We start from the raw sequence: 144,179 nt of genomic DNA on the forward strand, positions 1-144,179 counted from the left end.
ACACGTTTATTTTAATTTTTTTGATTTACAAATTATAAAACAAAAATAACATTAGATAGCTTAGCAGATTTGTCGCGTGTTTATGAATAAAGGTGTTAACTATTTAAAATATAAATATCTTATAAAATAACCTACTTCTTTCGTGCCTTAATTACATTTGCTTAATTTATTAACACCGATCTATTAAAATAATCTAGCAAAATAGCTTTCTATAAATGTTAGGATACATACATTCATAAGTGTAATTTGACGTTTGATATCTCAATCAGTTGTATATTATCGTTTATTAGTCTGTAGTCTTCCCGCCATCATGTTTCCCGCCAGTTTTTCATGAGATAGCGGATGCTGCGGACGTCATCCTATATCCAAAGCGACCTGAAATTCGCGCCAAATGAAATTCTAAATTCAAAACGAGTTTTAAAAAACGAAACAATTTTACGAAATATCTGCAAAAAGAGGGTTTTTCTTAATTTACTTGTAGGGAAAATATAAAACCTTTTTTGTGAATTTTAAGTGATGTTCTGTTTGTATAATGATTGAATCGGTAAGTTTTGTTTAATTGATTTTAAATCTATTAGTATTTAGTTAGTGAATAAGCATTCTGCTTTATTTTAAAAATTAAGTCTTTACTTATATGTATAGGTAAATAATAGGCTTTATGATTTCTTAAACTTTAAAAAGTTTTTATAAACTAATATAAATTTAACTACTATGATAAAAAATAGTGCTTCTTCAATGTGTTTTAGATAATTCCTCATACAATAAAGTTCAAGGTCAAACGCGTCTTTATTCATCCTGAATGGAGGTTTAAGTATGAAAACGGAATGAAAATGAGAATAGTCATGATTTATTACATTTATTACTGTGCATACTTACGAAGACATTAACAATCTTGGTCGTTAGAGATTTAACTAAAAAACATATTCAAAATGCACATCATACCGCCGTTTAAAGGATTTTTCTAAATGTATGAAAATCTTTATTTATTCTACTTTACTAGAATTTGAAAACTTAAAGTATTTTAACGCAACTCTAACGCTTGGGTATCAATTACCAATCGTAATTGCTACTACATTTCTTATATCTATATGTTTAAAACTATATAATATAACGATAATAAATCATTGTAAAATTATAATTAATTGTGCCTTTTTTATAGGAATTATAATGGTTATTTATTTAATATGATATAATAGTAAATTTGCCATATTAGATAGATATTTTTATTATTATATAGATAGGATTAAAAAAACAATTTGTATCTTTGGTAGTTCTACAGCTTATACAAATTACAGCTTATACCCAAAAAACGCTAAAGTAATTTAGAAAAAGTCCGTTTCATGTCTCAAAAGTTCTTGGACCGATTTCAATGAATCTATATTGGATCGCAATTCATGAAACCGTGTTAGTTTTTTAATTTTAATTTTATTCTTTTGAATTATTTTTTATTAAGGTTGGTGACTCTACATTCTTTTAATAAGATTTTGTTATGCACTTCTTGCACTTTTCCTTTTTTCCTTTCTAGGGTTGTCTGGAAGAGATCGCTTGTAAGCGATAAGGCCAGCCGTTGCATCTTTTATAATTTTTATGTATAATGTTATTTGTTTTTTTCTATAAATGTAACAAAGTGTAAACAAATAAATAATGTTTGATTGTTCACTAAGTTGGATATTCCAACTAATTAATACCCCGTTTTATATTTCAAGAAATTTGTGGAGAAACAATAGAGTTTGTATAAATACGAAATTCACATATAACTTTATTTCTTTCAAGTTTAAAAATAGAATTAATTTAGACATAGACAAATAGACACAAGGCACAGATAAAATACCCTATTTCATCAAAGAATAAACATCTGCGACGTGACATACCTAAACTTATATCTTATTAAATAAATTTCAAAGCCTTTTACTACATACGCTAAACATTAAGTTTATTAATTACTCCCAAGTGAATCATGAAGCAAGCTTGCACTTTTGATGCATTAAATTGAATTTTCCTTTCCTTTTTAAACCTTATATTATGATGAATCGTAATCAAGTTATGGATTATTAATTACACAGATGAATAGTTAAATTTTTATATATTTTAATAACGTAAGTAAAGTAACTAAGCATTTGTGGTCTTCTATACCGACTGCTTTATTAACCCACAAGGCACCTGTGGGTTTTGGGCTTGATTCTCTGCAAAATAATTGTTTTGTGCATTTGGCAGTAACCAATGAACAGGTTTATACGAGTATGTCTTATCTTTTGATAACGGGATTTCAAGCGGCATAAATAATTTATTTGTAATATAATTTTTACTTCAACTGTGTTAATTGTATTTTATGAAGCTGTGGTATTATATATGACCAGGCAAGTATCTTCAATCTATAAGATTTCAATTCTGTATAATTTGTTAGACGAAGATTCAGATTTTTAGCTTCATCAGCTGTATCTATAAATAGGTCCGCTTTAGGGATGTGACATACTGCATAAACAATAGATTTTTTATTAATCGATTATTTTTTTAGCATGAAAAATCGATTAATAAATAATCGATTTTTCTTTAAAAAAATAATAGATTTTTTTATTAATCGATATTTTCCTAATTTTTGAATTAATTTCAAAATCAACACCCTAAATATTTTATTTTTCATGGTATTTTTAATTAAAAATAAACAATAGAAATTACAAACACAAATTAACGTTTAAGAATAATCAAAATCGTAATTAGCTTAATCTCGTTTTGATAGATTTTAGGTGAAATTTGATAAATGCAATGTATGCCTTTTCAGTAGCACATTGCAGTATTTTTGTTGTCTTTTTAATACATAGTATGTATAATGTAATCTTGTGCTGCTGAATAAATTTATTTTAGTTGTAAATTATAGTGTTCTATTCAAACTTGAGTTTTTGTAAAATCAACTGGTTTTATCATCATTTCGATGTTTTACAAAAAAAACATCAATGACTCGAGTATATCAATACATCTTCAAAGCATCGGATTCAATGTAACGCATTGTAAACATCAATGTATATCGAATATTATGCATCCCTAATAGTTCGAGGTCCGGGTTATAAAAGACCAGACATATTGTCGGGAGGTGGCAGATGAAAAATCGACTATGATTGATTTTCAATTATAAAAATAATTAGATTATTAATCGATTATTTTAAATATAAAAATCGCGTACAAAAATCGATTTTTTAAATAAAAGATTATTTTTTCACATCCCTAGTCCTCTTACGGCCGACTTAATTCTTTTATTGAAAGTGCATTGGAAAGCATTTTCTTTGAAAAGCTGGAATCTTGTACAGGGGCGTTTATAGCCCCAATATGGAAAATAGGGATTACTAACAATTTGATTGTAATAAATCACTGTATATAGAGGTATGAATCAAATATTAATGTAAATTTGATAAATTATTTATATGCTCGTAAATCGAAGTCCGAGATAAAGCAGGCGCAACCGAAATCCTAATACATCATTTATTATGATAAAATTATGTGCGAAGGTCGGCTTAGGATAATCCCTTGTACCAAATATTTCCTTAAATAATCTCTTCCGTACAAACCACAAAGTACAAACGTTAAAGATTTTAGAGCTTTATCATTTATGTTATAGTTATTATGAACACTTAGGTACATGGAATTGTTGTCATATGATGAATGATAATAATAAAGAATTAAATATATTTAAATTATATATAATCTTAAACTTTTTTGTTATTGAGGTTAATGTTGTCTTTTGCAAAATAGACCGAAAAAAACTGTTAAAAAGAGAATATATTTATGCTTGTATTTCTATAGGCTATAATTTTATAGTTATAGCTAGAAGATTAATTGTTCGTTAATTTTGTTTTAAATTAATTTAAATTAAATTTTAAATTTTATGTTATACCAAGAACAGCCCTCCTGTTCTACACTTATCTCGCAAGTCTTGGGTTGGATTTCTCACATCTTATTTTCGCACACGCTAAAATGGGTAGTCTGCCCAATTAAGTTATTTTAAAATATACCCAACTGAACGATTAGCACTGGTATTCTGTATCAAGCCGCCCCGCAACTATAACTGCTGCCTTCCTCCTCCTGTTACAGGAGTTGCAATAGCTTTGGTCGCGTATAATTCATCATAATTAATATTTAATTGTCTATTAGTGATCGTATAATATTTTTAAATACTTTTTTAGTGTATTTTTGTTTTATCCTTGTTTGTTATATGTATGTTCTGTTTCTCTATCGTTGTGCCTAGGGGCGGACGGGCAGCGGTTTAGAACTTACTGCCCCATCATGGGGCAATAGCTGCGCAACGAAATACTTGTATTTGTGTGTGCATATTTCGTTTGTATTTACTAACAATTTTAAATTTCATAATTGTACACCACTCCACTACACTAAGTAGTAGGTTTATAAGAAATTATAATATTTATTTCCAATACAAATATTGAACTATTAAATATTGACATAAATGTATCATGTTATTTGTATTAATAGTGGGTTTGTTTGGGTGATCTCAAATTACCGTTACATGTAGGGAAAGAGTCGAGAGCCAAGCTTAGGACGCATTTAAACTTATCTTAATAATGTTTATAAGAATTAGGGTACTAAGAATAAAACTAAGTGAACAATTTTCGCTTTCAAAGAGCGAAAGCGCTCTAGTAAAAGTAATTGAGGCGGGAAATGTCTGGCAGTATTGATTAGTAATTTATATTTTTTTACAAAATCAGCTATGAAAATTAAATTACAAATTTTACGTACCGTTGGCACCTGTTGGTCTTTTCTTCTCAGTCGTATTCTTGATTGCTGAAGGTCGCGTCACTGTAAGGTGTCTGCTGCCCTGCTAGTGATATCTCTCCACTTTGTTCGGTCTATAGCTTCCCTTGGTGCTTTTTTTTGGAGACCCGCGAGAAACGTGGTCATACCAGTGGGTTCACGATCTGCCCCGTTTTTATTTTTCCATCTTGCCGACGAATGTCCATGGGCGGAAGTATCACTTAATATCAGGCAAGCCTCCTGCCCGTTTGCCCCACTTTTTAAAAAAGGTGGTTCACGACGGGCATAAGACCAAAGTATGTTAGAACCAGGTTAATCCAGGGGATTTACAACACTCAATGGGTCTTGAATATGTTCAACTCAGTAGCTGATACGTCGTTTTTCTGTGTCAAAAAAAAAGAAAAAAAAAAAGAAGAAAAAGATATAGAAAATGCTTGTGCAAATAATAATAAATATTAGAACAACCAGGATTAAAAATCCGAGTAAAGAATTGTAAGTCTGTAGTCTGTTAATAACTCTATTCTAAATATTTATCTTATTAGATGAACCGTGAACGTCTGGCGCTAGAATTTTTAGATTTCTCTAAAATCGTAGAAATAATTTGAAATAATAGAAGTTTGTATGATATTTTGTCTTTACAAATTTAGAAACGGAATTCGTGTCCGCAAAATACATCGTCATATTTATATATCCACATGGGATTTTTGCTATTTGCTATACCTAAATAAAGATTGCATGTTATGCGTAATCAAAATATTAGTAGTCAACAACCGAGATTAAAGCTGTAATTTTCGTGTTAGAATTATGATTAAAATATGAGTCTTTCACCAGATCATAACAAAATAAAATTGAATTAATGCCAACAGAACTAATGCTTCCGAGACTAAACTAAGAAATGTGGGAAAATAAAAATCACAGGTGCACTTCAATTTAATATCTAATTTTATAACAATTTGACGTTTACAAATATATGATACTGTGGCTACGTTTACGCGCTTTTATCGCGACCTTCAGCTATTTAAAATTCTTAAAAGCTCTCTTTGGGTTGGTAACTCATCTCTTTATCGTGATCTACAGGTAGAATTAATCAAATCGCAATTTGAGTACGAATATAATTTTAAATCTCAGCTTGGAAGATTTACGTGCGGTGACACTATTTAAGTCAGTCTTGTGTAAAATAATTATTAAACAAAACATATTAATAGTTGTTTAAGATTATATTGTTGATCATAATTCTTCTTCTATTGGTGCCTCTCCATAACTGGAGGTAGGCCGACCGTCTCTTGAAGCGCGTCTTGTCCTGTGCCAGATGCAGCAACTCTTTCGTAGTCGCTATACCCGCCGTTCACTCTCTAACCTTACGAAGCCGTGATTTTCCTTCTAACAACATGCCGTTTACTCCCCATTTATGGGGCACCATGTTGCCCAGGTACGCAACTTTTAGTTGTTTAATGTTCAGCATAAGTTTTTTTTAAATTCTAATTCGATTAGGAACTTTCTCGTTAGAGACCTACTAGATCAAGCCTATACGTAGAACATAATTATAATCCTATAAATTGCATTTATCTAATATCGTATCAAAATTAAATTCGATACTATCGTTTACCGTATATAGATGGCGCTACAACCTTTTAGAGCTGGAACCTCAGATTTCTATATATATTTATGTATATTTCGAGATCATTTTTTACTATAATAGTCAAGTAGGTGATAAGTCTTCTGTGTCTGACAAACGCTGTTGACTTTTTGAGTCTAATATTGCTGTGTATCAAGGTACATTTTACAATACACAATAGTACCATATTGCATCAGTTCTCAGTTCTGACGATCATGTTCGTACATTATTTCAATCTTAATATATATAAATTACGAGTCACGTTGTTTGTCCGCTATGGACTCCTAAACTACTGAACCGATTTCAATCAAATTTGCATACCATGTGCAGTTTGATCTAACTTAAAAGATAGGACCGCTTACATCTTCATTTATACCCGCAATATTATTTTATTGCAAATTACTTGTTTCTTATTTGACAGTCACAATTCTAACAGATGGCTGTGTTGAAAGTATCAACAATTCACATAAGCTACAATTTAATGACATAATGACTGGCGTTCGACGTTTCCCTTGAATAGTTTACTACTATGTAATATAACAAAAACTTTAGCCACAGCAACGCTTGGCCGAGTCTGCTAGTAATCTATATTTCTTACACCTTTTCTACCTATAATACTTAGGCACTAAGTATTATAGGTAGAAAAGGTGAGACGAGCCCCTACTGGCCCATGAATATAAAATAGAAATATGTAGTATATGTATTTTTATGTATGGATATATATATATATATATATTAGGAAATTTCTTAATGTATGTATATGTTTGTACAAAATATATGTATAAAATAAGGTCCCGCACCACAAGAGTCGGGGATATTGGGAAATTTATATATATAAAAAAAACAGGTATATAAATTAAATAATAGTTAATTATCTATTTGGTGATTATGCAACATGCCGGTTTCTTTAAGATATTTTTCTTCACAATACGAGGAAGTGATAAACCCGTACAAAGATAGAAGGTCTTTTTGGATAGCAGGGGAACCTATCACTTCAGGGATGATAATCGTTCGCAGAATCCATTAGTCCAGCAATGCTCAAGCTTCCTATACCGTAAACGGATGTAATATTACTCAAAGAATGACTATCCAATGTTTTAGGCTTAAACTTAGTATGGTACATACATTTTAGTATCTCCATCCATGATGTATATAAATTTAAAAATATGCAGACACCCTTAGCCAAACACAGGTCGCATAATACATTCGTCCTTTGGGAATACTTGAACTAAACTTTGAAGAAACGAAGCGTAGACCCAACTTATGCAAACTAAATAAAAACAGAACAAAGTGGAATTAGGTTTATTTGAACGAATTCATCAGTTCTTTGGAACAATGGTTATGTATTTGACTACGTCTAGCTTTATTTATTTTTGCGAATAGAGAACTGCCTTGCGATTCTGTAACTCACTTTTCGAACTCTCACAGCGATTTTCGCAGCGGCGGTCACGCTCAAATCAGTCGTGATGCAGTCATTTTACGATTTGGCATTCTGATAAGGAGGGAGCTTGTAGTTTGTTTATTAGAATGCCATTGTGCTTTAGTTTAAGCTATTGATGGCTTGATATAGTTCTTAGAGTAGTGTTAGCCTAGACGCTGTTAAGCCTGGTGTAACTACGGCTGGGTACTTAATGATCTGGATTTTTAATTCTTTATATGCAAACTTTACATTGAAGGCAAACATCGTGAGGAAAGCGTTAGTCTTATTCACAAAAAAATACTTGTTATAGTTATTATTATTTATTATTGAACGCAAATATCAATAAAACATATACACAAGGAAAACCATATAATTGGTTTTTTAGAATAGGGAGTGAAACGGGCAATGCCAGCCTTGCGATTCTGTAACTCACTTTTCGAACTCTCACAGCAGTTTTCGCAGCGGCGGTCGCGCTCAAATCAGTTGTAAAGCAGTCATTTTACGATTTGGCATTCTGATAAGGAGGAAACTTGTAGTTTATTGTTTATCAGACCGCCGCTGTGAGAGTTCGAAAAGTGAGTTACAGAATCGCAAGGCAGATGGCTCGCGAGTGTGTTGTTTCATTACAATGTGTGGCAATTTTTTAAAACATCATAATATATACAAGTAACTTTAATACATCATTTAAGCTCTAAAACTAATATAAGTCAAAAATAGCTCCAACCCAACTCATTCCACGTGTAACCACTTATAAGGTTCTCACCTACCTATTCAAACTCGATGTATTTATTTAGGACTCACAAATACAAGGAATATCCTCGTGATACGAATTTATAGTGATTCTATTGAGGACAACTAACAGATTTTTATCGTATATTTCCACAGATTTACGTATAGAATAACCGGAATTCATAGATACAGAAAATAACTGTCAATTTACATTTCCTAGGAAAATAATAAATGTGTGCCCGTTTCATATATTGCTTGAAAACCCACACAGTACTCATTCCATTCCTTAAAACTAAAGACTTAGAGAAAAAATGAATCAAAAACAAAAAAGTTAATTACGGAACTTAGGTAACCCATAATATTAGTACAAATTACATATAAATATTTTAGTTACTAATTGAAAACATATACAATCATCACACTTGAACCCAATATGAGGCCTTCAGTTTTTACACTTATAAATTGTATTTTAACATTCTCGTTTCCGATAATGTCCAATAACATAAAGTCAGTTAGATTTACGAACTCTTTAATAAGTCAAGCTAGTTTTTTGTTAATCCCGCGTCGCAACCCGTAATGTTATCTTAGTTATAAGCTCATGTTTTAAACAATTAAAGCCAGTTGTTACCCAGCTCCAAAAGAGTTTTATTCAAACATCTCCATAGAACAACCGCCACCAAACTTAACTTGGATTAAGAATACAATATACATATAACATGTATCTTAAATTTTCATACCTACCTTTAAGGATACCTCTGTAATACTTTCTGTCTCTTTTTCGACCATTTTTCTTTTCAAGTACTAGATATTATGCTTTAGTGATTTATGTCTGAATTCTCCCTTGATTTTAAATGACGTCAAAACTGACTTATTTCTATTAACTATTTAATTAAGGTATCTCCCTTACATAAGGGTCTGAGCCGTCACAATCACACAATCAAATAACGTACGAAAAGTAATTAATCTTCTTTGATGCCGTGTATGTATTTAACTTTGATATTTACTGTCATAGCTTGTGATCTCGAGTATAAACTGTAAATTAATTAGAGTAACAATTAATCAAATTTCAATCTGTTTACGAAACTTAAGGGTAACGTAGGGATTTTAAAAGGTGGACAAAACATATAATAATAAGTTTGTGCTTTATAGACCAGTGTTTCCCAACCTTTTTTGTACCATGCCCCACCTTAGCCTAAAATTCTTATGCAACATGCATAATTTATATATTAAAAAAATTAACTGTCCACTTTAGAAATTTTGTTGTTAGAAATGATAGGGTTTAGAAAGAAATCACTAGAAAATTGTTAGCGAAACAATAAGTAAATTTTTAAAACTAAATTAAATGAAAAACTGAAATTCAAATTCCTTAATTAATATAGTACAGGTTTTCTTAGTTTTAAAAGTAATTAAGTGAGATCCTTTGCTTAGATTTTATATTAGGTTCCAATTTGGTTAACTTTAGTCTCCACGTTGTATTATATCCAGCTGATTTCGATTGCCCCCCTTAACTATCAAATTGCCCCCCTTTGCGTGTGCTCCACGTTGGGAAACACTGGTATACAGAGTACTGTGTGTATTGTGTTTGTTGAGAGCAGATTACCGCCCGCGTCGTCTTTTTGGGTCTAAGACATAGGATTTCCACACGATGATATCCCTTAACATGAGCAAGTGCTAATGATGCACATAAATCAAAATCCTATCTCATTTAATCCTACGAAACTCTTAGAGTCACACCTAACCCCTTAACAATGTTCGTGGTTTTCCTTATTACCGTGATATAATTAATCACTGTATTAGGGGATAGTTATATAATAATAAAAAAAAAGGGTGCGTGTACTTATGTACGCGCGTAAGAAGTTATACTTCTTTGGCATTATTAAAAATAGTTTTTGATTGCATGCAAATAATTAATTACAATTAAATAATCAAAGACTGGAAAAGGAGTCATTAAAGTCAATAAAGTTCAGTTTACATTTGAAAAATTAATTAAATAAATATTTATTATTATTCTCTTACATTAAACAAATAAAACACTATTTATCTTTAAAACATTTTTATTTCATTATACTATTTATTTTTAAGTGACTCTAATGTCTTCATCAGAATTTCGGTTTGTAATTTTAAATTAATCATTACTTGGTTGTGCATCTACGAGGCTTCTCCAAAACTACTTGCTTTCTGCAACAAATAAGAGAATATTAATTTAAGCTCTGTCCATGCAAAACTTAACATTTTTTATAATTCATATTATAAATTTTTTAACACATTTATATTAATATAATTATATAAATGTGTTAATAATATAATTTGTAGCACATGCTACAGACCTGGATAGCAACTTTCTTTTATTCTATTTAGAGATAGAGATAATTTAAATATAATACCGGTGTCTTCCTTGTAGGTTTCTTTGGAGTTGTTTGGGGATTCTTGTTGTTCAGTTCGACATGATTTTCTTTAACCTTTCTTTAATCCTACAAAATAATGAAATTGTTAAGTTATGTTGTCACTGTTGTGCACACCTTTGTTTGGCTTTTTTAGTATTCAAGTTATGTCAAAACTGATTTATTACCTTGTCATTGTTGGCTTTATTTGCTTTTGGGATATCAATTGTTTCCAAAATGATTTTATTTGTAATAACCTGAAATATATAAATAACATCTATTAATTTAAGTATCATGGTGAGTGGTTCGCACTGAGGTATTAAGGTGTATTATACCCACTGTCCATTATAAGTGGGAATGGGCTCACTTCTGGCAGGACAGAGTTTCGGTACTACAAGTGCAACATGGATGTTTTGAGGTATTACAATATCTCTAACTACCCTGTAGGGGAATAAAGTAATGTTGTAAGCATATGCCTATGCTTGAAAGGTTGAACCTTGAACATCACCATACATCATATTTATAATTAACATTCCTACCTCGACACCATCACAATCAAATTCATTGAAATCTACTTCAAACCATTGTGTCTCGAGAAGGTGATGGTGGCTTTGTTCCACCTCCAGTTTTTGATGTTTCACGGCGATAAGATGACAACTCTTTTTTTGTATTCAATTTAGTGCACTTCCACTGATTCATCAATTGTTTTTTGTCTCTTGTCCTTATATTTGCTAGATTAAATCTGATGTTTTGATTAAATAATGTGGTCATTTTTTTGAGATGCAGGTACTTATTAAAATGTTTACTTCTCTGTTACATCGCTCCAAGCCTTCATTTTCTCCTAATTAGTATTCGTGCTTAAATCTTTGTTCTCAATTATTGATATATAGGGTCGTAGAATATTTCTAAAAAGTTGCTGTAACAAACGCAATAAACAAAAGCAATGAATAATGGTTCATGTTTCAGTTTTAATCAACAATAATACTCGATAATACATACGGATAGTTAACCTCAATTGTATTGAAGCACTCAGGAAGGTTAGCACAGTTTTTTCACAAATATTTTATATTATTTCACAAATATTTTGTATAATGAAAATAACTAGGTATATAATTATTAATTTTAAACAATAACTAAAACTCCTATATTTGTTTAAAAGGTAAATGTCATTGTCAGATGTCAATTGTCATGGTCATTCAAAATTCTTGTTAAGCTGCTAAGCTAGAATATGCGTGAAGTTAGCTTCACGCATATTCTATTTCTTTTTACTTGTAGTTTGTCTTATTCCCATCTCGCTCGCGCACGCTATATCACACTGCCAATTTTGTGTCATAGGTGCGCGCGCAATCGTAAAATTTCACTCTCATCAATTTTTCATAACGCGCCTAAAGAAGTACAACTTCAAAAATCTCAACTTACTAATTATTTAAAATTAGCCAGTATTATTTTTTATGCCGTAAGTATATAATAATAAAAAATCACTTTTGCTCTGAATGGAGTACCAGTGCTTAATAAAACTCTCTAGTACTTATATAATAAAGTTTCTCTCAAATAAAAGTTAATTTCCTAAAAACTTAAGATTTGTTCTAACGAAAATTAATTAAGAGACGTTCTCCACTAATTAAATGGAGAATAATACAATTATAACAGTGGAAACAGTTCATTAGCTGCGTAAATAAATTATTCTTTTACGTCTACAGTTTAAAGAAAATTTTAAGGACGAATAACGATCAAATCGACTAAAATATCGTATGCTTTTAAACAGGTAATAACAGTTTTGAGCAACTCCTATACAATTATCGATGGTGTATTGAATATTGTTAGTTATTGTAACTATAAAACAATGAAGTAATAAAAAAAACAATAAATAATATAACTAATCGTATAACTCGAGACAGAGAGAGTTAAGGTTTAATAAATAGAATAGATATTTAGCTTAGGTTTTAAATACCTTTTAAACGTTACGTTTAAATTTTTTTTACCTATTTAACCTCCACTTAATTACATTATTTAAGTATTTTATATATGTATACATCCACAAATTTTAACTGAAGTGTAGGTAGAGACAACTTTTCTCCACTTGCTACGGTCCTGATACCTTTCTCGTTGCATCCACTTTCATTACATTTACCATGCATGCTCGTCGGTTATGGGTACTTTCGATCTGTTCCTTCTGTTCTGTTCCTCCGAGATTTGGTCCAGGTATGTATGACAAGTCCTATCCGACCTCACCTTGTCATCAAGGATACCTTCTATATCCTACTAAAAAGCAGCATTTCATCCATTTGACATGCCAAAACCACTACTACTATTTAAATGAGGGTTGGTTAGCTGCCAACTGAGATTGTGCATATTAGAATATCCGTATTTTATGCACAATCGTCGCTCAACAGAACTTTGTCGGATTTCGGGATCATTGTACAATTTTCTTGCCATGTTTTCGCTTTGCAGCAAACATTCTACACGCTCTTAAAAATCTATGCATTGCTCTAGCCTACATGTATGAGTTGTGCTATAGTACGCGCAGATATGGTCGGATCACCTGCGAATTCATCAAGAACATTATTTTCATTGTGTACTCGTGGCCTTTCAAAGTTCGTTCCGCAGAATCCAGTTCCAGGTATTTGGCGTTCCATGCACGCGATCTAACACCCGATAATCGGGATGGCGAGCATTTGGAAATCATTCCCGATACAGTGCTGCAATTCGAATGCCGTTATCTCACTCGATTAAATGGATTAGGAAAGTCAGAACTTGTGGATATCTGAAGCATAATCTAAGATCACAAAACGAAGATTTCGTAATGTCAATTAAAAAGGCACGTCAAAAATCATAATTTACATTCGATCACGCCAAAAATACTAGGCAAAAACAGATTAAGAAAATTCCTTCAATTGGAGTCTAGGCACCAAAAACAGTGGCAAAAGTGTATTTCTTTTAATTTTCGGAAATTTCGAATATTTCAAAAACCAAAAGCCTTTTACAAAACATAAAACATAGTCTTCCGAACCACCACAAAACCTCTACCATTTTATCTAATCATTACGTCACACCCTGTTTATAGAGATATCCGTTTAAGAATAAAATATAAAGCTTAGCACAAACCAGAGACAACATTAAATATATAGGTAGCTTTCATAAATCACTGTTAAGCCAAATTCAACATGAACTTTTCATTTATTCAAGCTTAGACCACTGGAAACTTCAATAAAAGCTTCATTTATGGAATCCCAAAGTGAAAAGCTTCGGTAAACAAATATTTGAAGGCATTCAATGTTTTAAAGTACTTGTGTTTTATGAAGAATATATTTCTATATATGAATAAGATATTTGATAAAATAACCCTCTAAATAATAATGAAGTGTAATTTAAAAGTACTTACGGTAGTTGAATTTATTTAAAATTATTTCTTACATAATGCTTAGCTCCACTTAGAGTCAAAAATTATGAAATGACGGCACCTTAATTCAAAATAATTGAAAGTAAAAAATGTATTTTTATTCATCAAGTGTTATTACTAAACGAGACATTAAAAAAAAATGGGCAGGTCTGAAGTACATTAGGTCCGATTATAAAAATAATTACAAATACTCTTAGTAAAAATCCCCAAATATCAGTTTTGATTAGGGGTTTGAGTATGTACCTGGCTTTAGGTATACATATAAAATATATAAAATAAAAATGCTACGCGACAGGTACGATTTTTAAAAAACCAAAATTATTTCTAAAAACCTTTGATTAAAATATCACTACCTTTTCCTTAAGCTCAAATAGGTTTTGTAAGCTGAATTATTTCTTACAAAATCTCCAACGAAATAGTGGCGTAGCTTATTTGCAAATGTAAAGGATTTTATTAAATTTAAAACCATCAGGTATATTCTATTCACCTGCAATGCAGAAGTTGCGTCACAGTCAAAATGATGCCAGACTTGAAGCACCATAATGAAGTTCTTATAAGCCTGTTATGAAAATTCACAATTTCAATTGTCGTTGCGATGTTTTCAGGGCATTTCAGTTTCAAGGTAAAAATAATTAGGCGAATTGACAGAGATACGTTATTCACTGAAATTTACGTGGTTTTTTGCTACAATTGTCTATTCAATTTGAATAAAATACGACAAAATCTAAGAGCTACCTATTATATGAGTATACACACCTTAAGTATAATTTTATGCAGTACAATTTTTAAAAGGCCGGCAACACTTTCGCGAGCCCTCTGGCATCGAAAGTGTGTCCATGGGCGCCAGTATCACTTAATGTCAGATGAGCCTACTGCCCGTTTATTGTCACAATACAGCTTGGGAACCTACGATGTGCTAACATCTAGTATATAGAGGAATGGAGAATACAGACTAAAACTACAATAGGAGAACCTTCAAAATATAGGACAGAGCAAAAGGGATCAAAATTTGGACTTTGGACTTTTCCAGGTCTGACCGCGCCTAAGGCTATAGTGCGCTAATGAAGATACAATTTTATCACACAAACAAGGATATTTTATAAAAAAAATAGACAAAAAAGCGATAGCAATTCTTAAAAACCCCTATTGGCGAAATCGAGAAATATTTTATTTCTATTCGAGTTTATTGTCTTAATGTAGGTAAGTAGGTGATCGGACTGACTTCTAAATAAACAATTATTCTATGGTACTATAAACTATCTCAACTATGTATCAATTGCCTTGTTAAATCTACCTTTTGTCAGTTATCCAAACGTAAATCCTTTCGTTGTTTGAGTTTATCACGTTTGGACAGACGGATCTAATTTTTTAGTGACGAAGGGAACGCTTGAAAAATATCGCTTTGGATCGGGAAAAACATGAAGTTTCTACGCAAACATTTCACAGCACATGACAAATCTGATTTTTAAGCTATATTCAAGTTCTCATAATCATTTATACCGTTTTTTTTATGGCTCTGGCACGATTTGTGCATTAGCCAGCGTCAAGTATAGGATTTTTTATAATTCATGCTTGTCTTTAGAAATGCGACCGTGTCCTCCATGTACGGTTTGAGGCACTCGCCCGGTACCGCACAACCCTCCCAAAGACCGAGAACAAATTTAAATTAATTTAAAACTTGCCCTCGAACCGGGAATCGAACCCGGTACCCCTCACCTAGCTGCCACTTAATAAGACCGCTAGGCTATGAGGCCCCCATTTATACCGTTAATTTTGACAGTTGACGACATCACAGATTATTAAAGCCCGGAGTAGCTATTAGTAAACACCGCAAATTTGCATCTGTTTTGCATTCCTGATTATTAGTGTAAAATCTTAGGTTACTAACGTTAATTAATGCCAATTCAATTAAGCTTTTGAAAATTCTACTATATAGACCCATATTTTACGAATGTATTGAAGTTTTTGCTTTTTAACTAAATTTAACACATTTTTATTTACATAATATGAAAGAAGCAAATTTCCTTTTCAAAACCGCACAAGAGAATTCCGAATAGGAAAAAATACCACGTAGTAAACTCACCTCGTGACTTAATTAGAAAAAAACTAATTATAAGAAAACTAGGTCTTCATTTTCTGAAATGCTAGTTCATGAAAGTACTAGTTCTTTTACACCAAAGAAACGTACTCTTACCTGCAGTTTATTGATTCAATGTTAAATTGTACGCTTTAGTAAAAACCGTTTAGTATGAAAGCATACAAATTGTTACATATTTGTATAAAATATATAACTAAAAACGAGATTTCATAGCAGACTAACATAAAATTTAATAAAACCAAACATTTTGGACCGATAAAAAAAATCGTTGAAGTAGTTTATAATTCGATGCACGTATTTTAAGATTTTTTTTTTTTGTGTTGTTCGGAAAGTAGCGCTGTGTTCGCAGAAGGTCGTTCTAGTCTTGTAATTCCATAAACATTCCCTCAAAGCACATGGTATGGTTAAATTCATAATTATTTCTTCATACATGGGGCGATCGACTTCACTTATACTATAGGAGAACGATATGAGTGAAATGAGATCCTGTCATATAACATTACTAGCCGTTTCGCGCCCGCTTTGCTGGACGAATTAAAATAAATTTTATGTTTCATTATTTTATTTTTTTCATATTTTTATTATTCTTCTTTTTAACTTCCCGCTAAGAAAATTGAAATATTTCGAAAATCGGGTTTTTAACAGATGTTGACGTTTTGCGGTTCTAGGAAGCCTCTTTTGTTTTTATTAGCGGGAAAAATTTTCATAAAAGTAAAACAGAAATAAAAAAATGAAGGAACGTTGGAATAAATAGCCATAAACCATCTAGGAAAAATTTTGCATCGAATGGTGGTAGTTTCATGTCGATACGATCAGTGGTTTAAGCGTGAAAGAGCCTCAAACGAACACCATTTTCTTTTTATATATATATAGAATACTACATAGTTCGTAACTCACTGTTTACAAACATGCAACACAAGCAAAGTCACAAACTTGAATGAACGATGCATGATTCATTGTTTATCTAACGAAACACAATTTGAAATCGTCAATTCTGTATGTTTGATATTTTAGATCATCTAAACTTCACTATATATTATAATATGAAAGGAAGTTTACACATTTCTAGTTTACGATATTAAAGTGTTTGGATATCTGCTCATTTTCAGGTAATTATTTAAAAGCTTAGAGGCTAAACGCGGAGGTGGTTTATATTCAATTTCAAAATTAATATTTGTATTGACTTGCTGGATTTGTTAATGCATATACTTGTTATCTGTAAGAGATATTACATGCTCATTTATATTGAAATTGTGTAAAAATTTAATGGGATTTATACACTAGCTGTTTACCGCTTAAACATATGATCATCGTAAATACTGGGTGTCGACTGTGAGTGAGGTTCAGTTCAGCAGTCATCTGGAAGGGATACTATCTGGGGCACGACAATACTTTCTCTCCGGGCCATCGTTTACAAATCTGAAAGCAAATTCGGCCCCATATGGAGTATTTATCCCACCTCTGGGCAGGGCCTCCCCATTACCAGCTCCTTCCTTTTGACCGCATCTATCCGCAGTTCAAATCGTCGACGAACTTGTTCTTTCTGACTTGCCTGCTCATTTGTCTCTTGTCTGCTTAAAACTTGAGCTTGGCGCTTGACCATTACTTTGTTGTGGTAGTTTAATTTGGTGATATATTTTAGCAAAACAAACCTTGTCAATAGCTTATAAGGTTGTATAAGGATTAATAACATGCTTATAAACCTTTGTAAATAATTAATAGACCAAACTGTATTACCGGAAAAATGCTATATTGAATCAACCTTTTATGTCAAACGTATTGATATTGTGCTGTCGACATTTTTCAAGGGAAACTTTGCCATATATAATGCGTAACTTTAACTATTAAGTCACTACACTCAGCGGAAGTTTATAATATTGCTGTTACTTCAATTGATAGAAACGTGATGACTGATGACACTTTCCAACCCACAAAAGAGCTGTAGTGAGCGTGTTCAATCAAACAAACTCACCAGCATAATATAGAAAGAATATGAATATTGCGGCACGCATTTTCTTCGAATGAAGCTTCGTAATACAAGCACGTATGTTTCGATTCCAATATCAGAGATTAGTTTCCGGTTTTTCCTGATTAGTCAACTTTATATGGCTTTCTTGACTTCATTTGGGACCAAGGACCAAATTAAATTTGACCAGTAGGTTCTCTATAAGGTATTTCTATATAGAAATATTCCTATCCCTATTCGCTTAACTCCTTCTCTATCTTCCGTTCAATCTCTATTGTACAAACATTACCTGTCCATATCGTATCCCTAACTTTCGTACTAAGACTGAGTCTGACGTGAGACTGATCTAGAATTGTCGTGATTCATGTGCACTTATTATTTTTCATGTGCCCTTTTTTAGTTCAGTTTTTTTTGTTCCTATATTAGTTTTGTGTAAATAACTATATGTATTATGTATTTTGCACTTTTTGCTTACCTTATCTAATTTAATAATGTTTAATATATTTTGTTTTTTTTCAACAGTGGTTGCCTGAAAGAGATCGCTTGAAAGGCCGCAAGTTGCCCTCCTTTTAATTTAATTTTGTCAATTTTATTATGTTAGTGTAACGAAGTATTAATAAATAAATAAATGAAAATTTACTTGATGAAATAGTATAGCTCAATAACAAATTCGTCGGTAAATACGACCACGACATCGATAAATACAATTCGGCTGTCACTGCATTGATATTCAAAAGTTCGGTTAACCTTTGACAATGCTCACACTCGAAATGTTAAGATCATTCTTATACAGTGAAATTCTTATAAATATATAGATGCCACATAATTTTCATAGTAGCATTATTAAATAAAGTAGCGCCAAACTTAGAGTTTTCATAAAAAGATTTAATAAATAAAAACCTGCTCTACGGAATTTATAGCAAAAATTAATTAAAAATCCCTTACTCATTGACAGTGACGTATGCCGTCAATGCGGTTTTCACTTCCGCATCCTGTGGTATGGTCCGACCATTATTCACTAGAATTTCACTTCACCCACAACCTATTTAAACCTCTCGAATAAAATATATTTCATTAAAATTATTCCCTGTTTTTTCGCTTTCACAGAGTTTTATAGCGAACTTCCACAATACTTGTTTTTTTTACATATTAAAACGTTTTCAATTAGACTATTCAGTCGGCGGTTTTCTTTTCAATTTTAATTTCATATGGATAACTTTTTATGAGAATTAAAGATTTTTTTAAAATGATTTTTAACAGACTTCAAATAGCGTCCATTAGAGCAATGTCGTGATTTGAACATACGACCTTAGAGACACGCGGAGCCATTACTAGTCCAAGACTGCTCGTCATCAATAGGAAATTTATCTTCTTTTAAAGGAAATTAATTTTGGGTTCAAATCTGTATCATAAAAAAATATACTAATCTTCTTTCCATGCCTCCGATCAGTTTTAACATAGCAGGGGCTTGAGAAAAAGTTACTTTTCGACAGATGGGACTGTCTAACGCCAAACGAGTTAGTATGAAAATTGTAAATAATAAATAAAATAAAAATGTGTTTATTCGTTTGACAACAATTCATTATAAGGAGTAAGATTTGGGAACCCTTTTAAGTAAAAAGAAATACCTGTGTCAGGGTTTCCAGCTCTTCCATATCATTTTTTTATTTATATTTTTTAAACTGTTTTCAATGTGTGTGGCATGTGAGTGATTGCGTAAGTGTGTGGGTGCATGTAAGTGAGTGAATGAGTGAGTGAGGTCTCAGGAGCATTTCCAACTTTGCCTAACGTGTGTTCATAATCCACTCCTTTAATCGTATTTTTAAATTGTGGACAGTGAACGGGTAGATATTAATATCTATAATTATATATAGATAGTATAATATCTAATTGCACATGCAACCAGATAGTGCAATCTGAGGTTCAAAATCGGGTTAAACAAAATATTCAAAAGCAGCATGAAGTATACATATATCTATGCGCATTAACGAGATAATAATTTATTCTCTAATTGAAAACTATGTTTATTTGTCGAAGACACTACAGTAGTTACAACCTGTGCCATAAATTCTTCATATTTGCAAATATTGAAGGTATAAAGTGTGTACATTAATATGTTTATATTTAACTTCGCAAAGCGTATTGACTAAGATTTGTAATTAACTCTGAACTAATATTATAAGTGATATATACGAGTATAATTAAAATCTAAAACTTGTGCTCATGAAACTTTAATATATCCGTCGAAACAATACTGAATTCAAGTCACGTCAAATCATTTATTTCAATTAGAAAGTCACCTTTGAAAGTCAAAATTACAAGATAAAAACATTAAAAAATAAATAACTACGAGTAGTTGCCTCTTCGAAAGGTTCCATATGGAGAAGAGTAGGCAAGTAACTCCATACGTATCTTTTAAAATAGTTTTTTTTTAAATATTTTGTATACATTGATTTGATAATTATATAAGAAGACCGTTTAACCGTTTTTGGTACTGATAAATGATTTATAATTCCAGCCTTGCGATTCTGTAACTCACTTTTCGAACTGGCCCAGCGGTTTTCGCAGCGGCGGTCGCGCTCAAATCAGTCGTGAAGCAGTTATTTAAACTACAATCTCCCTCCTTATCAGAATGCCAAATCGTAAAATAACTGCTTCACGACTGATTTGAGGGTGAGCGCCGCTGCAAAAACCGCAGTGCGATCCGAAAAGTGAGTTACAGAATCGCAAGGCTGGACACTAAACTTGATCACCGAAACAGAGTCATACAGACGCCATTAAAATTTTGTGTTTGGTCATGGTTTAAGCTCTGATGTCAAATAAGAAGCTAAATTTAAGGTTTTAAAATGCTTATTTTCCCACATTAAATTTTTGATTTTGCTTCGTATCTGTAATGTACAGAAACATTTCAATATACTCGTGAAATATAAATGAACAGGGATCTGAAAGAGGCCCAAATGTCAATTCCGCTTAAGTTAAATCCCAACTCGGAAATCCGATCCACGTTACGCTCTATTAAAACGCACTCAGTGCACTCAAACCGGTCGGAAATGCGCAGAATTAATTTATATACCTATTCTTATATACAGTGACATGTCCAAATAAAGGTTACGGTTTATGATATTTATTTCTCATTAAGAACATTACCACACTTAAATCAAAAAATATACTAATACTCTTATTAATTAATTGTATATTATAAAAGTAAACAACAGCAGGAAAGAACCATAAGATTTATTACATAAAAATATTTAACATAATACTTCTTTCAAATACGAATAATATGAATTATAAAATAAATCAGTGGCGCTACAACCTCTTTAGGTCTTGGCCTCAGATTTCTGAATCTGTTTCATGATCATTTTTAAATCTAATAGGCAAGTAGGTGATCAGTTTCTAGTGCCTGACACACGCCGTTGACTTTTTGGGTCTAAGACATGTCGGTTTCCTCACGATGTTTTTCTTCACCGTAATAGCAAATGTTAAAAGAAAGTCCATTGTCTGGGGATCGAATCTACGACCTCAGATATGAGAGTCGCAAGCTGAAGCCGCTAGGCCAACACTGCTCTGAATTATAAAACCCAGCCCGAAAACCAAAACAGTTTTACAATGAAGGTAGCGACATCTAGAATTCATACCCTGAATCGCGCTTACAAAGTGTTTTCGATTGTATAGTGCATATATACTACTACTCGACTACTGGGGTTTCCGGGCCAGTCAGTGGTTAAACTGCTAGTGGATCCTTCCTTTAGGTTGGATTACACTTTCACTTTTTCCACAGTAGGATTCTCTTGTCTGTTTTTTTTTTAAAGAAAGAAAGAGAAAACTTTAGTACACAATGAAAAAGAGAAAGTGCAGTAGCCTCCACATTAGGATTCTCTCTGTCGAGGACAGCTTCTTCTTCTATTTCATATGTGTACAAAACATTAGGTACTTACATGACGTAACAATTTCTACATTTCAAAATTATAATGTTCAATTTTATAATTAAACTACTGTTCTTCTTCTTCTTATAGTGCAATCTCCTTGTGAAGGTTGGCGATCATCATGGCTAGTTTAATTTTGGATGCCGCGCTTCTAAACAATGACTTCGTTGATCAAACCTACTGTTGTACAAGATCCTAGCATAAGTCAGGTTAAGAAGATCTTTGTTAGTCAATGTATAAAGTTTTAAATCGTTAGAATTTTTTTTAAAGAAAGTGGTTAAAGATGAAACGGCCTCTGAAAGAGAAATATTATGGTATGAAGGTGGATTATTATAATACTTGTTTACAAGATTATATACGTATATGAATGAGTTACACAGTGAAACTTGTAATCTCCGCTCTCGTAAACAAGGCTTAGTTACTAAGGCATTCGATAGTCGTTAAATCAAGACGGATCCCAGTCTGCTGGCTTGGAAAATTAGACAAGATTCTTCTGTTTTCATAAATTTCTTTTAAATAACGTATAGTATCTTCTAATAAATAATTACATAAAACACTTGAACGGCGCAGTGATTTGTTGGAAATAAAATAGTAATTACTCGTAAAAAATCTAAACTTTAAATTTATTAGTCAATGTAGCGCAAATATAACATTATTTTAGTATGTACACTATTAAGTCGTATTCTTTAATGGGTCATAAGTATTCCTTATCTTTACTTCTATTTCATAGATAATTTTTCTCTTAGTGAGAAGATGTGTCTTTCGGTCTCACATTCGGTAACAGCAAGTGAAGCGCATATAGAATGAAAAATCCATTGGTAAATAGCCAGGGATTAAACACAGATCAATATTTTATCACCAATGCACCAATATATGGCTAAATAAGTAAAAATTAAAAAAAATCTTGGCTAATAGTATCTATGTAATATATTTTTTCCTGACGTATTTCATCACACGCTCACTCTATGGCCCAAAATATATCTTGGAACGAGTAATTTTCACCGCAACCTGCCTTGCGATTCTGTAACTCACTTTTCGAACTCACACAGCGGTTTTCGCAGCGGCGGTCGCGCTCAAATCCGTCGTGAAGCAGTCATTTTACGATTTGGCATTATGATAAACAATAAACTACTAGGAGGTACCTTATCAGAATGCCAAATCATAAAATGACTGCTTCACGACGGATTTGAGCGCGACCGCCGCTGCGAAAACCGCTGTGTGAGTTCGAAAAGTGAGTTACATAATCGCAAGGCTGTGCTTTTCCACTTCAGTTGCTAGCTTTCAGCTGCAGTCTACCACCTCCATTCTGTCGGTCCAGCGGTTGTGGTCGTATCACTGCAGGACAATAATAAATCCAGCAGAAGATTATTTTATATAACACGTTAAAGAAAACCACAGATGCAACAAAACTTGTTCGTATTGCTGTGTTCTAGTAAATTTAAAACCTAGTATTGCAAGCGTATGACACTGATGAATGTGCTGAAACAGCGATACATCGAAGTTTGTTGATGGATTTATCGTCTGTAGCTAATATGAAATTTTTCAAATCGAATTGCAGTGAAAAATTCACACTTCTTAATCAGTTAATTTAAGTGTGTGGCATGAACTGTTTGGGCCCTTTCAAGAGCGAGGTCTAAAATTAATTTTGGATTATCTATACTAATATTATAAAGACGAAATGTTTGTGTTTGTTATGTATGTTTGTAATGTTTTCACACAAAAACTACAAGACCGATTTTAAAATTTATTTCGTCATTAGAAAGCTGCATCTTCACTGACTGACATAGGCTATATTACATTTTAGGGATCGCTAATAAAAATGCAATATTATAACCCAGATGGTAAAAAAAAATATCCATAAAGAATCTGTCATCGCGTGTATGTAATATATCTATAGTCCGACTTAGTAGACTTTCCACTACCACGAGATCGGTATCTACGCGAGTGAAACCGCGGGGCATTGTATAGGATATGTTGCACACTGTATGCTGTTGCACGTGAGACTGATATATTTAGTTTCACACTGGCTGAGTTCATAAGGATTGCATTATTCATAATTTGTTGTAAGAAGGTTAAGGTTTTATGTTTTCTTGTTTTGTTTATTTGTAATATTATGTTCTTTATTTAAATTTTGTATTGTATTTGTAATAAGTTACTGTTAGAAATAAGGAATTAAATAAATATTTAAATGATAAATCTAGTGTGTACCATGCACTAGCTTTAAAATATTTACTATACATTTCTGTTACTATAGGCAAATCATACACCGATTCCACTTATATGTCCGTAATAGATAAGGTATAGAAAGTATAAAAAGGGAAGCAAAGAACATTAGAGAAAAAAGCAATTATATTGGAAAATCAACAAAATGATTGTGAATCAACAAAATCAACAAGTAATGATTAACCTTAATTTTAAAAGCATACAAAATTATTTGAATATATCTTCTCTCGTTAAAGAGTTTATTAGATTTCATAGATATAAACATGAAGGATTTGTAATGAATTATCTCGAAACCTACTGGACCGAATTCCAAAATTATTTCACCATTTGAATTCTACATTATATCTAAATTAAAAAAATATCTAGCTCAAATATCAAATAGTATTACTTATACAATGAAAACAAAGGTGCTTTCTAAGCACTATTGCGTAAACTTAAGTAGATATGACTACGGTTTGGCGTTCCCAAAAATAACAAGCCTGCTGTCAAGGAAAACAGATAAATCTTAAAACAAGGGCGTGGCTACGGAGATTCATTATGTATTGTATGTAGCCACCACATAGTATATACATTTTTTTTATTTATTTAAGCAAACAATGATATGTCCACATGGTTATTATTTTTAGTTACAATATTATATTAGTAGGTTAGCTGTGACGTATAACGGCAGCGTTTTGAGAAGTGTTAGCCTAGTGGCTTCAGTATGCTACTTTCATCCCTGAGGTCGTAGGTTCGATCCCCAGCGGTGCACCAATGGACTTTCTTTCTATGTGCGCATTTAAAATTCGCTCACACGGTGAAGGTAAACATCGTGAGAAAACCGACTTGTATTAGACCCAAAAAGTTGACGGCGTGCGTCAGGCACAGAAGGCTGATCACCTACTTGCCTAAAACTTGATAATTCAAAAGCGTGGCGGACAGTTTATTACCAGTTCTTCTCTTCCGTTCTACGCCCTTAATTTGAGGACTGGCAGTAAATGTAAATTTAGAAGCTTTTCAGATATATTTTTTTGACGTTCATAAGTGTACATTGTGTGACCTATATGGATAAATGATTTTGAATTAAATTGAATTAGATTAACAAATTATCATGAAACAGATACAGAAATCTGAGGTCCAGACCTAAAAAGATTGTAGTGCCATTGATTTTTTTTATTTTAGCTTTAACGTAAATTTTATCATGAAATTAAAAATGGAACATGCGGTCCATTACAGTGACTCATATAAGGGCAATTCATCCTTCTCGCTATTACTAAGCAAGCCAAGAATATAATTTTACATATAATATATGTATTATCTCTCCACTTTAGCTTATTAAGCTGCTCGTGTGTTTATCTACCTAATAATAACAAGCGATATCAAATCAGGCCAGTTCGCATTGAACCTTTGATCCAATAATCATTTCTATTACAACTTAATTAACATAGTAGACTTTAATTACTAGATATATCTATTAATAGGAAATTATGTTAGTAGATATAATCTATATATAAATTGTATTATAACAGTTAATTGGTAAATACATGTCCATTAAGCTATCATATTATTGACAATAGGACTTATGATTGACAACTAATCATTATGGATCGTAATACTTTTCGGACTAATCCTTAAATATGTATTATCTTTTGACGAAGAAACTGAGGTATAGACTAGTTTTTTATTTAATTTAAAGATACTTAAATTAACGTCCGTGACTACTATAAAAAAAACAAAAGCTACTAAGTAATAACTACGAGAAAAGGAGGATCTTAATAATGCGAAAATAAATGTTGAAACTGGCATAAAGTTAAAAGTAATGCCATAATATTAAAAAACAATACAGCTGTTGTCTTAATTTCAGAACCCAATTATTTTTGAATTAAGAACACGTTTTAAAGTAATATAGGCGTACATACATTTTTTAATTAAAGTTCTTAAACCAGAGAAGGTAAAAAGATCTTTAAAGCAAACATCAAGGGTAAAGTTAGATAAACGTAGTCTAGTCCCTGAAGTTTTGAGATTGTTTACCGAAGTAATCTGTTTGTTTTCTAACAATACCAATATTGAAGTTGGCACAACTCTTCATTTCTTCATTAAATACATATTTGTGGTCAAAGTATTTGAAAAGACGAAGTACCCTTTGAGGAATTCTTGCTTAGGTTGAGCTGTTTTGAATTGATATGGAGTTTCGAAGCGTTGTAATGAAGCTGAATTACCCCGATTTTTTTAAAATTAATGTAATTAAAACTTTTTATGTTTAGTGTATAGATAAGAGAAATGAGCCGTACAATTTTCAATTAATTACTGATTAATTATAATGAATTGATACTTCTTACTATTTTAAGTTTATCATGTTTAAAGTCTTGTAATTAATATCCCGATTAGGTCTCGCTATGTGTGTTAACTGTAAAATTAAAGAAAAACATGTTTACCCTGAAGCAATTATGTTTTACCGAAAATTGAATCCAGGAACTAGATACGTTAATCACGGACATTAAGCAGTTATCTATTGGCCGAAGCAATTATTATCGTTTCCTGGTTATGAGAGACCTGACGTTTGGACACAATTCCACCTGATGTAGTGAGATGTGGCCTATAGGAGGGTACGCTTTTCCAGGAGATGCCTATTAAACCCCCGCCTAAATGAACCCATATTGAACTATCTAGGGAACATGGAAATGGGCTTCCAATCCTTTGCTGTTTTTATAAGAAACGACGAATTAAACTGGCAGCTGGGAATGTCAAAAACGAAGGAGAGAGAAACTCTAGCGTGTTCCTGGATTTGCGTTGTTTGGGATAGGGGATTTTGAATACCATATGTTAAATAACAAGGGACAGACGAACTGCTCCAATAATTTTGTGGATATCAATATAAGTTTTCGTTCATAAACTCCCGCTAATTTATTGCTACAACTGACATTGTAACTTCCGTAATTTGCTTGAAGGAAACTTTACGACTTCCTTTGCGGTACCTTTCCGTCCTATTCAATGGAATTCCTCTATACAGCTTTGTCCTTTTCATTAATTATGCAAGGACAGTTTCATAAAATTCTAACTAAATTGTTTGACTTTGCTAATGAAAGAATTCGCAACTTTTGTGAATAATTTGATAAAAAGTCCAGGAACTTTAAAAAAAAGATATTTTTTTAATTAAAATATCCAGACGCAGTATCTTTAATATTTTAATGACAACGACATCTTAATGGACTCCATCTTTTTTTGCGCATAAAAAAAAAATAAATGAGTGGCGCTACAACCTCTTTAGGTCTTGGCCTCAGATTTCTGAATCTGTTTCATAATCATTTTTAAATCTAATAGGCAAGTTGGTGATCAGCCTCCAGTGCCTGACACACGCCGTCGACTTTTTGGGTCTAAGACATGTTGGTTTCCTCACGATGTTTTCCTTCACCGTTCGAGCAAATGTTAAATGCGCACATAGAAAGAAAGTCCATTGATGCACAGCCGGGGATCGGACCTACGACCTCAGGTATGAGAGTCGCACGCTGATGCCACTAGGCCAACACTGCCCTTTTTTGGTGCATACTTAGGGCTAAATTTCGACTGTAACTGAATCTCAGCCTAAGTATCGTATCTAAGCTAAGCTAAATACTTTTGTCTAGTACTTAAAGTATTGCCATATATGAAGACGTAAATAAATTAATGTGCACTAAACTATTTATATCGGAGGCCATTTTGGGTCGTAAAGCCAGTGGAGTGGATGAGTGAGCAATTAGTAAAATCATAAATTGTATCTTTTAATTGATTTTTTCTTTGAATTTTACAACACAAGGACCAAACATGTTATAGATATTTAAGTTCCAGAATTACAGAAGTAAATTAATTTATCCAATCGTAGGAATACCTCAGTAATTAAAATTGGGATATATTTTCTTGTTTTCTTGTCTTCGTAGACATAATAGTATATATAAATAGTAAATTATTACTAAAGTAAAAGCCTTAATAGATGGTCATGTTCCAGTAGGTATATGATCACTCCATGTATTTGTATATCTATTTACACTATTTACACACTATATACGTGCTAATGATAATATAAATAATTAAAAATCTGCGTGAACTGCACAAGACGTTATAGAATTGCCATCTAAAGTTCTAATATGTAACTACTAAAAGAATACATCAACCAATATGCATGTATTTTTTCTCGATCTCCCTTTCTCACTCTCTCTCAATCGGTCTCAATCACTCTCTTCCTTTTCTTCGACAAAAACGCTACACATCTTCGTGACGTTTCCTTAAAAAATCATAAACTTTTTATCCTCATTCGCCTAAAGAAGTTTCACTTCAAAAAAATAAGTCTAGTTTGGTCTAATACGTAGACGTAAATTGAGCTAACGATGCAAAAAATATGCACTCTTTTCATACTTCCTAACAATTTTGTTCTAAAACTGTGAATAGCACTCGGAACTATGGGGTTTCCTCTTTGAGCTGTTTTTATATCTCATACATCGCTTCTGAAAAAAGGAAAATGTTTTAGAATTATGTTTCATATAGCGTAAATTTTCATTATTCATTATGTAAATACTATAGCGATTTAGCAAGTTATTTCATAGATTATCGTAATTGTAATTGTAGATAATGCTTTGTAAAACATTATGAACTATTTATATAAATAAAAATAAATTGCAAAATATATTGTTAAGCCCAAAACTCGAAGACGGCTGGACCAATTCGAGTATTTTTTTAATTGAATCCTAGAACTCTGAGGAAGGTTCATTTGGAGAGAAACATTGGGAAAAAAATTGAATTAGTTTTATTTAAGTAATTATTTTTCATTCCGTCAAATCAAACAGTTTCAGGTTAGTATAGCAAAATATTGGTATGTAGCTATTAAAAAGGTAGGCGAATAGTATTGTCTTTGATTAACATAACTCATAACATTAAAAGAAAAACGCTTTTTACCGGATTAAAGTTATGTATTATTATAATAATACATAACTTTAATCCGGTAAAAAGCGTTTTTCTTTTAAGGTAGGCGAAGTCAAATCAAATCAAACTAAGGTGTTCGCGGGAGCAGATAGTAAATAATACTCGTATGTTTGAGTTGAAAAAATATTGAATAAATACACCTGTACAATCTTAAAATAAATCAGCAGTTTTATACGTCTTTATAAGATACCCGGAATTTTATTGTTATTCGACCCTCAGCGTCGACAGCAGCTTTAGACCCTCAACCCCGAGTTCCTGAGATTCCTGGCTCTTCACCAATTAATCCTTCGTTAGTGCCTAATTTATACTTAGACAGTGAAGGAAAATAACTTATGAAACCGATGATGTATGTCACGAACAGAAGGCTAATTATCTAAGTATAGAGAAATATGAAGGCAAGACCAATGTAATGCTCTGATTGGTTTCAGTAGATACCAACATTGTCTTTTTTATAATATAGAAGGAAAAAGGAGCCTTCGGGCCGGCCGTAAAGGTAACTACCGCAGCCCATAGGCACTTATTCAATTGACGCCTAGCTGGCCTTTGATGGTCTCTTTTTTCTGAATGACAGAATGTTGAACCTGATAAACAATAAACTATAAGCTCCCACCTTTTCAGAATGCCAAATCGTAAAATGACTGCTTCACGACTGATTTGTGAGTTCGAAAAGTGAGTTACAGAATCGCAGGGCTGTTCGCTTATCAAGATTCTCTAACTTTCTGTGCTTTTTTTTAGTATAGCCAGTTAAAGAACTGCCCCAGTCAAAAGTCGAAAGGAGATGCATTTAAAAACTGTATTTGAATGTCTTATTAGGTTTCTTTAAAGTAAAGATTTCGTTAACTTAAACTGTATCGTTAAAACTTTTAACTGCGGCTTAGTAATTGACCCAAATATTTCGAATTTAAAGAGTTTAATTACTTAACCAAAACTCTGTATAACTAAATTTAGCTAATAATGGTTTGAGCTTGCAATTTCCACTTCTGTGGGTTCGGTCCCGGCGATGCCCAAATAGATCTTTCTTGCTTTGTGCGCTAGTTTGCGCTTGCGCGTTTTTAATAGCCATTCCAATAATGGAAATGAAATTGGCAGTATTAAATTTCGCCCATCGCGGAATGTTTTAGAATAATAATAACGGGTAACACTGTGTCATGTTACTGTCGTTCATTTAAAAAACAACTTGAAAACTAAACAATGATCGGCATCGGGGTCTTTCAAAACATTGAAGTGTCGTATATACCTCTCGTTCAAGATAAAAAATTAGTCGTATAAAACAATTAACACTTGAATATGGAGGCTGTAAAATATAATTGTGAGAGGCGTTTTGTGGAACAGCAGAAATTTTTGGAATACTTAAAAAAGATTTTCAGTGTAATTGGTGTAGTTAACGAATCGCGACATAAATGCCTTTTGAAGTACTCGCCTCTTTGTGTTTTAATGTTGCTACTGAAAAGTTTAATGTGCGAAAATGTTTCATATAAAGAATTTTTAAATGGGTTATAATAATATATACTTAAACTATAGAACGTTTAAATATCGAACATTGGTTTTCGTGTGTTTTTCTCTTCTCACACAAAATATCACAAAACAAGAATAGGCTTTAACACGCGGAATAACTAGTTAATTTTAGTTAAAATTAAAATAAAATTCAAATCCTGCCTATAAAAAACGCAAACTTACAAATAATTGTAAAATCATAAATGCCATGAAAAATCCTACCAGACTTATGCCGGCCATACACACAACGGTCTACCGGAGACGTCCACCTGTGCAGGTATGCCTGCGCAGGTAGACCGGAATATGTGTGGGAATAGACCTGTGCTGGTTTTTGAACCTGCGCAGGCGACCGGCGCAAGATCGAAAATCGATTCTTTCGAGTGAAACCGTACGGTGTACCTTTGCGTGTGTGCGTGTACTGCGGTCGCCTGCGCAGGTTGTTAAGATAGTAATCGGTTAAATAGTAATAATAATAGTTCAAATCTCAATTCATTTAATAAATTAACATGACTATATTATGTTTTCCTTTTCAATAACCAATGCTTACACCACTTTCTTCGCTTGTTTTTCGTATAATTTTTCTTCAAAATTAAGGCAAGACCTAGCAACGCCAGGGTGTCATCGTCCACATTCGATGCCATCGCAAAGAGAACTGAAGACCGCTCCGATAAACCGGAATGTTTCCATATACACGCTACCATTGTTCGGTTGACCTGCGCAGGCATACCTGCACAGATTACCTCTCCGTAGTGTGTATGGCCGGCTTTAGTTTATATACACGTTGACATCTTTAACATAATTGTATTTTAGATAATACTAGCGAACTTAGTTTCTCCTTAATATGATTTTACTTAGCCTACCTTTTTAGTACATACCAATATGGCACATTTTGCTATAATACCCCAATGTTAAATTTTCCGGAATGAATTTTTTTTTAGGTTTTTCTGTGATTTTTTCTCTATATTGACCTCGGAGTTCAAGTCATAAGTTTTAATTAACAAATAAAAAAATAGGGGTTGATCGTAGAGTGAAACATTAAGGGTATTTTTAATGCCACAAAATAAAAAATATTTTTTTTTGTGGTGGACAGCCCTTACCTATCACTTACGGGTTTGAAAGATAGATAAAAGCCGATTCTTATACTTACTGAATATGCATAAAAAATTTCATAAGAATCAGTCGAGCCGTTTCGGAGGAGTATGGGAACGAACATTGTGACACGAGAATTTTATAATAGAACATTATAATTATTTGATTAACGTTTTTAATTTTTTATAATTTATGTAGAATATTGTACCGAATAGTCTTGACAAGTAATGGTAGGTAATGGTAGGAAGGAGTGATCGCAGGAGAAGTCGGGGTCTTTGGGTCTGACCAAATTAATATAATTATGGGTGTCAAAATTCCTAATGCCCAGAGACAAGCTGAGTATGGAGTGGTGTGTAGGCAGTATCGGTTAGGGCTTCAAGACAGGCACGACCTTCAGTAATATCGACTACCAAAAAAAAAAAAAAAACATATTTTTCTTATTAGACTAAAGTGTCGTACCATATTATTGCAGGAATTAATAGGCAATATAAAGAGGTCGTAACTTTTGTAGCCATAGACCAAACGCTTAGGACATGCCCCGCATACCGAGAGCAATTATTTTTATTTCTTTATTTTCTGCTTGTTTGGACGACGGATAGTTTGCACGTACGACTATTTGTTAGTGTTTTACTTTTATGACCTGCTTTTGTCATTAATTAAACCTAGAAATATATGGCGTCTTTTTTTATGTTCACTAGAAACTTAGCTTAGGTCATCGAGATTCTTTAAAGAAAGACCATTTATTTCCAACACACAAATGCACAAAAAAGTAGAACAATAAAAGCAATAGCTAACCTTAAAATATAATAACTAAAATATATTATTAAAAAGAGTCCCCTTAGGGAAGGATCTGAAGATACTGGCAGCTTTCTCCCTATGAATCGCTAGACTAATTCTTTCTCCTGTGTCGTCGACTAACCTTTTTGCTATTTCCTTAAACAGCCTTATAGTGCTAGGACCCCACGGATCAAGGGTCTCGACACTCTATTCTTTAAACAATGTAACATGTTATGATCACTAGTAAAATTTAATGCTAAATGAAATGCTTATTAAGCGAGTCCCTGCGTCTTGCTGTACTCTCGGGGCGTAAATACAACGATTTAGGTAACGCTAAGAAAAATGTACAGGCTTTCGCTTCTGCCAGCTCAATTCAGGCGTTGTTCAATAATGCACTAAATAAATATAAAATTTATATTGAACACGAAGAAATATGTGAAATAGCGCAAAATCGGAAAAGTTTTTAAAATACGTGTTCCAAATTCAAAATAATTAAAAAGTTGAAAAAAAGAAAAGTTTTTATGTAACAGTATTTATGGTCAGACTAGTTACAAAAATATAATTTTTTTTATATTTTTGTAACTAGTCTGGCCATAAATTAAAAATATAAAATTATTTATATTTTTGTAACTAGTTTGGCCATAAATTAAATTAATAATGCAAATATGAACGCTACTTCGCTAACTTAAATGTAATTTGTAATAGACGTATGATTGAATACCTTGTTCAAGCTTTCTCCATAACGGCACAGTGTAACATGAAGGGCTTTGTGAAAAAAAGTCACAAGCCCCAGAACTACGTGCCTGTAAAGAAAGTATGGGCCCTATTAAGACTGAGGTATGATATCGTTATACTATTAAAAAAATACACAGAGCTTCAAACAAAAGGCTTTCTCTGACGAAGGTCACATCTAATCTTGAAATGCGTTTTATTTTTTACAATTGTGAGCGCTTTTGAATTTGAAGGTCATTCTTGAGTTTTTGTAACAACGTCTTAGCTTTAATGGTGTATTTAAAATAATTACTACTATTTTGTATATTTAAATTCTAGCTTTAAGTTGATGCTTTGGTTAAAAAGTTTAACTTGATAGAACCCAGATTTGGCGCCATTTGAGCGACTACGGTACAGTGTGGGTTTTAGATAAGATCAGAAAGCAATAACTGTGAAAACTGTTCGTGGATATAAACCAAGCCTCCATTGGGCGTCACCAACCATATTTTACTTTGAAAAATATCGTGAGTCCACACGGACTTACTTACGGAATTACTTACTCTGCACACTACATGCGACTGTTTCAAAAGTACACGTAACTTCTGTTCATTACATAATAGTTAGCTTAGCTTGAGTTGATTAATGTATTTTATAATCGTTCAATAAATGTTCTATCTTTTTACTAAACTTTTTTTTAAATATATTTGTGTACCTAGAGGGTATCTACCCCAGGAATGACATCATCCTATTTGTCCCTCCCTTCAGACGGACGCGTTTTGGCCAAAACTTTATATCCAGATTGAACATTCTGATAATCGAGCTAGGTCTGGATATCCATAGTTGCTCCCCTCACACTTTGACATCGACGTTCCTTTAGTTTATATAGTTTTTTTTTCTGTTCGTGTTTGATATGTAAGTGATTGTCACATTAAATATTGTATTTCATTTTTCTTAGACCAATGTATCAGTGTGCCGAGCGTTGGCCAGCTTTATATATATATATATATATATATATATATATATATTTTAATTTATTTATTTTACATAATAATATAATCATCATGGTATGTTTAATAATATATATACATGATAATCATTACAAAACCTCTGTGGTTGGTATAAATGTAACCATAGCAGTCTTGTTTAGGAGCGCAACAAATGCATATAAAAGTAGTTTTTTAATATACTTTTTACGTTAGGCTATCTAATAACTGTGTAGTTGAACATTTATTAGCCGCGGTAGGAAATAGCTCAACGTTCTCTCGCCATATGCGTTATTTGCACTCAACGTACAGAGCTGAACTTGTGTTACCACTCGGGCCTGTACGTCATACTCAACACGTATTTTTGTGTCATCTCGAAAAAAATGGCCGACTAGAAGACATTTATTTACTTTTTCTGACATATTTTGCAGTGTTTAAAAATGTATTTTTTTCATTTTTGTATGAGTCGTGAACATTTCTCAAGACAACGTGTTTAAGGATTCGCATTTGGAGTTTATAAATAAATAAAGAATTTATAAAAACATCCACAAAATGCATACAATAAGGTATGAACCGCTTTACTTAGCGTGTTCCATTAAAACTAAACTAAGAAAGATTCGGGTGACGCTTCGAAGATAATGCTTCAACGAATTTTATAGTTTCCATTAAAAACAAAGTAATTCGAGTTTCATTTTCTGAAAGAAAATTTGCTAATTTATATTTCGGTCGCGTCACGTAAATTCTCAACATTTAATAAATCAGTTACTCAAGTTTCAGAATTAGCGTAAAAGCTGCAAACCTGAACTGAATGTTTGGGGAAGGTTACAGTTCTTTTGAAAAACTTCAAAACGCCTCTTGCGGCGTGGGTGTATTGAAATATTTGTGTTGAAACTTGCCGCTCATACATCTGTTAAGAGTATCTAGTTTATTTTTAGTATAACTGTAAGCTTGGTGTTTGTATATGGAAAAAATTTTAAGCTGTGCATACTGTGACTATCACAACATTTAGACTATGTATATGATACATGAAGTTTGTATATTAAGGGTCTGTTTCACAATGTACGGATAAGTTCTATATAAGTTCCAAATTAGCTATTTATTACTTATTGGTAGGATAAACACTATTGTTGCGTTTCACGACTGTCAGATAGCGCTATTCGTCACATAAAGTCCATCATAAGTTATGAGTCCGATGAATGTCAAATAGCACAATTTACCTTATTATTATCTTTAGGTACTTTAACCATACATCGTGAAACAGACCCTAAATAAAGTGATTGAACACTATTGCTTTAGTTTTGTAGTTATTAAAATAATAATTCTGCTAGTTCGGTGGGCATACCTAAAGACCTATCGTAAAACAGTTAACACGAACGAGTATTTGTAATTTTACTTTTAATATTGAACTGTATTTGTATTGTTCTAACAATAATAGAATTCTGTGGAAGGGAATGGCAAAATGTTTAATAGGAAAACGATTACGTGTACTTTTAAAGAAACGACAATGATTTAGTACCTTATCATCAATTCTCTAATCAATTTTCTAATCTCACCAATCCTAACAAAAAAAAACTACGAATCCAAACGCGGGAAACGTTCTTGACCATAGATAAAACAGTACCTAATTTTCCACAGACTATATTATTGCGCATCTCCTAGCAAAAAATTGTAATAGAATCTCCTTGGTATTGATACTTGTGGTATTGATCAGTATTATTAGGTGTATCGTAATAAATATTATATTGAACAAATCTATAAGGTATTTTCTAGATAAAATTGAGTGTACCATTGCTTGATTCATCCAAGCTATATTCTTAATGAGACTGTGAAATAAATGAACTAGAAGAATTTAACATAAATAAACTCATTTATAACACCTCCCTGAATATCTACGCTGTTAATGAATCATTTTTCCATTTCAATAAATTTAAACACATTAAAATGTGCAGTAATTAAAACCATAATTTCAAAACCACATTTTGTTTTTTAAAACAGTAAGCAATTAATTGTCAACAAATATAGGAACGAAAAAGTGCTTATTAGGTTTCTTGGTTATTTTCGAATGTTTGGGGATGGTATCGACACTCTCAATCTGTATTCCAAACGCCCATTATTGAGTAAATTAATGGTTTTACCCTGTAGCTCAACATAACCTAGACGTAGCGTAGTATACTACTTAGAATTTTTACAAGTTGTAATGGCTTTTTATTTGATTTTCTGTATGCTAACAGCTGGTTATAATTAAATATAAATACACAACACAAAATAACAAAAATCGGAACACACATTGAAACAGAATACAGTTATTATGACAAAAATTTAAAAAGAAGCTAAGACCAAAATACAGGGTTACTGAAATTCCAGCGACCACAATACGCTCGCTTCTATATTTTTACATTTGATATATTAGTAAATACTTTTTGAATTTAAAAAAAAAACAGTATTAAGAAGTGTAGAATTATTCTCACAAGTTTGTGGTAAATACAAGCATATCTTAACAATTTTAATTTAAACTTTAAGAGTGGATTATAGGTATATTGTAAAAGGCATCTCATATCCGTGAAGGCAGGATAGCTGCATATTGGAATGGAAATGACGTCACTACATCTTAATAGCTCATAAACTTGGCACGCTAACAAATGCAGGAATTTATTTTGACATTGAGCCTTACTTTTAAAAGTACTCCTATATACTTACTAGTACTATTAATCTTATAGGCTTACAGCATTTACCTATGACGATGTGGATATACTAAATTATATGGAATAAGTAAAATAAAATATTATAAATGGATATATATCATAAATTTCTTTATATTGTTTAAATTATTTTAATTAACTTTCGAAATGGCTGCGCAATACATGTAACACATGAAGTCATAGGCTACTTAAATATCGTTCTCTTAAACTCTAAATATTATATCTTTATTCATATAGGTAAACAAGTACACTTATGAACTTCAAAAAAGAAGTTAAATTAATTGTAAATTTACATATGCTACCAGTTCGCAAGTCAACGGCGTATAGCGGGCAAGAAGAACTGGCAAGAAACTTTCCGCCACTCAGTTCCGCCGTTGTTCAGATAAACATATGTTAAATGAAACACTTTGTTTGAAGCTGGGTAACAACTGGCTTCAATTGTTTAAAACATGAGCTTATAACTAAGATAAGATTAGGGGTAGTGGGGGTGCGTTTCTGGGTTAACAAAAAAAACTTGACCTATTGAAGAGTTTTTCAATAAAATGACACTTATGTTATTGGACATTATCGTAAACGATAATGTAAAATTACAATTTATGAGTGTGGTAAAAGCTAAAGGGTTTATATTGGATACAAGTGTGCAATGATTGATTACGCTTTTAATTATTAACTAAAATATATCTATACTAGCTGATCTGGCAAACGTCGTTTTGCCATGTATATCATTTATAATAAAAATAGGGGTTTATCGTATAGGGGTTAAAATTAGGGGTTGTATGTATTTTGGCATGTTATATCATAAAAAAATAAAAACAAAAAGTTTTGTCTAAAAATTAAAAAAAAAGAAAATTTGGGGTGGACTACCCTTACAATTTAGGGGGATGAAAAATAGATGTTGTCCGATTCTCAGACTTACTGAATATGCACACAACATTTCATGAGAATCTGTCGAGCCGTTTCGGGGGAGTTTAACCACAAACACCGCGACACGAGAATTTTATATATTAGATATATGTAACGTAACTATTAGGTTATACATATAACTCGGGTGAAATTTTAATTAACCTAAAGGCCTATCTGTCCCTACTAAAAAAATAAACATGTGGATGCGCCCAAGTGTTGATGTAATTAAAAACTACAGGCTTTAAAAATAAACCATGCACTCCTAACAATACCTTGCACGATTTCTCTACGACTCTCGTATTTTAATTAATTGCCCTATCAAATGATGCGTAAAACGTATAGCTGGGATACTCTTTACATAATAAATTAAAATTTTTTTTTAATCAACCTTAAAATCGAAACTACCGAAAAATATTGCTTCAGAAAACAATAAAATATATGACTTGTGTTCGAAATACATAGTTTTAATAAAATTTGATGAGGGTGATCCAAAATGTTTTTACTCGGCCGATCGTCACATCGATCATTGTGATTGTCACGGCGCTAAGCTAAGAATTGGTCGCAGAACACTTGCAAAATATGAACAGTTCCATATTGTGACATCACCAAGTAAGAGCTATTGAAGATTAAGAGGGTAAGAGTTAGACATGTTTAAGTGTGGCTCCTGTATGTAAAATCCGATACAGTTTTGACATACGGAAGGAATACTTAGCACTAAGTCGACTCTTAAATCTTACACCAAGTTCACAGTAGAAAGAATATAGTCAAGGCAGAATACGAAATTCCACCCGTATCACCTTGACATCTGTTATTCCAAAAGTAAGCGTTTTTTAAAGCCGTTTTTGCCGCGCACCACGACTATGGAACCAGCTGCCCACTAAAATATTTCCGAACCAATTTCCCTTCGAGAAAAGAGCGTACCAATTTTTTAAATGTGACTGTCCATGGGCGGCGGTATCACTTAATATAAGTTGAGCCTCCTGCCCGTTTTCCCCCTGTTCTATAAAAAAATGAACAAAAATAAATACGACTAAAGTCGTCTAAGTAGATTAGTATTTTAAGAGTAGAAATGTGTGAAACAAATGCATTAGGACTTTCCTTAGCTGTATATACGTTGTTACAATGTAACATTTTAGCTCTAAGTGCCTCTTTGGCTTCGGTGGATTAGATTCTGAGGAAATGGCTGATTATGACATCCACAGTCACTGAATCTAATTTGATGTATTGTATTTTTGTTCTGTGGTAAATAATAAATAAATCTTGGTAATTTAATTCTCCAGTATTTAAAAATGAATCATCGACTCTTATCTTACATGAGTTCTCTATGACTAATTTCTTTAATTATACAAAATCTTTAAAGTTATTAATATTTTATACATTTGAAATATTTACATTGAAAATACCTAATATTGAATAGTTCCTTCCAATTTGAAACACTATATGTTTAATAGGAAATCAAAGGAAAAAACAGAGGCGGTGTAACCTTTTAGGTGATCACTTGATTTTTTCTAATAGGCAAGTAGGTGATCAGCCTTCTACGCGTGACGCCATCGTCTTACGTCAACCGTCGTTATAAGGCACGACGATTTGCTCAGGCTATGTTCCGATGTAACGCGCGTTAACGCGCGTCAACGCGCGATCAAATTTGAAGAGCGTTCAGATGATGAGCGCTAACGCGCGTTGCGAGAGTAATCGTCAGTCTAGTTCGGTAGAACGTAGAAAATGGACGTGGAAGAGGCTATTATTTTGTGGTTATATTATAAAGAAAAAGAAAACGTACACATTGGGTTCATCCAATTTTGAAAAAAAAAATACAAATTATATTATATTTTTTATACAAACTTGCTATATTCCAACTTGCTGGCCTTTTTTCTACTTCATCGATTAGTAAGTCGATGTCAATATCTTCAATTTCACTCATTTTAAATGCGAGAACAAAATATAATTACGAAAATTAACAAAATTACATGCGATCGCGATGAAAGCGCGCGATCATATGAACAGCAAACGGACATTACATTAATATCAAAGCGCGCATCATCGCGCGATCATCTGCGTCTAGAGACTTTTGACTTTACGCGTTGACGCGCGTTAACGCGCGCTCATGTGAACAGTTGTATGAAAATACCACAATGTCTAGTCGCGCGATTTGAAAACGCGCGTCAAGTTTTTGCCATCTGAACATAGCCTCAAGGTTTTGCAGATTATGGTGCACGGTTGGGGTTTCAACCAATTTACTCAAGCCACTAGCCAAAAATGTTCGTTCCTCGGCTAAAAAATAGCCATAAAACAGGCGCAGAACTGAGTCTGCCCCATACCAGCTAAACTCAAAACGCGTTGAATTAAGCGGTTGTAAAACAAACTTAAAACAAGTATAAACCATTCCGTTGAAATGTTCATATTTGTGAATGTCAGAGGAAACCTTGCAGCTTGTCGGCTTAAACTGAGTGCGCTGATTTAATGACATTGCAGTTACCGACTAAACTGTGACAGCTATATTTTTTAAACCACATACAGTTAATTCTTTTGGTGTTTTGGTGAATTTTACGATGAAAAATACAGAATAAGTCTGTTTAGTGGTTAGTCTCAAACTGTGTTATGAGTGTCTTTTATTTATTAAAATAATACGTAATAAATCTACGGTATATGTTACAAACTCTTCATTTAAAATGTATGACAATTTAAGTAAACATAAGTGTGGTCATAGACGGACCGCATGTTGCAGTCGATACCGACTGCTCTAAGCCGCCTAAGGGTCGATTCGACCAAACAAGAGTAAATCTTAATCTTAGAATAAATCATCAGTTAATCGAGAGTAAATCAATTTAACGTTTTACCAACTACAAATTCTAAGAATAGTGGGCTTATTCGGGAATTGCTACTATACCGCCGTTTCGCACGGAATAACAGCTATTCCTAGAATAATTTAATGGCGTCAGTCAGTCCAATCAGCTGATTTCTGTCATTTCACAAATATGTATTCTGTGTTTTAATTTCAAGTCAACGCAACGCACTAAATTAATACTCTGCATTGTATAATGAAACGTTTAAACAATTTATTATTTATTTATTTGTTTTAGATTTTTTATTTTCTATAATATTAGAATAAAATTCAAAAGGGCTCAACAGAAGTTCCTTTTTAGACGAAAGCCTCAAACAAACAAGAAATAAAAACTTTTTGTTGTCGTTTGACACCTGTTAAAAGCTACTTTTTCACACTATAATACGGCAAAATCGAGTTGACATGATGTATGCTCTTACACTGTCCCGTTGTAGAACAACATTTATTTGCCGAGTTTTATTTTCGTTCACCATTCTCTTGCTATTCGCGTATTGTTATTCCTAGCACAATTATACTATCGATTACGTGGACAAACGACTATGGATTTACTCGAGATTAAAATCATGGAATAGATTATTCTTGGTATAGTTACTCGGGTATAAATTGAAGTTTGGTCGAATCGACCCTAAGTCGCCGCACGGCGATCTGCAGTTTCCATACTAAATTAATATCCGCAATACACGGACCGCTCGAGCAGTTCCTGAGCAAACCGCATATTGCAGTCGGTCTTGACAGCAACATGCGGTCCGTCTATGGCCCGCTTTAGTGTTAGAATTTTTTTTTAATTCAATTAAAATTATCAGAAAAACAGCGAATTAGGTTCGAGATAGGCACTTAACAATGCTTTCTCTAAAACCGCTCCGCAGCTCCGGATAAATAATTTTTAATCCGTTAAAATCGCGAAGAATTCTTGTCATGATAACGAAAATTTTAAAATATAGAACCTGAATGACTTGCACATAAAATCCTAATCGGTTTACGTAAATTTAGGTGGAAATATTAAACAATATTATGAGTGCAACAAATACTATTTAGATTAAATAAGGTTTTCATGTACTTGAAATATCAATTATAGTTTGTTACTGAACTGTTTATTAATTTGATTGTTAAAATTCCTCAATTATCTACGTAATCGATTTAAAATTCAATATCTTTTATTGTTACAGATATCCCAATAACACCAAGATGCAAGACATAACATAGTACGAACAAGATATACGATGACAAAATTTATCCACCCGGCGCTATGTCATAAATCTTCTTGCTATGACTAATATCACGTCGGGGCTTGAAGATTTCAAATGCAAACTCCTCACTGGGCCCAGCTGCTCCGACGACTTAATACCAGGTCTTGAATGTTCGGAGAACGTAACTTTCCTCTACAACTGCGAGCTAAATTTGGATCTTCAGAATGAAACTTCTTATACCTGCGTCAAATGTGCCATGGGTAATAATAGCGACGCTACTTCATGCGATTTTAAGCTCAATTTGATGACAGTTGTCTATGAAAATGCTCTAAAGAACGTGTGGCTGAAACTACCAGATTACCTGTGTGATTGGAACGATTTGGAATGTTTCCATGACTCGCTGCGGACGTACCGTGTTACAAATGACAGTTTGAGTGTTGTAGAAAGTTTTCAGTGTAAGTGGAATTATGGTAATGTCACGGAAGATGTAGGTGTAGGGGCGCGATATGAATGGACATTTTTGTTCGTCATTTTGTTTATAGTGGCGGGTGGGCTGGGCAATATTCTAGTTTGTTTGGCTGTGTGCCTCGATAAGAGATTGCAAAATGTTACGAACTACTTTCTATTGTCTTTGGCAATAGCGGACTTGTTGGTTAGTTTGTTTGTGATGCCAATGGGAGCGATACCAGGGTTTTTAGGTAAGTTATTAAATAAATTATTATTTCCAATAATAGTAATATTTAAATTAAATAAAAATTTGCACAGTAAGAAAGTATACAATAACAGTTTGTTTTATACTCTGTTTAACACCTAATGTTGATACATTATATGACAAATAGTTGACATTCAAAAATAATATTTAACCCTTGAAATTATAATTATTTTAGCATTTATATTTTACATGCACTTTCCAAACAATAGTTCCCGATTGCTTAGTGTAACAATTTTGCAGGTTATTGGCCGTTAGGCGTTGTCTGGTGCAACGTTTATGTGACGTGTGACGTGCTCGCCTGTTCAGCTAGTATTATGCACATGTGCTTCATCAGTATTGGCAGGTATATTTAAAATAGGATCTGATACTTAGATACAATTTTGGTTTCTTAATCTAATATAAAATTCTCGTGTCACAATGTTCGTTCCCATATTCCTCCGAAACGGCTTGACCGAGTCTTATGAAATTTTTTATGCATATTCAGTAGGTCTGAGAATCGGCTACTATTTATCTTTCAAACCTCTAAGTGATAAAGGGGTATCCACCCCAAATTTTGTTTTTATTTTTTAGATTTTTTTTTTGTTTTTTTTATAATAAAAATACATACATCCCCTAATGTTCACGCCGGGTTGATTGAAACCCCTATTTTTCCTAGAAATAATATACATGGCAAAACAAATGTTTGCCGGGTTAGCTAGTTTTAATATAAAAATGGCTACTTATAAGTAGCAAAGACGTCGCATTTTTTTACATCGATACAAAACACAACTGCTAGTGAGGGTTACAGAGGACCGCTGCTGATCGCAATTTTAACTTAAAAATAATGATTTGATTTCATAAAATGTAAAATCTATAAATTATGTTTTATTAGGCCATATGCATTGCCGGCCTTTAAACTTTACTTTTACTTACAATACGAATGTATCTATATTTTTCATATCCTTCTATATTATTAAATTTCAAATCTCCTTCGTCAACGCATTATTGAATTTTTTCCTCAAAACGATGGAGGATTGAAAATATTTCAGTCTTTCAATGAATAACGCGCAAGAGTTGTTGTTGTCAGTTAAATGCGTCGTAAAACATTATAGTCAATGCGCTATATAACGTATATATAAAATTATAAACGGCAGAATAGTATATGAGAAATGTTCTTTCTTTAAAATAGAAATTAAATTGCATTAAGAATTTATTTTTGAAACTAAATCAAATGTAAAATAGAACAAAACAAATGGAACACGATTGAAGTCCACGCCAACCGCAGTCGGTTCGATTTTCCACCCGAATTGTCACATCTCGTAGATTTTTTCAATTTTTCCAAGATATATTCCATACCTCGTAGCATCCTAATAGAATAGATTGGTTCTTTATCTTTACGACTGGGCCCGCTCACCCTAATCATTGAATGAAGATGTTACAACGACGACAGAATCCTCGCTTATATTCGCATTTTTCTCAAATATTCTAATACCACAGATAATTTGTTTTTGATTTCCCAAAAGACGCCTTTATCATGCAGATAGGATTATTCCATAGAGTATTACTGTTCATATCATGCTTGACGTATTATCTTGTAAATAACAAACACTTTTATATCGCGGAGCGTAAACTCATTATCACAGTTTTAATTTACGACTGTCACTAAAACTTGTAGCCGTCCAAATGGGAGATGAAAATACTAATTTCAGCATACATTCAGGTTACTTCAACACAGTAGTCAACTTCACTTGTCTCTTTCTGTCAAACTGTGCTTAAGCTGTGATGAAAAGAGACAGTTACTTAAGTTTATGACTATCAAATGAATTTTCTTAGATTAAAGATACTTGTTTAAGGATGACTTTTGCTTTTAGGAGAAAAATATATAACCAGCTACTTGTATAGTAACATTTTGTTTTACTAATTTCGAATACAATAGCTTATTAGGTGCTAAGGGCTTTCTCAGTTCGTTTTGGTATTATTATTCAAATAGCTTAATAACAAGAGATAACGATTATTAAGTGAATAAAGACCCGCAGAATTCATGACTTTGTACAATATCATACGTGCCATTACATTAAATGTTGTCTTAGAATGTTCCTTTTAAGCTCGAAATCACGACGCACATAAGCTAAACATATTTACAACGTATCTCAATGCAATAAGGTTCAATTTCGGATTGCATTAAATGCTATTCGCACTCGAATAGTTTGTCGGAATTCTACCCCAAATTTGGATATTACACGGCTTATATCTGTTATGTGTGAAACGGGGTTACCGGAGGTATTATCCCACGCGTTTTAATGACTTAAGTAAAGCTTCTATGCCCAAAGGGTTTGGACATTAAATAATTCTTACAAGCATTTTTGGCAGTTAATTTTTATGCGCCTGTTACGATCTGACCTCAGTGTGCAATCGGTTTTTATAGACAGTAAACAAACTGATTTAATTATCGAGAAGATTTTAATTTAATTTTAAAAGATTTAATTAAAGAGTTTGTATTATAAATTGAAGCCTATCCATCAATACCTATAATCAATCATTGTTTCGGAAAGCTATGATATTTCTCCGAAACGTGTTAGTAAAATAGCTTATTGTTACATATACGACTTGACTTCATGACGAACTCAACAGTATTGTTTTCATTGACTATTAAATATAAAATATAACATTGTTTATTGAGATAATTGGCATACGTAAAAAGTTACAATATTCCTAACCTATATAATAATAATAACTAAAAATAGAAAATCGTAATAAATTTAAAACTTTTGGTCTCTTTGGTAAAGGTACACAGGTTGACTGTCTCTTATTATTTAAACAAATCCAAATTCGAGCGTGTGATAATGGACATTTCGTATAGATAGAAAAAAATATTGGTGATTTTATTCTTTTGGAGAGAAAGAAAAGTGTGTGCCTTCAAGTCTAAACCAATTATGGTTTCTGAAATGAACATGAAAGACTTTCTCTTAGATTTTGAACTTTTTACTTGTTAAATACTTGTCGAAATTCAGTAAAGAAAGAGTATACTAAAAATATCTACATCAATAAATGAATCCTTGAAATGATAAAATAAGACGAATTCACGTTTTAATACCGACTACAATGTATTTTAATAAAAGTTACCGTACACAAGGGATGACTTTGAGTTGAACTATTTAAAAATTCGTTGAAAATACAGTACATTTCGTTGAAATCGTAAAGATAATGAACCAGACAAGTTTTATTTTAAAACGGAATGAAAACATTTACGAGCTCGTAAAAATGATATTTTAGTGGTGTTTTTGTCTTTTTTTATTCGTTGCGATAGCTTTTGCATTTGTAAAACTTCCCTCTGAGGATTGTTCTCGCTGTAAATGTCTGAATATCTATCTGAAAACAATAAACAATCAACAATAACAATGATCTAAGACAATATTTATACAAATAATAATTTGTTGCCACATTTTTTACTGCATCTTAAAGACATGCGAAAACAAGCAGTGGTAGATTACAACACAGAGGTCGCGGGTTTGATCGCTAGCAATTAAAGATAGCATTATGGTAAAGAAATACTTTTTGAAACATATAATATGCCTTAGACCGAGTAATGGATCCATTTCATCAGGATCAGATGTTAAAAATCATGCCCAACAATTGGCACGTGAGTTATGGGGCTATTGAATAATACTACCAATCATTCAAACACTTGTTACTTAGTTCATAAATCTATAGAAGAAATTACTCACTATCTATTTTGACGTCCTAACGATTATCATATGGATAATGTTAAACTATGAAACCATTCTAAATCCTAGAATCCATACTCGTTGCAGATGTTTGATTCGCTGAGACATTGAATTATTTCTCTGAATATATGAATCAAGTTTGAGAACTATGGGTGAATAGTGTTTTCACTTGCCTGCTTCGTAAAAAAATTGTCCGTGAGCTAGTTTGCCCACGTCTAAAGTAACTAACTTATCTTGTATATTTTGGTACAGCAGAAAAACGGCAAAGTATGAACATTGTTGACATATAGTATTTCTTGAGACAATAACATAATTATTAGTATTTTGTATATTTTTAATATTAGCAATATCGCCCTGTAATTAGCCAGTACAATCAACTTAAATTTTATTTAATATTAATTAACTAAATTATTTTGGTCTATTTATTTGAGCAATACCAGGTTTCAGCGTGTCAATCTCCCAGAAGTCGCAAGTTCGAACCCTGTATTTGCACTAATGCACTTTATGTCTATGTGCATCTAACACTCGTTCGTGCAGTGAAGGAAAACATCGTGAGGAAACCGGCATGTCTCAAAATCTAATAGTCGACCACATGTGTCAGACAAAAGGCTATCGTCTACTTCTCTATGAAGTAAAACGTGACAAAGAACTGTTGCGTCGTGGTCAGCAACGAAGGCGGAAGTGGCGGAAAGTTTCTTGCCAGTTCTTCTTGCCCGCTCTACGCCCTTGACTTGCGAACTGGTAGTAAATGTAAATTTACAATTAATTTAACTTCCTTTTTGACGTTCATAAGTACTTCTTTACCTATATGAATAAAGTGATTCGAGTTATGCGGGAGAGAGAGATGCTTCATATGGAGCGGACTATATGTTTTCACCGGTTTCTGTCCAGCACTTCTCTTATGACAGTGTATAGTTTTGAGGACGACGAGTCTTTCAGTCGGTCCATCTATCTGGTTGGTGAACGGCCACGTGATTATTTGCCTTCTGTGTTACCAACCACGATCAGTTTCTCCAAGTTCTCATCGCCTCTGCGCATTGTATGGCCGAAATAAGATACAATTCGGTGTTGGCATTGACAGTATGCGGAGTTGGGTCAGGATAATTATTATATATAAGTTATGGAAAAACAAGTAACATCTCGCTGCTCTGATACAAAACCCGTCGAATATCTTAAATTAGTTTCTTCGTTCACTAGTTCATTGAAATAACGATTTCCGTTATAGCTCAAAAATATACAATGAAACATAAACAGTACTAAAATAGTTTTTATGCTTGTACTGTTTATAACAACATATAGTAGACTGACAGTTTTCTACCGAATTTAATAATGACTGACAGCTAACGATTCGTCGGTGTTAACAATTTTTATTGCCATTATTTATTTTGTTTACATTTTATGTTCTGTGTATAAAGTTTCTTAGAGTGTTAGTACTGTGTTGCCGATAATTTACTTTAAAATACAGTCTGGGAGCCTCATAGCCTAGCGGTCTTATTAAGTGGCAGCTAGGTCAGGGATACCGGGTTCGATTCCGGGTTCGAGGGCAAGTTTTAATTTAATTTAAATTTGTTCTCGGCCTTTGGGAGGGTTGTGCGGTACCGGGCGAGTGCCTAAACCGTACATGGAGGACACGGTCGAATTTTTAAAGACAAGCACGAATTATAAAAACGCCTATACTTGACGCTGGCTAATGCACAAATCGTGCCAGAGCCATAAAAAAAGTACAGTCTGCTCAAATTTTAATATGTGGAACACAGCAATTCAAAACAGTAATGGAGAATTTCTTGCCAGTTCTTCTCATCTGTTCTACGAGTTTGATTTGAGAAGAGACTGTAAGAGAAGGGGCTGGAAATTTAAATTAAGAATCATTTGCTGTCAACTGTGACGAGCATATTTTATAAAATAAATTCCGTAAGATATACGAAAATCTCGAGTAATAAAATTATGAAACTCCGGGTGTCAAATTCGTTTTTGAGAAGTTTCACGGGATTCAAATTATGTAAATTTTCTTCGAAAATATTTACGGTACATTTTCTAATCATCTTATAAATTATATTAATACATTTTATTACTGCGCTTCTGTGACTAAAATATTATATTTGCTACAATTATTTAAAGATTTCATGTAATATGTCGGTAATCTTCTAAGTATTATTATTTTTGTATTATTTGTTTACAAATCATACAATTTATAATTAATTTAATAGTTATAATCTATATCTGAAGAGTATCTAATCTTGATCCCTCAAAGAAGGGAAATTAAACACTACATTAACTATTTGATTCACTATATTTCCCTTGTTACACCTTCTTCACTGATTTCACATAAAACTGTATCACTTCAAACTTAGCCAAATAATGCTCGCGCGTATGGCAGCTAGTTTTATACACACACATATAGAATATATTCTCGGCGACTCGACTATACTGTGTTAGTATTTCATCAATTTAATAAAAATTTTGTAGTATTAAATTAAATAAATATAAAAAGCAAACACAATGTTAAAAGTCATGTTGGGTATATTTCTACCGTTATTTAACCGCGAGATAATCTTGCTGCTACGTGCATTCCAATAGAGTTTGTTCGTGCTGAGAATTCAGAAGCTATCAAGAGTCTTGAATTTTTAGCGGAAAAGCCATTTGAGGCCCGATATCCGACTTGATGCTAGGCCGCATGACCTAGCTTTTAAAATTCACTTCAATGCATTGCATTTTTAAACATTCTATGTGTACAAAATGTTTATTCCTGATACAATAATGTTTTGACTAAAAGATATTTTGTATGCTCAATTATTGTTTTATCTAATATATAAAATTCTCGTGTCATAATGTTCGTTCCCACCTCCTAAACGGCTCGACCGATTCTTATGAATTTTTTATGCATATTCAGTAAGTCTGAAAATCGGCTACTTTCTTTCAAACCCCTAAGTGATAAGGGGTGTTCACCCTAAAAAAATGTTTTTTTTTATGATACAACATACAAAAATACATACAACTCTTAATTTTCACCCCTTTATGATCAACCCCTATATTTTATTTGTTAATTGTGACTTGAACTCTGAGGTTTTTATAGAGAAAAATTCACAGGACAACCTAAAAAGTTTTTTTTCCGGAAAACCGAACAGACTCTGGGGTAGCAAAGCAAAATGATCCATGTTGGTATGTAAAGAGGTAGGCTAAGTAAAATCACATTTAGGAGAAACAAAGTTCGCGGGGGCAGCTAGTTATAATATAATATTTAGTAGTGTTAGCCTATGTTTTGCCAGTTTGCGCTCAATCCTGAAGCGGTTCGAATTGTATGTATTTTCTTTTCAAGTTGCACAAACTTAAACAAAGACTGATCAAGTAAAACCAAATAAACATAAAAAAATGGATTACTTACATATTAACAAAAACGTTTATGACGTTCAAACGAATAAAAAATACTCTTTAAGTGTAGTTATTAATAATAATTAAAGGAACTCTTGAATTTCCTTTCTAACGTAAAGATAAAACTGAAAAGAAAGAGAAATCATCGCAAACAATAAAAACTTAATACATTCTATTATTCGTTCTGAGATAGCTTTTTAAAAGTTTAAGAGAAAAGTTTCAAGAATCATTAGTAAGATAATGGAATTCATTATGTCGGTTTTATGAGTTCAATGCGGATTCCACATCTTAGAACTTCGGTGATGATTAAAGAATTATGTTTCAGTTTGTTTTACGGAAACTAATTGCAAAGTTAGCTCACTCGAATTCTATTATTTTTCTTGAATAAGTTGTTCACTTAAATGCCAAAACTTCTTCATTTATTATAAATTTAAAATCATTACCTAGTCTTGTCTGCATTGCATTATTCCACGTCACATTTTTTTGGACAAATCGTAATGATCTCCACGAGGAAGGAGCTCATTTTCTGTCTCACATCTTCTAATAAATATATTGTATTTATAATGTAATGTAATATTTTTATAGTAAACTTCGCACTAATAACTTCTAATGAATTTTTCGAATGATGATATCTTCAGTTACACTAATCTTCATAATAATGTTTATACACTGATAACAGTGTAAAAAAATAAAGCATATTCCTTCAAACACATACCACATTATACTTTATTCCTATTAAGTTGTAGCCAAGGGTGCTACGTGCTACGGACAAGCTACGCGGTTAAGCAGACACGGAACGGTTGTGGCTAAGCTACATTTTACCTTGCTACGAGATTATATTCATGGCCAACAGTGGAAATGCCACAGGCCTTGACACTTTATAAAAGTAAATTAACAATTGGATAATCTTATTATATTGTCTAAAAGGAATCTTCCAGAATACAGTTACAAACTCTCGCGTTAGGAATAAAAAATAATCAATTAGCTTACATTATTATTAGTTTTTGGACCACAAACTTTAATAAAAATTTCGTGTATTTGAATTGAATATAATTTTTATTTTTATCGCATGCGTTTATATAATTCAGATTTAAAATTAAATTATTATATATTTAATAAACTTATTTATGAAACTCACCAGGTATCTAGGCATCAGGAATCCGTTGAAGAGTCGCCATCATTCAACAAAACGAGTAGTTGTCATTAAGATTGCTCTCGTCTGGCTTCTAAGTATGATTGTTTCGAGCTCCATTACTGTACTGGGTAAGACTATTTATATATTATATTATATATTATATTACTTTTAAGATAGATTAAAAATCATACTCAGAGTTGCCCATTTAAATATTTGTGTTGGTAGATTAATTAATTAGACTAATTTAACAAGACATAGAATAGTAGTAACTTTCTTAGCTTTTAAAGGTAATTGTATTTTTAGTAATTAACCTGTTAATTCCTTATTAATGACTGTGGGACACTAGATTTCATAAGCGTCCGTATGTCCTAAGAAATGGCTACATTTTCTCTCTTATAATAGGTACCTATTTATGAAAGACTACCAATTTAGACTATAAGTTTTGACAACAATTATAAATAACTGATCTTATTATTATGAAATTAAATATGACATTTGCATTTTAATATGGCAAAAATATGTCTCATCTATGGAAATAAACGATTTATTATTATTATTATTATATACGTGTAACCTTTACGCAAACTTAAATAAAATTATGCGACTTCTGAGAAAAAGTATGTTTTTCTCAGAAGTCAATCTCAGAAATCAAGTATGTTTTTGTAGTTGAAAGTTAAGCTTTCAACGTGTAGATTTTACACACACACATTTATATTATAAATTATATACCTTAACACTGTCAATTCTATTCCATAGAAACAAATCGTTTTAATGTGTTAATATTTAATGGGAATTGAGAGATCGTGAGACAAAGCATTCGTTGGAAGAAAAAGTCAACCATGCGGAAAGGTTTGAATGGCTGAGTCGCTAAATGTTTACAATAATAGCATTCAGATGTTTTAACTTTTTATTTTCTTTTACGTTTTATTTCAAAAGTAAATGTACAATACTTATTTCAAAGTCTACGTTGATAAACAAAAGCGTATAACAAATATCGTAGCTTCGTTGCTCAGCAAAATTATTTCGGTTAAGTACAGAAGCTTGCATTAAAATATATATTGATTAAAAGTAATAAAATGTATCAAAGTATACTCTATTAATTTAAGTTACATTAAGTTTCAACCTCCGATGGAGTAAATGCCTCCCCGAATTCTTCAAATCGTCTCTCATCTTCGCTGCTCTCTTCCAATATCTCTCTCTATCCTTTTTAAGATAACTGAACAATTCCAAGTAGGAACCTTTTTGACCCATGTTGTCGATCAATGACATAATACTGTGTGACTCAATAAGTTTAGTGGTGAGTCTATTTATTGAGGATATAGGGCCATCACGCTACCATCGGATACATAGCCAGAACGGGTGACACCGCAAGACACCGTTAGTGATAAATAAAACATACGCATAATTATTGTGCCCCATATTCCATTGGGGGGTTGAAATATTATCGTTAAGAGAGTCTAACAAGACACTTGGGATGCGGGAAGCAAGAACATAATTAAAATTCTAATTCTCATCATGAAACACTTTGTAGTTTCTAAGTGTACCGCAAAGTAGCTTGCATAAGCGATTTAATTGCAAGTTGCAAAGTTTTTAATATAAAACGATGTGTGTGTTTTTAACCTAAAGAAATGAAATTTTATTATGTTTGAATATTGCATTTAAATGTCGGTGTGAAAGCATAGTTTTATAAAAATATGCTTTATGTTGATGCTCACTTACTTATTTATTAGATAAAAAATAAAAATAAATTATATTCCGTGGCGTACCTCCGTGAATTCAAAGCATAAAACATGCTAACATTTCGTTAATGACTAGTCTCAGAGATGGTTCACTGTGACCAAATCGGTCTAGAGAGCATTAACAAATCCATTTATTCATTCAATCTTGAAAGGTATGGTAATATAAATTATAATTTAACAAAAATTAGTCAAACTATAAACCTTTGATCATTTTACACATCCGTTGAGTCCCGCGCCAAACAATAAAGATCGTATAATCGCTTTCGGATTATGTCAAATTGAAAACGGCCCCAAAAGGATTCTTTATAACTAGAACTCGTGCGTTTTATACGAACAAGGTTACGAAAGGCTATATAAAATCGGATTTGGTCCCATTTTATGACTGATTTTACTCCATTCATTATACTTGATTAAGGGGAGCTTTACCAAGCCCATAACTTAATAGATTATAAGCAGTCTTGTGGACTTATCTATCTCCTAACAATAGAAATGAAGAAGCCTATCTATAAGAGAGATTTGTACATAAACTGAACTACATTGAAGCAATTTTATTTGCTATGTTGGCCCTTAGTACAATAAATTTTTCTATTTATCCATTTTTTATTTTTTTATGGATAACTATGTTGGATAATATGTATCTTATATAGAATAATGATATGAATAATAGTAAAATCTGTATATTTGGGTGTTGGAAAACAATAAAGGTAAATTAGTAGAAAGCAAGGGATTAGACATATAATTTTTAAAATGAAACACAAATAGAAACACTCTCAATTCCAGAGGGCTCGCGAGTGCGTTGCCGGCCTTTAAATTGGTACACCCTTTTCTTGAAGGACCCTAAGTCGAATTGGTTCGGTAATATTTCAGTGGGTAGCTGGTTCCACCTAGTGGTGCGCAGCAAGTGCCTTGCCTCAGTTGTGGAACGAAATTGACAACAATCAATTTTAAAGCTATTTAAAATTAAATTAAATTATTTTTATTATAATTAAAATTACAGCTTTGGTCATAACAAAATCAGAACTGCACAGTAATGTAATCATCGGTCGTGTCAAAAAATATGAATCACTAAACAAAACTTCATAAAATAAAAAATGTCTTTTTCCAACACACTACTCCAACACTCACGCTCTTACTCCAATTCACTAAATGTGCTATTTCCTCAGATTTTTGCCATCAAATGAAAACGTGAAATATGAAGTACGCATTTTGCATAATACATGTAAAGGGTCCAAGTGAAATTGTTCAAAACGTAATAATAGCCTATGTTAGTTAGGGTTGTAACTTTTCGAGCGATGTTAAATTATATTTAACCGTCTTTAGATCCATTCCTATTGTAAGTTATTACTTTATTTACGTTTATTACGTTACTTACGTTATTGACTTTGTTCTGGCCTTAGCATTTTTAGAAAAAATACTTTATACTTTTTTTTAATAACCGCTTCGATACTATGACACTATATTCTAGTCCAGTCGCATTTAAACTTCAAATAACATACGTTCTCTCGATAATTTTTATTTTATGGACAAGTAAAAGAAAATTCCATAGGGGCACTGACGTGAATCCAACACACGACCTCAGGGATCAAGGTCGCAGGTAAAGAATGGCAACACTAAGGCCTTTTAAATACTCACCCATTAAAATATATCAAATTATTGTAGGTACATTGATCATTTTTGATTATAGGCCAGAAGGTAAGGAGACTTTTGTAGACGTGTGTGGTATGTGGCAACCCTATGAAGAGCAAATGATTGCGTCAAAGAGAAAATTCCGTTAATCTCGCTTTGTGGGCTAATACAGCGAGGCTGGGGCTTGTAATTTGAACTTTTTAATTTTCTGATTGGAATCTAATGCTTTCAAACGAATAACTGATGACGAACATGTAAAATTTATTTAATTTAGTTTTTAAAATTTTGTAACTTTAACCCAAATTACTTAGCTGACACTTATATTTTCTATCCGAAAAATATTGAGATTCGTACGATATACCTTTATTTTATCATATAATTGCGAATAGTTGTATCAAGTTTTCGCACGAATTGGGATTTTGGGGAAATACATAGTAATTCAGTGGTCAGCTGGTTCCACATAGTTCCTCAATTGTGGAACGACAGACGTCGAGGTGATACGGGTGGTATTTCGTATTCTGCCTTGATGTCCGATGATGAAACTCAGCTGCAGGTATTTCCAACAACTCCTCTGAACACTCAATGCGCAAACGCAATATCAAGGGTTCAAGCCGATCGGAAAGTGACTGGCCGTCGACGTTTCAAATCACTCTCCGTTGAATACGGTCTAGTTGAAACAGCTGGTACTGGAGAGCTCCCTCCCAGAGGTGAGATAAGTACTCCATGCAGGGGCAAATTTGCGCTTTATAGAGTTGCAAACGGTAGCCCGACGTACGGTCTCGCCTTGAAGACATATCGGTTTTCTGGTGATGAAAGAAATTGAACCTTATAGAATCGTACCACATCATATGTATCGAAATAATACAACAAAAATTGTCAATTTGCTTGAATCATTTGTGATGGCAATAACATGCAAGTATTACACGAGATATTCATATTCGTACGGAAATTGGATATATTTTTCAAAGCTTCATGTCTACTCAGCTATCTTTTGCTCAAGAGGATACAATTCCAGTTAGATCAGCTACTTTACTGAAATTTGTATAGTCTTATTTATTCGACTGACTAAAATTGGGGTAAAACAATCTATTTCTTTGTAAAGTGTAATAAATTCAAATTCAAAATCTTTTATTAATTTATTTAACACATTGTACACTTATGAACGTCTATAAAGAAGAAATGGCAATAAACTCTTTTTAATCGCCAAGTTTTTTATTTTACAAAATGTTTGTAAGCTGCAACCATTACACCATGTTCCACATGACAGCTTTAAGTAATTAAATATTAATAAGAATAAAAAAAAACAAAGATTTGTCCTCTATCAACAGTAGGCATGGTGAAATAAGAGCACGCACTTACATTCTCGTGAGAACAACACGTTTAAAATAATAAAATAATAAGTTTTTACCTTTGTTTTAGTTAAAGTTATAAATTCTTTTAAAACTTAACTTCATACTATATCATCATATCTGCATAGTGGCTTCAGAGTTTCACTCTCATCCCTGAGGTCGTCGAATCGATCCCCGGCTGTGCACCAATGGACTTCCTGTCTATGTGCGCAACCGGCATGCCCTAGACACCAACAGTAATAGGAGGCAAGACGCTCACCTGATGTTAAATGATACCGCTGCCCATGGACACTCCCATTGCCAGAAGACTCGCAAGTGAGTTGCCAGCCTTTGAAGAATTGGTACGCTTGAAGGACCCTAAGTCGAACTGGTTAGGAAATACTTCAGTGGGCTGATCACCTACTTGCCTATTAGAAAAAAAGGAGTGTGTTTAAAGCCTCGTAATTATTGAAGGCAGGCGTTGTCTTTATACGTTTGATTAGGGCTAAAATAAATATTCTAATTGTACCCATACCCTGAAGCTTGGTAAAAATAATATTATGGTTAATTTTATTACATACAATGTCTTACTTCCAGGACTGATCAACAAGCAGAACATAATGCCAACTCCAGAGCTATGCGTCATCAATAACCGATTCTTCTGGGTTTTTGGGTCACTGGTGGCGTTTTATATACCAATGCTGATGATGGTGGTGTCGTTTGCACTCACTGTACAACTACTAAAGAGGCAGGCAATATTGGCTGCCACTCCAGTGCCGGGTGGTACACAGAGAAGGTGAGAGTTCGCTATTTAAAGGGAAATTATTTATATATTTCGTAATCCTACAGCTAACACAAATTATATTATATTATATTATATTATATTATATTATATTATATTATATTATATTATATTATATTATATTATATTATATTATATTATATTATATTATATTATATTATATTATATTATTATATTATATTATATTATATTATATTATATTATATTATATTTATATTATATTATATTATATTATATTATATTATATTATATTATATTATATTATATTATATTATATTATATTATATTATATTATATTATATTATATTATATTATATTATATTATATTATATTATATTATATTATATTATATTATATTATATTATATTATATTATATTATATTATATTATATTATATCATATTACATTACATTATATAATGTAATGTATTATTATTATTAATAACAAACAATTTCACTAAAAATATAGCCAGAGATTGAATACATAATATTTACCTGCATAAAGGTTCAAACATTTACAAAAGGGAACGAACACTAAAAAATATTAAATACATTTAACTAAGTGATACCTAATTTAGCTGTGTTGTGTGATGGTGTAAAAGTGAAGGTAAGTACGTGAAGGTGTGTGTGTATTCTCATGATGCAGGTGATTTCGCGCTATGGATATTCATAATACACCTTTTAACCTCATTCCGCGATAGATTAAACAATTCAAAGCTTAAATATTGGTCGTTTCGTCCGGGCTGCGTGATACAAAACTTCTTTGGAATCTAATGAATATAAGATCGCATATACTGAAACGAATATTTAGAATAGTAACGATAGACTTGTGTATTTGGAACTAGACGGAAGCACCATGGGTAGTTTGTATTTCTGTAAGTAAACTTTATTTATTTATTTATAAAAGCTTGCCAACGCTTGGCACATTAATACATTGACAGAAGAAAAATAAAATACAGTTTTCAATGTGTCAAACACTTACTGGCAAACATAGCATACAAGAAGTAATAAAATTAATTAATCAAAACAATAATAAAATTTAAACAAACACTAAACGTAAATCGCTCTCAAAGTCTAAACAAATTGTATTAAAAATCGATGCATAAGCTGTCTAAAACAAACACTGTCGTAAAGGAATATTTGCCAAAAGTATCGCAGCTTATTTGTCAAATTGGTTTGGAAATACTTCAGCGCGGCGAAACTGGCATAAGAAACGCTTAGTTGTGGAACGACGGACGTCGAGGTGATACGAATGGTATTTTGTATTCTGCCTTGACCTACCTGAAACTCAGCAGCAGCCCTGCGATTCTGTAACTCACTTTTCGAACTCACACAGCGGTTTTCGCATCGGCGGTCGCTCTGAAATCAGTCGTGAAGCAGTCATTTTATGATTTGGCATTCTGAAAAGGTGGGAGCTTGTTGTGTATTGTTTATTAGAACAGGCTACAGTTGGCCAAACCATAAAATGACTGCTTCACGACTGATTTCAGAAAAATCGAAAAGTGAGTTACAGAATCGCAGGGCAGGTATTAACCTGAACAACTCTGCCTAGGCCATATATCCATCGCAGTCACAGAATTTTGACATAACACCCAACTATAATTTAAATATTGATAGCTCAAAATGGAGCAAATGTAAAATGTTCAATGCCAAAGCATTAGCATATATTCCCCATAACTCTGTGCGTAATATAATATTTATCTTTGGAGTTTTATCGTATGGAGATACAAATGCCATCGCTTGCCAATACATCGATTATGAAATATTGCGCAACTTTGTGTTAGTACATACTAAAATTTATGTAAATCTAATTGTACGTACGAGTATGTACTTGGGCACAGGGACCAAAAGTAAATTTGCAATAGTTAATATAAAGAATAATGTGTCATTAACATAAATAAGTGATATGTATGTATGGCATAGTAGCTTCAGCGTGCGATTCTCATCCCTGAGGTCATAGGTTCGATCCCCGTTGGGCACCAATAGCCTTTTGTTTCTATTTACAATACGCGCATTTACCATCCACTCGAATGTTGAAGGAAAACATCATGAGGAAAACATGCCTTAGACCCAAAAAAATAACGGCGCGTGTCAAGCACAGGAGGCCGATCAACTACTTTTCTTTTAAATCGACAAATGATCATGAAACAAATACAGAAACCTATGGCCAAGACCTAAAAAGGTGGTAGCGCCACCGATTTATTTTTCATAATATGTATGTTAAGTTAAACCATACAGACTGCACAAATGTCAGATCACAATTTAAAAGAAGAGAACAAATTAGATTTCGTTCGTTAATTCATTGTAATTTCCTCGCGGTGATCTTCACCGTATGTTTAATAATTATTTACGTGTACTAAAATATATTGTCTCTATAAAATACTAGTACCTAGAGAAAACTTATCTTTTGAGGAAAATGGCGTTCTACAATAGAGTTCTAAATACAATTTTAAGCAAGTCAGAACATTACGCTACATATTCGCGAAATTCTTGCGAAGTAATAATTTATTACAACAGCGCTTCAACTAATCATCAGGGCCATTATCTAAGCACTTTCAGTTTAGTATCTTACTTTCACTAGAGTTATTATATTTTTAATAAAAAAATGTATGCTTTTATAAATATATATGATATATTATGTGCGTTAAAAATTGCAATAAAACAAGCGAATGGCGCGCAAAGCGGGCACAGATTATTAATAAAATTGGTGTTTGATATAGACTATAGAACTAAGTTCATGGAATCGATATAAAACCTATATCATTAAAATTGTGAAAGTGAAAGAAAATTCAATCACTTGAACTACAAGCGGGAGCAAGTATTGTTCACGTTTTTGTGACTCAACGGGGTGTGCCTTTCTTTATTACATAATAGATTTCCATTCAACTTGATTAGCGTGTATTTTGGCATCGTTCCAACATCCGACGGCTAGTGAGAGAACCGACCTATCCATCAATAGTCCCTGTGTTTGATTGTAAACTTTTTATCTCGTTATGCAAGTCATTCGAAGATAACAGAGATTTCTAGTTCATTACACTAATTACGATTGATTAGGACCCTTTTTGTTTTTACTTGTTTAACAATAATACCAGTAGATCAGGGGGCACAGAATATAAAAAACGTGGAACGTTTCATTCCATTGTCATTTATCAACAGTATGTCTAGTCTTATCATAGACACATTCGTCGTGAGGTTCGACAAATCATCACAAACACGCATTTGTTTTGTCTATGCTTTTACTTTCTGATACTCCCGGTAAGTTTCGATCTCTATGGATACTTTTTTTGCGCAATTTCGAATAATAATCCGATATAACACGCATGTGATATCTCATATAAATATCATAATATTAACTGCACATTCATAAATCTGCGTATCTGTTTAACAAAAGAATGAAGTTCTTTATGAATTCTCTGTTGAAAGTATGTCGAAATATTTAAATAAAGAGTATCACTGAATGTTTTGAATAGTAAAACTCATATAACATGTGATTAAAGTGATATTGAGAGATCAAGCAAGTTTTTCTATTCAATAAACATCAAAGCGTGTTCATTTCAAGGATATAAATTACTTCTATAATTCAATTTTAAATGTTAAACAATTAAAATATTTTTATCGCTCGTAAATTAGAAAGGCGTGTTAAATTTTTTGTTTTGTTTGGTATAATAATAAATAATTATGTAAACTTTTGTAATTCCTTTTTTAAATTGTTAAATACACGCGCCAAAACTAAGCATTTTTTTAAATTAACAAATTACCTCCCGCGCAAGCTCATAATTTATTGTTCATTTGTTTCGAAACGACACCCTGTCAAGCGGATTTGTAGTGAAGATTACAATCTTAAGACGACGACACTGGTTCTTTGTTATTAGCGTGTTTATGTAAGTTTAGCAGGAGCGGAGAATGCGTGTGCGTCCTTGAGTCGCCGCCAACAGAGGGAGCGATTTCAAACGCTTGCGGTGACAAAGTACCTAATTTGAGCTGTGAATAAATTAATGTTAGAAAGGAAAAAAAGAATTACCATCCGTGTTACCATTTGACCCATAATGATGCTCACTTCTCAGCGTTTACATCGTATTTGTCGTTTAGTGCGTCATTCATAAAAACTAAATCGCTCTAATTGTACTCTTTTGACTATTATATTATTACTCTTTCAGTCAAATTGTGTTTACGCTATGTTGAAAAGAGACAGTCCTTTAGTTAGAAAGAAAGAAAAAACTTTATTACACATAATAATAAAGGATGTTTAGTTAAAAGAGAAAGTACACTAGCCCCTACACTGGGGGGCCCTGTGTTGTGTGTCGTGGACTGTGTGATATTTTCTACTAAACACTTGCGATTTTATAATTAAACTACTGTTGTACATATTAATACTTTCCGTTTCAGGATAGTCCAGATTGAGAAGATGTTAATGAGAGTGGTTAGTGAAAATTTTGTTTTTAAAAAGAAGAAAAAGCGTTCGGCGAAGAAAGTGCGTTTTTTATTAAATTAAACAGAGCGATGATACTGATGAATTCTAAATGAATAGTGTTAGTTTTTCTAAGTCAACATTCCTTTGCGCTATTTATAAACAAAGATGTATAATATATCTCCGTATTGCAAAATAACTGGCAATATATCGAAATTGGTTAGAGCTAAGAGCATACAATTACATTAGCTTTACGATGGTACGATTTATAACGCCCATAGGGATTTATGTTTGCCAGCAAAAAGTTTCGACGTCAAAACCATAAAATAGAAGCTCTGATAGACGTTTTATTATTGTTTTTATCAGAACATAATTTTAAAATATATTCTTATTTGTGTGTCGTAAATAACGTTGTATTTGAAATATTGTTAATGTCATATCATGAAATTGTATATCGGCGCTTTTTGTCGCTTTTGGAAAATAAAACATACTTTAATGCTTTAAAAAATCTTCGAAATTTTACGATTATACACCTGTTTATTATTAACACGAGTTTTTTAGTATTTTACAGTTGGTCAGCAAATGTCTTAAACTTACATTAAAAACCAAATGTTATATATTTTGATTTCGTATTTCGGCAAGATGCCGACTATTTCAACCGTAATTAATTCTATACCAACATTTTTATTTGGATTTTTGCTATACATGAACAAATTATAATAATATGCAAGTAATACGGGTAACATGTCTTATCACTCACATACTGCTTAGTGAGGAGTAGGGGAACTGCAGCATATTTGGAATAGTAGTTTGTTTTTGGAGGATAAATTTAAGGAGAATATCTACTGATGAAAAGTGTACTAAAATTCGGTCGGTAGTTTTATAGTTTACCGCGCTTATGGTGACTCGCGTAAATTAATGTAAGCATTAATATTTCGATTGACCAGGTTCGATTCCCGGCTGTGCGTCAATAGATGTTCTGTCAATATGCGCATTTACCACTCACTTGTTCAGTCAAGCAAAACATCGCGAGGAAACCGGCGTTACACCTGAAATCGGCGTGAGTCAGGCATAAACGGATCACCTATTTCTGTATCTGTTTACGATACAGTAATCTAAAGCCAAGTACCACTGGTGTTTTTCAGTATTAACAACCCATAATAACTATAAAAACTTCATACAAAACCTCACCTTGAATATATTTCTAAAAGCGTGCCAAAAACTTTTCACGCCAAATACATATTTATTGAACAAGAAATATAACGAAAGCGAATTTGTAGCTATTGGCACGGGGCTAAAATTTATGTGATTAAATTCTGCCAGAAAAATAACTTTTCTTACTTGTATATACAGTGTACTTTTCGTGAAATGCGGTATTGGGTGTATTGTTAGCTATAGAACTTTAAACTAAATCATTTTAAATTTGATTTTATACTTTGTTATGTATTTTTAAATTTAAAAACACTACTTGTTCTACTACGTTGATAACTTAGGATACTGTGCAATGGTTATTCTAGTATAAACAAGTCTTTGACATACTCCAGAATTTGTGACCGTCAGGTTGGCTGACCAAATTTGATATCGCAATCAAACTATACGCCATATTTCTCTACCTATTTCATACTATTTGCTAACTTCAAAGACGCATTTGCTACCTCTGCATTAAAGAACGAGGAAGATTCTTAGAACCCAAATAAATGATGGTGGTCAGCCAAGCTGACGTCAGAATGGCTGGCCACTTTATTTCTTTATTATGTTCTTTAATGCAGAGGTAGCAAATGCGTCTTTACAGGTATCAAATAGGTAGAGAAATATGGCGTATAGTTTGATTGCGATATCAAATTTGGTCAGCCAACATAACGGTCACCAGATTTTGATTTGTTTAAAGTACTAGCGTAGGAGTCACAAAGACGCCGTACGAGTACAGAATTCCTGTAAAGAAAAACCGTATTATATTAATAGTTTAAAAAACGTATTCGTGTTAACTTGCGAGGGTGTGAGCCTTAATGTATTAACTTTTATACCAATCTCGCTAACATAAAAGCTCCACTCAACATAGCGACACATCGCGGTATAGGAAGCCGTCTAGGAATAACGATCGGCATGTTTAATGGATATACATTTCTCGCTTTCTCTTAAAGTGGCGAAGACTACTTCAAGCCCTTAATTATCGTGGAGAGTCTGCATGATAGCTTTGAGATAATCCCACCACCTTCAACTATTGATCCTACCCGTCGCGCTCCGTCTGTTACCTTAGGTTTCTTGGTGCAGACATCCCGTACTTATTTATATATTATTCACTATTTATGTGTTAGGGTACATCTGTAGGGCTTAGGGATCCGTAGGGTTGTTAGTTTTTTACATCTCACCCTTTCATATATTTAGTTATCTAGTGTAGTTTGCTCATACATACACTACATATACTATACATATACTTCTGACATTTAATACATATATATTTAAGTACACTTTTCACAGTCCACTGCTGGCAAGCTGTACAGTGGTGACTCTCTTGTAGTGCGTTCAAACCCAGGCTTGTTCATAGGGTGAAGGGAAATATGGTGAGGATCTCGACACGTAATTGGATGTGTCGTTCGTACTACGGATTTCATATAAAATAGTAGTTTGTTAAGGTTATTAAATTTTACAGAGGCGCTAGTATATACATAGCTTTATTATCGTCAAATAGCAACTCCATATACTTTTCAGACATACATAAAATGTTTGCGTGACTTAGGTATATTTGTCGAGTTGTAATAGCGTTTTATTTATGTAAGAGCGGAATAAAAGTTGTGGAAATCACATATAGCAGTGACAAGAATTCCTGACAGGTCGAGAAAAAATGCTATTGTCGAGCTATCCTTGTTTAAAATTATCGTTGAATTACAGGGAGATGTGGTCATCTATTAACCTTTGGAGAGTTATGTTACCCGCCCTTAATAGAACTTAGCATTTTTGGATTATACGAGTGACTACAAAGTTACCAACGTGGTAGTAATATATTTTGTAGCAAAACATTACTCGTGGTATCGACGAAACGACCCGACATAAAGACCGCTGAACGTCCAATTTCGTTCACTTATCATTCTCATTCATTCATCACAACTCCACAATGCATGCAAAACAAAAGCAAGCCCAACTTGTGCGGTTATAACGACACTAATGACTTCTTTGTTTCGCGTACAATACATGTTTGTGGAATCACTGAGTACCGTGATAAGACAAAAGCGTTTCTATGTTTCGAATTGTGATTCTTTAAAAGGAAAGGCTATAAAATTAAGTTTTGTGTTTATTCATTCATGGGGGCAAATATCGAAACAATAATACGTGTCTTACCAAGCGATACGTTAAGGAAATAAGGATATTAAATCAAACGTGCCGATCTGCCGTTTATGCCAATAATAAAAATATGTATTACAAACAATGACTTTTGTTATATTTTTATTTGCAGCTTTATTTATTACTCTTTTATATTTTCATCCCTTTTTTAACGCTGAATGGGTTGGTAAATACTGAAAAAGACTAAAAAGGACGTACGATCGACTGTCCGGCGCACAGCACATGCTGCAGGACTGTCCGGCGTATGGGGCATCCTGGTACCGAGTAGAGCAGAAAACAAACGTGGCTCTGACCAAAGGTTCATTTACCCAGTTAATGCGTGTTGCCCAAACACAGAAAGTACCTGGAGAATCTTTGCGAACGAATAGTTCAGCAGCTTCAAATAAGAAACAAAAATGTAACAATTTTCCAGCCTGCGTTGATACCGGGTGGTTCGGTTTGGAATGTATTCCCAGAAGATTGAAGTACAAATATGTATATAATAAAGTCCCTTCCGTGTTAGGGAAGAGGTATAAGCAAATGAATTATAAAAAAAATCATGTATTGTCTACTGAAAAGGGCAATACATTTAGGAACAACACAAAAAAGAACAATAAAAACAATAACTAACCTTAAAATATCATAACTAAAATATATTATTAAAAGGAGTCCCTTTAGGCAAGGTTCCGAAGATATTAGCAGAGTTCCCCTTTTGAATACCTAGACTAAATCTTTGACCGAGGTAGCTGCCAGCTCTTCGGTCTCCTGTGATGTCGACTAACCTTTTTACTATTTCCTTAAAAAGCCAAAATAGTAATATATTACTTAATTATAGCTTTTATATTAATTTGTATGTTCCAAATAACTTTGTGTGTCATTCCTGAGAATCGCGCGTTCATAGGGTATCGCGAACAGTTTGGAAACATAATATATTTTTAACATTGATTTATTTACTAATTCAATTAATTATACATCATTAGATTTTTCATTAATTAAGGAATTTATTTATAAAAGCTTGCCAACGCTCAGCACACTGATACATTTGTACAAAAACAATAAAATACAATTAAAAACTAATAGACAAACATAACATACACGACGAGATTATAAAAAGAAATGAAACTATAAAAACTAAACGAAAATCGATTTTAATGTGTGAGAAGACCACAATTTACTCCTTTGTCAAAGAATAATAAATTCCAATAAAATATTTTTATAATTTAAATCTGCGGTAAATTAAAAACTATCCTATTATATATATATTCCTATGCTTTGGCGTTTCAAAATCCCTGGCAATATGCCGTTCAACTTTAATTAAGTAATAAAAAAATATATATATCCAAAACGCACTGCTATATACTATTCAAAAAAACTACAGCTATATTTAGTAACATTACCGTAGTTGCTAAAACTGTTATTTACTTAACTATTTAACTGATTTAACGGATTTAAATTTCGTATCTCTATCTGTACTAATAAACTTTTATATTTAGAATACCTATATTTTTGTAACTTTTGTCAGGCAATGCGGAGCTTTTGACAACGGACCATCGCAGAATGTACGGCGTATAAACGCAAGAAGTTCTCCTGATCTGTCACCGGCAGCTGTCTCCAGACATATGACTTGGCGGGTTACTACCGTATCCAGGTATGTGTTGAAAAAGCTAAAGGCACAAATTAATTAAATGTATGCCATCTTCAACGTGTACTTCATCAACACTCAATGTATATTTAGGCTTAATCCTAGATAGCGTTTAATTGAACTATATTTTTCTATAAATCCAATTATAAGGTGAAATACATCATCATGTCTCATCATAGTTATAACATTATCAATCACTCCACATTGACACCACATTGTAGAGGAATTGCTTTTCCAGCTAAAGGGATGACCTTTCCTTTAATATTTCACCACTTTCTTAAAAACAAAATATCCACTGATTATTCTAAACTTTATACATTCACTAACAATCTTAGCAACACTTCAACTTGTTCAAACGGAAACTATTCTTCTTGTACCAGTAGTTTATAAAATTGTAAGAGTTATAAAAAAATTATTTCGACTATGTGTTTGCGTGTTGTTCCCACGAGAATGTAAGTGCGTGCTCCTATTTCACCATGCCTTCTGCTGATAGAGGACAAATCTTTGGTTTTTAATTTGTGTTATTATTATTAATTACTTAAAATGTCACATGGGACATGGTGTAATGGTTGCAGCTCCTTACAAACATTTTGTAAAACAAAAAAATGGCGATTAAAAAGAGTGGATAGGAGTTTATTGCCAGTTCTTCTCTCTCGTTCTACGCCTTTGAGAACTGGCAGTAAATGTAAAATTAGAAGCATTAATATGTATTTCTTTACTGACAAGTCATAAGTGTACATTATGTTACCTATGTGATTAAATTATTTTTTTACTTTTTTTTTACTTTTATGTCAAATGGAAGTGACTGCACGATACAGGGAGTCTAGTGTGGGGGCTGATGCACTTTTAACTAAACATGCTTTTATATTATGTGTTATAATGTGTTTTCTTTCTTCTACCAATCCAAGGGCCCGTGGTGCTACGGACGAGAAGTTGTACATATCCTTCACGCAATTCACAGTAGCTTCAGATTATAGTGTCGCTGAAGTTAGCAGAGCACTTACCAGCGGAGCACCAAAAAGTTCTCGTAGCACACACAACCGTTCTATAGTTCCGGATAGTTTTTAGAAAAAGTTCTGCGCTGTGATTCTGTAACTCACTTCACACACTCTCACAGCGGATTTTTGCTGTCAAATCGTTCGTGAAGGTGTCATGTTACAATTTGATATTCTGATAAACAATAACCGCGACAAAAGCGCCGCTCAAATGAGATTGTTCAAATTTGGAACTGAAATTAGGCAGCTGGTCATTTAAGTCCAGAAAAGCGTAGATTGCTCTGGCAGCTTCCACAGAAGACCATTTCTTGTGGATTAGTAGGTTTAGCTACAGTGTGCACTCGCAAGAGGCCGTCTAGTACAGAGCACACTTGAAATATACTTGGTTGTAATCTTAGACATGTTGAAACTTGTTAGACATTATTGTTTACTGAATTATCTCTTTACTAAAGGAATTCTCAGCGTGTTTGTTTAACGTGAAATCCCAGAATGTAATTATAGTGTGTACTTAAGCGAAATCGTAATTTCAATAATGTGTGTACTCTGGCGGAAACAATTCCATTAAATTAATGAAATTGTATTTTCGCGACTCTTATTAAAACATTGGTTATGTTATTATTATGATTAAATTGTTGATTTCATTTAATATTTAGCGTAGTACTGACAAATATTTATAATAAAAGTTTCTTTTGCGAACTAGCGAACTGTGGAATCGACTCCCGGTGGGGTCTTCCCTGAGAGATACGACCTCCAACTATTCAAAAATAGATAACTCCTCTTTCAAAGGCCAGCAACCCACCCACTAAAATTGGGTGTCAATAAGCTGCGATGACTGCCCTTTATGGGCGTCCCGTAGGCTGGTTTGCCCCCCTATTATATATATAAAAAGAGAATTTTAGAGAAGTTTAAATCACTTACTACATATATAATATGTTTACGGTACTAAAACCAAAAGGGTCTATTTCATTAATCATCTTTAGAGCACACGACAGGAATAGAACCCGTGATCTCCATTAATTCCATGTGTGCTAACCACGAAGGCACGGACACTTTTAGAAATTTATTGAAATATTAGTGTTCTTTGTTTCAGTCGCTCCCAAAGAAACAAAATAGGCATGAGCGTTTCCCACCCTCAGTTGAGTTATATGAACGGGTGTAATGGAAACGGGACCGGCTCTGGATCGAGGAAAGGGAGAGATGTAGCGACACAAACGCCGGCGAGCATTTCAGCTGAGACTCGACGCGCTAAGTTGAAGCCTTTGAAGATTTCATTGGCTGCCCCCAACGCTTTGAGTTTAAGGTAGGTTTATATATCCAAAGAATATATATAGTTCTAGTAACTATATATATTCTTTGGACCCGACAAACATTGTTTTGCTATGTATATTATTTCTAAGAAACATTGTTTTAGTTCGATTAAAATAACTATCTGCTATTATAACAAATAGGGGTTGATCGTAGAGGTGTGAAAATTATGGGTTGTATGTATTTTTGTATCATAAAAAAATAAAAAAAATTTTTTTTTGGGGTGGACACCCCTTATCACTTAAGGGTTTGAAAGATAGATAGTAGCCGATTCTCAAACTTACTGAATATACATAACAAATTTCATAAGAATCGGTCGAGAATTTTATATATTAGATAACACATAGATTTAGGTCTTAATTTTATAATGTATAATGTAAATTGCCTTGACCCTTCGTGAAAGCAACCCTTATTAATATAATTATCGGTTTTATAACGTATTATAATTTCATACTCGTACTCGTGAAATTGATACAAGTATGAAATTATAAAATTATTTTATTTCAAAGAGGAAGATAGCGAAACACTCATAATTACAGTTCAGACCTCTCATTCGAATTCTTCGCGAAAAACAGAATAAACACTTTTTATCCCGATTTTGATATAGTCGGTAGTGGGCTGAAAAATTTTAAAAAAACATTGTTTAGCTATCTGGTACCTAAGTACCTTAAAAGAGTACCGAGAGTTTTTTACGCCGGCTTTTTCTCTCGGCCTACACCCTCTGTCTTCTTTGCCGATGAGTAGGGATACCTACAAATTCAAATTATATGACGCGGAATAAGTGATACATGTATCTTATGTTTTATGATACAAAAATATTTTATTTTATTTTATTTTATTTTAAGCCGCAAAAAATTGGTAAATACTAAAATTCTCAGTTTTCTGTGTTTAATAAAAACAACAGAATTTCGCCGAAAATTGAATCTTATAGCAATGATAATTTTCCGCAGGCGGTAACAATGGTAAAATATATGTTGTATTTAATCTCATGCCCAAAAATTTATAAAAGCGTGGCTTTTAATTTTCGCTGGCTTAACAATGGCCATTTTCATTACAACTAATATTGAATAAAGTTTAAATTTAAACAATGTTAAATGCTTTTAAGATTCAATATGGAAGAATACAGGTAGTTTCGTAATTGTCAATTTTGCTCCAAAGCATCGATTAATGGGCTCCAATTTAGCTTGTTATTGTCATTAAATATGCAGGCTACGTTGTTTGATCTCGTATAGACGCAATATCCGGTCTTACGAAGCCTTCGTTCAATTAATTTATACGTTATTTATATATATTCAAATTTAAGTTGAAAAGCTACTTTTATGTTAATTCAAATAGAAGAATGCTTTAAAGTTTGATAATACCACTACGAATATAGAGAAGAATCGTGACCGTTGATTAAATTACCGTGATTGATGGATTGGTCAGAAAAGTTGAGACGGAAAAGCAAGAGCTTTTTGTTGGTTACGATGGGGTTGGAGGGCCATCGCTGAAACTTTGCACCAACGATATATTTCTGAGAAAATTAGAAGAATCTGGTAGACTCATAGTAGTTGTTCAGTTTGTTATTTTTATATAATTTTGGTTTATTTAAACCTATATAAGACAAGGATTAAGTACAAACTGTATGGTAATATTGAAATTAATATTGGTTGGACACCCCTTATCACTGAGGGATTTAAAAAATAGATAAGAGCCGATTCTCAGACTTACTGAATATGAAAATAAAATTTCATAAGAATCATTACCTCTGTATATTTATTTAAATTAAAAATAGAATTAGTGCATAAAAAGGTTAAAACACGGGATATTTTAAATAACAATAACACCACAAAATGATGACTCGTAAAGCTACAACTAAAGATATTGAAATCAGACTGAAGCAGGCTTTCTGGGCATTACAATTGACCAAAAACTTCAATGGAGTCAGCATATCACTGAACTTCCTGACAAGCTTAGTTCTGCGGCATACGCTATTAGGAAAATTAGGCAACTCACAGACAAGGAAACTGCCAGAATAGTATATTTTAGTTACTTTCACAGCGTTATGTCGTATGGAATTCTTTTATGGGGCAAAGCAGCAGATATACAATCTATTTTTATCTTGCAAAAACGTGCTATTAGGTCAATTTATTGCTTGAAACCAGGCACTTCACTTAGAAATTTGTTCAAGAAAATCCATATTTTGACGGTACCTTCCCAATATATTTACAACTGTATCATTTTTGTGCGTAGTAATATTAGTTCTCTTTTAAAGAACAGCGACATTCACAATAGAAATACAAGAAATAAGGGAAAACTTTTCCAGCCGTCTTACAGGTTGCAGAAAATAAATACTTCATTTATGGGCCTAAGTATACGCTGCTATAACATGATTCCTAGTGAAATATTGGAACTGCCCTGCGATTCTGTAACTCACTTCACGAACTCACACAGCGGTTTTCGCATCGGCGGTCGCTCTCAAATCAGTCGTGAAGCAGTCATTTTATGATTTGGCATTCTGAAAAGGTGGGAGCTTGTAGTTTATTGTTTATCAGAATGCCAAATCGCATCGCAATTACAGAATCGCAGGGCTGCCTTTAAACAGATTCAAAACACATATCAAAAAAACCTTAATGTGTAAAGGTTACTACACAGTCAATGACTACCTGGAAGATAAAAATGCTTGGCAATAGTTCTAATTATGTATGAATATGTGTGTAATGGTGAATGTGGTAAATCACAGAACAGATTTTAATTTTTTTTTTACTAATGTAACTTTAATGACGTTGTGGTTTATGACATTTTCCTTTGAATAATTGTAATGTAAAGGGAGGGCAAAACTTGCTGAGTTTCTTGCCCGTTCTTCTCAGAACAAGGCTTCCTGGTAGTTTTGCGAACGGATGGCGTAGTCCTGCTCTTTCGTGAATTTTGTAAACGTTGTTGACATTCATAAGCATGCTCTAAGAAGCATCTAAATTGAATAAACGTATTTTGATTTTGATTGAATCGGTCGAGCCGTTTCGGAGGAGTATGGGAACGAATTTTATACATATAGAGATGGAATATATAAAAACGCTTCATGTTCATTTGAATTGGCCCAAAACTGAGCTGAATCAAAAGGCACATTAGAATACAAAGTCATTTATATAATAAGGATATTATGCCTAAAAGTTAGAATAATTCATACGAATAAAAATATACACAAACACAAGTCACAGTTTAAATACGGACATAAATTCACCCTTACTAATTTTCCTCATAACCTGTAAATTTGCAAACAAAATGGGGTTCAAAGTTATGTGCGGCAACATTTATTCAGAACAATTCAACTAGTGTCTGTGAAATTGTTGTTTTGGGACCCTTGTGTGAGAATTAATCTTTAGGACCTTTAGCTTTTATTTAGTCTGTTTTGACACATTCAAGGGTCTGAATAATAGTCCCTACACGATCATATTTTCTGTCGCTGTAACTGTTTCGCCTTTATTACTTCTTTATACCGTGAAGGGCCAATTCGAAGAGTGTTACCAGTTTAAACAAAATTATTTACATACAGAAATATGTTTACAACGCTTCACACACATATTTTAAGGGGATGGTAGCAACGATGAATTGTTACAGATATGTATTTTAAAAATAGGTATTATTTTTTTAATTATCTTATAAATGTTACACTAATAACAATATATAACATTGTAATAAATATATTGAAAGTAATATTCATACTTTTCAAAGTAACCATAAAACATCGCTCAGTTATTATCAAACATATACTTTCTACCTTAATTTTTACCGACGGCAAATTGATGTACGTATGTTTCGTTATTTTTAATGACAACTACCAGCAGTGTTGGTCTAGTGGCTTCAGCGTGTGGCTCTCATCTCATCGTAGGTTCGATCCCCGGCTGTACACCAACCGCATGTAGCATTCCCTCAAACGGTGAAAGAAAACATTGTGAGGAAACCGGCTTGCCTTAGTCGACGGTGTGTTTTATCACTTGAGGCTGATCACCTATTTGCCTATTAGATTACCAAATGATCATGAAACAGATTCCGAAATCGAACTAATCTAAATTTATGTCTGATTTATTTATTCCAGGTTTCTAACAAATCGCAAGAAAGGCAGATCGCTATCAGCCAACGCTGTAGCTAACGAACAAAAAGCTACAAAGGTCCTTGGCTTAGTTTTCTTCACATTCGTCTTATGTTGGGCTCCTTTCTTCTTACTTAATATTCTGTTCGCGTCCTGCCCTGCCTGTATCGTGCCAGGTAATTTATTTAAACAATACGTATTAATTTGATAAATTGTTAGGGAAGGGGCTAATTACCTAGAGTGCCCTGTTTTGTAAGCGTGTATTGTTATAATCCATTTGTCATATTAACACGCTAATTGAAGACAAGATACGCATCTGTAATTTCATATGTTAGTATCTAGTATTAATATGGGGAGTGTGTACGTGAATAAAAGGCGATATAATAGGGGGGTTTCGTTTGTAAACGAAACGGCGGATCGTGTCGCGTGACTGTGATTGGCCTAGAGACACTGTTTACCAATCGTTACTGAGGGAAACTCACAATTGTATAGGTTATAATATTCTTATACTAAGAACTATACTATATATAAAATTTCCCAATATCCCCAGCTCTTGTGGTGCGGGACCTTATTTTATTCACATATTTTGTACAAATATATATATTTTAAGAAACTTACTAATATTATATATATATTACTATATACTATTTCTATTATATATTCATAGGCGAGTGGGGGCCCGTCGTATTAGTAGTTGTGTGAGTAAATATTCTTTATATTGCCTTCATACAAGTACCTTATCTCAAATAGTTCTAGAATTAGTCTAAGCACTCTTCGTAGTTATAAACAAAGAAATGTGTCAAAAGTTTCTAAAACGAATTTTTGTTCATGTTCCATTTATAATGCAACACCTGAGACGGCTGGACTCATATCTTGATACGTAAGGAAAATATATAGGAGCTGACATTATAATTCAAACATATTACTATATAAGTACTATACAAACATATTATTACCGAATACACTGTTTGGAACTAAAATTTATTTAATATATAGTACAAAATGTGTTTATAGGTATGTATTATAATACTTTTTTACATTATCTGTGAGACATGTTCTAGGTCACATCTACACATATCTTGTATGCATTGGGATTATTTGTTATGTTTCCTTATAAAGATAATATTTTGTTTCAGAACACGTGGTAGATATTTGTCTATGGCTTGGCTATGTATCGTCTACGATCAATCCTATTATCTATACAATCTTCAATAGAACCTTTAGAGCGGCATTTTTGAGGCTTCTACGCTGTCACTGTAGTAGGTAAGTTAAATAACGTATGTGAAAAATATTGAGGGAAAAGTTGTTTTGGTTTGGTTAAAGTTCCTGGGTTGGGTTGGGTATGAATATATGCATTTTATCCGGTCACGACATGTAGATTGTTGACATAGCTTTTATAATAATTTGTAGATATATTATTTTTAAAATAATAAAAAAAAATTGTAGACAGTTAGAAAATATAAATAAAAGACTTTTTGTCTTTTGAGTAGTGTTGGCCTAGTGGCTACAGCGTGCGACTCTCATACCTGTCGTCGTAGGTTCGATCTCCGGCTGTACACCAATGTATTTTCTTTCTATGTGCGCATTTAACATTTGCTCGAACGGTGAAGGAAAACATCGTGAGGAAACCGACATGTCTTAGACCCAAAAAGTCGACGGCGTGTGTCAGGCACTGGAGGCTGATCACCTAACTTGCCAATTAGATTTAAAAATGATCATGAAACAGATTCAGAAATCTGAGGCCAAGACCTAAAGAGGTTGTAGCGCCACTGATTTGTTTTTGTCTTTTGGCGGACAACGGATTGTGGGCACGATAATGTGCAAAATAAATAAAATCCTGAGATTTTCTTAATTCAAATTCTCTTACATAGGATTCGGCATTCTAAATATATTAAATAATTAGTGACGCCCCGAATAATGTAGAGTCTGAAACTCTTCCGGAGAACCAAAAAATACAAGAAAAAATTTTCTATTTAGATAAAAGCCCTATTGTGTTGATATTAAAAAAATATTTATTTTTAATTACTAACTGAAGTGTATTGCTAACTTGGCACAACTCCAAGTGAAAACAGATTGAAAATTTAAGGCTCCGATGCTGTTATTGTTTCGAAATTAATTAAGGCGAAGTTTAAACTGATAAAATCACATCATTGTTACCAACGTCTTTAGGAAAACTTAAGAAAATGTGTTTTAAAGGGTTTTCTTATTAAGGTGGCTTCAAAGGTTAAAAACCAGTGTGGCACTCGGGGACTGTCGCGGTAGAGCAATTGTATAACATTTTTTTATCAACTTATGCAATTATAATTCTTTATTTATTTTTATTTATGCAGTATTTTATTTTTTGATATTAATTCAATCTACCACTCTACCAGACTCAGACTAACACGTCAGAGAGATGTGAATACGCAGTATGCGTTCTGTCCCACTCTAACGCTCCTGCGCTACGTCACCGATAACGCCAGACCGATGTGAGACGCAGTTTGCGTTCTGTACCGCTCTTACGCGTATTGGCCGCACCTATATTAAGTCATCTTGTGTTAGGCTTTTTTATTTTCGTTACGGAATTTCTTAATTCGGTCGCGGAGCTCAAAGACCGCGATATAATCTATGCAATAGCTAAAAAAATATCACGAAACATATTCAGGATTCTGAGACCAAAACCAAGGGTTTGTCGCCCTACGGTGTGTTTTTCACTGTTTAGGTATACTGCACCTAAGTAACGGATGCACAAAAAAGAATGATTTTTACTGTTTTTGCTAAATTTTAAAATGCCTCGCCCCTATATATATTATAAGTACATCCTTCTCTTCTGTGTTAGGTTCAATGCACTTAGTTGGTTAGAAGCGTCTATTGGTTTGAATTTAATTAATTGTTACGCTACACAGACTATTCTAGTGATACGAAATAATTACCGTGAGTCACAGTGGGGCGCAGGTAGGTAAAATATACAGTATTTCTTTACGTACTTTTTAACTTAATAGTAGACAGATTTCGTTTTATGAAACCAAAATGAAAGCTGATAAATTCGCCAATTACGTAAGCAATACTAATAAGCTCGAGCTCAAAGAGAGCTTTAAACAAATGCAGTCGAAGCACGTTTTCCGAATCAGCATTTCCAATTGGATGACACTTAGAGACTCGCTTAAGGATCAGGATCGAATAATTTAATTTGAGCTTTAAATGGATTTTTTTATAAACCTTTGAAATATTCCCAAAAATACTCTTATTTATTATTAAAATATACTGTTCAGATTACATTTAAATTGACTAACTGCTGACACAGCTCACGTGGTTGTTCTAAATTTTAGCAGCTGTTGTACGCGATACACCAGCTCACAAGAATAATATTATGTATGTGTGAATATGTGTAAGCAGTATTTAAGATATTGTTTAATACAATAAATCAGATTTGAATATTGCTCTGTCTTATTAATTTTGTCACTTGACCTCAAAATAGCGAAGACTACTTCAATCTATATCGTGGTGAGCTTTGAGATAATCTCATCACTCACCACACATTTCCCCGTTCACTGGCTGGCAAGCTGTACAATGGTCCTTCGAGCCGGATATTTTAATACTACCGTATCTTCTGACCACTCACAATTAAAAAGCCTTTTATTCGTATATCTGTACTTTTTTGCAGACGGGGTCGTTGCACTCTCTACCGAGCGGTTGGATCTACACGCGGTGCATCGCAACTCTGTGCCAGGTCCGCCTTACCACTTGCTATATCATTGCGACCAGCCGCCATGCCCACTACCCAATCACAGGATACCACCGAAACAGTTCTTATTGAACCACGGTTAGATTTTAATGTTAGATATTAAATACCGTGATTTTTTAAAAACTGGTTCTATAAAATTGTAATCATAAAAAGTCTTATTATTGTGATCGCTGATATAAAACAGTGTTTAATAGGGCCTGATTAAGTTTCTATGAATATAGCAATTTTTAGTCGATATAAATTTATCTTTGTAATTTGTAAATCTCAATATTTATTGATGTTTGGTAAGATCGGAAGAGGACATACGAAGAGACAACGAGAAAGATGGTTCTAGGCCTTACAAGATATAAGGCTGAAATTTATACCGTACTTAAGGTGACATTCAGAAACGGAACTTAGCGCTAAGTGTGAGTAAAGCAAAAACGTAGTTACATAAGGAGGTCAGGCCAAAATTTGTTTTTGTTTGTTCTATTTATTTTGGTCTCGTTTTCATACCCTTACACTTAGCTTACACTTATATAAGTTAAGTAAGTGATCTGCAGGTTGAAATCACTTCCGTTAGACATTTATTTATTTTCCCAGATTATTATTGTATCTCAGTAATGAGTTGGTTACACAATAAAACATCTGAATAATTCGTTTATTAAAAATACTGATATTAAAAATGTCATATTTATTTATTTATTTGGAAAACAAAATAGATACATCTCTTTACCATAAAAAAAAGTTAAATAAATAAAACATAAAATAGACACATTGGTATCCACATAAAGTTTCACTCATAAAAAAATATGATAGAAAGCCAAGCAAAACAAAACATGAATGTATAAATCCGGAGAACGAGAAACCTACTAGTAGCTATAATAAGAAAGATACAAGGATAAGTCATTGATAGTTATTTTAAATTATTATTATTATTATTTATATTTTATACCTTCACCTTATAAGTATGGACATGATAAATTGGCCCAGAAAGACCATTCGAATCGCAAAGATTACACATCGTGTATTCACTCAGTTTCGTGACGTGTGCGCTGGCTGAGGCTTAGCGCTAAAACTTACTCCCACATGTCAAACATTGACATACGGGAGTTTAACACACAGAGTCTGGCTAATCAAAGAAGATAATTGAATTATTTGAAAACTTTCGAATGGCAACACAGAATGTCATTGAATTTCTTAGGTTAGTATTATTTATTGTCTTGATAGGTACTTCATGCAATTACTCATTTTTATTTCTATTATATATTTTTTCCGAATAGTTAACAGGTATAATAGCCTCAACTTTGTTTTATTGATTTTTTAGATTCTGATTTTGATTATTCCGAATAAAGTTGTGTTTTACAATAAATATAGTTTTAGTTTTCCATGCAATGCTAGTAATTTTAAGTATCAATTGTAAAAGACTAAATACGTACTTATAGTATTTAATTTCATAGAAATACAGTTACCATTCATGTAAAAAGTAATAAAATAAAATCAAGTAAGCTTAATCCACAAAATATATCAAACTTTTAGGGATACCATACTAAAAAAAATTGAGTTTGCCGCGCTTTTTCGTTATCTTCTTTCATTAGCCAGACTCTAGTCATGTTTATGAATCTTACCTAAGTACTATAAGCCTAAGTAGGCTTTATGAATTTCTGCCTTAGTCTAAACACAATATTATGCAAAATTTTATGTGAAACAAAGAGCCCAATAATCAATACCTATAGATTCAGTCCTATAGGTAAGGGAGCGTTCAAGTATTACGTCACGCAATTTTTGGACTTATCGGGAACCCCGCCCATGTAACGCGCCGTAACGTTTTTCTGTGCCCTATAGTAAAACGTTTTGTGACCGCCCAGTCACTCTTTATACCTAAAAGTTACCATTATGTGGTGTAAAGTACCTACTGGAAAGTTGAAAATAATATTAACTATAACGCGTAATTTAATCCCTGCCCTGCATCGAAACGTTTTAAAAAAGGACGGGGGGGGTCATCCCCAAAATTCGTTACGTAATACTTGAACGCTCCCTAATAAATTATTGTACTTTGTAAAATTGTATGCAATAATGTAAATATGATTTATTTTAGTAATTGTCGTTTTAGGTGTAAATTGATATTAGTATGCGTTGTGATGTTAGTTATTTCAATAATATTTGTAGACTCTATGTTTGAAGGTTAAGTGGTATTTAATAAATTATAATTTTTACTCATTGTTTTAATCGGACTACAATATCCCCTTAAAATAAAAACACGCCCGTGACATGAGATGAATTTTTCTGATTCCTTCGTGGAGGAAGGATGGTGTACTGTTCACTTTATCCTAATGGGAGGATCCTCGAACAGTCTAACCACTGACTGTAAAGTATAGTAAAAAATAATTTAATAATTTAGGTAACATAATGTACACTTATGACTCGTCAGTAAAGAAATACATATTAATGCTTCTAATTTTACATTTACTGCCAGTTCTCAAATCAAGGGCATAGAACGGGATAGAAGAACTGGCAATAAACTCTCCGCCACTATTTTTAATCGCCATTTTCTTTTGTTTTACACAATGTTTGTAAGGAGCTGCAACCATTACACCATGTCCCATGTGACGTTTTAAGTAATTAACTGGCTCAAAGACCCCAATGGCTAATGTCGATATTATATTTATACGTAGCGGCCGAAATAACTTTGTTGATTTACGTTTCAGTGGATGACGTCAATGTCGGAACACCTTCAATTGATTCAATAGTCTGATTTTTATATAATTCAAGCTATAACATGCTTGCTTACTGATATTATGAAACATTTTTAATAAGCATTATTATTTTTATATTATCAACAATTTTGCTTAGAATATATTACTAACGCATGATTCCAAAAACAAAATATTTACTTAATTACTTAAAGTTTTTACATAGCCAACAAGACAACTCATGTCTAGAAAAGCTTTCCAGCTATGAATACGGATATAGAAAATATTTTCTACGACTTCAAAATAACGTCTATTCACTACAGAACTCATATGTCATTTACTTTCCTCTATAATCTTTAATTTATAATTTTGTTCATCTGCTTATTAGCGATAGCGATACAAGTACATATTTATATATGTAAATAACGGAGTATATAAATAAGAAGTATACATAGTTTTTCTTTCCACCAGAACGTCGAGTAATATTCGGTACCGTTCGAAGTATCGAATGTCATTTTAGTAACAAGCGAAATACCCGCATAGAGAAATGATAAACACACGAGTTGGCAACACAAATGCATACTGGAAGACGATCAATCACACCCGTCGCCCGAATCCCGTGTGATATTGAGAACTGTTTGCGACCGGAAATACATCAAGTGTTTGGTCTTGTATATTGTGGTAAGGAGAATTTATGAACTGTGTTATTGGTAAAGAGATCCACTGCAGTACATGGTTGACTAGAAACAAATATTGAGTTTACACGTCTGTCTCACGTTTGTTCTTATCGTTTAAGGATCATTTTAACAGATTGTATAGGGTGGACAATTTTAGCACTTTAAAGACCTTTTGCTAAGTTGTTTTAGCAACATTGCAGTGTAAATTAACTAGAAATATTATTCTCTTTATTTCGATACAAACAATGTCCTCGGAAGTTGAATGGCGCTATGCAGGCTACTTGATTGTGAGGAAGTTGCATGGATCTGGCTAGCGCTGCGTGTTTTGATTGTCCTAATTTTTACATGTATGATTTTTGAGAGCAAAAATAAAATACAATGAAAAAGGTCCTAGTACCGAGTGGCTAACAACGATCACATAATCTACTCGTATATATAATAAATCAAATCTGTTAGTTCCTTCATAAAATGGCAAATTATATGCATTTAAAATGTTTTTTTTAAATATGTAAATAACGTTTATTGGTAATCATAATAATCAAATATACAGTTTCTACAGTTTTCTTAACCTACATAGTAATAATAAAAAAATAAATTTAAAAATTAAATAAATTTAAAAAGTTTGGTCCCTGTGGCAGTGTACCTTTAACGCTGGCAGCATTTCCTCGCTGTATAGCGATAATTATTCGTTGAGTGAGGAAAGCACCAGCTCTGGGGTCACCAGTACTATCTGCTAGGCCCAACTTAAATCTTTAATTAGCGCCTGTACTCTTGAACCCCACGGCCCAAGAGTATCTACTCCAAAGGGAACAAAATCGAAGTTGGAGGAAAGACACTTATATGAGCCGTTTGTCATTTTCCCGAAAATGTTTACTAACATTTTTTTTAAATTAAAGTACTCATAAACTCATAAATATTACTTTTATATTAAAATACAGAATGGTGATAGAAATAACAAGTGAAAAATATTGTTACCTGAGGTAATCCTTAATAAACAAACAACGAACAGCTGTACACTATAAATAGGACATAAAAAAATATTATTCCATTTTCACAAAAAGAGAATTCATAAAACTGAGCATTTTGTCCCAATCCAACAATGAAACTTTAAGCAGCTGCTTTATTTAGCAATTCAACTTAAAACCCATTTTATCTTTTCCTCTCGAAACTTGAAAGCTCGGCCAAACTTAAACTTTACTCGTTACCTTAATATCTTCATAACTTTCACGCGTTTAAATCATCTGATTTAGGTTTAATAGATTCCAATTTTTAATTTCCTCTACTAAGAATAATTTCAAGTGATTGGCCCAACGGGGTGTTACTTTGTCTAATAATTTAATTTAAGGCTTAGTGTACAGCTGTCTATCAACACGAAACAATTATTGTTAAGCTGATCGAACCCAGGGCCATCATGAAGGACGCAGGTCTAATAAAGAATGATGATTATCGCCGACGTGGCGTGGTTCAACAGTTGATTTTTTTACTCATTTAATCTGGTGATTTATTAGTCGCGTATTGTTCCAATTTTGAAACAGACAAAGAATAAAATTTACTATGAAAGAAGACGCAAAAATATGTTTACGTAATTTAAGCCTCCGTGGTGATATTGTGACTTCGATCTGGCGAATAATTGTTTTGGCCTACTTTCATTTGAATAAATACAGCACAACTGCAATAATTACATTAGGTACGGTAAGGTTAAGCTATTAGAACCATCCCTCAGGGAGTTCCTAATAGCTCTCATGACTTCATAAAATTACATACAATTGGCATATAATTGTTTCAAAGAAATTTATTGCAAATTGATTTTACATGAATTTCAGCGAACGACAGTTTTTTATTTATTCCAACATTCGTTAAATGGTAAATCGCGTGATATCGTTGTATCATTTATCGATGGATTGTATTTATACACTGACAATGCTTCGGGACAGTGTTGAAAATAAAACTATAAGTAGTAGTTAAATTAAAAATCATATTTAATTCTTCATAAATCATCTATTATACACACTTGTTTACCATTGTAGGAGGCTGGTTAATAGGACTACTGGTAAGTGATCACCGGATCTTTTTATTATATAAATTAAGGATAAACATAGCCACCGTGACGAAGTCGACCAAATCCAGGGTGTACTAGACAAGTTAAACGTTCCCATAACCATCGAGCAAGAATGATGATTATCATGGTATGTCGAGATCGTAGCAAGCAGAGATCCGTGGTCTCTGCCTACCCCTGTAGGGAAAAGGCGTGAATAAAAATAAATAAATATTTCACGAATTAGCTTTTTTCTTTCTCTTTTACGTAGATACTTTCTGGTTACGAGTCCTTTGACCTTTTAAATCAATTCGATTGTTGTTCAATAAGTGCATTCATTTAATAGTAATTTCCTATCGTTTCGATTCAGTCACACAAAATATGTCGATAATCGTTATCATTCAATCGTATTTTTTCAGAACATTTGTAGTGTCTGAAAAGTGTTTTCGTCAGTAACATATATGTAACTATAGAATCAGGTATAGCATATTATTATGATCAGTCTTACTTTACTATATGTGTTTGTATAAATTGCAATATCTGATATTAGGCTACATATAATACAATTTAACATAAAAGCAATGACGGTACTTAAACTTTCTTACATTTTCTTTGATAATATTCCACGATGTGTTGAAACAAACAACAATATTTTCTTCAGCGGAAATGAAAATAACAAAGGCGAAAGGCGTGAAGACTTTTTACTATGGTAACGAATTGCTTTTGCCCAATCAACCGTATCATGATGTGAGTATTTATTTTATATTTAAATACGAGAGCCTTTGTAGCTCTCATTAGCAAAAGAGCGTGCTAAGTGATGAGGTAAAATAAGAAGCTATGAAACAAGTATCTATTTTCGAATTATTTGAATTAAGAACGACAAAACGTTTGAAATACGAATACAAAAAACATAGAGTATATCATAAAAGTTCACGAAGTCCTTATTATGACTTTGAATTTTGACTTTCTTTAAAATTTCTACAGATGTTTTAATAATCTGTGACTAGCTAGCATCGGTGGCATACGTTTTATCAATTCCAAATGATAAGATTAGAAAGAATATTTAATGATTTATTTAACTGTGAAATTGATTTTCTTTAAAAAAGGTGTTTTATAACCAGTTTAAGGGTTGAAGGTTAATCTGTCCATTCCTCGTTTATTTTCTAATATTTAATCTGACAGAATCCCTTTCTGGTAGGGCACATGGCGTGTAATCGGAGATTAAAATAGAAATTGACACTGATATTGATTGAAGATTGTAGTGATGATTTAAAAAATTGCATTTCGTCAAAATCATGTCTAATTTCAGACCTTTCTGCAATTCATGAACACTATTTTCAAATGGGCGCGATGTTTTGGCGTAGCAGGTTTTGGTAGTATGTTGTGGCAAATATGGGCTGCCTTTGTGCTGATTTCTTTGGCTTTGACGGAGTGTGGTGCTATTTGGAAGGTTATTAAGGCCCTGGCGGGATGGGCAAGGGATACAGCCAACCATAGTACGTATAGATTGTCAAACACTATTAAAGATATTCAGATATTGTATAGGCATTACACAAAGTTTAAGTTTTTATTTCCAAGTATGTTCAAACGTCCGAGTATTTAAAAAAAAAATATGGCAATTCTCTCGTTGCCTTTTACATTGTGTTCAAGCTCCGGTTGTGCACTTATATATTCTGTTATGATATATGTGTGGATTTTTCTTACTTTAAATTTTATTTATTTATTTACACTTCGTTGCAATAAAAATAAAAGAAACACAAATAACACAATACATAAAAATTATAAGGAATGCAACGGGCGGCCTTATCGCTAATAAGCGATCTCTTCCAGGCAACCCTAGTTAAAGAAAAAACTAAAAAAAAGACACATGATGAGTGCGAGAAGTGCAGAACCAAATATTATATAAAAAATATATAAAATTTTTTTGAATGGAAACTATATAACAACATTGAATGGAAAATATAATAAACTGCCGTAACTTACAATATGTACTACTAAGTATGGTCGCATTTTTATTGTGCCAAATTGACAGAATCATATCTTAAGGAAATTTTACTCAGGAACAGAGTAAAAAATAAAGGTTACAATTTTTTTTTTTTTTTTGACAATTCACACCAATTGACCTAGTCCCATGCTAAGCTGGTGAAGCTTGTGTTATGGGTACTAGGCAACGGGTATACATACATATTATAGATAGATAGACATATAAATACATATTTAAACACCCAAGACCTAAGCACAACACCAAATGCTCATCACATCGATGTTTGTCTCAGCCGGGGATCGAACCCGGGACCCATGGATTCGCAGTCAGGGGTACTAACCACTAGACCAATGTGTTCTTGTAAGGCTAAAAAGAAAGCTATTTCTTAGACGATTACCTCAGCCACATCTCATTTGGTATCAACCTTAAACATTGATACGACATCGATATAACCTTTAACATAATATATGGATGCAAATCCAGTATTTAAGGCCATGGCAATATAATATATGATAATGTCAATCTTAGTACGTATATACATAGTATTTATTTAATTTCAGTTATCATTCTATAAATGAAAACAATTAATTCATTAATAAAAAAATTATAACTAACCTTAAAATATAATATACCTATTGTTAAAAGGAGCCCGTTAAGTTAAGTGCCAGCGTTACACTTTGAATTGCTAAATCTTTTAACATCTTACTATATTGGAGGTTTGGCGAACATCTAGGAACTATATTTTTTATTTTTAACAAAATAATCTTCCATTAAAGATTACTCCAATGCGTACTATTTACATTAAATCACAAACAAAACAATACAATATTAAACAGTAATAGATTAAAATAACATAAACTTAAACTTTTGTCAGTTCACTCAACGGGCAATTAAAATCTACGCAGTTCATTAATTATATGACACGTTGTGTCATGTATTCAGTTTTGGAAAGCTTAGCTGAAGTTACGAATAGTAACGGCGGTCGCCTCCTAACATATTGTTACCATTTACCTCTATAAAACGCTTGTGCCGTACAAATTAGTCAGGTAAATTCCAACTGGAATACGTTTGTTCAATCTGGTGCCCTCATTACGCTATATTCACACAACAGGAGTTTGTAAAAGAAATTACTGCAGATTTTAAACCTTCGCTTGGACGGTGGGAAGGCTAACTACATTGCACTATTTAAAAAAAGAAACTGCGCCAAAGACGTAATTTGTATAAAGTCAGGATATAACATGCGTAAGATCAGGATTGTACACTTGATTTAACAAGTTCTAAAGGTTTCGATGTTATCATAGAGGAAGATAAAAACAATCTCGACAACTTGCTGAAAAAGTTTAACGAATACTTTGGTGCAAGCGGAAGGCGAATCATCTACACTTATTATCACATCAACCAGACCTAAAAAGGTTGTTGCTCCACTGATTTTTTTCTAAATAACTACTTCCGGTTACAGGAAGTGTCACAGCTCGTTTTGCGGGCGCCATGTTCTACGCAGCTTCCTTAATATCCCAGATATTGTGTTGGAGACTTTCATATCGCTGGCGAGCTTTGGCGAAGTACTGGGCATCAGTGGAATGGGTGTTGAATATTAAATATGTTTCCCCGGACCATGGTTTGAAGAAAAGACTTTTGGTAGTCACCGCTTTTATGGCAACGGGTGCAACAAGTAAGGGTTTTTTTGGTTAACCTTGGCTCCATAGATTTAGTATAGATAGATAGATATATAAATGGTATAAGAAGTTTTTTCTACGTTTGTTGTTTTTGTATTCAGCTTTTTTTTTAACTCTTTAGTTTGTAAATAATTTGTACTGTGGTAGTGTGTGAGTTTGGCCCTTTAGGAACCAAAGTTAAACTCCTGTTTTAGTAGTTTTGGTTTATTTATAATATTTCCGCAGTAATAAACGAAACATATAATTTGCACCTTTTGTGCCTGTAATTGTCCGCACCTACATTTATGCAATGTACTGTATTTGTTATTTTTTGCAAAAAGTAATACTTTAATTACACACGAAATTTAGTTCATCCATTTTTTATATGAACAAAAGTTGTCAAAGTTTTGAAGGTTTGAAGGGAAGGGCTAACTAAAAGCCATATTAATTTAATACTAGCGCCAGGTTTTGAAAGGCCGGCAACGCACTCCGGCATTGAGAGTGTCCATGGGCGGCGGTATCACTTAACATCAGCCTCCTGCCCGTTTGCTATAAAAAAAAAAGAAAAGGTAAGTGTCAGCCAACTAACTTTACAGCCCACCATACTTAGATATGTAAGTTAAGGTGCGTATTTGTTGGCCGAACTATTTAAAATAAATAAAATACATTTTCCATTCTCTTCTATTAGATGGCGCGCAACTTCTATAGTATTTAATATTTTTTAATTTCAGTTGAACATCTCATGAGTATTTTAGCGACAACAGGCATAGATTGCCCATTTTCAGATATTTTAAAAACGTATGTATTAAAATCCCATGGATTTTTGCTGTTGGATCGTAAGTATATTCTTTTTACTGATACATCTATCATGGTAGCCTTACAAAAAAGCGTGTGATTTATCATTTATGACCCTTATAGGTAAAGTTAACTCGAAAAAAAATGCTTCATGAAAATAAATTGTATACCTAAAAGTTTTGGTACGTCTTCATGTAGTTTTTACTAATATATAATTGATATTATCTAAACTATTTATTACAAAATATATTAGAATATATTTCCATACATTTATAACATACACCGAATCCTATTTTGAGAATTCAAAACGATAATAAAGATTTTATTCACCATTAACTTGACATACTCCTGAAGACATCAAAAGTGACATAAATGTAACTGGCACTTTCAGAAGAGTATTACAAAATGATAGCTCCTCCAGTCTTGTTTGTGAGTAATATTGCAACAATATTATGGAATTTTCAAGACATACTTATTGTATTGATTAGTATGGGACTAACTTCGCGGTACCATCGGCTTAACATGTGTGTAGCCACTGTGTGTTCTGAATTACATAAGGAACGGAAATGGACTAAGGTACTTTTATTACTATATTGTTTTTTACAACAATTATTATAATAAAAAATAAAAAAACTTACTGCAAGAGGCTCGTTTCATGTTAACTGATTACCGGCCTATGGACACTCTCAATACGAGAGGGCACGCGAGTGCCTTTTGATAATTGGTACAGATACCGGCAAACATCTTGACCAAATGTCCTTGCCTGCGCAGAAGCGATTTTTAGGTATTGAGGCGGCGGACGGTGTTGCCGCGGCGGGAGAGTGACGTGTCGATTGCGTGATTGGTAAATCAGTTGACATTTGTGTCCCGCGCTACGCAAACTTTTCCCCACTCCCTTGTTTAATATTCAAGATGTTTGCCGGTATCTGTACGTTCTTTTTGAAGGACCCTAAGTCAAATTGGGTCGGAAATACTTCAGTGGGTTGCTGGTTCCATTTAGTGGTGGTGCGTGGCAAAAACTGACTTAAATAATGCTTAGTTGTGAAACGTGATACGAAAACTTGATAAAATGGATTGTTTCTCGTTGTCCAGTTTTATAGATATATGTATAATTTATATATTATAGGTGTATACTTCCTTAGTAATGTTATTCTTTAATCTTATTAATTACTACACACTGGAGTATAAATAGTTATTTACTGAAAAAAGCTTACAAAAAATATCTACTTTTTGTCTCTCTAACAATGCGTTTCACGATCATATTTATTTTATTTCATATTACTTATTAGTAACAAATACTTGTTTAAAGCATTTAGTTGCTACTTTTTTAAGGGTTTCTTTGTATCTTACAGTCTCACATAAACTTATTACTTCATCTCTAAGAAATAAGATTTTTACGAGGAAGGACAGTGTACTATTCTTCCAACCTAAACTTGAAGACCCCACTGGCTAAAGTCGAGATATTCTATATATCTTTAGCGGCCGGAATAACCTTAGCGCGTTTCAGAGTATGACGTCAACGCAGTGATTTGCAAGCGCAGATTGTAGATATCACCCTTATTAGCTTATTCAATAGATAATAGATTCTTAATTTACTAAGAAATTTAATTGTACTCTTATAATGTTTTGTATTGTATTCTTCTTACAGGACAACGAGATCTTACAAGTATATTTATGGCGTAAAATTAGAGAGGCGTATGTGAAGCAAGCTTTGCTTGTTCGTAAGATTAACAGCGCATTTGGCTTGATTTTACTGTTCTCCAACTTCTTTAGCTTTTATTTCATATGTTTGCAACTCTTCTTGGGTATTACGTAAGCATTTATACTTGATTATTAATCAAATGTATTTCTAAACTATATAATAATACATACAAAAATACATGTGTAGAATATTATGGATAGATTCTATCTGATTGATATCTATAAGAAATGATGTAGAGGATATATAAAAAAGTTTTAATAAACTACTAGTAGACTCGGCCATGCGTTGCTGTGGCTAAGATTTTAGTTATATTATATAGTAGTAAACAATTCAAGAGAAACGGCAGGAGGACACCAATCCACCATGCTTTTTTGGTGGTTATACCATTAAATTGTAGCTAATGTGAAACGTTGGTATTTATTTTGATAAGGATCAATACCTAGGTACGAATAAAGAGCCTTTTCTAGCGGTGGTATTTTAATAAAACGACGCTTATTGTGACGTAACAGTAAAAGATAGAGACATGCTGTAATTTTTTATAGATAGTGATGTGTCCTCAAAAATTGTACTAAATCATTTTGTGCTTTCTGAAGTTGTTTTGAAGGAAGTTTTTTGTTTATTTTTTTGCACCCTGGGTTAGATTATTCAAGTTTTAGTAAGCATATCTTAATTTTTTTTAAATGAAACGTAGCCTATGTCACTCGGGAATAATGTAGCTTGCCAACGGTGAAATTTTTTTTGAAATCGGTCCAGTAATTTCGGAGCCTATTCATTTCAAACAAACAAAAAATCAAACCTTTCCTCTTTATAATATTAGTATAGAAGTATAGATATATCCTCTACACATACAATATTCATATTATAGAAATATTAATATTTAATTTATCCATAGACAAGGATTCACTGGGGATGTCTTTCAAAAGATGTATTCTATAGTATCTCTGGCCTGGATCTGCGTACGCACATGTTGTGTTGTTTTAGCTGCGGCTGATATCTACGAAAACTCTAAGCGTGCTTTACCATATTTGTACACATGCCGCGCTCAGTTCTACAATATTGAAGTAAGTAATTTATCACATTTTTGATAAAACGTAATTTAAATTTGGAATTCGGATATTGCTAGTAAATGTTTCAATCTCCAAAGAGATCCAATAAGAACAAAAAAAGTTTCTATAAAAATAACACGAGAAAGGCTTTATTTTATTATTTTCTCTCAACTCAAAATGATGCCTCAAGTAGTCATAATGAAATTAATAAGCGATATTCTACTTCATACTGGTTTTTTCATAGATAAATTAAAGCGTGGGAGCGATACTATTTTCAACTCAAGAGACCTACTTTAAATATTTCGCTTCGCTAACAAAACCATCTCACCTTAAACGAAATGATCCCACATTATGCAAACAACGGCTATTTAACAAGCTACCTGAAGTTCCTACAAACTAACTTCCGTCATCAAGGGCCTCTTCCGCCTATACAAATAACTTTTCTTAACTATGCACTAGAATGTGATACATTTGGGACAGGATGTGGAATTTTAGTGGTGGAAAGCAGTGATGTTAAGTTAAATAACTCTTTCTTTCCATAAGCATTAAATAATAAACACCTATTAAATGAGTTATGAGCCATAGGCGAAGATTAAATTTGATTTGTTTACAAAAATTGAGTTAATATAAACCGAACTTTAAAAGTTATTTGAATATGATGGTAAATGAAAAATCAGGCTCCACAATGCAGTGAATTACGCGAAATGTTCCATATTACGAGTTGCTACCTTTCCAGTATTGTTCGACTTTAACTTTAATACTAAATAATAAGTACTAGGAAAATAAATGTTAATTTTTTTACACGCTTATATATATATATATATCTTAATATATATTTCTTGTGTGCGTGTGTATGTGACTGAACTCCTCCTAAACGACTGGACCAATTTTGATGAAATTTTTTGTGTGTCTTCAAGGGGATCTGGGAATGGTTTAGATTCACAAATCAGCCCGCCAGATGTTAAGGGTAGTCCCCACCCCTATATTTTTATTTTTATTTTTTAGACAAAATTTTTAATTTCTATTTTTTTATGATACAGCATTAAAAAATACATACAACCCCTAACTTTCACCCCTCTACGATCAACCCCTATTTTTTTATTATAAATGATATACATGGCGAAACGACGTTTGCCGGATCAGCTAGTATATATATATATTAGCTTCACCTGTATGTATGTATGTAACCGACTCCTTCGGACTCGATTTTGACCCACTTTAAACGGACAGATTTAATTCAAACTTTGTACACTTATAAAGAATCAGCGACAATATAATAATTTCATAGGTTTATCTCGAAAAACAATGAAATTTTTTTTAAGTCCACAAAGCAATACGATTAAGATTGAATTGAGACAACACGTATTGCTGCTAGGACTAAAAAGTGAAAAATAAATATAGTTTAAAAAAACTATAAAACACGCTTTTAAAGCACATCAAACTAAAAAGTGAAAAATAATTCCTAATTTAGGCTGAAAAGGGTAATGAATAAAAAATACTGGTATTATTGTGAAAAAGCGTGGGGCGCTCTGTGCCATATTTTTCGTCTATCGAGCAACCACGCGTTTTATAGTTTTTTTTAAACTATATTTATTATATTACGTTGTAATTATGAATAGTAACATTTGATTTTGTTTCTATTTTGATAAATAGGGAATTCAGAGTATTTTAACCAGATGTATATATTCTGTTATATGTTTATGTTATACGTTTAGGGTCCGTCGTCTTATAAAGTCTTCGTTCTTTTAAACACTTTAATATTTAAACAATAGCAAATTTGAATAGCTAACCTCGCATTAACTCGTCTACAACAGAATAATTTAAGTTCATTTATACGCTCGACGCAATCTGCAACGTGCTCTACGCAATTCCACTTATTACACGTTCTACATATATTTCAACGGAATTTGTAACGATGTATTTTGTAAATTCATATTCTAAAAGATTGGTCCGGTTTTATATACTTTAGGTTTCATAATCTAAAGTATATTATGCAGTGTTGGCCTAGTGGTTTCAGCGTGCTACTCTCCTGAGGTTGTAGGTTCGATCCCCGGCTGAGCACCAATTGACTTTATTTCTATGTGCGCATGTAACTTTCGCTCAAACGGTGAAGGGAAACATCGAGACGAAACCGACATGTTACAGACCCTGTATAGTGTTCTTCTCTTATTTCTAAGTCTGGTATACATAAATAAAACGAATATGTTACAAATATATTTAATAAGGTAACGCACATATTTAAAACCTATTCGATTCCCGGAGATACACGTTTCTGTTTAAGGAACTGTGTCTGTTCGGAATTAGCTCACGAGTTATATAGACTGTTAACATCTAATGGTGGCTGTACACACTCGTCGAGACACCCCGAGACAGGCCGAGTGCGAGAGTGTACAGTAGAGCTCTCGTCTCGCCTCGCTTCCTCGCAGTTGGTCTCGCCTCTCTCGGTCGCCTGTCGGTTTTTTGCGCACGAGTCAAAGGGTCTCGCGAGTAAAACGAGAGCGACCTGTACACACTCGTTCAATCATTAAATTTTGGATAATATTAAAACTTTATGATCCTAATTACCAATTTCTGTTGCGGTGTATAGTATAGACAAACAGCAGCAGCGGTTGCCACGTCCATTATCAACGGTGTTTTAAATACAATTAACGTAACGAGTGTGTACAGGCTGCGCTCTTCTCTCGGTCCTCTCGGTCGAGACTCTCGGCGAGAAGCTCTCGCCGAGTGTGTACAGCCACCATAAAATTTATTGCAGATAGAAAGGCTACAAGATCAGTTGGATAAAGATCACATCGCGCTGAGCGGAATGGGCTTCTTTAACTTAACGAGAACCGTGTTGTTGCAAGTAATTAATTTCAAAAGTGTACTTAAAATTAATTGAATTATCGATTCCAGTTCCATATCTTTGCTATCAAAGTTTGATAACTCTACTAAAACTTTTAATTCGATTCCTGATTTGACAATTTCAGTGTTGCAACGTTATGACAAGTACTAAATAGTGACGTTGCGAAATTAGTATACGGAAATGGAATATTTCCGGATCGATTCCTCTGATTTATAGTAGTATATCTAAACAACTACTACTTTAGTAGAAACTAAGTATATCAGGAAATCAAATATTTCTGAACGGATAATTTAGTTATGACGATTAAATTTATTAGGGACCTGAGAGTTTTCTTTAATAATTGAGTGTGAAATAAATAAAAAAATTTGATCATGAAGGAACATGAAAAATATTAACTTTTTATAAAATAAAGCAGCGGTTACTAGGTAATAAATAATTATGTACCTTTTTATTTAAATAAAAGTCAATAATTTATCATCGCGATTCTTTATCAATTTTTGTGTTCATCACTACACTATTATATGTGGTATCATTATTTTACAAAATGCCAGTAGTTAATGTCAAATGTGGAATCGAAATATAAGTCGTGGTATAATTAAGATTTAAACAACATACAAATCTTTTACTTTAAGTCTTTGACAAGCAGTTAATCATATCTGTTTAATAGCAAACGGTTATTCTAATTTAGGAAGTTCACCTACATTAATAGAAAAAAAGGTTTGGTATGCCTTGTTTTGTATACCATAAATTATTTTACACAAAACATTCATAAACCACCCGCGCCTCATTGTTCGTGTGACGGGATAACACAATAATATTGTTTGACATGTGCCACTCCGGATTAGCGTTGCTTTTAATTGGTATAAACAAAGTCATATTCGGTAATATTTATGAATTATTATATTACCACAGACGCTGTCAATGTTAGCACAGAATAATCAAGTTAATGATAATTGACGGTTTGTCAATTGTCAAAGTATATACATAATGATGACATTATTTTTCAGGTTGCAAGTTCCGTTATAACTTACGTATTGGTGTTAGTCCAATATGACAACCGGGGAGATGAACTACAAACCACTAACGTTACCAATGCTAACATAACATTAAATGATACTATACCATAAAAGATATGAAAGTAATATGTATTTATGATCTTTTAATTAGAAGATGATTTTCATTAAAAATAATTTTACCAATATTTTGTATCCATAATTAGTATTTCGTGTTTATTTATTTATTTCGTAATCCTATAGCTAACATAAATTATATATAATAACAAATAGTTACACTGAAAATATAGCCAGATATGGAATACATAATACATTTAAATACAAAAAGGTTCAAAAAAATTTTACAAAAGGAAACAAACAATTAAAAACTATTCAATACGTTTAACTAATTGGTACCTAATTTGGCTGTGTAGTATGAGGGTGTAAAAGTGAGGGTATGTACGTGAAGGTGTGTATGTGGGTATGTTCATGATGCAGGTGATATTGCGCTATGGATATTCTTAATACTTCTTTTAAGTATATTCCGCGATACAAAACTGAGTTTTTTGCGTAGTTAGTGTTGATGTGAGGAACATGAAATGAAAATGTCAGAAAAAGATATGTATAGGTATAAAACAAACATATCACCAATTCAACTGAGAAATACATTTATTTAAAAATCGAACTTGTTCCTAATAAATATATGTATTTTATAAAATTTTGTTGAAGGTGTTCCATAATATTATATTTTGACACGGCCAATCATTATATAAGATTATTATGATTTAGTTTTTTGCCATTTTCATTTATTTAACCATTAGTAGTATTATTTTAAATAACACTTAAAGGCAAAGTATTAATTACAGTGAGTGTGTGTTTGCCATTGTTCCTATATATTTCCTATATATATTTTTCTTTATTAATTGTCGGTCAAGAGTATATCAAGGTACGTACGTACGTACGCAGGGCTTATTATATATTGTGTATCATCGCCCACAATCACCATTTATGGTACAGCCCTGCGATTCTGTAACTCACTTCACGAACTCACACAGCGGTTTTCGCATCGGCGGTCTCTCTTAAATCAGTCGTGAAGCAGTCATTTTATGATTTGGCATTCTGATAAACAATAAAGTACAAGCTCCCACCTTTTCAGAATGCCAAATCATAAAATGACTGCTTCACGACTGATTTGAGAGCGACCGCCGATGCGAAAACCGCTGTGTGAGTTCGTGAAGTGAGTTACAGAATCGCAGGGCAGAACTTGTAAAAGCTACACTCAGCGTCGTCCATTAAATTGTGTTCGGTTGTTTAATAATACGGGTAGGTACGCCCGATATATGATAACGACAATATTCGGGTAAGAATGGTTTAAAAATTCGTGAGCTGAAAAGATCTTTTTTGTTAACATTAATGTTGAAAACTGTTACAGTGAAACTTTGAAACTGGTCTTGAGCACTCGACCCCGTAGGTTTACTTCAGACCACAAAGTTTCTATATGAATTTAAGCCGACTTAGAGGGGCTTTAACTTAGGTACTACTAACTGGCATCTCTTTAGCTAAGTCTTACGTTTATTAATACTTTGTCAGAAGCGCTAAGTCAATTTAAACTCACAATTTTTTGACGTGATAACGTCTTTAAAATCGTTTTAGTCGGGTGACATGTTCAGAAACTTGTGTCACTCCAAAACCTCACGAGCGCGATCGCAGGTATAACGAGAGAGAGACGGACCGATCTCCCGTCTCATCTCGAGCGCTGCCAGTCATTCCGTGAATGTATGAAGAAAAATGTATATCATAGTCGAATAAGTAAACTTGTCATTTTACACCCGAAATTTATCATCAAAAGTGTGAATAAAACGATAGATGTAATTTAAAATTTGAAAAAATTGTTATCTTCATTAATTCCTTACTTCCCAAAAACTTATATCACCAATAAGACGTTATCACGTAAACATCTCGATCGTAAACCTAATTTACAAACAACCAATATTTTTTTAATAAAACATCTCTACCCCTCAACTCTATGTACCTACGACGACGAACCCTGAGATCCTTTGAACCCCGTCTATACACCAATCAAAATATCTTTATATTCACAATTAACACAATTTCCGAACCAATTCGACTAAGGGCCCAATACAAAAGAACGTACCATTCTTAAAAGGCCTGCAACGCACTCGCGAGCCCTCCAGCAGCCTCCATGGGCGGCGGAATCACACCATCAGGTTAGCCTCCTGTCCGTTAGCAGTGTTCTACAAAAAACTCGTATGGTGAAAGAAAACATTTTCGATATACAGGATTCATACTTCCTCTATGATTCACTGTAAATTCATTAAATCTATCTATTCAGGATCCTATTGGAGAGATAGTTTATTAGAAACAAACAATGCATGGTCATGGTCTAAATAAATAAATCAAATTTCACTTGGAACCTAAGTTTTAATACAAATCTACACATAAGCCATCCGAAATCGCTCTTTCGTCCAACAGTTTTTCTCTTTCAGATGCCCTTTTATCTTTTACCACTTTCTCAAAAGCAACATTTTCATCATCAATTCAAATTTTTTAACATTCACTAACTTAAGGAACATCTGCTAAACCTTTTTTATGCTCAAATTAAAACTATACTTGCAGTAGTCAAATTATGGAGGTAGGGAGTGACTACCAGGCACAGGGAATCCTAGTGTGGGTTTAATGTGCTTTTTTTACTGTACGTTACATCTTAAATATTCATTATATGTAAAGTTACAAAAGGCTTTTGGATTGTCAAATGTATCCTTGACATGCCATATAACAATATCACTAGACTTTTATGACATTAATATACGTCTAATCACACTTTATAAACAGTTTATCGAAGTTTGGTTTTGTTAAGTTTTACTTGTAATTTTGTCATAAAAATTTTCCTTCGAACGTCACGAACACTATCAATTATATTAAAACCAATTGAACATTGTACAGGGAAACCTGACACAAGAATAATGAAAGCTCAAGGAAAAATTTACATAAAAACCTCGGAAAGGGAAGACGTAAGTTAATAATTCCTTATACCGCGTAAACCTTGGCCTCGGATTATGTGTAATGTTTGTTAAGTAACATTTCCCTTATTTTAAATATAACCTTGTGGTTTTTAGATTTTTATCCCAGTCAAGCGACAGGTTTATGTTAATTTGTAGATAGAGATCTTTTTTATAAGATTATATATACATACATTTATAATGTAAAATAATTTTTTTTCACGCGATTCGAATTCGAAGGACCTGGGATCTTCAACGAATCTTTCAATGTTCGAGTTGTTTCTTGGTATCTCAGTTGAAGCACCTTCTTGGCTTTTAGTGTCAATGAAGCAGACACAAAAAGTTACAATTGACGTGATAACATAATAACGTGTATTATCAAAACAAAATACGTACCTGTCAAATGTAGAAATAATTAAATCAAAAATAAGGTTCTATTTTGACCTTAATATTTATTATTAATTAGATAAAATTCGTGATTTTCAGGATTTTTTGCCAACGGTGACGTGTATTTTTGCATTCGCTAAGACCTTCGGTATACCGACTTATGGTGGTAAAGTGGCATTAATAATGTCTGTAACAATATTGGTAATGTTAATAATTCTTGAGATCTCTTCTATTTGGAAACTAGTTCGGACTCTTAATGGCTGGGATCAAAATCCAAATGGTTTGTATATTTAATCGATATTATGTAATTTAAGACACTGGTACTAGTGATAATTAACAACGACAAAATATTACGACAATACTTAATAAAAAAGATGTACAGAGAGAAAAGTTAAAAGAGAAAATGCACTAGGATTACCTGTATCGTGGGCGAGTAGTCTATTACATTTTACATACTTATGATTAATAAATAATATAAGATAGATAAATTCTATACTATAATTTTACCTGAGAAGTACAGTTTTGGTTTGAGCATGAAACAGCTTTGGAAGAAGTGGTTTTATATATGTATATAAGTGGCGTGATAATTTTTCATAGACACTCACATTGCAAGAGGGCTCGCAAGTGCGTTGCCGGTATTTAAAGAATTGGTATACTCTTTTTTTGATGCACGATGTCGAATTGGTTCGGAAATACTTCAGTGGGCAGCTGGTACCACATAGTGGTGGTGCGCGGCAAAAACTGCCTTCAAAATGGCTGCGTTGTGGAACGAAGCTAAATAAAAAATGCTTAAAGAAATCGCGTTGACAAAAAAACTAAGTAATAAAAGGTTTCATTTATATTCTAATCTTTACTTGTAAAATATATCATTAGGTCCCTCTCTTTAAGCATCTAATAAAACCTAACCTAACACCATTGCTTACTCGTTAGTTTGCCAAAAACCATTCTTACTGCACTTTCATAGAATAATAGTTTCAATTTATTCAACCCAATTTTCACTGAGCGATTCTTTTCAACGTCTGGAAAACAATATCTTAATTTAATTTAAACAAACTCTTTAATTCCACGAACAATTTTGCGCTGACCTTATCTTAATAAAACCTGTATTAAAAGGTTTTTAATTAATATTTCTTGGAGGAAAATACTGTACGTCCCACGTGGAGAAATAAAACGGTTAAACATGGAAACACGTTTTCCTTGCAACTTGTTTCTTTATAATTAAGCGTAATAGGAATGAAGCTCTAACATTTACATTGTAAAACACGTTTTACAGCGAACATTTTACGCTATTACGATAATTGCAGGTGCATTGAGGTAAACAGGCAGGAGGCTCATCCTTATGTTAAGGGATGTTAAGGGGCACCGCCGCCCATGGACACTCACTTTGCCAAAAGGCTCGCAAGTGCGTTGCCGGCCTTTTAATAAATTTTCAACTCCCCTGCGAGCCACACACATTCAATTACGATTAATAATAATAATAATAATAGCCTTTATTTCCAAAACTTAACTATAATAGATTAGAACTTTCATTGATTTTGAATTGAAAAATTAACTTTTAACATTACGTAAAATACACTTTAACATTTAGGAATAATCATTTGCTTGTCAGGTTTTGGTTTGTCCACCGTTGGACATAGGCCTCCTCCATCCGTTTCCACTCGTGTCTGTCGTGGGCCAATTCAATTACGATTATCATTATGAAAATAGGAAGGGGTAGAAGTTGATTTTTAGCAAAATAATATTGTTCCTTTAAGACTTGACATTGCTTACAATTCACAATTGATCGCATCTTTTAATTAAAATTTTCGAGTGGAGAAATATCCACTATATAACATTTAAAATGGGATTATGATAACTAAAGTAAGTCTCGCTCTGTCTCTTTCTATTCCCCCTCCCTATGAGCGTTGAACGTTTAACGCAACCTTGTTAGTCGCGTTAGAAGTTCCACTTCAAAAACTCACACGCTATCCGAATTTACAGGGTAAGGGCTCTGGTAGTAGACGTAAATAGGAGCATATATCTTAATATATTTAAATCTCGTGTCACAATGTTTGTCCTCAATGGACTCCTAAACTACCGAACCGATATCAATCAAATTTGCACACCGTGTGTAGTTTGATCCAACTTAAAAGATAGGGTAGTTTAAATCTCAAATTATAGTCGCAATATTATTTTATTGCAAAATATTTGTTTATTATTTGATAGAATTCTAACAGATGGCGCTGTGTTGAAAGTACCAACGTTTCACATAATTTAATAGCATAACCACTGAAAAAGCATGGTGGTCCCATGACTGGTGTTCTCCTACCGTTCCCCTTGAATAGTTTACTCCTATGTAATATAACAAAAATCTTAGCCACAGCAATGCTTGGCCGAGTCTGCTAGTAGTCATATATAGGTTAAGGCAGCGTTGGTGTTACATGTATAGTACATATGAATAATAAAAAAATAAAGAATATAAGCGCCTACAATGATCGTTTCGAACAAGTGTCCCTTTCTCTTGTGCACATAGTAAATGATTTCGAAAAATAATAATGTGTTTTATTTGGTTACTAGGCAGTGTAATAGCTCGCTTGTCAGGCTCTATATTTTATGGCAATGGTCTATTATCTATGCTCATAACGTGGAAACTGGCAAGAGAGTGGCGCTCTCTATCCAAGTTGTGGTTGGAATTGGAAACCAAATGTAACTTGCATTTTCCTCCTAACACCAAAATCAGAAGACGGCTTTTATTCGTCGCTGGCTATACAGTATTTTGTGCATTTGGTAAGTTTAATGGAAAATAACCTTTTATATTGTTTCTTTCTTATTAAATATTTAATAAGACCATAGTAATGGCACATAACATTAAATTTTCGCAATATTTACAAAAAAAATAAGTTATTGATTTGGGTTACTAATTTAGTATAGCAATATAAGTATACTTGTCGTCATTTACTCATTCCCTAGGTTTAAAATCAACAATATCTTCCAAATTCCTTCTGCCAAAACCAACTTAGGAGTTCAGGCACCTCTCGTTCGAATTCTTCGCGATTTTAACGGATTGAACACAGCTTATCCGGAGCTGAATATATTCGGTAGTGGGCTGATCGGTTTTAGAGAAAGCATTGTGGGGTGCCTTTCTCGAACCGCACAGCGAATTTCGCTGTTTTGTTGATGATTTTTATTTTTTTTTCTGCTTTAAGTGCCAACAAATTTCTATAATTTTATTTTATTTTATTGTGTGCTTGTAATCTTGTATATGTTTAATTTGTATTTTTTAAATTTTTAATTTCTTTTTTTTTTGAGAATCTTATGATTACTTTAATTGTCACACATTTTAGATATAAGATTTTGTAAATTAATTAGTAGATTCAGTACTGTGTGTGATGTCGTAAGCTTAATAACTAAATAATAAATAAATATACTTAGCTTAGATTAGCGAGTAAATTTTAGGGTAAAAGACTGGTTTGCTGATAATTCTTCTTAGTATTTTATCAATGCTTATTTTGCTTAGTTCAGTGCGACCATTAGGGAACAAACAAATTGCCTCAGACTTAGGTCCTAATTGTTGAAAGCTTGATTGCAGTGGAGCACATGCTAAGTATGATGTCATCGACAGGCCTCGACTGTCCACCTCAAAAGTACTTCGAACGGTATATTCTCAGTTCACACGGCTTTCTGATAACAAAACGTAAGGTTTATTGTGTATAAAGAAAACACTTTTTAACCGGATTAAAGTTAAAGTATTATTATAAATTTACAATTATTTTACATAATTTTAAATTTAACCGACGTTTCGCGTGCTTTACAGCGTGCGTGGGTAAATGTAAAATTAGAAGCATTTAACATAATATATGTATTTCTTTTTTGACGTTCATAAGTGTACTAATGTGTTACCTATATGAATAAACGTTTTTTTTAATTATTAATAATTATTATAATTATAAAACGTTTCTTTATATATATTTTTTTTTAATTTAATCTGCAGTTGCATACCTAGTAAATAAGCCAAAAAAATCCACTATTAACGTTCTACCTTCATTCACCTCTAGAAGAATTTGAGATTATGTGAACTTAAGGGTCTGTTTCACATGTATGGATAAAGTACCAAATAGCTATACAACACATAATTTATTTGGAAGATAAATTGTGCTATTTGATATTCATCGGACTCATAACGTATGATGGACTTTATGTGACGAATAGCGCTATCTGACAGTCGTGAAACGCAACAATTGTGTTTATCCTACCAATAAGTAATAAATAGCTAATTTGGAACTTATATAGAACTTATCCGTACATTGTGAAACAGACCCTTAGTCTTTAATCGTATCTTGGATACAATTAAAACCACACGTTTCAATCACCGGTACTTATGAGCGGTCAGTTTACGATTCGGAATGATCCTAGGTCCTTTGAAACTCATTTGAAACAATTTAATTACTGAGCAATGGAACCATAGATTCGTCTAGTCTAGTCAACGATTCAAAAACTAAAACAGAATTCTAAAAGATAAAATAAATTTCGCTTAATGAGTATTATTATTAAAGGAAACTTAGAAACAAGAGTATGAAATTGAATAATAACTTTTAAAGACAAGTTTTTTAAACATTTTATGTATGTTAGACAAGCTACTTGTAATGTACAAACTTAATTTAAAACATCCTTTTCTTTGTCTATTATTTCTTATTTTTATGTTTGTTTCAACACATTTCTCCGTTTATCAGTTAATAAGTTAATCCGTTTCTCCGTTTCTCACTTCATATTTTTATATGTATTTTAAAAGCACTGTGCTTTGTTATTATATACGTATCTTGACGAATACAATTAACCAAAATTATTGGACAACTAGTTTGATAGTTGAAAAAAACTAAGAGTTTTGTAATCTATGAGGCACTCACTATTATTACTTTGACAGATGAATATACCCTGTGGTTGGCAATACCGATATTTATTTTAAGCAAGCTAGCAACAGTGCTATGGAACTTCCAAGACCTGATAATAATATTAATTAGCATGGGTCTCGCGTCGAGGTATAACAGACTGAATGTTTTCCTTCGACGACTTGTTATGTATGAGAATGATATGAAAGCACACAACGTAAGTATAAGCTTTTATAAAAATATTATCGTAACATACTTTCCCGTCTACTCAAGTTTTAGTATATATAGCGCTATTCAAAACTTGCGGAATAGGATTATAAATTGCCTAGTCTCTCTCTTTAATCGGCAGCTCATGTCTGAGGGTCGTGGTCAGCAAAGAAGCATTTAGAGCGGACTATCTGTTTTCACCGGTTTCTGTCCAGCGCTTCTCTTATGACAGTGTACAGTTTTGAGGAAGATGAGTCTTTCACTTGATCGGTCCATCTGGTTGGTGAACGGTGACGTGATCTATTGCCTTCTGTGTTACCAACCACGATCAGTTTCTCCAAGTTCTTATCGCCTCTGCGCATTGTATGGCCGTAATAAGATACGAGAAATTACCTTGGAAAACTGATTAAAAACATATTTTAGAATTTAGAAACAAACTTATAAAATCTACAAAATTATGACAATTTACCAGCTTTGTTTATAACAATTCTATTTTAATTGAAAATATCTTTAATAACTGTCTTCATAGTAGCTTATTATTTAAACAACTTAAACATACCATGCACCCTTATCTTGCCGTAGCCGCGCACAAATAATTTAAATAAATCTGTAATCTGTGAGGGTGTGCAATTGTTTAATTCAAGTTCGTATCATTACGGTATTTAAAAAATATAGTTAAATAAATATGAGCCCTGAAGACTAACTAATTAAAACTGCTGTCCGATGTGCAATTAGCTTTATAATTAAATTCTCGTGAAAATTAAATTGTCGTTTTGTTAATGAGAAGTTCTTTAAACATTGTTAAATTAAATCAAAAATATTACTTATATAATTATAAAATTTAATACAAATATCCGTCAAATCAAAACTTTTTGACATATAAACTGGAATTATTGACTAGTACGAGATATTATCATGTTATTAAATTAGCGTTATTATAATAGAAGTTTTTAAGTATGTTGGTTAAACCAAAGACAATCTAGAATGTCTAAGGTCATTAGTAAACATGTCAATCGTCTATACATTGAGACTAAGAAAGAATTAAATATACATTACAATTTTTAATTTTAATAACAATTAACATTAGAGTATTAACAAAGTAATACATATAATTTTTTCCAGTTGCAACAAAATTTGGTTAAAAGAGTATATCTTTGGCGGCGCCTGCGCATAGCCTACGTCCATCAATCGCAGCTCGTGAAGAGGGTAGATCAGTGTCTTGGAGGATTGATATTACTCAGTAACCTTAATAATTTGTATTTTATCTGTCTGCAGCTTTTTCTAGGCATAAGGTTTGTTATTTACAAAGTGCCAAAATTATAATTATATACTGTATTATATACTCATAACTAAATTACGATTTGGATTGAAGATAGTTAGTTTAATATTATTAATTTAATATGTTTATCTTTCGTAAGTATAGTTTCTCCCCTAAACGAAAACTTTGATACGCTTAGTAAAAGTATTTGGTTACCAATATGTTATTTATAAAACTTACAAATAAATCCAGGACACCCTCACTCAAGGAAAACCGTAAACAAAATTAAAATTATGGAAGTTATACATGTATTATAGATATTGTGGCAATTTTGGAAGTTTTTATTAAACAATTGCTACAAACCTTCTAAAATACTCGTTTCTAACGCTTATAAACTAAACAAAAGATAGAAACAAATGACAATCGCGCATTTTGATGTTGCGCAGCGGTTGTAGCTACCGCGTACTGAAGCCTCTTTAATATGGCCATAAAGAAAAACCTATAAAGAAGGTTCTGATTTTTTTAGTGTCAGCCAAGAAAAAGGCACAGTTATAAATCGTATCTATTACTTTTACTCGCTTTCCTGGTTATTGTTTCGTGCAAGTGGAGTTCTATTGGCAGCCGGCGATGTTCACTTGCATTCTCAAAAGGCGCTACCAGAATTGTACAGATGCGGCAGCGCAGCCTACAATATTGAAGTAATTAACTTTTATAAGTATTCCTTTCCAGCTTCATATTTATAGTAAAATATAAAAAGTTTCATTAAAATTTCTTATTACTATTATTTTTAAGAATAATACCTATAATATAATCTTAATATGTAACATTAGAAAACCGCTGTGGTTTATATAAATATAACCATAGCGGTATTTTGGAACGCGACATATAAGAGTAGTTTTTAGACTTATTTTTGAAGTGAAACTTCTTTATCGGGGTTGGAAAAAAATTTAGTGTAACATTTTTTCGTTACGCGTCACATTTTTCCGTTACGCGCCATCTTTTTCTTATTACCACGCGTGATTCGAAGTATACTTTCTCCAGCGGAGTAAGGATTGGTAAATGTCTCCAATGTATTTTGCGGCCCGTTTTGAGTAGTTAAATTTTTTGAAGTTAATATTAATGAAAGTTAATGTTAAGTTTCTTACAATTAATGAAATTCTATAATAATCTTCGTAGTAATAAGGTAAAATGAAATATTTGTATTCTTGTCTATGATAATAAAAGCCTTTTGTTAAACTTTATCTAATTTAACGAATTTCTGTAAAGATGCATATAGTAGATCATTTTTCGAAAAATAAGATCATAAAGAAGTTTCACTTCTTACGTGTGTACACCTAGTACACGCACAATTTTTTATTTTTCTAATATTTATCTAACAACTGACTAGGTAGTTCATTTTTTAGCCGCGGTAGCAAATATCTCAACGTTCACCATATACGTTGTTTACTCTCGATGTAAAGAGCCGAACTTGCGTTACCGCTTGGGTCTGTACGCCATGCTTGCTCTGTTTTTTATGTTAATGTAAACGCAAGTTAATGTAATTCCAGATTATTACTTTTAATTCTCGTGAACAGTGTTTTCATTTTTTTTTATGTAATAGGAGGCAAACGGGCAAGAGGCTCACCTGATGTTAAGTGATACCGCCGCCCATGGACACTCACAATGCCAGAAGGCTCACAAGTGCGTTGCCGGCCTTTCAAGAATTGGTACGATCTTTTCTTGAAGGACCCTAAGTCGTATTGGTTCGGAAATACTTCAGTCGGCAGCTGGTTCCACATTGCTTTAGGTCCCCATTCTATGCTCTTTTCCCGGTGAAACCTGTCTGACACCGTGGCATGTTTCACCTGGGTTAGATGGTATTCTAGTTAGGGGTAATCAGAGAGTAGTAGTAGAACTACAAATATGTCTTTCTTTTTCAGATAAAAAGACTAAAATACCAATTACAGCATCAGATCATATCATTAAGTGGAATGGATTTATTTTATCTGTCTAGACAAAAACTGTTAGAGGTAATATCTATATAATTTAAATTATGAACAGGTTTTAGTTTAAAGCCGTGTTGGCCTAGTTGCTTCAGCGTGCACCAATGGACTTTCTGCCTATATGAGTCTTTCGTAAGGTGAAAAAAGACCGGCCAGCAATAAGTCAACGGCGTGTGTCAGGCGTAGAAGGCAGATCACCTACTTGCCTATTAGAAACTACTATTACTAGCTTCTACTACTACGTAGCTTCTTTCCGATAGTAATATATTGGGAGTTTGGAAAGGTTTTGATCCTTTAGACGACAGGTTAGGTCCATCTCACATCCCTCGGACAAGCACAAAAGCCGGCCGCAGAGCAGGCGGAGAGTAATAAATAAACCTTCCTGCAACTTTGACTTTCTTCCGTTTAGAGTAGATACTCAGGAGCCGTGGAGTTCTAGTGCACAAGATTTAAGATGGCGCCTGGTAGATAGTATCGCTGACGCAGAGCTGGTGCTTTCCTAGCTTAAGGAATAAGTACCACATACAGCTAGGAAGTGCTGTTAAATTTTCTGTTTTAACATTCTGATTATTATTATTAGGTACCATATCCTTTTTTAATACTTAGATACATTGGTATCTAAGTATTTATTAAAAAAGAATATGGTCAACAACATAATGATGTTGTTGATGTTCTTTAAGAAACTCTCTGGTCTTCTGAAAAACACAAACTAGACTCCACAAAACAGCTTTCCTACTTACTTAATAAATATTAGTATGAGCCCGGCGTAAAATCTTATATTTCATGAATTAATCAGGAAGCGAACAAATCTAAAAATATTCCATACGTTAGTATTTACTTGTAAATTGTATTTAAACATATCTTTTCATTTCAGGTAGCAGGAGCTATCGTAAAATATGAATTAATTCTGCTACAATACGATAAAGATCGAAATTGAAAAGTCACCAAAGTACTTAATAAAATCTAACATAAATTTTATCAAGCAATCGTTATCGTATACAACAAATATTATTGAGTATATTTGAAAGTTTCTGAAACGGCACATAAGACAGTTCATGACCCTGCATATTGTGAAGTTTTTATGAACAATTTGATTTAGGAGTATTTGTCTAGTATTTATTTCTACGATTACTTTGATTGATGCATAAAATTAATAACAGCCCTGCGATTCTGTAACTCACTTCACGAACTCACACAGCGGTTTTCGCATCGGCGGTCGCTCTCAAATCAGTCGTGAAGCAGGGATCGCAGGGCAGTAAACATTATTTTGAGATTGTATAGATGGAAAATGTCTTGCTATTTTGTTTAATATCATAGATGAATTACCTACATGAATAAATTAATTTTGATTTGCGTGCATACGATTTTATCGCATACACAGCGGGGCGCAGTGCCGGAGAGTAATGATATATACCCACTAAAACCTCACAGTGCCTCCAGTAAACGCCTTACGCCGGACACGGTATCAGTGGAGCCTTCTCGGTATTCCGCCACGCTATCAACCTTTACGCCATAGCCCCTCTGGACATTATGATATGAGCGCAATCTTTGTTAGATTGTTCGAATATGCATTCAGATAATAAGTGTTATGCGACACAAAGTTTCTAAGATTTCACTACCTGGCGAATGTGGTGAACTATAGCAATTGCACAACGTGTACTTCTAGTAGTTCTAGCATATTTGCATTTGTGAATTAAGTGCCTGTTGTCAGGGAATCGATTATTATTTAATAATGGTAATTAATCCATATAGTTTAATAAATTATATACGAGAAACAGTTTCACAAAACATAGTTTCAAAAAGTATACTAAATATCTACAGACAAAATACTGTCAAGGAACATTTATTTATTCACTCAAACCGTAAAAACATACATATAAAAGCAGGTTACATAAGTTATAGGCAATGGATAGCTAACAAGCGATTTCTTCTAGGCAACCTTAATATGGAACAATAAAAATGAAACACCTACAGAGGATTAATTTCAAGAAGTGCATAAATAATTTACAAAAAGAACATAAAATAACATGTAACACTTACTAGGAGTATAACTAAAATAAAGTAAAATCTAAAAAATTATAATAATAATATAAAAAATGTTAAAGCTAATGGTTGTAAGTCACAATTAACAATGTAACAGTACAATGAAGCAACAGTTTTTATAAAACAGATTTGTTGAGGTTTTAAAATAAAAGGCTGAAAATAAAAAAAATAAAGATTTAGTGACTCTAGAATCTTTAAGGTCTGTCTGGTCTGTTTCGTGATGATTAGTTTTTCTAATAGCATTATACAGGCCATATGAGTAAGCGTTAAGTGGGCACTTAAAAATCCATTGTTTTCCCCGGTAATTGAACCTACGACACAGGGGATGACGCTGAAGCTACTACCAAACTTTTGTATATAAGAAACGATAGTGGTACAGATTCACTAAAACTTTATTAGTTAAAAGCTAATCTAATCCAACTGCTAGAGGATCTGACAATCCAGCGCTAACCTGAATACAACCAAGACTATCATACATGCAGACATTCATTACACAATACAAAAAACCAACTACAGAGCTGGTGCGGCTTGTGAAGCGGCTGAAAAAAATGAATCATGCAAATACAGGGGTCTGGGCTCTGAATATGATTTTGTCCCATTCGGTGTCGAGACCCTTGGTCCGTGGGGTCCTAGCGCTTTAAGGCTTTTTAAAGAAATTTCAAAAAGGTTATTCGACATCACAGGAGACCGAAGATCTGGCAGCTACCTCGGACAAAGAATTAGTCTAGCAATTCAAAGGGGGAACGCTGCCAGTATCTTCGGAACCTTGCCTAAAGGGACTCCTTTTAATGATATATTTTAGTTTATGTTAAGTTTAGTTATTTATTTCAATGTATATTATTTTATTATTATTAGTTTACGTTTATAAGTTTAATTTTATTAATATTTTAATTTAATTGTCATTAAAATATTAAAAGTGTCGAAAATACATGACTTTATACATAGACATCTACATTCTTCAGATAACACATACAAAAAATGTTGGGAATGTCCGAATTATTTCCTCATACAACGGGCACAACGGAAACATTTAGACTCTTCCGTACACATACATAAAAAAACATTAAAAAAACCAGACCTTATTAGATATTTGGAGAGAATTATATAAAACAAATCAGTGCCACTACATTTTAGGTCTCGGCCTCAGATTTCTATATCTGTTTCATGATGATTTGTCTATCTAATAGGCAAGTAGGTGATCAGTCTCCTGTGCCTTACACATACTGTCGACTTTCTGGTCGTCTAAGGTAAGCCGGTTTCCTCACGATGTTTTCTTCACCGTTGAGCGAATGTTTAATGGATTGGAATGAGACTCCATTGGTGCACAGGTGGTGATCGAACCTACGACCTCAGGGTCGCACGCTAAAGCTACCAGGCCAATACTGCTCATTCAACAGAATTATATACATGAACTTAATTAAAACGAAGCCAACGATTTCTTTGTTTTTCAACTCCAATGAGCAGTTCGAATGATCAGAGATATTTTCATTAATGAATTATTCATTTGAAAATTAATAAATTTTCTGAAATGCAAATTTTATGCTGATAGGAATGGAACATAAAAGAAAGTTTTATTTAACTACACGTTATGGCACTGGTTGGTAAAACCTTAGGTATATTAAATAGGTATAGTGCTCAGGTTTCTGTATCTACTCCGTGATCATTTCTAATAGTCAAGTAGGTGATCAACCTTCTCTACCTGACACACACACACCGTGAACTTTTTGGGTCTGCCGGTTTCCTCACCGTACGAGTGTGTAAAATGAGCACATATACAGAAAGTCCATTGGTGCACAGTCAGGTATCGAACCTACGAACACACGTTGAAGCCACTAGGGCAATACTAGTCTCTGCTCTTTGTTTTACTCGAAAATACGTCACGGCAGCCTATGCAGCTCACGTGATCGAGAAATAAGCACTATATTTAAAATAATATAATTATTAAATTATTATTGGTGTTCTGAAGTCAGTCACGAAAGATTACTTATTTACAGAGCTGTAACAAATAGATATAATTTATGAAGCCTTTAGCCTAATGAAACGTCATTTAGACCTTAGTTCGTTAAAAGTTATCCACTTAACTAAGATTAAGTTCAGTTTTATTATTATAGTAAATTAATGTTCAATCTCCGTAGTAGAATTAAGAGATTCTAGGTTTGTTCCCCGGCGAGTTGGTAGGCGTAGAAGACACTTGTATTTCAAACACTGCCTTGCGATTCTGTAACTCACTTTTCGAACTCGCACAGCGGTTTTCGCAGCGACGGTCGCGCTCAAATCAATCGTGAAGCAGTCATTTTACGATTTGGCATTCTAATAACGCCAACATTCTAACAACAACCAACGCTTGTAGTTTATTGTTTATCAGAATGCCAAATCGTAAAATGACTAGTCTATCTACTATAGAAGATAAAGGCTATAATAAAATATAACTGTTAAATTAAGTATCAATATAAATGGATTTTACGCACATTACTGCTTTATTAATATTTGCGTTAAAATAAATTATAATTTAACATTAATGTCTCTTTTTCGTTTAATCAATTTAACAATAGATAACACAACAAAAGAAATCGTAAATAAATATTCATGTTGATTTTATCGATAATGAGGACAATAATTCACGAAGTAATTTATTAAAGCAAGCACAGGATTTAACGTTAGACGATCGTGATTTCTTTTTGTATTTAAGAGACCAAAATTTTACGAAACCTATTTTGTTCACAAATAACTAACTTCCATCAAATCAATACTAAATAATATGGTAATTTACTACGAGTACCTTCTCTATTTCCCTATTTTGTATTCTTAGAGAAACTTAATACTAATACAATAGAAAACTTCTTAATACAAAAATTAAACTAAGAACATATATCTTAGGCTGGCAACGCACTTGCGAGCCCTCTGGCCCTGAGAGAGTTCATTAGTATCCCTTAATATCCCACAAGCCCCCTATCCCTAAGAAAAACATGAAATGCTATACCTTTATATAACAATTTATGAATTAGGTGAGTTGCCATTTAATGAATTATTAATAGTTAGTAATTTCATTTTTATCAACTCAAATATCAAATTTATTCTCACAACGTTTATTCAAAAAACTCAACCAATCAATTATTACTGACAGATTTTACGACAAAACATTAACGATAAAGTTCGTGCTCAACAGACAAAATTATATATTTGATATTCTACTACTAGTGAATATTCATGGGGTCGAATGTTCTCACATTTCAGTGTTCCAATTTTAAACAATGAATGTAAGCAATAATTCAAATTTGGAATGCGAATTCCATATTTGCATCAGGCATGTGATGCGTATGTCTCGATGGGTTGGGTTTTTTCCAGTTTCGGGGCTTAACAAGTCTTCGATAAACGAATTAAGGTAAGCAACTCAACATTTGAATTAGGAATTAGGAAACGGTACAACTTATTTTTGTATTGCTTAAAGCGCTCAAATTATCTATTTATTAAAACATTATTAAACGTTAAACTGACATTTAGAAAACAGAAGGCGAGTATCTACTGTTAATATTATATTGTATTTAGTTTAATAATGCTAAGATTTCTATTGGTCATTCAATATTCATATCTTTCCAGATGCAAGACACGATCTTTTTGCTACATTTTCAACATTCTCCTAATAGTTGCTCATTTTCTCATCTCCTGTCTGAGTTTCTATCACTTCTCTATAACACTTGAATTGGAAAATTTCAGTGAGTATGTTTTATTTTATATTGTTAGATGAGCTTTAACGCCTGTTTTATCGATACTTTCGCGGGCGGTTAGTAAATAAATTCATCCATTTGTTGCCGTTTGTTTCTATGTCTTTATTTTATCCGTATTTTTACCGTACGAGCAAGTGTTACATACGGCAAACCTGTTCTTAATTTAAAATCTTTTATTTTCAGCAAAATTCATATTCTACTCTACAGGTTTTCTTAGTGTGGTATCATTTACGGTATTGGCAAGAAAATGGCCAAGAGTTCTGAGAGGCGTGGCAAAACTCGAACAATCGTTTGCACCGATGCGCACAGAGAAACCGAACCCGTCGAAATTCGTTGTTTACTCATACGCCATCATGCTCTTAGCACTGAGTAAGTTTTTAGATTTTAAGTTGAAATTGTAATAAAGTAATTATTTAACATTCCAAAAGTTGTAAAACAAATTCTTACGGAAAATATAAACATAAAAAATTGTCACACAAATTGCATTATAAAGGATTGTAAAGTATTTTATTCTTCGAATGTGAATTCTCGTCACAAACAGGTTTCTTGCGTCGGCTAACTGTGGAGCGTCAATGTTTCAATTGGTTTGTGACGTTTTACGTACAATTTTAATTGTTATAATGTTATAGTGTATATGTCACTGGCTGATGTATTTAAGTTAGTTATTTAAATATATTCGACGTCCTGGCGGACGGAAAAACTGTGTTCAGTTTGAGTTTCCACCACACCAACTTATTTTCTCTTTAGGATCATGTATATAATAAATAAAATTAAGGGAAGGAAGATATTTAATTTTTTTAATTGAATTAGATGTCGCCAACCTCGTAAGCGTAGCCACGCTCATAGCTCAATACGCCGTGCTGTGTACTGAATGAAGGATGCTACACTAAACAGTTCGGCTTTCTTAAGTACTTTAAATTGCAAGAATTGTACTAAGGATGGAATTAATATTTTTGTTTTGATGAACATTGCGTTTATTATTTGTTTTATTACTTCTATAATCTATATTTCAACAGCTAGTAGATTTTAAACTACTTGTTTCCGTTATGTTAAGAAGTTCCGAATTTGTTTTGGAACCAAACACAGTGTGTTGAAATCGGAAAGTTTCTCGGGAATTTTAAATTATCTACGGAATCGCTGCTCGTTTGATTAAGTAATTACTGTTGACCAACTAAATTATGTTTATTAACTTTCAGTTGAACATATTTTATCCATCAATTATAAGCTAACGTTCATAATGAATTGTATGAAAGAACAAAGTATCAATAACAACGTAATTATCAGATACGTACAGGTGTATGTTACACAAATTTTTCGGCTTATTACATTCAGTTTGTGGAAAGGTGCAATATATAAGGTAGGAAATTTGTAATTGCGATGTATTAAACAATTATTGGATACCAAAAATATTCCAGGAAGGAGGGAGCGTTCAAGTATTACGTAACGTATTTTGGGAGGGGGGGGGGGTTCCATTTGTAAGACGTTACAATGCGGGGCGGGAATATTTTTTTCGACTTACACCACATAATAGTAACTAAAGAGTCACTAGGTGGTCATGAAACGATTTACTATACTTGGGTACTGAAAAACGTTATGGCGTGTTACATGGGGGGGTGTCAATAATGTCCAAAAATTGGGTTACGTAATACTTGAACGCTCCCAAACTTGAAAATTGATATTTATTATTCGTTGTTCTATTTTCAAAACTTGGGAAAGTTTGTTAAAATGTTTTATTTTAATGTATTGAAAGTACTAAAAATAGAAATTGTTACGTTTTAAAACTCACTAGGTAGGACCTAAGCGTTTTCATTGCAACCCCTTTTTAATTGTAAATATATTTTTATAGGTAGTAAATCTGCAAGCCACTTTTATGTGGACTTTCTTGGATGTGTTTATCATGTGTGTTGGGATGTATTTATCTAATTTATTTAGAGATATAAACAAAATTATATCTGTACAAGTAGCTCAAGTAAGTATTGTCTACGTTAGTGAGGTATATTTGACACTATGTGTAACCACAATATTTTCTTATCAAAAAAAAAAAAAATTTAATACACCTGCTTGTGTCTACACCAATTTTCTCATATATGTACGTATTTATTGAGCAGTGTTAGCATAGTGGATTGAACATGCGATTCTCATCCCCGGGATCGTAGGTTTGATTTCCGGCTGTGCACCAATGGACTTTCTGTCTATGTAGGCATTTAACATTCGCTCGTAAGGTAAAGAAAAGCATCGTGAGGAAACCAACAAGCCTTAGACCCAAAAAGTTGACGTGTGTCAGGCACAGAAGGTTAATCACCTATTTGCCTATTAGAAATGATCACGGAACAGATGGCAATTACCACTGGCTCGTACGGTGAAGGAAATTGTGAGGAAATCCTATTGTTGCCTGTCTTTGGGAATATATAATATATCTTAAATTGTGATGCTTTTAGCATACGAAAGTCATAGATCTAAATCGCATACTAAGACCCAAAACCGTGTATAAGGTCCCAAAGCTACTCCAGTTTATACAGAAAAGAGAATGAGATACAGAAATCTAAGGCCAAGGCCATTTTCCACTTGTATTTTTACAGAATTCGGTGGAATGGAGTTCGATTCGGCAGCATTACTCTCAAGTAATGAAGTTACTTAAACAAGCCAATAAAAACTTGTCATTTCTCATTCTGCTATCTTTTTTCACTAACATATATTATGTGTGTCTGCAGATGTATTACTCCATTCAGTATGTATATAGGTTTTCTATTTTTACCCTTTTATATAACTGTTTCTTACCTAGGTTACACTGATTTTTTTAAGAAAATGAACTAGTGTATTTGTGTTTGTAAAAAAGACATACTACCCGTATTATTTCTTATTCAGATTCTATTTGATGTTATTATCTACTTACGTGTATAATCTGAGCCAAGTGTTAAATAATAACCTTTTTTTTTGTAGAACAGGGCACAAACTATTTAAATCTATATTAATTCATTTTTAATTATATTACTCTATATTTAAAAAGATAGTACCTATGATATAGTCAGTGCATATGTAAATAGAAATGATATATAAACGTGAAATTATATTATGTATATTTTCTTATACTATAATGCCACAAGGGTCTTGTGCACTTGGCATTGCTAATCTTTTAAGAATTGGTATTTTCTTGAAGGAACTTTAAAAATCCAATCATTTGTTTGGCCAATTATGTTAACTATATTTAGAAGTCATTATTTCACTAATACATACCTAATTATATCTAACTATTTTTCATTTCAGTCGTGTTTATGATTCCCATAAAGGTTGCCCTCAAGAAGATGTAATATTGTAAGTAATTTGCAATAGTAACAAATCATTTAAGCAAATCAATTGTTTAATAAATGCAATTTTTTTAAAGTAAATTGGAAATTCAAGAGTGAGAGAAAAGATAAAAATGACAAAAAGCTATTTGCAGGTTCAAAATGTATCTATTGTTTAATAAGAATATAATGTATTCAAATAGACTTATGAACGTAACTAAAAAAAAATCATAAAAATTAATGCTCCTATATCAGATGGCAATTTGATTAAATAAATTTTTGATTTTACCTGATTTTATTTGTGAACTTTTCAGATCAATTGATGGTATAGAATACAATGCATACTACATATTTTCTCTACTATTTCTCTTGCTACGTTCTTTTATGACATCGATGATGGCTGTTCAAGTCAACACGGAGGCACTGAAACCTTTGACAGTTCTACGCAATATTCAGACGCAAGAGTACACACTTGATGTTCGTACATTTCAAAATGATTACAGCTTTTTTTAGATGATTGTTAAATGTTTAAATTCTCTTTGCTCAAAAAACTTAAAGCGGTAGTTAGGAACTACAAGTAGCTATTTCTGGAAACCCCAGACCTTTTTTGCCGGCAATTTAGCGCAAATTGCATCCTACATGCATATAGAAGTGCGTAGGGAGTTGTAAATTGCTATATTTTGTAGTTCGCAATTGTTTTTTTTAGTTTGGTTGGCTAAACGAATATGAGTGGGTTATTTCTTTCAGGTGCAACGGTTTATTCGTCAAATTCAGTACTGTAATCCAGCTTTGAGTGGAATTTGCTTTTCCGTCACTAAAAAAATGCTTTTCTCTGTAAGTATTATTAACCTGAGTAAAATATAAAATACTAATATATATGGATTCCAAATATATTTTCAAATACATAATCAACTACCTATACCTAATTGATTACAGTTTAATTATATAATTTCTTTTCCATACAACTATTCCAAAATAATGCATTCGATGACAGTACCACGAACTTTGTCAATAACTTTAATTGTCTTTGTCTTTCTTTATTCAATGTAGTAGTAGTTTTATATAGATAGAATATAGTTTCGTATACATGAGTTGAACAAGCCACTTGGTTGTTTGGCTTCAGCATGCTCAAAGTCATAACTACGAACCCCAGCTGGGTACCAATGGACTTTCTATGTGCGAATTGTTTTTTATTAACGGAAGACTGTAGCCATGGTGGACCATACCTTCACTGGGTAATTCCCCTTATCCAGAAGGGAAGAGGAGAGTCACCCGATATTTGTGTGTATGTGCGCATTTAACATTTGCTCGTACTATCGCCTTACCTGCATGCCTTAAACCCATTTTGACGGCGTAAATGTAGTACAGAAAGGTGATCATCTACTATAACAAAAACCATCCAGAAATCTGAGGCCCATACCTGAAGTATTTCCGATCCAATTCGACTTAGGGCTAATTTCACCAAACTCAGATAAGTTTTATTCCAAGGAATTAACCCTGGAATAGCAAATTTTACATTTCACCAACTACTTAACCTGAGAATAAAACGTTATTCCAAGGATAAGATTTATACGCCCAATTTTGAACGAATACGGAGATATTCCTTGGTTAAAAATGGCCGCCATGTCATATCAGCTGTCAGGATTCATAGAATTTATTATTTTAAGATAAAACTAAACAATAAAGAAACAACTTTTTCATTTATATTTGTTTTTTTATATCGCAATCATATGGATTTTCGAGTCCAACAGCAACTGTTGAAATAAGACCCAAGATCCGGGTAAATAACGGGTCGTCAGATTTAGGCTTTGCAGGTCCCCCACCTAAACAAAAAATCAAATATAGTTAAGAATGTCACAGTACCACCATAGGTCTATCATGAAGATGCTTTTAGCTGCGAAAATAAGCATGTAAAATGATAAAATGATTTTACCTGTTTGAATCATGTACTGCCTTGCAGCAGCAGATTCTTTTTTGGTGAATTTTTTTAAGCTTTCCCATTGTGCCTTTAAATTTTCCGCGGTTCTGTGGCTGAAACTGGTTTGCGAATTGAATTCATTGGATATTTTAATCCACTCAGCATTTTTTTCTTTCATGGTTACTGCGTCGGTACGCTTGTTTTCCACTATCTTAAAATGGTCAGTTATCAGATCTACCAGTAACATCTTCTCTGGCATTTGCCAGTTAGGACTTCTTTTTCTATCGGTCATTATCATGAACGATATTGTTTCTGTTATTTATTTTCTTCTTTCAAATCAAAACCAAAATAAACACTCAGGCAAAACAAAGCTTCTATGACCTGACCACAGATTACAAAGTAGGTTCCATGACAGCTTCAAACTGACGTATAATCCAACTAAAGTAAAAAGTTCCATTTAACCTTCATGTTCTTTAAAGAAATTGCACATTTAATTTGTTTTCATTATACACTCATTCGTTCGTTCACTCAATATACACTTCCACAGATAAGCAAAACGGCTATTCCAAAGAATAGCTAATCTGAGACTAGTTTATCGGATGTTTTACATGGTGAAATGTAAAGTGAGTTATCTGGGATTAAATTCAAGCGAATATGTTTATCCTTGGTATAGCTATTCTCGGATAACTACGACATTGGTGAAATCAGCCCTTAGGGTCCTTCAAGAAAAGAGCGTACCGATGCTTAAAAGGCCGGGCAACCAATGTCCTTGGGCGGCGGTATTACTTAACATTGGGTAAGCCCCCGTTTGCCTCCTATTACATAAATAAAAAACATGAGGTTACGCATATAGCAAGAAAAAATTCTATCGGTAAAGTGACTATATTGAACATTGATTGGAATTAAAATGTCCTTTTCTTTTCTAGGCAATAGCTACAGTAGTGACGTATGAAGTTGTCTTACTTCAAAACAGCCGCACTCGAGCGATGTCATATGACGGTGAATACGAAATGCATAAAAATGAAACTACCTTCTTGCATTATATATATTAATCCATTACACAGGTCTGCAACAAAAATGCCGACTGGATTTTTTCAATAACTATGTATAGGTGTTCTGAAAACATAAATAAAAACTTTGTATACTATAAGATTATTTTGCTACTGGGGAAATTTGATTTTATTACTGTTTTGAAATTCATACAGGACATAACTATTATTGCTTTCTAAATAAAGAACTCCTTGTGTGAGCAAATTAATGGACCAAAAAGTGTTGGCCTCCGAGGGAGCTTAACGTTGGCGGAAAAAAGTCCTCCATGAAACTTTGGTGCCTCCTCAAAGGTCTTCTACTACCGCTTCTTATAAAGCTAGGATTAATGAAGCAATTTGTAAATTCACCTCCAAGATGGTGGTTTCCAGACCTTTCGGAGGCAAAGTTGACGAAAGGTGTTTTCGTTGTCGATATTAGACGGTTGCTCTACAACTCATTGCAACAATGACGGATTTTCATAGAAGGCCATCCTTCGGCTTTCAAGAGGTCATAGATATTTTTTTAGGAATTAACAAGACCCTAACTACAAACAAATCCCCCACAAAATTATAAGAAAATGAAACTTTGGTTTTATAATGAGTTTAAAAGTCCATTTTCTTCATTCCCACGTCAACAACTTTCGAGAAACCAAGATATCAAGAAGATGATAAAAGATACCAAGAAAGATGGAGCGTCTTAAAGATGGCAGACTATTGTTGGACGCTTCAGAGATACTTTCCAGATCCTTCCTACAAGCGAAAATGTACCAAAAGGAGTCCCACTGGGCTAAATAAAAGTGTTTAAGGATTATGAACCTGATGAACGTTAAAAACTTTTCAAATTAAAAGTTTTGGTATTCCATAATTATACATTTGAAATGCATTTTGCTTCATGATTTTGAAATATTACATCAGCTCCCGTATTTTATATAGTTCGATATTTTAAATTGCTTTCTGTATTTGATCATTTGTTTAAATACAGATTGTGGTATAGTCAAAAAATGTGACATTCTATGCCAAATATGATTATAGGATTCAAATTAAGCACACCGAAAAACATAAAAAGGCAAAAACAAACTCTCAATTTTTTTTGCAGACCTTTGACTATTAGGATATGAGTGTTTTAAATAATATTATATGTTTGCAGCTAGCTTTAAACATAAAAAAATATAATAATGGTGGAAATAAAATTTCATTATTGCTTTTTGTTTTTTTTTTATATATGATACAAACTAGTCTACAGAACAGGCACGAACGATTTGTAATTAGGAGAATCCTCTTTTTTGAAGTTTCCAGGTCGTATCTCCAAGGACCTTCACTTGAAGCCGATTCACAGCTCGCCAGCTCGCAAAAGTAAACTTTTATTCAAATATTTATATAATGTTAGGAAAAACGTAAATTTGATTTACATCGAGAAGCAGAAGATACTCTTTGTTTGACTTTAACATGGCCTACTTTGTTATTTAAGCTAATGCAGTACATTTATTACAAGCTACAGCCATCATTCTCCTTTGCTACTAACATTTTTACACATATATTAATTCAAAGCTTATGCATGTACAAGAACCGTGCTCATGAAGTACATTTTTTTAGGTTTTGTTTAATGTAATTTTAGTTTAAACATGTTTATGTTTGAAGAACTTTATTTTCTCATTACAAAAAATGTATTTTTATTTACATGAGAAACTTAATATAATATAAATATACGAACGAGATAAGCGTCGCCATCAGCTATCCCAATTTTAGTCTACTAGGCTCATTCTAATATGTATATTTAATGCCCTTTTAAATTGATTAAACACGCTAATATTACGAATTTTAGAGGGTAATTGATTAAATGCACACCCTCGTATATAATATCAATAGACTTCTTTAAATAATTTGTGTTTGAATACTACGTTCTACTCGTATATACAATATATTAATACCTTAGTACGCCTTCGCATAGATTACCCTTTTTCATAAATTCAATCTTATTGCAACATATTGTAACCTAACACATTTTGACGGAAAACGTCGAAAGATATTAAACTGATTAATTTATGAATTAAATATTATCTTAGGAGACAGCTTTTAATTCTAATACGAGATAAACTTGTTGTTTATGATATTGTAATATATAAAAAGTGCCATGTAGAAAAAGTAAAGTGCGAATGATGAGTAGAAAAATCTAGGAAAAAATGGTTATATTATGAACAACGCATAAGTCAATTAGAGTATTCATTTGAGATGGACGTGCGAAGATCTGACTGGCTGATGATTTCACCTGAGGTGAATATCATAGTTTTTTTAAAATCTCAACATGTTGTATAAGCAAACTATGCAAAAAACTCTTTACTTTATGTAGTAAAATGGGTGAACATGTAAAACAAAAGACGACGCGATGACGCCATTCGTTTGATAGTGATCGGTCAAGCGGAATGATGGTTCGTGTCGCCTATCTGTGATTGGACTAAAGATTTGTCTAATATTGCATATTACGGATGCTTCAAATTTTTCATAGAAACCATCATGTAAGCTGATCAAGACGTTAAAAAAGTTGCCATCACATCTTTGCCTTTGCCTCTGATTTCAGTGTATCTTTCGTTATTATATATTTCTTAATAGACAATTAGGTGATCAGCCTTCTATGTCTGACACACGCCATTGACTTTGGGGTCTAGGGTTTCCTCGCACTTTCACCGTACAAGCGAGAAAAAAGAAAGGTGCACTCATGCTCCCAGGGTTAGAACGCGCTTAATACTCTAGGCCAACACTTACCAAGAATTTGCCTGTGAAACATAGATGCACCTTAGATATCTCACTTAAGTCGTAAAATAAATGAAAGTAGTCCCTTTACGACAGTAACAATGTAAAACTATAAAGTTTAAAATACAATGTATCATATGAACGAATGAATAATGTGAGTTTAATCACTTGGGAGATTAAATGCGTTTATTTTTAACTTTGTATGTGATAATTGTTACAGACCATTTTATATTCTGATAGTTTTATTAAAGTTATATTTAATTCATAAATAACTAAATCAGTTCATGCGCTACAACCTTCTGGGTCAAGGTCTGGGTCTCAGATTTATGTATCTGTTTTATGATAATTTGCCAATCTAATAGGCAAGTAGGTGATCAGCCTCTTGTGCCTGACATACGCTGTCAACTTTTGGCTCTAAGGCAATCCGGTTTACTTACGATATTATCCTTCACAGTTTGAGCGAATGTTAGATACGCACATAGAAAGAAGCTCGGTTGGTGCACAGCCGGGGCTCGAACCTACGACCTCAGGGATGAGAGTTACACCTTTAAACCACTAGGGTTACACTACTCAATATCATGCATCAATATTTACTTCATATACTCTAAATGGGACAGGGTGCAGACAAGGGTCTGTTTGGGATTTTATAATTGTGGATTTTGCCGGGATTTGTACAACGTTCTTTGAGTTATATAGTGGGGGCATTAGTTGCAATTACCGTTGTCAGCAATTGTGCTGTGAAATGTGGAAATGAAATGTGGTGTTACCGAAGAATGCTGAGGATAAGCTGGGTCCATAGAGTCACGAACGAAGAAGTTCTACGGCGCGTCAAACGATCCCGAGAACTCACGTTGAACATTAAAAAGAAGAAGATAAGTTACTTGGGACATGTGTTTCGACACGAACGGTACCTACTTCTTCAAGTAATCATGATGGGCAAAGTCGAGGGGAAAAGACGCGCTGGCAGAAGGAGGAAGTCGTGGCTCCGCAATATTAGAGAATGGACGGGAGTGGCCAGCGTAGAACAGCTGATGCGCTTGGCGAAAAATAAGAAGGAGTTTGACGAGCTGACCGCCAACCTCCAGTAGTGGAGAGGCACTTTAAGAAGAAGAAGAAGAAGCAATTGTGCACAACGGGACGGGCAACCGTTATCCGTAAACCTTGACAAATTACGTATACCTTCCTCATAAAAGATTGGTGAAAACAGGAATAAATAGTTTTTGAGATTATCGCGAATAGACAGACACAGACCCGGCGGAGGACTTTAAGTCTTTAGATTCTCATATAAAATAAAAGTTAGACTTCGCGGCTTATTTGTAGTCAAGCTCTACAACTTTTCTCTAGAAATCAATAATATACCTCTCATCATTAAGGCAGCGTTTGTATGAAAAGTTTTCGCTCCACTTATTTTTAGTTAGCGAATCAGACTACCACAAAAGACTTTTAATTTTTCATAATGGTACTACCCTATCACACTAAATAATGTGGCTTTCTAATAGTAAAAGAATTTTCAAAATTAGTTTAGCAGCGGGGATACTAACTCACAAATCCTTTACCTCTTCATAATATATTCATTAATTTTTATTTATAAAAATTACGTTTGACTTGAAGGCGCAAGTTTGAAGATTAATTTATTGAGTAAATTGTTTCGTCAAACAACACTTTTACTAAGTAATTTTGAAGTCATTATCTATATTAATAATTCATTGGCTAAGTTTGTGCTACGAATTGAGGCTTCAACCTATAATTTTTACATTTATTGACGCTATCAGCAATCACGATGCTTATCGCTTTTACAACCAAAATTTACTCAATAAAATCTGAATACAAACAGAATTACTTTTCTGTTTTTGTCCAATGAAATGTTCTCTCTTTAACACTTCTGCCGTGATTATTAGACATTTAGCACTCTTGTTTTTTAAATTAATTACTGGCATAGATACTGTTACAAAATAATAGACAAGATTATTATCTATTATAGTGCATACAACTATGACGGGCCGCGGTGGCCATGTTTTGGCGGGATTTATCAAATATTTTCTGTATTCGATTGTATATTCGATTCTTTGACTAATTTTCTTCTTCATTTCGTATTTTTATATTACCAACATTGTTTATAAAGTTCCTTCTGTGTTTAAAGTTGAAATTTCGTGTCATTAATAGGCGTTCTAAGCGCTCTTAATTTTTCTTTGAACATTATTTAAGTTTAATCAATCTTTTTAGAGCAAAATTGTTTTATTATTGTCATTATTTTAATAATGAACCAGCCTTTGAAAATTAACGTAAAAGAGCGAAGTAATTCTTTCTTTGTTAGTGAATTTTATTTTTAAATAATGTTTTTGCTAAATTATATTTTTTTCAGGCAGTCAATTTGATAAAGAAATAGAAAATTTACATATAAACGCAACAGTGGAAAAAGTTAAGGGAAAATGGTATTTAATTTGAATATATATATTTAATTTATAATATTTTAAAATACTACATACTAAAATACTACATATTACAATTTCAGGAATTTCAAAGATGGAAAGCATAATAAATTATTACAATTAATTAAACCGACGCGCTTTATGAATTGTAAGTAAACTATTCATTATATTTAAAAGTTATGTCTTTTTGTTCATAGTTTAGATGTTTCAAAATTGATGTATTAATTTTAATAAAATTATTATTATTACAGGCTTATTTAGATCTTTACATTTATTTTACTTTACATTTTGAGTACAAATTCATACAAATAATTATTTTATTACCATTTCAGGTCTAAGCAATATAAGATCACGCTGTGAATATGACTTTAAAACTCAACAAGATGCTTTTAAAGGAGCTTCCTCTTTGCTTATCATTGCTGGATATAGTATAGGGCTCAATCCAGTCTCTGGTGCATTAGGAAAAGATGTATCAAAAATAAGGTAATACATGTATTTTGTTATATATACGCGACTACATATATACTTCAGTCACTTTACAGCACACTCCCTGACAGTTAAGGAAGTAGTTAAAGCTTTTACTCATCAACACAACAACTTTTACTTTTATTTAGATATACGAAGTGGAATTTGGGCATCCCGTACCCCAAGCAGTAGGCCGAGAGACACCCTACATCTGGCGTGGCCTAGAGGCTTTCATCCTTAAGGTCATAGGTTCGAGGCCCAGCTGTGCAGCAATGGAATTTCTGTCTATGGGCGCGTGTAACACTCGTTCGTATGGCGAATGAAAACATCGTGAGGAAATGATCGTCATCCTGCCTCAAGGCATGCCTTTGGCCCAACAAGTCGACGGCGCGTATCAGGCACAGAAGTCTAGATAATCTACTCGCATATAAGAAATATGATCACATCGATTAAAAAATTTAGCTCCACTGTTTTTTTATCTATCGCCAGAATCTCTGGTAGGTAGGTAGTAGTAGAGTAGTAATATAGTAATAGAAAGTAAACATTCGGGTTACCAATACATTTATGTAAGCTTTTTAACACCTCCGACGACTATATAGTCGGGGAATAATCTGGAAACGTTTGAAAAAAAAAAAAAAAAGAATCTCTGCTATTCAGTATCTGGGGGAACAATTACTATTGAAACCAGTAGCTCATACAAGACCTAGTCAGAGTGGCTCCGAAATCACTCACATTCTATTCGGGTTACATATAAAAATACTTAAATGTGATACAGAAATATAGTTTCATTCCGTTTTAACTTGTTATTATGTTTAATGCATAAATTAACTTAATTAATCCTGTGTTGTAGGAACCAACCAACTATATATTGTTTTAATTTCGACATTGAAGGGTGCAAACTCCAAGTGGAGGAAGCTTTGATCCGGGAAAAGTGTATTTTCTTTCATAAATTTTCAGATTTGAGAGTAAATCCATGAAACACATTTACAGTATAACTTTGTGTTTTTTTCAAATGCTAATAACGCTATTGTGTGTTATGAATATTTTCAAAAAAAGCATCTCAATTACAACCTTGGGTAAGTATATCTGCAATATCTCCTTATATCAAATATTATACCAGAAACAATAGGAAGGCAGAAATACAATAAAACCTAGAAGCATTAAGATTATATTGTAACAATTTTTACTTGCTGTTTTTAGCCGACTAAAGATGACGCATGGCAGCTCTAAAGAATTTATTGACGCTGTTCAGTAGTAAATTAAAAAGTAATGAAAAACATTAGTAAGCAAAATTTTTTAACCAATGAGGTTACATCTTTTATGCTATCACGTTTGAAAAAATTTAAAAATAGAATTTAAACTTGCCTATGCTATTCAATTTACAAAACAAGCGATTGAGAAAAGAGAAAATTAGTGACCAAATATAAGACTCGGGCTAACGGTTATCTGACCATAAAATCTGTTAAAAATAAATACAATCATCTGAATTATTTTTAACCTTTGTTACAGCTAACGTGATATTCTATGGAACAACGTTCGTTACGAGTTTCCTGTTTCTACGCTTAGCACGGAAGTGGCAAGTTATATGTAAGGAAGTGACGGCATCACGTCTAGATGAATACATAGATCCACGTATTCAATTCAAATGTACCTTAGCCACGATTCTTATGTTCACTATAGCCTTGTGTAAGTCGGTCACAATTGTTTGGAAAGTTTTTTGTTTGTATACTTTTAAACAAAGTTGTTGTTAAGAGCAAAGGGTTTGCTGTTAACATTTAATTTATGGATATTGGAGCTATACCCTAAATTTCCTAACTGCAGGTTTCTATAGGTAAAATAAATAAAGCTATGATTATGAGATTATGAGAGTATGAGCTTTGATTTAATTTGACTATTAATTAACGATTGGTACTGCGAAAATAGTTTTCTCTAATTTATCGAAACACTTTATGTTCATACAGAATAATAATAATCCAGTGTTCAGTTTCATCCGTTTCTTTGATTATTTTTATTTTTTAAACAAGTGATCAGCCTGTAAACATGTCGTACATTTTCGGGATTTCAAGACAAGTCTGTTTTCTCAAGATATTTGCCTTAACTAGCAAGAGTTAATTGCGCACATAAAAAGAGAAAACCATTGGTGCTTAACCGTGCTCTGCAAAATACAGAATAAAGAGTTTTAATAGATTCTACTCTATAGTTTATGTTTTAATGAAGGTGATACAACTATTTTTCAGTTGAACATGTTCTATCGATAATTTCACAATTTGCGCATATAACCGACTGCGTAACAAAAACTGATGTTTACAATTCCTTTATTGAAATATATTTTGATTGGATATCCTTTCTCAATTTACCTAACAATGGGGTACTATCAGTATTGTTAATGGTGAGTTATGTAAAATATTGTCTATCACTTTTTGAAAAACCTACATAGGGAGCGTTCAAGTATTACGTAACGAACTTTGGGGGGGGGCGTCCTTTTGTAAAACGTTACGATGCGGGGCGAAGATTGAATTTCGCATTATTGATATTATTTTCGACTTTGCAGTACTTTACGCCACTTAATGGTCTTTAGGTATAAAGAGTCACTGGGTGGTCACGAAATGTTTTACTATTGGGTACAGAAAAAGGTTACGTCACGTTACATGGAGGGGGGGGGGGTCAGGTAATAAAAATGGATAATTAAATACTAATTAAAAGATTCGTCCCTGTGGCAGTGTACCTTTAATCCTGGCAGCATTTCCTCGCTGTATTGTGATACTTATTCGTTGAGCGAGGAAAACACCAGCTCCGGGACTCCGGTACTATCTACCAGTCGCCAACTGAAATCTTTAGTTAGCGCATCTGCCCTGCGATTCTGTAACTCACTTTTCGAACTCACACAGCGGTTTTCGCATCGGCGGTCACTCTCAACCCAGTCGTGAAGCAGTCATTTTATGATTTGGCATTCTGAAAAGGTGGGAGCTTGTAGTTTATTGTTTATCAGAATGCCAAATCATAATAGGTTGGGGAAAAAGTTTCTTCGCATTTTTTAAGAAAATTCAAAACATTTTTTTAAATAGTTTATTTACATTTAACTAAAGTATGTAGGTACCATTTTGTTCGATATTTTTTTGCCATCATTTAGGTAGGGACATGATCCCATTGCTACAGAAATTTTGGGGCTTCTGATCAAAATACCGCGACAATTGGTTTTGGCAGTCCTCTCGTGATGTTAACCTGACACTGCCTAAAGAATTCTGAAGAGACTGAAACAGGTGGAAATCTGAAGGTGCAAGGTCAGGACTATACGTCGGATGCATTATCACCTCCTAGCCAAGCTCTCTTAGTTTTTGCTGAGAGGCTAAAGATGTGTGAGGTCTAGCGTTATCATGATGAAAAACCACACCCCTTCTGGTGATTAATTCCGGCCGCTTTCTCTCAACTTCTTGCTTTAATCTCATCAGTTGTTCGCAGTAGAGTTCAAAATCGATGGTCCTGTCTGGTGGTAACAGCTCTTAATGAATAATGCCCTTCCAATCCCACCACACACACAGCATCACCTCGTTGCGAGTTATCCCGGGTTTCGCCACAGTCTGGGGAGCCTGACCGACCTTTGACCACGACCTTTTTCGCACGTTCTTGTCATACGTGATCACTTTTCATCATCAGTTGTCAGCTTCTTCAAAAATGGTTCGGTTCCATTAAGTCGTAATGAAGAATCAAAAATGAGTACACGGTTCATTAGGTTTCTTACAGTGAGCTCGTGAGGTACCCAAATATTGAGCTTTTTGTGTACCGAGTTTTTTTTCAAATGCGCCAAAACTTTTTTGTGGTCAATTCCCCGTTCTTCAGCTACGTCTTAACTACTGATATGCCGATCTTGCTCCACTTTTTTAAAAATGGCATCCATTTCATCCGTCACAGGACGACCAGAGCGACTTGGATCTTTGACATCAAAATTTCCGGATTGAATATCGCTTAAACCAAATTTGTGCTACTGTCACAGACACTGTGCTAGGGCCATATTAACATCACAAATTTCTTTCGCGGCTTGTGTTGCATTTTGACCTTTTTTGGAGTTAAATTATAAATGTATCGAATTTCTTCATTCGATTCACTCATCTTGACGGTACGAAAAATAAATAAAAAACAAACATTATCCTAATTTGATTTTGGAATTATCTTCTTTAATATCTCAACATTCCTTGATAACAAAACCAGCCAGATCCATATAGTATAGCCAAAGAGATTTTATTACAAGTTCATACATACTGTAATGCGAAAAGACTTTTTCCCCAACCCAATAAAATAACTGCTTCATGACTGATTTGAGAGCGACCGCCGATTCGAAAACCGCTGTGTGAGTTCGAAAAGTGAGTTACAGAATCGCAGGGCTGCACTTGAATTAATTGCTTTACCAGGAGTAGAATCATTGTACAGGTGTATTCTATGTAAAGGCTTTCAAATACTGTTTAACGCTTTATGGGTAACTCACGGAGGCGATAAAAAAGATCACAGATACCATTATTAATATATTTTAAATTTCAGTTCTTGAATATTATATGTACGCTCAATTGGAATTATTCACACCTTTTTATAATATGTATCAGCCTCTACCTGAGTTCTGTATTAGAACAAATAAACAAAAAACTGCGTTCTTCTGAGGGTCAGGTATGTGCACTAATGAAGTAAATAAATTTGACAAAACTTTTTACTAGCTTGGATTCATGTCAGTTTCTTTTTATTGATAAATTTTCTTGTGTTACAATGGGCCTCAGATTTATGTATCTGTTTCTTGATCATTTGTCAATGTAATAGGCAAGTACTTATAATCCTGCCTTGCGATTCTGTAACTCACTTTTCGAACTCACACAGAGGTTTTCACAGCGGCGGTCGAGCTAAAATCAGTCGTAAAGCAGTCATTTTACGATTTGGCATTCTGAGAAGGGAGTTTGTAGTTTATTGTTTATGAGTGAGTTCGAGTTACAGAACCGCAAGCCTGTGCTTGACATACGCTGTCGACTTTTTGGGTTTCACCGTTCGAGCGAATGTTAAGCGCACATAGAAAGAAAATACGACCTCAGGGATGAGAGTCGCACGCTGAAGACACTAGGCCATCACTGCTCCATACTAAACACCGCCTTACCCCTTAAAATAATTTTCCCAATGCATAATTTGCTTTTAGGGGTCACTAGTTTACTATTAAGAATTTTATTTTTATTTTAGTTCCTGCCATCGTCATTCTGGAAGAAGCTCCGAGAGGATTACAGTAGCGCGACACGTTTAGTGCGAATATTTGATAATTATATCAACACAATTATATTCGTTGCGTTTGCCAGCAATCTGTTCTTTGTCTGCTTGCAATTGTTTTATATATTATCGTAAGTGTTAAAATTTTATTACAGAGACTGGCACACTTTCATTGTCCATTGTCCGTCCGTCATTGTCCTTCAAGAAAAGAGCGTACCAATTCTTAAAAGGCCGGCAGCGCACTCGCGAGCCCTCTGGGAGAGTGTCCATGGGCGGCGGTATCACTTAACATCAGGTGAGCCTCCTGCCTGTTTGCCCCCCGTTCTATAAAAAAACATTAAAGGAATGTTAAATTACAATTTATGAGTGTGGTAAAAACTAAAAGGCTCATTTTGGCTTAAAGTGTGCTATTGCTAACATTTTGTTTATGCTTCTAATTATTAACTAAAAAAATATATATGTAACTCTACTGATGTTAGGTTACATACCTAAGATTAACAAAATAATCTATGACATTTTCATAGGTAACATTTTAAACTAAAGGATCTGTATCCTTGGTCATGTAATAATAAAAAAAAACAACTAAAATTTGACTGTCATATTTTTCAGATACGGCCTTAACTTCAACAATGTCCCAAATAAGAACTGTCCTGATTATGGTTCCGGGTATGAAAATGTTTCTTCTATATTGTTGCTCTGTGAAACGTTTCTTCACAGCTATCATCAATAACATTCGGCACCTTTGAGAAGTTATATAATTGTTATTTGCTAAGCGTCCATTCGTTTATTCAAAACCATCATTATATTTTTAATTGTTTATCTTTAATATCAAAATGATTACGGTCCAACTTAACCTATTGCGATCTCAAATTCTTCGGTTTTCTATCCGAACAGACTAACACAGCAACAAGTTCACAAATTACCGTCTATTACTCAGGTTAATCTGTGCAATAAGTGGCTCAATGAAAACAATTGTTTTTGGAAGAGTCTCAATAGCTTATTACTAATAATTCGAACTCATACTTCATGGGATTACTAAAGTGTTTTGTGAATTATCGACCTATTTATTTGTTCTAGTTCTGTTCTGTGTCTATAAAAATGTTATATTTTTCTTATAGTTTTATCCGTATATATCGAATTAATAAATTAATCGCCTTTTCAGCCTCTTCAATGGTTACGAGTACATAGTCTATATGTTGACTTCGATTATGTTTATTATGGGCCGATCCCTTTTCGTGGCGCTGATTGCTTCGAAGGTCCACTCAGCAACCCAGGTGGCAGCACCAGTTCTTTATGCTGTACCATCTCCAGTCTATTGTATCGAGGTCTTTATATCTATTTTAGTATGTTTGTTTTTGTCCATTTTGAATATAAATGTATGTTTGATAAACACAGAACAGTACACAGTTGCGACGATGTATGACGTTGTGTTCCTCCTAATTGGTCCTAACACATTTGGGTATTTGTTTAATTTATTATTTATCTTAAGGTTGACCACCTTACTACTATAATTAACTGAATAACCGGGGGTTTAAACGCACAAGGTTTGACAATCATATGCTCAGTGATCATCAACTTCTAGTTAAAAAAATTGGTGCGTGTACTTATGTACGCGCGTAAAAAGTTATACTTCTTTGGCTTTCTTGATTTTTTTTAAATATTAAATATTTATAAAATACAACAATATTTAATATTTAGTAATTTATTCAATTATTAATTAATATTAATAATAATTATTATTTTATTATATTATTAATTCAATTTAATAACTAGGTATGTCTCATAACCTTTTAACTAAGTAACAAGAGGTCTTTGTGAAAAAGCATTGCTAAATTTCTTTGAAAAAATAATTAAAACTCCTATATTTGTTTAAAAGGTAAATGACAATAATTAATGTCGTTATGATCATTCAAAATTCTTGGCATACGAACTTCACGCATATTCTATTTCTTTTTACTTGTAGATTGTCTTATTCCTATCTCGCTCGCGCACGCTATAATCACACTCCCAATTTTGTGTCACAGGTGCGCGCGCATCGTAAAATTTCACTCTCATAAATTTTTCATAACGCGCCTAAAGAAGTATAACTTCAAAAATATCAAACGCAAACTCACGCAAACTTTCGTGAGTAAATTAACTGTATTTTTATTTTATTTCTTGTGAGATACTCGTGTTATAACATATATGTATGTCTATAGACAATTATAAATGTTACACTTGTTTGTACAGAATAGAATTTTTGGTAATAGACATTTAAAAAACGTAAAAAATAACGTAATAAAGTAATTAATGTAACAGGTGCAGAGATTCATCGAGCAAGTACACGGAGAGTCAGTGGCACTCACGGGGATGAACTTTTTCCAAGTTACAAGGGAACTTGTGCTATCAGTACGTTGATTGATATTGAGATCGTAAGATAATGTATACAAGGAAAGAGCGTAACGATTGGTAAAACGCCGGCAACGCACTCGCGAGCCCTCTGGCATTGAGAGTGTCTATGGGTAACTCGTAACATCATGTGAGCCTCCCACCCGTTTGCCCATACTAAATCACCTTATTTTAAGTTTTAAAAGCTACGCAACTTCGTAAGGGCTTATTTTTAACCTTTTTTCAGGTAGCTGGTACCATCGTGACTTATGAATTAGTGCTTTTGCAATTCACCTAAACTTCTGCGTATCTAGTTTTTAATTAAAAGTGTCTATTAATAAATTGTTCGTCGGTATTCTGCACGTGTAAATAAAAAGCCTTTATTCAAGTACTACCTACATAATCAGGATTACATTCAGTCAATGCCATTATGTTTAATATTACACGACCTCTGACGGCGTGAAGGCCTCCTCCAAATTCTTCCGCTTGTCTCTCATCCTCGCCACCATTTTCCATTCCTTCCCCGCTGTGAATTTTATTCTGCACGTGTACAATACATTAATGTATTTAAGATGTTGCTTAGGTTGTCACGCTTTGTGTCTACGATCTATGGCGGAGAAAGATAGCCTTCAATCTTGGGAAGGTTTTAGTGTATAATGAACAGTCTATCATAAAGAGTCATTGAGAGAAACCATCTGTTTTTAGATTTATTTCTTAACTTTACAAGCATTTGTTTCCTTGCTATTTTTGGTATGTTACCATAGATGTTGAAGTACAGTACTAAGGTCTTGGTTACTTACTTGGTTAATTTAAAAAATAATATAAATACGTTATACGATTTTAAAATTGTAAGTTGAACTTATAGAATAGATTCACATTAAGGATATTTCAATCTAAATTATTCTAAGATTTAAATAAATCCACACTAATATAAAATTGTTTTAATTTACTCCAGAAAGCTAAATTTTTCCAAACATATTTTATTAAAGTGAACGTCACATCTCTTATAACCAATAGAAAAGTAGAAAATGGCGGATTGTTTACAAATTTCAATACATTACACAAAACTTTAAATTTTTTTGTAAAAATACTTAGACGCGTTTCCGCAGCAAAAATCACTTGGAGGTGTTCCAATGAAGGTCCCCCGAGACTCCTACATAATTAGCATCATCAAAAAAGTGCGGTGACATTTAACACCCAACCCCATATTTCTACATAATATGCATTATCCTATTTATTAAATTGTTAAAATCAGTCAGTTCATTAAAACTAGTTAAAATCGTAAGCTTCACGAAAATGTGTACATAACGTAAATTATTCAAGGGAAAATGTTTTTCGCCAACAATACGTTTACAGAGTAGCTCATAATACTTTTTAAGACGGAATGATAGAAGCTCTGCATAAATTCACTTCGAGGTTGAATAAGTAGAGAAAATTTTCACAGTTTTCGGATTTAAAATGAAAATTTCAGCTACATTTTTCACTAAGCGCTCATAATTTTTTCATTTACTTGTAGATTGATTGTAGATTTAAAATATTCTTTGTTTAGGATTAGAACAAAATGTCGATGTTTGTCGAAAGTCTTATATTCATGCCTAGAAAATAATTTTGGAGCAATTATATCTGAGGCCTAGACCCACAAAGTATAATAGGGACACACGACATATATGACAAAAAAAAATATCGCTGAGACATTATTATTACCTACATATATTTGTGTCAAAAATTTTAAGACCAATGAGATCAGTCCCCATACAACAGCTATGAATCACAAATTTCTGAACAGGAACAGTTTTTATTGAAAAATTCAATGGTAATTTTTGTTAGTTTTCATTATTGTATTATTTCCCATTAATAATAAATTTAAACCTTCCCCGAACTTCTCCCAATATTTCAAGATCATAATTAACCAAATTTACCCAGCCATTTTCGAGTTTTAGCGAGACAATTGAACAGCAATTTATTTTGTATATATTTAATTACAATATTTATATGCTTTAACATGTGATTGGTAAAAAACCAAAAATTTTAATAGAGAAACGGAGAGCTATTCTCGTTCGTTCTTCATTATTAGAGAACTGGCAGTATAGTAAATGTAAAGAAGCATTAACTTTTTTCAGACTTTTTAAAGTGTACATTAAGTTACCTACATGAAAAAATTATATTTTGATTTGGAAGGAATGGAAATGGGCATAGCTCTTCCGTCTGATGACCGATCTAAGTGATTGAGGTGTCAAATGATTCGGAACAGCTGCGAAACTATTATTTGTTTACTGTAATTGTTGTAAACCGCACAATTAGCCATATAAATATAGGTATACCCATGTTATATAAGAACTTAACATAAATAAATATATATATACATAAATAAGAAATTAACATAAGAACAGTTAAGATATTTATAACTGTTGTCAAAACTTACAGTCTAAATATTCTCCCACATTATAAAGACCCTTCTTAATACCTTAATCACCTTTCTCTTAAAAATTCAGTCAGTTTAAATAAATAAAAAAATGTAGTTGCTACATTATTATAATACCTAAATTAAATATTTTCTAAAATGAAAAGTTGTTTAGTTGCCAGCATAGTAATCTCTCCAATAAATTTGATCAAAATCTAAAACTTTATCATATAAATAGATTCGAAAGCAAAAGTTTTTAAACTAAATATAATATAGTAGAAATATTTTATGTATAACGTAATAATAATATTGTATTCAAATTGTCTCTTTTCGAATAGGATTTTATAAGAAGCAGGTGTTCTGTTAATGGAATTTATAAATAAAGATTGTGGATAACTTCGGGTTTGCTTTGTTTACCAGCTTAACATACAGAACATGTATTGAGACAAGTTGTATAGCTAAACAGTGTTCCGTATGATCGATGCCAAAATATTGGTATATACAACTACATTTGTAAAGAATTAATAATAATTATGTCAATATTTCTAGTAGATTTGATGCGTTTTTTCCAGTTCTACTATTCCAATAATGGAATAACGAGTAAGTTATGAAAACATTTAAAAATAAAGCAGTAGACGTCAACTTAATTTGGATATATTTTAACAAAAGTAAGTACGTATAGGTCGGTTATCAAAAGCTGGCGGGTTCACAGTACTCACACTAATACAATTTCACATACAGTATGTTTCAAAATATGATTTTTTTGCCATGCTATACATTTTAGTCCACTCTGGTTTTAGTAAGGTACAACCCACCCAGGTTGTAAATAAATAAAAATGTGTCAAATACATATAAATATTAGGTGCATACGAGGGTGGATACAAAAGTTCTAAGCCAGACCAAGAACGTGAAAGAGTAGTTCGTGTAAATAATTTTTCATTTTTCGACATAAGCTCCATCTAGTTCAACACACTTCACTTTTACATCACTAACTATTCTTTCAATACTTTAGAAACCCCATTCGCATCTGATGTCAAATAACATTTAACTACATTTAAATAAAACATTTTCTATTAAACTGTTTTTATTAAGATGCTTAAAATAATTAAAAACATTGTGCACCATTTCACGAGATTGCCCTGGTAATGTTTGAAAAAAGATCAACATGTATAAAATAATAATAATATCAAACAGTAAAGATCAACATAAACAGTAGCAAAAGAAAAACAATAACTGTCTCTTTTATACTCATAAGCTTGACCGAGCGCGAGAGAGACGGACAGTCTTTTCGTGATGTATTTGTGATTGTATTTCAGTTTGACATCACGTCTCGCGCTTATTCACAGACACTACACAAGCACCAAGTGTAAATGTGTTGAAGCCGCCAGCTTTAGATAACATGCCTATATATGTTGTTATTTTTCTACAAATAGCTAGTATTTTAAATGACATTTAAACTTAGGAATGGTACATATATTATACGAGTACATTTTTTAACCATTCTCAGCAGACTTATTGAGTTTTTAGCAGGCTTTCTAGAACTATCTAAAACACTGGTGATTACGAATATAATTTAAAATCACACTCTTACATTAAGGATTGACAAAATGCAAGTTCATATAACACAAATCTAGTTATAATCTCAGTTTTTTAACAAGCGTAAATAAACTCTTTAGACTTCGAATTCAGCGTTAAATTAAAAGACCTTTCCATTCAGTCTGCGCAAAGTAAAATGAAAACGTACAATTTTCTAACGTAAAATACAATTAATTATTTCGTTTTATATTAAATATTTGCCTCTACTTTGTACACAGGAAAACAACAAGATTTAGGAAAATAGGACGAATTTCCATAAATAATAAAGTTTTCATTGATTCATAACGATTCATTAATTCCACTCAAGGAACAATTTCGGGTTAAAGTTTTTGTTTACATTGTACGGTTCTATTGAGTTTCTTGGTTTGTTCTTAAACATGTTTTAAATACATAAAAACATACTGATGCTGCTTCCTACATTTGCCTCATGATTGCAAAATTTTTACCATGGAGGGTGTTCAGAGAAGTTGTTCGCATACTTGCAGCTGAGTTTTGTCATCGGAGGCAGAATACGACATTTTTTTTTTTTAACGTCAGGAAATGCTTTTACGCATATCCCTGCTGAATTTTACTCCAGCAGGGATTATGTGGGACTCAGACGTAATATCTTCATTCTTCACACCTACCCACTAAAACCTGACGGATGCCTTCGGCTCGCCAAAGGGCGGAGGCAGGTAACAGCTGAGCCCTATCCTTACCCCCGCCAAACGCGAATGCCACAATATCAACGTGACTCCTCCCATGAACAAAGCATCAGCATCTTAACTTAGGGCAGACGTGCGAAAGCACGGCGTCGCTGCCCCAGTCGTCGTTTTCTTACCGGCGGAGCATCAGAATCATTTTCACGCTGACGCTCCGCATTCTCTTTCTCAGTCATGACGGCCTCACAAAAACCCTTGAAGGCATTCCAAGGGCTGTCATTGTCAGCTTCCACCATTATTCGGATGGACCGAGCGAAAGCCGTCCCAAGCCGGACACTCCTCAACAGTGTGCCTCACCGTATCCTCTCTACAGTCACAATGATGACAAGCAGGTGTCGCCTCTCTCCCAACGATTCGATGCAGGTAACTCCCAAAGCATCCATGCCCAGAGAGAACCTGAACGAGCCGATAGGAAAGCGATCCCCACCGTCGGTCCACCCAGTGTTTCAAGAAGGGACGAATAAGATCAACGGTTTGTAAACCAAACCGACATTCACTTAACTCATCCCTCCATTCTAGAAACATTAGGCGGCGATACTCCTCCTTCCAGACCCTGACTACCTCCAGAGGTGGGTCAAAACCACCACTCTTGGCTTCAGCTCTTCTCCAAAATTTTTTACCCAAAGCCAAAGCTTCCAAATGCCAAGGCGGAGTGGCGGCTATGACGCATGCCGCGTCACAGGATACGGTACGGTATGCCCTAGCAATTCTTATGGCAACTTTACGCTGTGACCGTCTCAGTAAAGCCTTGTTGTAAAAAGACAACTTATCCGCCCATATCGGACACCCATAAAGCGCTTTTGCACGCACCACTCCAGCATAAAGGAGCCTACAACCCCCGCCTGGCCCACCGATATTTGGCATTATACGACCCAATGCCGCAGTTGAATCAAGCTTGGGTTCCAGGGCAGCAAAATGAGCCTTGAAAGTCCATCGGGCGTCAAGAACCAACCCGAGGTATTTCAACGTCGACTTTAATGCCATATGAACACCATCCACTATTATCTCAGCGCCTCTAGGTGGTGACCTGCTAGCGAAACATATGACATCTGATTTGTGTAGAGCGACTCGAAGACCAAGTTGTCTTATACGAGTCACTACTTCTTCCACTCCAGCAGTAACTAACAAACTCGCCTCCTGATAATTACATCCCTTGGCCGTCACAAGTGTATCATCAGCATAACATATTAAACCTACTCCTGGCATCAGTCTACCTCGAAGGACAGCATCAAATCCAATGTTCCACAAAACGGGCCCAAGAACAGACCCCTGTGGAACTCCACATCGAACCTGATAGCTTCTCCAACCTTCCCGACTTGGAAAACGAATACGACATTCATCATCATTCATCTCGGCGTCCGTCGTTCCACAACTGAGCGATTTTTTAAGGCAAAAACTGTTGCCACGCACTACCACTTTGTGGAACCAGCTCTCCACTTAAATATTTCCGAACCAATTCGACTTAGGGTCCTTCAAGAAAAGAGCGTACCAATTCTTAAAAGGCTAGCAACGCACTCGCGAGCCCTCTGGCATTGAGAGTGTCCAAGGGCAGGGCGGTAACATCAGGTGAGCTTCCTGCCCATTTGCCACCTGTTCTATAAAAAAAAGTATTTTATTTTCTTTCACAAGACAACATTCGAAGCGAGACTATTTTAAGGCATTGATGTAACCCACACAATACAATACTTCATTTAACCATGATATTAAATATGATACTTACGATCGTCAGTTAGTATTTTTTCCCGAAGGGGTAGGTAGAGACCACGGTATCTACTTGCTACGGTTCTGACATACCTACTTGTCTCGCTTTATCCACTTTCATGACATTCACCATGAATGCTCGTTGGTTATGGGTACTTTAAACTTATTCCTTTCTAGTACGTACTGTATTTGTCCAGGTATGTACGATTAGGTATGCCTACCCAACTCGACTTCACAAAATGTCTATAAATCAGTGTCATCATCGGTATTGTGTTAAACTGAGATTATAAAAACTTTAGAGGTGTCAAGGGACACCCGGATGGAACGAAATTCCTTTCGATTAATTTATATGTTAATTGGTATCATAACAGTATGATAGATTTTCTCGACACCAATCTTACGATGAAAAAAAAAGCCAACATCACGAGGTGTTCCCAGGCGGTCACCCATCCAAGTACTGACATCGCCCGACGTTGCTTAACTTCGGTGATCGGACGAGAACCGGTGTATTACCAGAGCAAATAGCAAAAAAGTGTCGTGACAACTTTTCGTAAGAATTTTTTCCGTCTAGCCCCCTTTCACAACGCGCGATAAGGAACTTCGTTCCAAAACATTTTTATTTTAGTATTATATGTATTAGTATTGCTTTAACCGCATTTTTAGCATTGTAAACGACACTAACGTATCTTTAAGATTGTCAACCTCATCTTGAAACATCTGCGTGAATGCTGTACAATCGGGAAATGGTCAGAAAAATCTGAAAATTCTATTGAATGTTGAATACCTTTGTCGCAAAGAGAAGTCATTCGTGTAATGGAGTACTTGAAAGCATTTGCGTTGTTTGAATTAGACGGGATTGCTCTGTATTGTTTGTGGAAGTGATTTGGGCGACATTTTCGAAATATTAAATAAATTTAAGGCATACCATTTTAGGATTTAAGTGCGTGTTCCTATTTCACCATGCCTACTGCTGATAAAAGACAAATCTTTATTTATTTATTTTTTTGCTAAAATATTCAATTAATTATAATTAACTATTAATTACTTAAGAGGTCATGTGGAACATGGTGTAATGGTTGCAGCTCCTTCCAATCATTTTATAAAACAAAAAACTTGGCGCTTAAAAGAGTCGGGGAGAGTTTATTGCCAGTTCTTCTCGTCAGTTCTACGCCCTTGCTTTGAGAACTGACAGTCAATGTAAAATTAGAAGCATTTAGCAATGAATATGTATTTCTTTATTGTCATTCATAAGTGTACATTGGGTTACCTAAATGAATAAATGATTTTGAATTTGATAATATTTTAATTTAATTAACACGTGAACTTTTTACACTTATATGACGAAATGGACAGTAAAGCCTGTACAGTTTAGACGTTATTTAAACCTTATAATGACGATAAATTCCTGAGAACTTACGACACCTCAAAAGTGCTTTCTACAACTCAACAGTTTTATAAATTGGCTCATATGTGTCCCACTAAGTATAAGATCGTAATGAATACGCTTTCTACGTAAAATAACATTATTAACAATGCCAAGGTTTAAACAATTTACGTTCCAGAAAACTTTGAATTACTCTTATGTCTATGTTTATGTCTTATATAATTAAAATCGTTTACAATAAGTATTTGAAATTTTCAGCGTTTTATAAAATGTTGGACCGAATTTTTTAAAATGAATATAAAATAAGGAAAAGCTATGTTCAATATTTTTGTATGGCAGCTTCAGTCGTGGAATTTGATAGCACCTGAAAAATTCAAACCAATTGTGAGAATTCTAATATTTTTTTTATTTACCTTAGTTCGTATTTTTACGACAATATACCTAATTTGAATTTCCCAGCATGTCTAAATGTGCTTTCTTTTATACTGTATTTTTAAATAAAGAACACGGATGTTGAATCTTAGCGTGGAATTTCTTTGTAATCCTAGAATTGCTAGAACTAAATGTCTTCTTTACGTACCTACGGCTCACTTATGCTACTTTTCATGCTTCTGTGAATTTCTCATTACTACTACTTACTAAGTTAAGTAAAGTATAACTCTCTATTTACATATTTTTCCTTGCTAGTTTGAAATATTTCTCGTATTGTCTGTAACATTTGTAACGACATATTTTGTTGTATCTTTTAAGCATGTTGTTTACATAAAAATTAATTCATTAATGTACTTTTTGAATGTCAATCATTGGATGATTGTTCATTATAAATTAAGGAACAGATAAGTTTTTGCTTACGTTAATTAATTGGCATGAAAAACAGTCTACTCTTCAGACATCTGCTTGAGTGTACTATATGCATTACTGAAATAAAATCAATTATGGTAATTAACAAAAATATCTGATCAAAAATACTAAAATCTATGTCAGAGATTATGTAATAAGAGAACACGATGTTTGACGCAATTTACATATAATAACAACACTATGCAATATCATTTACATTTCACAGGTTGTAAATTGTCTTTGTCAAAATCAAGTTGACATTAGCGCGTCGAATCGATTGAGTTAACGTGTTCTTAGATCGGCGCCTGCGCTAGATGTGTACTCTGAATTATTTTAAAAACTAAATAAAAATGTCGGATGTCGATAGTGATAACAACTTGGCAAATATTTATCAAATATGCGACATATATATTTACTACTCGTAACTGTTTCCTTAATCATTTTAGCAGTAAAAAACATTATGTGTCTAGCTATAACTATATTTAGGTCTCATGTCTGGTTTCTTCACTATATTTTCCTTCACCGTAAGAGGAAATACTAATTGCACACGTAGAAAAATCAACACTATCAATGGTCGTAAATTTTATTCTTTTTAATGAAAACTTGAAGACACTTACCCGTATTTTCCTTGCAAATAGTTCGCCTTGCATGGCACAGATTAACAAAGAATTGATAGCCTTTCTTGTACCGACTGAAGATCATACATACTGGCTCCTTATCATCAGCAGCCAAATCCTGGCAGACATCGCTGCATGGGTCCACGTATCTGGTGACTAGCACACGGTTGGAAACACCAAAAAGCTTGCTGTTTTGTGCTTTAATACAACCTGGGTAGTTTACAATTATCTTTATATAATTTTTAATATCATAGATCTCTAAAACACTGGACTAAATCAATATATTTATTTGTTCAAAATTAATATTATCGTACTTATATTTTTGGGTAATAACCCTTTTAACTACTTTTGAATTTGAAATTATTTTTCTACGCCCTCAAATTGACGTTTCTTGTTCAGGTTAAATTTATATGTTCAAATACGTTTTTGCAGTGATTTTTACAATTGCATTACATTGATCAGAGCAATGTAATGCAATTGGTTGCTGATTTTTTGCTTTAACATATTTTTGTTATTATTATTTAAAAAAAAATTCATTTTATAATGCAACAAATGTAATTATTATTTTTTGTATCTTTTAATATTTTTATTATTCTATAATGTTAATATTCTACGGTTTCGATATTTGTAAATATGTGAGGAACATAACTTTTTTAGTATAGTAGTTTATTCTAAGAGTACATTGTCTTCACATATAATTATTTAACAAATGTAACAAAACAACAAATGCAACAAACGTAACAAATGTAATTTTAAAAGAGTAAGTGTGGAGTTTCATGTTCATTCTTCTCCACACGAAACTACCTTTTGGAAGGGGCAACTAGAATCTTCTTTATATTTTTTTTTGACGTTCAAAAGTGCCATTTTAGGTGCTCTAATTGAAATAAATGATTTGACTTTGACTTTAATGTCTGTATACGATTTTGTGAACTTGGCTTGGCCGACCGTCTTACAATAACGCTTCTGAATAACAGCCAAAGTGTATGTTCTTTTACAAAGCATCATTTGAAGTACTAGCCAAAGACACGATGTTTTTCTTCACCGTTCGAGCAAATGTTAAATGCGCACATAGAAAGAAAGTCCATTGGTGCACAGCCGAGGATCGAACCTACGACCTCAGGTATGAGAGTCGCACTCTGAAGGCACTAGGCCAACACTGCTCATGTAAAAATAATATAAAACTTAGGCCTACTTTTTTATATTTCTAGCTTACACCATCTCACCTATAAATAAGAACGTGTAGCAAATATAAAATATAATCGAAACCATTTTCTTGTACATTTTATGGCAAATAAAATAAACAGCTGTTCGAAAACTACTTTTTGTACTGTATATGTATTTTCAAAATGTAATATATAAAATTCTCGTGAAACAAACAATGTTCGTTTCCATACTCCTCCGAAACGGCTCGACCGATTCTTTTGAATTTTTTTATGCATATTCAGTAAGTCTGAGAATTGGCTACTATATATTTTTCAAACCCTTAAGTGATAAGTGGTGTCCACTCCAAAAAATTTTATTTTTAGACAAAAAAATTTTTTTATGATACAGCATAAAAAAGTACATACAACCCTTTATTTTGATCTTCCCTCTACGATCAACCCCTATTTTTTATTTGTTAGTTAAGCACTTATAACTTGAGTTCTGAGGTTTATATAAAGAAAAATCACAGAAAAACCTAAAAAGTTTTCAATCCGGAAAACCGAACAGTCTCTGGGGTAGCATAGCAAAATGTTCCGTGTTTCTAGTACTAAAAAGGTATGCTAGGCATTAATGAGGAGAATCGAAGTTTGCGGGGGCCGGCCGGCTTTATTTTATAAAATACTAGCTTTATTTTATTAAATAAAGCCGGTATAGGCAGCTAATTAAATTAATCTTGTAGATAATAACGATTAAACGTGTGTAAACATAACTGTATTTTATAATTACAATGAAACATAAATAATTTGAAATACGCAATGAACTGTAAACACAATTTAATGATGATGTTAGATAAAATTTATTTCAAAAGTCCGATGGATTTGTCATTTGTCAGATTCTACAAAATAAATAATCCATCAACCGCTGTATTTATTTTGGTACGAATGTTTAAATACCATTTATTGCGATTGAGTTAAGGGCGCACTGAGTTTAATATATTGTTACGAAGATGAGTTGACTGAAATGTTTCTTGACTTTTAGAAACGTTTACAGCTAGGTGAAACATGGTTACTGATCGTTTCAGTAGAAGATCTATCATATCATATCATATTGGAAAATTACATTTCATAAGTTACCATAATGTTCAGGAGGCTGAAATATTTGTTCAGGCTGTTTCAGAGCAAGTGTAGCCAAGTGGTAGTAGTATTATTGTTCCCTTTTATTTATTATTTGGCTCTAGCCAAGTGTACCAATGCCTTAATCTCATCAATTTGATCGTAAATCAAACAAGGCTCGACTTACAGTTCCCAAAATTCATGAAAAATTGTTTGTCATTTGAGTTGTGTATAAACTTGATTAATATCTACTAAATTTTTGCTGAGACACGTTCTCCTCTCACAACATTGTTCTTAAGGTAAAGTAATGTTATTGCATACATACATACCCTTTTTATAGCCCTCCCACCATTGCTTGGTGGGATACTTTCGGAAAAAAGGCATACAATCGATATTGTATCATGAATGAATTTTAACAAGTTACAAAACCAATAGACGTGTGTTTACAAAGAACACGGTGCCGTCTAACATCTATTAAGCACCACGCATTACAATTCCCAATCAATTCCAATCAATGAATTACCAAAAAGTCATAAGCAAAGCAACGCTGAACTAAAAAGAATACAAAAATAATTCAATTAAAAATGGATTGTTATTATAAATAATAATAAAAATGCCTTTTTATTTCTTGCAAAGAAACAAAGAAAACTTAATCCTATAATATATTTAAAAAAAAATAAGAAAATAAACTACACTATCTTTTTTTATTTTTAATAATGAATTATTATTATTAAATAAATATTCCTTACTAGCTATTGCTTTTCAGGAGTCATGAGCTACTTCAACTGTATGCGCGCAATCTACATTCCATTCAAGCTTGTGGGATTATTTCCCGTATCGGGTCTGCTCAAGGCCAATGAGAATCAATCCAGGTTAAATGTTTAAATATTTTGTTGATATAAAACTATTAAACCTATTAAACCACCTCCAGAAAGTTTATCTTTAAACGAATAATATTTAATATCGTATTTAGTATGTAATGGCTGCTTTGTGTATTTAATGATAATTTTGTTGCCTTAATAATTACGTTCTTTAGGTATGTGTTATGCAATAAGAACAGTAGTAGAAAAGTAGTTTTAGTATAGACTTATTTTTGTCTTAAGTTTGCTGTTGTTGTTTTCTTTATTTTGGCTATTATATATTGTGTAACTAGCGGACCTGACAGACGGTGTCCTGCATGATATTTCAAGCGATTAGGATATTAAACTAAGTATGAAAGTACTGACTGCAGCGCCATCTGCCGGGCTGTTTTGTGAATCTAAACCCATCCAGGGCGCCAACCCAAATTATACAAAAAAATCATTCGAATGGGTGCAGAAGGAGGAGTTCAGTGACAGACACACGTGCATTAGAATTATTTATATATGTAAGCTATCCTATCTTTTAAATTAGATCAAACTGCACACGGTGTGCAAATTTGATTGAAATCGGTTAAGTAGTTTAGGAGTCCATAGCGGACAACGTGACGCGTTATTTAGATTTAGATTGTATAGCTATTGTAACAGCTAGCTTTCGAAGGGAAGCAATCGAAAGAAGACACACACAAATGCAAATATGTTAGGTTATCATAGTAGGATGTACCTATCGCTTAAATTTATTTCGCATTTCAGTATTTATTTTTGACGATAGCTATTATATATTTTTGAACCGACCTCGACCGATTGCTTTATATATCCACGTTTAGGTGCTACCCGACTTAATTATATATATTTAAAATTATTTTCAGATTTACTTGGAAATCAATATATGCAATTTCCTGTTTATTTATAATTGTTCTACAAATTTTGTATCTAGGCATACATTCATATAATTATACATTTCAAGAAGACATTTCATTCCGGCATACTAGTAAGTGTTTTGATAACATTTATTACCTGACAAAGTTCAATATCAAAAGAAATCCTTTGAAATCATATGTATACAGTATACATATCTTTTTAAAGTATTATTTTTATCAGCTTGTTAAATGATGTTATCATATACTTAAGAAAATTCTAAACGAGTATGAATATAGTGTGTTTCGTTCAATATTTCTCTCTCTCTCTCTCTCTCTCTCTCTTTCTTCAGTTGATAGCTCAGTGCTCTGTGTTACCAACCACGAACTGTTTCTCCAAGTTTTCATCGCCTCTGCGCATTTAAGGCCAAAATATAAAAAAATTGTCGGCATATGGTAGGCAGAGGAGAATATATATCTTAACCTTATATAATTAGAGGCTCTCAAGGAACTTGGACTGCACATGGACCTTTAACATAATATTCGTAGGTAACTTGTGTTAAGCCACCTGAAGGAGGCAGCGATCTTCGCGTACATATACTCGTTTTCCCCTCTGCCCTGCGATTCTGTAACTCACTTCACGAACTCACACAGCGGTTTTCGCATCGGCGGTCGCGCTCAAATCAGTCGTGAAGCAGTCATTTTATGATTTGGCATTCTGAAAAGGTGCTTGTACTTTATTGTTTATGAATGAAGTGAGTTACAGAATCGCAGGGCTGATGTGCTATTTTATTATTTATTTAGTATTAAATTTTTATTATTTGTTGTATTTGTGTTTCAGTTCGATTAATCGATCATATGGCGTCAACTTCGGCAATTGTGATTTTTATAAAAAGCAGTTTGCGTTGGAAAACATTTTTGGAAAATATAAATAAATGTGAAAGACTATTAAAATCACTTAAAAATTCTAAGAAGTTTGTGAAGCTGTCTAAGAGAATCATTTGTATCTTTTTAATACCCCATATTGGTAAGTTTAAGTTATTATAATGCTGTAAGTGACTTAAAAATTTAAGTCACTGTTAAGCCTATAAAAATAATTTAAAACAAATATTACAAACAAAAATCATTATTAAATATCAAAGATGTATTTATAATAGATACTACTATAATATTTAATTCCAACTCACAATTTTACACTATTTAAAATTTTCTTGACCTACATAGTAATAATAATTAAAAATGATTAAATAGAAAATTATAACAAAACAAAAACGTTTGTTCCCTATGTCAGTGTACTATTAACGCTGGCAGCATTTCCTCGCTGTATACTTATTCGTTGAGCGAGGAAATCACCAGCTCTGGGGACCGGCCGGTACTATCTACCAGATTATAGATTATATTACTGATAACGCCTAGGCGTTGAGGAACCTCTCATTCGAATTCTTCGCTAATACCACAGAATTAATGCTACTTGTTCAGAGATTGATGTATTCTGTAGTGAGCTGATCTATCTAATGTATAATATATTTGAAATATCGCTTATATAAACTACATAAGACGAATATGCATTTACTAAGTTAAATAAGTAATTACTAAGT

The 144,179-nt window shown here is 33.1% G+C and overlaps 4 protein-coding genes across 4 annotated transcripts; all 4 read left to right on the plus strand.

The window, feature by feature from the left end:
* The first annotated feature begins 339 nt into the window (after positions 1–339).
* LOC125060499 (5-hydroxytryptamine receptor 2C) lies at positions 340–76,670 on the plus strand. The gene is made up of 10 exons (XM_047665445.1): positions 340–544; positions 42,113–42,831; positions 43,086–43,188; positions 51,060–51,181; positions 56,344–56,542; positions 65,796–65,921; positions 68,001–68,210; positions 72,291–72,460; positions 73,421–73,547; positions 75,928–76,670. Exons 2-10 carry the CDS (start codon positions 42,213–42,215, stop codon positions 76,109–76,111), a joined length of 1,860 nt encoding a protein of 619 aa, XP_047521401.1. The 5' UTR covers positions 340–544; positions 42,113–42,212; the 3' UTR covers positions 76,112–76,670.
* A 5,388-nt stretch (positions 76,671–82,058) lies between these two features.
* On the plus strand, positions 82,059–92,546 carry LOC125060348 (gustatory receptor for sugar taste 64a-like). Its single transcript, XM_047665219.1, has 9 exons — positions 82,059–82,139; positions 82,702–82,888; positions 84,836–85,048; positions 85,763–85,867; positions 86,218–86,402; positions 87,475–87,638; positions 88,421–88,589; positions 91,330–91,419; positions 92,427–92,546. Exons 1-9 carry the CDS (start codon positions 82,059–82,061, stop codon positions 92,544–92,546), a joined length of 1,314 nt encoding a protein of 437 aa, XP_047521175.1.
* A 2,135-nt stretch (positions 92,547–94,681) lies between these two features.
* On the plus strand, positions 94,682–105,067 carry LOC125060527 (gustatory receptor for sugar taste 64a-like). Its single transcript, XM_047665493.1, has 10 exons — positions 94,682–94,737; positions 95,290–95,443; positions 95,918–96,098; positions 98,375–98,584; positions 99,387–99,491; positions 100,719–100,900; positions 102,013–102,182; positions 102,681–102,846; positions 104,068–104,157; positions 105,005–105,067. The coding sequence occupies exons 1-10, from the start codon at positions 94,682–94,684 to the stop codon at positions 105,065–105,067; spliced, it is 1,377 nt and encodes a 458-aa protein (XP_047521449.1).
* A 6,027-nt stretch (positions 105,068–111,094) lies between these two features.
* LOC125060528 (gustatory receptor 5a for trehalose-like) lies at positions 111,095–116,159 on the plus strand. The gene is made up of 7 exons (XM_047665494.1): positions 111,095–111,255; positions 111,745–111,867; positions 112,478–112,626; positions 113,163–113,210; positions 113,497–113,659; positions 113,930–114,016; positions 116,027–116,159. The coding sequence occupies exons 1-7, from the start codon at positions 111,136–111,138 to the stop codon at positions 116,150–116,152; spliced, it is 816 nt and encodes a 271-aa protein (XP_047521450.1). The 5' UTR covers positions 111,095–111,135; the 3' UTR covers positions 116,153–116,159.
* Positions 116,160–144,179: the final 28,020 nt, after the last annotated feature.

The sequence above is a fragment of the Pieris napi genome, chromosome 21 (genome assembly GCF_905475465.1).
Source record: "Pieris napi chromosome 21, ilPieNapi1.2, whole genome shotgun sequence".
Taxonomy (NCBI): domain Eukaryota; kingdom Metazoa; phylum Arthropoda; class Insecta; order Lepidoptera; family Pieridae; genus Pieris; species Pieris napi.

Bases quoted from the DNA above. Each gene is read 5' to 3' on its own strand.
- LOC125060527 (XM_047665493.1), top strand. From the start codon at position 94,682: ATGGTGAAAGAAAACATTTTCGATATACAGGATTCATACTTCCTCTAT. The intron at 96,099-98,374 runs GTTTGTATATTT...TTTGGTTACTAG, and splicing joins CTGGGATCAAAATCCAAATG to GCAGTGTAATAGCTCGCTTG. The intron at 99,492-100,718 runs GTAAGGTTTATT...TTACTTTGACAG, and splicing joins CGGCTTTCTGATAACAAAAC to ATGAATATACCCTGTGGTTG.
- LOC125060499 (XM_047665445.1), top strand. From the start codon at position 42,213: ATGACTAATATCACGTCGGGGCTTGAAGATTTCAAATGCAAACTCCTC. The intron at 51,182-56,343 runs GTAAGACTATTT...TCTTACTTCCAG, and splicing joins GAGCTCCATTACTGTACTGG to GACTGATCAACAAGCAGAAC. The intron at 72,461-73,420 runs GTAATTTATTTA...ATTTTGTTTCAG, and splicing joins CCCTGCCTGTATCGTGCCAG to AACACGTGGTAGATATTTGT.
- LOC125060348 (XM_047665219.1), top strand. From the start codon at position 82,059: ATGAAAATAACAAAGGCGAAAGGCGTGAAGACTTTTTACTATGGTAAC. The intron at 85,868-86,217 runs GTAAGTATATTC...TGGCACTTTCAG, and splicing joins TGGATTTTTGCTGTTGGATC to AAGAGTATTACAAAATGATA. The intron at 91,420-92,426 runs GTAATTAATTTC...ATTATTTTTCAG, and splicing joins CGAGAACCGTGTTGTTGCAA to GTTGCAAGTTCCGTTATAAC.
- LOC125060528 (XM_047665494.1), top strand. From the start codon at position 111,136: ATGAATTGTATGAAAGAACAAAGTATCAATAACAACGTAATTATCAGA. The intron at 111,256-111,744 runs GTAGGAAATTTG...ATATTTTTATAG, and splicing joins GGAAAGGTGCAATATATAAG to GTAGTAAATCTGCAAGCCAC. The intron at 112,627-113,162 runs GTATGTATATAG...TTTTCATTTCAG, and splicing joins CAGATGTATTACTCCATTCA to TCGTGTTTATGATTCCCATA.